The following is a 144,179-nucleotide window of genomic DNA, read 5'->3' on the forward strand; positions in this document are numbered from 1 at the left end:
TTCTCCTCATTTGCTTTCCACCTCCAACCATAGAGGACCTTAAAGATCACCTGGAGCAACAGCAATATGAGATAGAACTAAGACATACAGCTTTGGGTCCAGCCGTCTCCAGAGTCCCACTGTTTTGGGCTACTCTGGGTTTATTTCAGTGCAGAATAAGTCAAAGCCTTCCTGAGTTTCACCTCTCTCAGGGGTAGGTGGGACTGAAAGATATCTGCTGTGTCTCCCTGGTCACCGAAACGATTCCTCGGCTATCTACGTGGCAATGGTTAACCAAGCAGGAAGTACTTGTAGAATGATCTACTCTCAGATTCAACCTTTATTTTCCAGGTGAGGAAACAAGGCCCAGAGAGACGACTGGATGGGGCCGTAACCAGGCCTGGGCAGGGCTGAGACAGGAGCCTGGCCTCAGGTCTGGCCAGAGTCCTGTTTATATAGAGTAGGCCATACATACTCTTATGCCATCCAGTGCAGTGTTGGTTCCAAGGGAAGGCCACGGGGGGGGGGGGGGATACTCTTGTTTTGTTTTTGTTTTTGAGGAGCTAGCTTGATTCTGATACCGCCTTCTCCAATAGTGCCGGGCTTGTTTTGTTCTGAATCCACAGGGCTAGCAACTTACTGAAAACTGTGGCCAATCATTTGCTTCTCTGGGCCTCAAGTTTTCCCATGGAAAAGAAGGTTGACAAGATGGTCTTTAGTTATATTATTGGCAGGAGAGAGTGACACAAGGAAGGTAGGCTTGCCTGGCATGTGTGAGGCTCTGAGTCTCATCCCAGACATAAATAATAAATAAAAAGTCAATTGCTAGAATGTTATTGAATATACTTGGGTTGACAAACTTTGTTTTAGTAACTTTAGACTTGGAACATTCATTAGCTCAAATGATCTATATCTGTAATGTGGACTACTAAAGTGATAGGTGAAAGTTCTTTCTGAAAAAGTTTGTAAATAAATGGAAAATTCATATGGGTGAGCCCAAAATAAGCCTTCAGGGGCTGAGCATTAGAAGTAAAATTTATATTTAATGAATTTGTGTGCATTTTCTCCTGTTATTCTATCTTTTGTTCAGGGGTCTCAAGCATGAGGCTAGCAATGAGGAAGAAACTTGCATTTCTCTTCATTTTTTCCTGTCTGGACACACACACACACACACACACACACACACACACACACACACACTTCTGGACCTGAGTGAAAAGATCTTCCTAAGCTGTAAATGACTCAGGAAAGAAAACAAGCTATTTGCTTTTGATGCAGAATGTCTCAGAACAACTCCAAGAGTGAGTTCTCTGGTTAATCTGATATAACTAATTCAGCTGAAGTGGATTTGAAAAATGACTTTAAAAATAGACCTTATCCCTATTGAAACCATCTGCATTTTCTGTCTCTGCTCTGGAAGCAAAGCTTTTGGAATTCTGACCTCACATTTCCATAACACCTCAGTGAACTGGGGTAATTAGCATGCAAATGTGCATTTCAATGCCAGATCATAGACAAGCTTTCCACTCTCCTGCTGAGGAATTGATTTTGTTAGAGGGCCTGAGGAGGTGTGTTTTTTTCATTTAGACATGCTTGTGTGACTATGAACGCATAGAATAAATTCTATCTAGGTAGCAATTGATAAGGAACCACAGGTGAAATGAGGTATGGGTAGAAATCTCTGAGCCCTCATTGGGGTGCAGAAGCTGGCAGGAAGATAAGGTGTATCAAGGAGTATTAACATGGAACCATTTGTTTTTTGACCTAAATATGTTTATAAAGGAACTTTTCAAAGTTTCTGTGGTTACCCTAAAGTTAGTCCGATAAAATTAGGTACTAAGCCCCACTGGCTTAGTAGTCTCTGCTGTGAATAGTTTATCTTGGAGTGCCTAAAATGAATTATCTTTAAGATTCAGTTTCTGTGACTTCAGAGGTATATACATTGTCACTCATGGGGCTTGAACTCAGGGCCTGGGCGTCGCCCCAGGAAATGTAGTGGGAGGGGCTGAGGACCTGAGGTGGGGAGAATTCAGACACACCTACAATCCTTTTCTGAGGGATTATCTTTAGTAGTGTCTAAATAAGCCCCAAGTCAGGAGGCGTCTTGGTGAGTTTGAAGCTTTGGGACCATTTGGGGGCAAAAAAAGGAGTTGCTTGACATGAGCTCTATGTCTTTTGGGCAAAGGAGAGCTGCAGTGGGGGGTGGGGGGTGAGTGAATTCTGAGCTTTGGATGTCAATCAATTGAGTAGATGTCTTGATGGGGCTTGGGTAAGTGACCCTTTGATCTAGCTCTGATCCCGGTCTACAGACCCATCATTAAGAAGTCTCTGAGGGACCACATGTTAGCAGTGGTAACTCCCCCTGGCCATGGAGCTCAGGGTGGTTACTAGGTGCTTCTTCATCTATCTGTGTATATCTGTCTATATGTCTATGACTTTGAGAATCTGAAAGCCTCTCATTGTTTTTGAAGTTTGCCATTCTGGAAGTCCGAAGGGACTGAGGGTTGTCAGCAGGAGTGTGGCCCCATTCGAGATGGAATGCCCCATGTTTCTGGCTTCCTAATCCTCCTTGGGGGTCGCCTGCCTTCTGCAGGGGTGCACAAATCCCAGCCAGATGGAAGCAGAGGTATCTTCTCCCCAGGAAGGAAGCTCTTCCTTCTGTGATACCTGCTCAGGTGGCCCTTCTGCTCCTCATCACAGGGCTGTAGGGCCTGCCTTCCTTTCTTGCTGCCCTGGCGTCAACATGCCCTGGCATGTTGATTTATGGACCTATTTGGTATCAGGTAATTGCTCACCAATATCCTATTCATCATCTGGCTTGGTGCAGGCTGCGGTTACTATTCCACAAGAACCAAGACCTTTGAGAAAGGAGCAGTGACTCTAAGCCCCAGAAGAGGGGAACCCAAAACGTAGGGAGCCCAAGCTCTTCTCTGGGCAGTTTGCTCTTTCCTGCTCAGCTTTCCTCGGAGAGCATCAGCCATGGATCCTAGTGTGACTGTAGGACATACAAGGGTTGAAGGGGTCCCAGGTTTTTCCCCCAAATACCCTTGCTCAGTGATTGTCTATGCTCTCTCTCCCAGTCAGAATAAAAGTCTGCATATTCAATAGGCCATTCATTTTTTTTTTTAGAAATGTCTACTTGAACAGAGTGGGAAGAAATACACCAAACATACATATTTGGGCCCAAGATTGTATCCCAGTGGTGGAGCCCCTGCCTAGCATGGGGTTCCATCCTCAGCTCTATAGCAAAACAAAGACAAGAAGCAACAGAAATCTGTGGTTGATTAAAAAAAAATCAACTCCTTCTATGCTATATTTTTATATTGTCTATGATGAGGATGTCTCTCTGTTTTTTGTGATTTCACTGTTATTCTTGCTTTGTTTTGTTTTTGAGACCATATCTGGCTACACAGCCCAGGCTGGCCTTGAACTTAAGATCCTTCTGCTTCAGTCTCCTGAGTTGGCCTTCATGCCTAGGTAATAATAGACATGCAGCCTTTGTAAACAAACTGTAAGGTTTTCAAGTAGGTAGCCCATAAAGGAGAACGCCACGCGGTATTCAGTCAGGAGATGAAAGTTTATTCCCAATCTGCTGGCCTGTGGCTGAGATGAGGCAGGGCTGGGGAAAAGGGGCGACCCACCCGCAGCCCATGCCTTATCCAGGGCAGGGGCAGGGGCGGGGAGGGGCTCACAGGCCCGGGCATCTGTGTGCAGCCCCCCCCCCCCCCAGGGGCAGACCTTACACAATCCATTTTATATACATTTAGTAGTATTGGCTCTGTGATTAGAGAGAAAGCCAATAGAATCAAAGATTTTGCATTTCAGAAAGTAGATTCTCTTAGAAAGTGTCCAGGGAGATGATCCTTCTAGAAGGTGGCCTTACAATTGATAGGCCATGGAGAACTGGCTCTGTTAGGTGTGAGGAGGTTTTGGGGAGCAGGGGCTGGGAGAAGAGGCTGGAAGATGAGTTGGAGAGTCAGTGGGCACACAGCCCATCCCAGGGGTTGCTGATTTAGAATGTTCCTGATGGCTACTTGAAGATCTGATGCCTGAATCCCTTCCCATAGCAATGCTTTAATTCCTGGAATGTTCAGCTGCTGGAGATCAGAAAACCCAGGTTCTTCCTTGCCCTTGCTTGCCCTTAGCTTTCTGGGTTCAGGTCCTGAGTTCCACTCAGGGAATTTGGTGGAAAGGGAACGGCGAATTATCCTATGAACTCCATGTTTTTAATTCATTTGTGTTGGCGCAGCTTGTAGTCACAGCTGACGGCTATGAGGAGGGCTTTGCGGATGCTAAGTTGGGGAAGTATTGGTAAAACCAGCTGGTACGGGCTTCGGATCATCACTTCTGAGTGGGCTCTGAATTCTATTTTTATCACCCTCCCACTTTTTTTCTTTGCAAAGCTGGGACTCAAACACAGAGTCTTGCATATGTGAAATGCAAGTTGTTTGAGCAACACACTAGCCCTTTTAGCTTTAATTATTGTCTTAGTCTTACTTAGATAAGGAAATTACTAACAAAATAAAAGTTTCCTGATCTTATTCAATGGTAAGCTTTTTCCTCTCATCCTAATTCATAAGAGAGTAATTATACAAAAGGAATACAAACTAGGCTTTCTATCCCATAAGGCACCAGCCTAGTTATCTCTGTCTCTTTCTTATTTATATTAATAAAATGAGACTAAAAGAACCTCCTTTTCTGGAAAGCTAAATAAAGGAAATCACAGAGCTAGAAAATTGTGTGTACAGATAATGACTGATGATCAAATGAGTCAAGAGATAAATGACTTGATAATACAAATATGGATGCATTTGTCTGGATTCTTTGGGGTTTTACTAAAAGTAAAAGACTATGAAAACAAAAGGAAAGCGAGGCTATTTCAAAGAAAGGAAGCTATAAATAAGCTAATTGGACGATCACTTGATTTGTGTGTCAGATATGTAAGTACTTAGGGAGAGTGCTGTTTGTTTCAGCTGTTCTCATCAGTATGATTAATGACTCCTTAAGAGTGCTTGATTCCATTTGTATGCCAGCTGTTCCTGTGCGAAACCAGCCAGGACTTTCTCAGGCTCATCAGTCTGTCTGCAGGGATTGGGAGAGCAGCTACCTATGAGCCGCCAATAGGATGGCGCTGGAGTAACCCTCACAGTCCCGTGCGTTCATGGTTCGCCCGCCATCTTGGAGTGCTTTGGGAAAGTGATGGAACCCGCAGGAGAGAGAGCCCAGGCACAGGGAGTTAGGTCATTGTGATGTGCCTGGAAGAGGATATTGGTACCCTAGCTCCTCCTCCTTTCTCTCTTTGCTTTTGCAGTTTTTGTTTGCCAGTCCCAGGGCTTGAACTCAGGGTCTGGATGCTGTCCCTGAGTTTTTGTGTTCAAAGCTAGCACTCTACCACTTGAATCACAGCTCTACTCCTTATTTTTTTTGTAGTTAATTGGAGGTAAGAATCTCATGGCTATTTCTGTCCTGGCTGGCTTCAAACCTCGATTCTTGATCCCCAGATCTCAGCCTCCTGAGTAGCTAGGGTTGCAGGCATGAACCACTGAAACCCACCTGCTTTCAGACATTTAAAGGGAACAACTTTGCTTCATAACACCACGATGTCCTGCGCTCTACAGGCCCAAAGTGACAGGACCTGCCTACCACAGATGGAACCCTCAGAAACTGAATCAAAATAAACTTTTCCTCCTAGAAGTGGATTACATCAGGTATTTGGTCATAGTGATGGAAAGCTGGACAAGAAATTGTTGAATCTCCTTCAGCTTGTTCCTTTGAGGTCAGATCCAGACATTCGTACATTGCCGTGTACTTACTTTGGGTGTTGCTTATTAGGGACTTAGAGAAACAGGAAGGACCTTCTCCTTTCCAGGTCCTGACTGGTTAAAAACAATAAAAACCAAAACCAAGCCAAAACAACAACAACAACAACAAAAAGCAAGCCAGGTAGTGGTAGTTGGAATCTGTAATCCTAGCTACTTGGGAGACTGAGATTTGAGAACTGAAGTTTGAAGCTAGCCTGGGCAGGATAAGGAGAGTCATATCTCCAGTAGACTACAAAAACAAAAACAATAAAACAACCAAAGTGGAGCTGTGGCTCAACTGGTAAAGTGCTAGAGTGCCCAGGCTCTGAGTTCAAGCCCCAGTACTGGCACACACAAAAAATTTGTTAAACCAATACAGACCTGTATTGTTTTGTTTAATAAAAATTAACAAGAACGTAAGTTATCTTAACAAATAGTACTTTATAAGAGTGTAGGTGAGTCACAAAACCAAGACAATCTCTACCTAATGAGCAGCAACACTAAATCATAAGAACATAGGAAATAATACTATTCCCCTCCCTCCCTCTCTTGAGGTGAAAATGAAGTTCCAGGCCTTCATACATGCTAGCCCAGTGTTCTACCACTGAGGTACAGCCCCAGCCTCAGTTCTACAATTGGGTTGTTGTGCCAAGTCACGAAACCACCACCAAGAAGACCACCGAGACTCAGACATTCCGAAATGCAAAAGCAAGGCAAGGCTTTATTTAAGCGAGCTGCAACTCGGGCCTTGTCCTACCCACCCACACAGCGGAGGTTAGGAGGGAGCCTCGAGCTGTGATTACACAGGGCTTATAAAGGCAAAGAACAAAGTTACAACAATCAGCTGTTCAAGCAAGCAAGATTAGGATATAGGTACAAATCTGATTGGCTCAGGGTTCGATTCTAGGGGTGGTTAGAGTTAAGCATTCCCAGCGGTTAGAGTTCTAGACTGACTGGGCCCTAATGGGCTTGTCCTGGGTCTGCTCACAGGGCCTGCTTATCTCAGGTTCACGTGGTAAAGTGGGGTTCACGTGGTAAAGTGGGGCACTTCAGGGTTACCTGTGGGAAGTCAAGGTGTTGGTAACCGGTGTGTGAACTCATGTCCAATGGGGACACAAACTTCCTAGTCAGTAAGAATTCCTCCATTTTTACATCAAAAGTAATTGTGCAGTCATCTATACCCTCTACCCTGAACAGGAAAGGAAATCAATCAGAGATTAAGTGTTTTTCTTTACCATCTAACTCTTTCTTCCAAAAGTATGCAAATGGAAACAAAGCTAATTAAAAACCCATTTTAGCCCTAAAGATCAGTTAGTTTAACACAGTCAACAAACACTGTTCTAGTATCTATGCTAGTGATTGACAGCAAGGTATATGCCAGACCGGAAATACTTCCCATTTCCTGGGTGTCGGGGTCTCTAGCCCCGCCGTGCTCCCCCGACCCGCAGGAGAGACGGGGAAGGGCACACCCCGACCGGACGAGCCAAGAAAGGAAAGGGGTCAGCAGGCCGCCCGCACCCAGCCCTCCCTCACCGGAGGACAATCAGACAGCCTGGGAGACAAGTTGGTGCAAGATCTCGTTTATTGGAGAAGTACATGCCACTAATATAAGGCACAGGAGCCAATCAGGTCTAAGATCGGGAGGAAGGGGAGGGATGAGCTGTCCATCAAGGGTGGAAGAGCCGGACCATCACAGCCCACAGAACCGCCTTCGGGTTATAACCAAAGACACTTGTAGCAGCTGCGCGTAGTTGTTAGGTGCCGCCATCTTAACCACATGTGGCCCCAAGACTGAGAAACAGGGGGAGCCAGCTAGTTGACTTCCAGGTGTGCCCCACACCTGGGGACAGGGATTATCCAATAGTTAAAAGATATCAAATGCTTACTTACTATTGGTATTAAATAAAAATGAAATTGAGACCATAGCTTAACACAAAGGCCAACTGTCCATCCACAGTCAGGTAACAAAACAAAAGTCATCCTGATTTCCCTAAAACATTAACCTTAAACTGAAGTGCCAGACTTTGAAGTCAGGCCCCACTTTACCACGTGAACCCCACTTTACCACGTGAACCTGAGATAAGCAGGCCCTGTGAGCAGACCCAGGATAAGCCCATTAGGGCCCAGTCGGTCTAGAACTCTAACCGCTGGGAATGCTTAACTCTAACCGCCCCCAGAATGCCTCGAGCCCTGAGCCAATCAGATTTGTACCTGTGTCCTAATCTTGCTTGAACACCTGATTGTTGTAACTTTGTTTTTTGCCTTTATAAGCCCTGTGTAAGCGCAGCTCCAGGCTCCCTCCTAACCTCCGCTGTGTCGGTGGGTAGGACAAGGCCCGAGTTGCAGCTCGCTTAAATAAAGCCTTGCCTTGCTTTTGCATTTCGGAATGTCTGAGTCTTGGTGGTCTTTTTGGCGGTGGTCTTGCGACTTGGCACAACAAAACTTAGCAAAACATAAATGTTTTTCTTCTTCTTTATCAACATTGCTCAGGACCATTGGGGTAACTGTAGGGACCACTGTCACAGTCTTGCCATGGAGGAGAGAGACTGAATCTCACTGTGAATACAGTGTGAGCTGGCAGAGATTTATATCTCAGGACCAGTCAGAGTCCATGGATGGAAAGTTATGAAGCAGAAGCATTGGGTGTAGGGGATTCTGGGTAAATGACTTAGAGCCCTTGGTGAGGGCAGGCTAGGAGGGCTTCAGACGTCTCTCTTGGGGTGGTGGAGGACAAGGATCACAGATATGGAGGCTATAGATTCCTCCCAAAGTGGTGTAGTGTTGTTCTTTGCTAAAACTAGACTTTAAGAAGGGAGTCCACAGATGGCAGAATCAGAAGATCCAGAAGCCTGACTACAATTTGAGCCAAGCAAAACATCTTTGTCATTAGGATTGGATGAAAATAAACCAATCAGCTGCAGGCAAAACATCTCAAGGCGACTGTTATCCTGTAAAAAGAATGTAAGACAACCGATCATGGGAAATATAAAAATAGTTCCTCCTTCATAAACTGTATGTATATGCAGCCCTAAAACGGAACCCTTGAAGCCTCCCAGTTTGAAAACTGTTCTTTTTGTTTTATTTTACAGGTTTTCGCGGTCCTGGGGATTGAACCCAGAGCCTTGGGTGTGCTGAGCACATGCTTTACCACTGAGCCACGCCTCCAGCTTATCAACTGATCTCTTTTTATGCATGATAAACTCTGAAAATTCTAACTTGATTTGATCTTGGAGACTTGGTTTATGTATATACTGTCTCATTTATACAACAGAGCAAAGTTGTGAAATAATTACTTGTTGGGGGCTCTGGACCCCCTTCCCCCTATCCCAGGGGCATGCCTGAATCCCAAACTATGAAAGAACACTGGGCTTGATCCCTCTCGCCCGCGGAAGGAACAAAGCGTGTTCTTATGGACTGCGCTGAGCTGAGGAGAAGGTTGCAGAAACTTCCTCCCTGTCCCCACTCACGTGTATTAGGTCTACGCAGGAAAGAAAGTTCCGGGGAGACGATCTGAGTGTTGTACTGGTCTCAGCCTCCCAGAGGGACAGAAGAATTTATTATGGTGACGAAGGCGGGAAGGAGAAGGACTTGGGGTGACCAGTTGGAGATTAGCGATTGGCTGAGCCAGGCTGTTCAGCAAGGGTGGCACCCTGGGACTTCCCCCACAGGCTGGCATCATGCCCCAAAAGAACCGCCCCTGGGCTCCGGCGGCGCCATCTTGGAGGCAACCACGTGGACCCAAGATCAGGACGGGAGGCAGGCCAAGCCAGAACTACTCCTTCCGGTTCTGGACCCGGAAGGCGTAGGAGTGGCTTCCGGCCATTTGGCCCCAGGGCGGGAGGAGGGGAGAGTCATTCGGGGACCAGCATCCCCACAATTACTCTTCTTACCTGTCCATTTTAGAGACAGAACAGTTACACATTTTCTAAAGATCCTGCAACTAAGAATGACAGAAGCAAGATCAGCTCCAAGTCTATGTGACTGAAAAGACTTCATGTTCTTTACTGCTTCATAAATAGAAATATGAATGAAGAAAGCATCAGGCTGAGTCCTTGGCTCACACCTATAATTCTTGCTAGTGGGGAGGCTGAGATCTGAGGATCACTGTTTGAAGCTAGCCAGGGCAGACAAGTACTGGGGACTCTATTTCTAATTAAACACACATACGGGGGGGAGGAGAGAGAGAGAGAGAGAGAGAGAGAGAGAGAGAGAGAGAGAGAGAGAGACTGAAGGTATGGCTTAAGTAGTGAAATGCCAGCCTTGAACAATAAGGTTCACTGACAGTGTGAGGTCCCCAAGGGGAAAAAAAAAATCAGTGTCAGGCAGTGATCATGAAACATGCCAAATGAACGCCAAGACATGATTGTGAATAATCATCCATAGAACAGGTGACACCTGAGAGCTAAAGGAAGAAGGCAAGGCTTAATTTGAACTTGGATGCAAACTTGTAGACAAAAGATTTAGAAGAATGGTACAGTTGGCTGTTATTAAGGATACCCTCCATGCTTTCTCCCAAATATATCTTTGCGAAGTAATCTCAGCTATTTGGGAGGTTGAGACAGGAGGATTGAGACTTCAAGGCTAATTTAGGCAAAGGTAGTATCAAGACCCTGTTTCAAAACAAAATAAAAGCAAAAGGACTAAAGGAATAGTTCAAATGATAAGCAACAGCTTACCTAGTATGCAAGTCTGTGGGTTAAATCCCCAGCACCACTAAATGAAAGAACAACAACAACAGTGCCTTTGCTAAGCTCAGACCCCTTCTATAATATAGCCTTGGGCATTTGCAGTGTCTACATGGTTCTTCTACTTCTTTGTCCCCAGGACAATTAGGACCAGTACTCTGGTTGGGGCTGCTGGCTTTTGCCATGGGTCATGAAGTCCTTTGCCTCTGACTCAGGGGCTTCCCGTCTCATGCCAGCAGCTGTAAAACTGTGGCAGTTAGCTCGAAAGTAGCATAACATCACAACCCGAGTACACAGTAGTCAGTCCACGCATCAAATTCGTCTTCTTTCTTGCTGAACAATAGGGTGTCTGAATTTGGAACCCATTACAGTAATACCAAGTAGGTCCAACTCACACAGTGAGCAGCTGTGATGGACAAAATGCCTGAGATGGGGGCCGGGGAGGGGGCTTCCCTGGTCGCTTAGCTGAGGTGTCCAGAGACTGAGTTAAGTCAAGTAAAGCCCTTTGCAGATCCCTAACCTCAAAATGCTCTAAAGGGAGACCAATAAATTAGGAGCCACGAGCAGAAGCCGGCCTCTGTCTGTTTTCCTGATAGGGCCAGATTGTCTAGGTGTTATCTGTGGCTTCATTTACACTGTCATAGCCAAAGTGTAAAATTGCACGTCCACACCTGTCATTTACACACTGATCTTACTTCATCTTTGCAGTGATGTTATGAGACCTACAGGCTGCCAACCAAACCTCTGAAGCTCATTAGGTTCTGCTTGGAAGTGCTGCCACTGGCTAGCTGGCTGATAGATAAACGACAGGAAGTAAATCACGAAACCTCTGTGGCTTTATTTTCTCTCTTCTCAACTGCGCGTTACGTCAGAGGGTCTAAAAGAGTTAGAATTGTGCAGAATAATCTCTTGCAGGCAATATGTAAATGTTTGCTATTATTTATTACCACTTTCTGGAAGCATGGGCTGAGGAACAGAGACATTAAACCAGTTTTTTCAGTCACACAGCTAGAAAAATGACGTAGCAATATTTAGGCTCTGATTCCAATGACTGGGCTTTTACTACTTCTAAAGAATGAAATCTTACTAATTTAAAAATGAAATCACTATAACAAAATTTCCTTAACTTCTCCAACAATATTTCGTGTGTGTGTGTATGTGTGTAAATCAGTACTGGGACTTGAACTCAGAGCCTGGGTGCTGAGTTTGAACAATGCTTTTATCTTTACAATTGTGATATATGGTTTCTGTATTGGCTGGTCCTACAGATCTCCTGTACTGTGTGAAATCCTTAAGAACTTTATTTGAATTTGCTTAATTAATATAGTCACACTTCATATTTTGATGATGGTCCATATGTATTTTTAAAATAGTATCTCTGGGGCTGGGGATATAGCCTAGTGGCAAGAGTGCCTGCCTCGGATACACGAGGCCCTAGGTTCGATTCCCCAGCACCACATATACAGAAAACGGCCAGAAGCGGCGCTGTGGCTCAAGTGGCAGAGTGCTAGCCTTGAGCGGGAAGAAGCCAGGGACAGTGCTCAGGCCCTGAGTCCAAGGCCCACGACTGGCCAAAAAATAAAAAATAAAAAAAAATAGTATCTCTGTTATTAATTTTTTTTTCAAGTCCTGAGGCTTGGGACTCAAGGCCTGAGTACTGTCCCTGGTTTCTTTTTGCTCAAGGCTAGCACTCTACCTCTTGAGCCACAGCGCCACTTCTGGCTTTTTCTGTTTATGTGGTGTTGAGGAATCAAACCCAGGCCTAATGCATGCTAGGCAAACATTCTACCAATAAGCCATATTCCTGGCCCTGTTATTAAATTTTTAAAGGCCTAAGTCAAACATTTGCTAGTGATCTATATAATACTCAAGTAACTTTAAACAAAGAATTATTCCTTTAAATACTAAACCATGGGAAGGTTTAGTATTGGTATACCCTGAATAGCCAAGAATTTTAGTATTTTCCATGAAGGCTTTAGTAAGGTTTCAGTTGGTTTTAAAAGCAAAGTATAGGAATTGCACATTTCTCTGATTGGTTCTAAAATGTAACCCCTCCCCCCCCCCGCCACTGCTGTTCATTTCCTTCCATGTCTCTGGCAGGAAGAGTAGGGTAATGTCTTGCTGAGAAACAAGTGACAAGAATTCCGCCTCAATAGAAAGAAAAGGTCAGTATCCATTTGATTTTACATCCTGCTTTGAGCTTCTAGAAAAGCATTTTTTTCATGGATAACAATGCATTATGAATGCATCTTTGGCAGGGGAATACAACATTTAAAATCAGATGTGTTCTTACTAAATGCCAGGCAAAAACCTGCTCAGAGGCTGAAAGCTTGAACAAAGGGTTCTATTTAAGTGTGCATTTCACTACTTAATGAACAGGTATTTCTAAAGTTAATGTATGAATTTTCGAAACATTTTGATCTCTAGAAGTGAAACTCTACTTTTGTTATTCTGACAGACCAACATCTATCTATCTATCTATTGTTATATATAGTTATGTCATTGTAGTATAAATAATGATATAACTATATATAGTCTTGGCTGTATAGTTTTATAGTTGCTATATAAATATATATAGTTTTTTTTTTCAAAATTTCCCAACAAAAGTTGTTGCAAGGGCTTTGAGATTTTCAGCACCAATCAGGAAAGTGACTCAAATCTCTGTTTCTCGAAATGACTCACATAATATTTAGATCTAGTCTTAACCAAGTAACATGTTTCTGATGGGAGTGCATGATCCCTGAATGGAATTCTCAGAACTTTTCTCTCCTACTTCAGTGATTGGGAAAGCCTTATATCCAGGAAACACAGCTGGAACATGGAGAGGTTTTGTCTTAGTCTGTTCTATGTTGCTGTACCTAAATATCTGGGGCTTGGTGGTATTTGATTTGTTCATAGCTCATGATCTGGTGGCCGGAAAGTCTAAAGGGACTCTTACTTACATATGGAGAAGCTCGTGTCACAACATAGTAGTGGACAGATGTGTGTTTGTGTGTGAGAGAGAGAGAAAGAGAGAGAGAGCCGCACAGTGAGAGAGGAACAGACCAGACATGCTCTTGGTGAATCCAAAGCACTCCTGGAGATCTGATTCTATCGGGTCAACATTAGTGCCTTCATGAGGGTGGTCATGACCCAGTCCACTCCCACTGGGCTTTCTTAAAGCCCCCACCACTTCTCAATTCTATTCCATTAGGGACCATACTTCCTGAACATAAATCTTGTTTTCTAGTTGTTATAAAGGTGACGTACAAAAGGGGTTAACGTCAGGTAAAGAATACATTTCTTTTAAAATAATGTCATCCCTTCCTTTGCTTCTTCCCCAAGTTCCCTTCTGTCCCCACTCACAAGTTATATAATTCATTTTCAACATACTTTCTACTGAGTGCCCCTGTTGCTTTTGTTCACCCTATGTCCATCCATTTTTGTGCCACCCCTCCCCAAAAGAATGGGAAAACCAAACAAAACAAACAATAAAAAGTAAAGACACCCCTCTTGTTTCCATTTCCTGGAGTTCAGTTCAATAAATATTATTTTACGTGATTAGAGGCACAGAGGCCTTGTGCCTTTGTGTTCCTCCGCAAGAGCTTGCACACACGAAACTTGGGAGCCACAGAATATCTGAGCCATAGAGGATTCTGTCAGCCTGGGGCCTTGAGTGACTGTGTGGGGCAGAGCTCTTTCTCTCAAATTGTGTTTGACATGTGGCATGAATCTTTTAACTTATTATGATTATGTTACCGCTGTAGAAATGTATCAAGTAAGCTTGCTTTAGTCTCAGATTTATTACATGTGATTTTAGCCAAGTATGGCCAACAATAATTTTTTTAAAAATCAAATGAAACTTCAATAACAAAAAAAATTAAATTCCCATGTGTGCATTGCATTGCACACACAGTTAAGGCAGAGAAACTCTGCCAGTGCTGCATTTATCATCAGTCGTGTTTAAATTACAGTGTGATCTGCTGTTTCCCTGCCCTTAATTTTGTGAGGGAAAATGTTTCTTCCCAAAGCAAATGGTTCCCCAAAAAAAGCAATATAAAAGTTGATTGTGATCTTCTCAAGCCCCAAAGGGCATACAATATGCTTGCTCAAGAGAAGTGAGGAAGGGAATACGTTCGATGTGTTAAAAGGTGGCCAGTCTTTAGCAGAAGTTGGGTGCCGTCACAGGCAAGGTGAACTAAGAATCTACAGCCTAGTGCTGAACTCTATGCATCTTGCATCTTCGCAGCTTTTCTTCAGCTGCGGTCTCCTTGGTGCCATATGCTAATGGGTATCAAGGGCCTGTGGTAAGGATCTGTGTCTATTTTACAAGCCAATTGTCTTTTTCTTAATGCTTTATATAATAATATTAAGAAGGTTACCATTTAGTCTGTTATATTCTTAGTCATTTTTTTCCTTTCCTGTCTGTAATTTTATTTCCAGTGTATTTTGCTACAAAGAACTTAAGCTTTATATAAACTTGTGATATGTGTTCCTTCTTAAATTTTTTTTTTGGCAGTACTAAGGTTTGAACTCAAGATCTTTTGCTTCCTAGGCAAGCTCTTTACCACTTAAACCACATTTCCAGTTATCATATGTGTCCTTTTATGGCTTCTGGTTTTTCTGTAATTCATGGAAAGTACCTCCATTACTAAGATTATAGTTTCCCAGTACCATTTATTAAGTAGACAAGCTATCAGTTTGGTATTTGACAAAACATCCACTTTTATAATACTAAGTCCCAGATAGATTTGTAGAAAGATGATAGATGGAAAATAAATAGAACTGTATCAAGTCTTAATTTCTCTATTTTTAGGCCTGTATCATACTGTTTTATATTGCTTTCAGTACATATTCTAATATGAAATGGAAGCAATTCTCTACATCATTCCATTTGTATTTGCTGTCTATTTGTAGGTCCAGGAAATATGTGCTAGGATTCTAGTGGAAATCATGAACCTGTGCAAGAGACCAACAGAGAAAGAGAGAGACAGACAGACAGACAGACAGACACAGAGAGAGACAGAGAGAGAGACAGAGAGACAGAGAGAGATTACACAGAATTATCTCCAAAATGCAAAACACAAATAAGCAAAAAGTTTGCATGGCATGCACAGGATTAGAAAATTGGTACCTAGCAGGGTAACTCTGAATGGCACCTCTATCTAATTCTTCCTGGATTCTTGGATGTTAGACAATTGTCCAATAGAAATTCTTTTCAAAACTTACTCAGAGGTTGGTTTATTATTTCTTTTCTAAATATTACATTTCACTAACTATGAAGATCCCAAAGGGAAATCCGTCTGGTCTTTGATCCTTCTGAGAACCTACTCTGGGCTTTTATCTAGTGGACCCCAGGATACCTCATAAAGCACATAACATTTTTCTCTGAATGAAAGAGCTGACTGCAATGTTCAGTTACCATTTTTCTTCCAGTACTGGACCTTGATCTCCAGGCCTTGTGCTTTCTCTCAGCCTTTTCTGCTCATGGGGGGGGGGGGGTGGGAACTGGAGCCATCGCTCTAGTTTCCATTCCTCAGCATATTAAGGGGTGCCTTCCGAATTCTAAATTCAATTCTGGCTTTGAACTTTCTTCCCTGCATATATGCATGCTTTTCATCTTCAGAGTCTCAGAGACTCTATCTTCAATTAACTAGCAAAAAGCTGGAAGTAGAAACATGGCTTGAGTGGTAAAGCACCAGCTGTGAGCAATAAAGTACACCACACACACACACACACACACACACACACACACACACACCAAATTTATTTAGTCAAGTGTTCCTGATGCATGAAGAGCGACAGTAACAAGTCCACTGTCACCTCCTCTTGGTATCAGCACTGTGTGTCTTCGGGGACAACTCCTAAGTGACAGATGAGCCCCCTAGGAACCAGGGAGCTGGGTTGGGGGCCATCAGAGACTGTATAAAGGATATGAATATAAGATGCTATGAAATAGGACCTTGAACTCTTGCCCCACTCCTGAAATCAAACACACAATCTGAGTTTCTACACAAAGCATTCCTGATACTTTTATTGGGAGAATAAGAACACTCAGTGAACTTCTTAGGAAAACATGGCAATCACACAACTCCTCTTTGAGTTGCTCTTGTGTGGGCTTAGCTAGTTTAAATAAATTGGTAAATATCAGCCTCTCTGCTCTGTAGCTTCATCAAGCCCCCTGGATGAAACATGAGATCCACAATATACATCTCAGGGTGGGGGAGGAGCCCAGTTACCCCTTTTCGGGACTCATTAAGCAGCTTCACTTCATTCCATGCTCGGCCATACTCCCCTCGAACCAGAGAACAGCCAACACCAATTTTATCAGCCAGAGCCTGTGGGAGAAACAAGAGATCCACCATTGAGACTCATAAGGGAGCAGATGGAGGAAGACCCTGGGCTGATGCTGACCTTGGATGAAGATGCAATACAAATCTCAGGCAAAGACATGCTTAGACAGGAGGCTGAAAATGTGGAATGCTGCCATGGGAACTGATGAAACATGACAAGTCCTTGGTCCCCAAGATTCTCTAGCCCCAGTCGCTGTAGGGGGCCCTACTAGGAAGTGACACTTTCTGGACAGATATTCTGTCCTGTGTTAGCCCAAGATGGATAAGATAGCTGGAGGATAACTGCTTCACTTGGTCTCAGCTCCAGGTGTCCATCCATCTTCCCCAGGTGGGGGCTGCTCTGTGGTTGCTCTGTGCACTGGGATTGGGTGAAGGGATCAAATGGGAGGGTCTTATTTCCAGCTTCTCCATTCTGTGTCATGTAGACCCTGCTGTGGGGCAGGAGAAGGAGAGCTGTCATTGACAATTCTCTTGGGCTGCTGGCTGTTACCTTACCAGAGGTTGCTCATGTCCCTTGGATTGATCTCTTCTAATTGCTATCAATTATTATTATTATTTGCTGATTTGGAGTTTGCTTGCTTCCTTCTTCCCTCCCTCCCTTTCTCCCTCCCTTTCTCCCTTCCCTCCCCTCTTTCTTTCTTCCTTTTTTCCTCATATATACAGTGTAATCTGGATTTCTCTCAGCCTTACCATAGTGACTAATAGAGTCAGGTCAGAGTGCCCAGGGTTAAATTGCAGCTCAGTGCTGAGAGTCACACATCAGCAGTGACTCCACATGTCTAGCTTCTCTCCCTTCTGTTTATTTGTTTTGTTTTTGTTGCCAGTGCTGAGCCTTGGACTCAGGGCCTGAGCGCTGTCCCTGGCTTCTTTTTGCTCAAGGCTAGCACTCTGCCACTTGAGCCACAGCGCCACTTCCGGCTTTTTTCTATATATGTGGTGCTGAGGAATCGAACCCAGGGCTTCATGTATACGAGGCAAGCACTTTACCACTAGGTCAGATTCCCAGCCCCTGCTTCTCTTCCTTCCACTGTGACAATTGAGGACATGGCGCCTTCCTTCATGGCGCCTGTGAGGATGAAGGAAACTGAGCAAGTACTCGTAGTACTAGCAGGCTAGAATGACTGAGTCAATTGAGTCACCTCTACGTTAATTTCTTGATCACTTAATGAAATCTTGGCACTAAACAGTTTTGGGTAATTCCGGGTGATAAAGCATGCTGTCATTTATTTAAACTTTACATTCTAGCTAAGTTAAGTGAGTAGTCAACTCAAATACAAATAGTATTGGCTCTCATAGTCCAGTCTGGATAAGGAGACCCACATTTACCTATATAAGTATATAGGTATTTATTATCCATTATTTATTTATATATACATATATGTATATAAATGTGTGTATATCTATATGCATATATATATTTATTTTGAAGATATTTCCAAAATAAAATGCATTGGTCTCTTATTCTCTGTAAAAGCACTTCAAATCATCAAAATTATAGAGATTTCCTGGTTTATGTTGTAAAGCTGAGGTCAGATGCATTTCCAAGGTTATCACCAGTGGTGGCTTAAAGCAATGTTTTGGAGACAGAACATCTGTTTCCAGAGTCTGAGTGTGTGACCTCCTCAAATGAGCTTCTGTCTGAAAGTCTCCATTGTCTCTGTGAGAAGAGGAACCAAAGTAGGGAAAGCGATTAAGAAAAATTAGGAAATGTGTCTAGGATGCAGAGCTGAAGAACACACATATCCACCCAAGTGTGGACACCTTGAATCTGCTTCCATGTTGTGCAGCCTGGGTGGGTGTAAGAGTGCTCGGTCAGGCAACTGGCCTGGCCTGGGTTAGCTGGCAAGGGTGGGGGCAGAAAGATGGATGAGTGGACAGGGAGGGAAATTAGTAAATCATCAGGACTGTGGACCATTTAGCTAAGCTGCCTAGTTCCAGCTCTGCTTGTCCTTAGTTAACTATAATTTTCCCCCCAAGTATTGCCTTTCTTGTCTTTAAAGCAATGAGAGTTATTTCAATCTTTAGACTGTTTTGAGACTCTTTGTGATGATATATATCAACTACCTGGCGTGTGGCTCAAATTGACAGTTAACACCAACTGCCTGTACATTCATCCTGTAATCCTGTATTTAGGAAGCTGAGATGTGAGGATCATGGGCAAGAAAATCTGTGAGACTCAGCTCTAATTAACCAGCAAAAAGCCATAAGTAGAGCAGTGGCTTAAGTGATAGAGTACCAGCCTTGAGTGAAAAAGCTAAGGGCTAATGCTCAAGACCTGAGTTCAAGCCCCAGTACACACACACTCTCTCCCTTTCACACACACAGACACACACAGACACACACACACACACACACACACACACACACACGGTTATCATAATTGGAGCCATAATAATCATTGTAGATATTATGACAAAAGACTTATTTTCTCTTTCTATATTGCAGACTTAAGCATGTTAGATTTTGCAAGAGGAGGAAAAATTGATAAAGCAAGAAGTCCAAGAAATTAGGAAAGGCATTTGGATTATAAATAAGATTGCCTTGGAACTGGAGGTAAGATACACAATGTTGCAATGAGGTACATTCAATCAGTAGATTCGAAAATGTTCTCTCAGCTCCTATTGTATGACAGACCTTGGATATAGGTACAACACATCAAGTTTATTTTCAGTCTCATCCTTCCCATTGTTGCACATGAATAATGGCTGTTTTCTCTGGGCAGAACCTGGAAGTCCTCCTGTTCTTCTCACAGAAGTTACTGTACTACACATAGGTACCCACCAACTCCTTTTGATTATGCCTCCTCTCTCTCTCTCTGTCTCTCTTGCTCACTCACTTGCTCTCTCTCTCTCTCTCTCTTTAAATGCATCCCTTCTTCCATACCTGCACTTCATATTATTATGATTTGGATATTGGAAGTCCTCTGCAGGCTTATGAATTGAGTCTCCAGCAGGTGGTGCTACTTTGGGAACTTCAGGAAGCTTTAAGAGGTGGGGGCTTAGCCAGTGGAAGCAGGTTGTGAGGCAGGTCCTTGGGGGTTATATCCTGATATGCCCCTCCTGTATTCCCCCCCCCCCTCTCTGCTTCTTGTCTGCCATGGGTGTGAGCAAGTTTTGTTCCATTGTGCCCTCTGCTGTGATTTTCTGCCTCCCTGTGGCCTAGAAGCACTGCAGCAAGCTGAATATGGAATATCACCTCTGTCCTTCATCCCTTGGTGTGGTTTTATCAAAAGCCAGGCATGGCAGTTCATGCCTGTAATTCTAGAACTTTGGAGTCTGAGGGAAGGGGATTATGAGTTTAAGGGAAGCTTGGTATACACAGAAAGACTGCCTCAGTCCTCCAACCCCCACAGAAATGCAAGGGACGCTTTTCTTAGGTATTTTGTTGTAGCCACAAAAATTCTAACTCACATAGCCTTAGTACAGGTCACACATATTTTTTCTTCTGCAACCACTTCTAATTGGTCTTGTCCCTAGTCTTAACCTGGCTTAAATTGAGTCCCTTTCTTGCCTGAATAGTCTTTTAAAATCATGTCCATTAGGTTTCCCTCATAGGGAATAATTAGCACAGGTTTAGGCAAGTCACAGCAGAGGATCACAAGAGCCCAGTAGCTATGCCCTTATGAACGCATAAGATGATGCTAAGTGAAATGAACTCCATGTTATGGAAACAACTGTTATATCACTGTTGTAATTACTTTCAACATGCTATGTGAAACTGTAGCTTCTTTTGTTGATGATCCTCTTGTATCGCCTTCCTGTGGTTGTACCTGCACTATCACTGTATCTCATCTGAGTACCCTGGATACTGTATATACTGGTATTAGAACTAGGGAAGGGAAAGGGAATATCAAAATCCAGAGACACAGGATAAAAAGACAAACGACTCCAAAAGCAATACTTGCAAAAGCATTTGGTGTAAACCAACTGAACAACTCATGGGGGGAGAGGGAAAGGGGGAGGGAAGAGGGGGTAATGAGGGAGGAGGTAACAAATAGTACAAGAAATGTACCCATGGTCTTATGTATGAAACTGTAACCTCTCTGTACATCACTTTGACAATAAATAAGTAATTATTTTTAAAAAATCATGTCCATTAGTCATTTTCAGTGGTTCTTTTAGATATCAAGACAAAGAACAAACTCACATGGTGTCTGATGATCATCTTTGGGCTTCATCTATCTCCCTCCCTCCCCACTTTTGGGATACAGGTAGCCAATTCCACATTCTTCCATAAACCATTGACTCTCTTGCATAAAGATATTTGCCCTGTTTAGAATGTTTTCTTTTCTTTATATATATGATATATATCTATTATATATCTATGTCTGTCTACACTGTGTGTGTGTGTGTGTGTGTGTGTGTGTGTGTGTGTGTGTGTGTGTGTGTTATGAGCCCAGGCTAACCTTGAACTCTTGAACTCCTTACGTGATCTGGGCTGCCTCTGGTCTCAGCTTCCTGACTTCAGTGTTTCAAAGCATGTGCCGCCATGCCTGGTGACCAGGCACTTCCTTTTCTAAAACCTTTCCGAGCATATGGAAAAGGTATGGCTTAGGCAACTCCTGATTTCAGGGGCTCTTGTTTTAGTAGCTCTAAAATTCCCATGCCCTGTAACCGAGGCTTTGGCCTATGTTATGTATGTGACATTAAGCTTGATTGTCAATTGGATTGGGTTGAGAGATGCCCAGGAGATTAGGAAAACCTATATTTCTAGGTGAGTCAGTGAGGACATTTCTGGAGGGAATTAACTATGAGGGTGGGGGGCCCCACTCTGAATGTGGGTGGAACTTTCCAAGTTGGGGACCTAATAGACTAACAGGGCAAGGAGGAGGAAGCCAAGAAGTACAGTTGTTCTCTTGCTCTCTGCTTCTTGGCCACCATGAGGTAAACAGCTTCCATCACACATTCGCACCCTCATGATGTTCTGCCTCACCTCAGGCTAAAAGCCATGGGGCAAGGAAGCATGGATTGAAGCCTCTGAAACCAGGAGCAAGGGGGCTGGGGGGGGAGGGGGAGGGGGAACCTTCTTTCATTAAGTTATTGCCTCAGGTATTTGATTACAATGTGAATGATAAATGTTGTATGTGTACATATATAATGTATGTGCATATATATACATATATACTACACAGATTATGTATATATTTATGTCCATATATGATCACATACAGGCCAAATGTAAGAAAGTCTAAATGAGAACTGATATTATCTAGTTAAATGTTAGCAACCAGCTCACTCAGATATGGTTCTACAAAATATCTTAACCTAATATCAATGAGACCAAAGGGGAAAACAAACAACAACAACCCTTAAATACCTTGAAAAGTAAAGCTCGATGGTAGAAGGTGCCTTTTTTAATATATCCAATCGGTAAAACATTAGATTTAAGTTGAAATTTCAGCTCACTTATGTGAAGTTCCCAGCTGAAATCATTCAGTCTTTCTTTTGGAATCCTACCACCCATTTTGTCTGCCACATATCTGAAATTAGGGGAGAAGAGAGGAAGAGACCAAAGAGAGGAAATTAGTGGATGGGTGGTGACAATGAAATTATGACATTTTGTGATTTTTCTTGTAATAATAGTAAACATTCACTGAAGAAGTCAGTGAACACACTTACAAAAAGCTGTCAATTGAAAATCCACCTCCACAAATTCAGTCATTTAAGGCCGGCATGTTTTTGAATAAAGGAAAGATGGTGAGCTAAAGGAAAGTGTGTCCTTTATCATCACCTCTCTGCCATACTAGGAAGAGTAATGGTAAACAAAAAGGGGGAAGGAGGAAAGCTCAAAAGTACCCTGTAGGACCATGAGCCAACAGGACATTAGTGATGCCAAGAACCAAGGGCCCGGGGTGGGGGGGCAGCGGGGGAAGGAGGTGTCTGCACTTAAACTTGTGGGCTCAGGTTAAAAGAAGACCATCTGAGAGCAGTGGAAAGCATCTCCTTTAGGAACCACTGAGGGCCGAGTCAGAGTTCTGAGTCATCACTTCTCAAGGACACCAGGGCAATGTGGGGTGCCAAAAATCTGTTCTCTTTCCATCTTGGCTGTCAAGAAGTCAGTGATCTGGCAGTGACACTTGTGGTTGCCACATTCACGTTTGACAACCACTACTCACTTCTCCTTGGAGTAGAGACAAGCTCCTGTGGAGACTGCATCTGTTGTACAAGCCAGCAACTTCACTGGAGGTGAGTGTCAGGCCTGACCTCATGGGCCTCTGACCCATCCACTGGAGCAGCCTTTCCTTGGTGGACTTACCCAGAGTCCTGTCCTGCCAAAGCACCTAACCCTCAGAATCCTCACCCCTCACTTCAAGACAACAGGCAGAACAAATGATCAGACATACATGTGACAGAATAGCAAACATGCTTAATTGTATTCAAGACACATGAGCATTTGTTTGTCTACAGATGATTGATAGTAGGATTCCTTTAGATTCTGGGCACTTCATATTCCTAAGGGATGATTTAATTTTAAAATACTGATTCCTGCACAATGTCATCAAGATCACACCAAAAGATGCTTTTTAACGGTTTAGCTAAAGAAACTGGCATCATTATTTGAGTCACCTCTAGGGTCTACCTTGGATTCTTCACAGAAATTTGTCCTAACATGGAAATTTGGAACTATTTAATTTCATTTCCGAGTCAGAGCTAGTCAGGGTTAGCATGCTATGAAGTTCAATTTTATTTTCGTGGGTTTATTTAACATGGGCTACAAGAAAAAGCAAATCCACTGAAATCACACCATGAGACATTTAAGGTATATGTCTATCAAGAGAACTTACTTGGCGAGCACTTCGATCTGTTCTTTAATACTGGTTATGGGCAGAATGGACTTGGTCACCTCGTACACGTACACACAGAAGTCAGGGTCGTGGGGAGGGTACCATTCTTTTTCAGGGCCGCCTTCCCCAGCCAGTTTAGGGGCTGCATTAACATCTTCCTCCTCTTTCACTTTCTCCTCTTCTTTTTTCCCTCTGCCTTTCCTTTGAGAGTCAACTACAACAGTTAGAATCACATCTTCTGGGAATCAAACCAACAAATACTAATTGATGCTCTGGTCATGACAGGAATGAAATGTTTTCTGCCTTAAGAACCATGCAGCATACAAGTTTGAAATGTCTATTTATTGAGTTGCTATTATATCGGTGAAGCTAATTTGGTAGAGAATATGAGGCGATTGATAGCTATTACAAAGTACGTGTACTAGACTTCTACACATTGAACTGGCTGGCATCTACTGAGATGGAAAAAAAAGAAACCATTTTTCCCTTCAGAGAATCTAAGCAATAAACTTGTTTCCATCGAGTGAATTTACTCTTCAGTGAATTAGTCTAGTATCAAACAAAACCAGAATGGCCTATTTCCATAGAACAGCAAAGACTCACCCACGATTTACTGAAACATACTTAGCAAAAATAGATATTAACTCAGTCAGCAGTAAAGGTATCATTTGTTATGAATGAGAAGTTCTAGATTTAGAGAAATACTAGTCACTAGGTAGGCATTTGTTTAGTAAATATGAAAATAATCTGTGTCCAATGACAAAGATACACCCCAAAGTTGCAGTTTCTTGTCGTGTAGGATGTTATCCAGTTTCTTACATACTCCAGCAATAGTTTTGCGATGTTGCACAATAGGACATAAAAATACCTGGAGCCTTAAATAATCTTGGAACCAATAGTTGCATCAGTTAATGAATTGAACAACAAAACCCCAGTAATATGAGTTCTTTATTCCAAGAAACGTGAGGTCTCCTGGGGAGCACAATTATCACATGGCAAGTACCAGGCACGGCGCAGGGCAGGAAATACAGCTATTTGGGAACCCTGGAAAGGAAACAGCTACAGGAAGAGCAGAAAAGATAAAGCTCTGAATCACTACAGAACTGATAGTTTATCCTTTCCATTCTTCTACTGTTCCCTGTGCTGGACCGCGGGACCCCAGTAACTGAACACCATCACCAGCAGAGCCAGAGCCAGAGGGGGCTCGAAGAGAGGCCTCGTGAGGGTGAGGAAAGAGGCCAGAGCAAACCCGCCATTCTTTTCTTACTCTTCTCCAGTCTTGTGCTCCTTGTGCCAAAGGAAAGCTCCAAACCTCCGAAAGACAAGGAGCTCAGGGGAGCAATGCCACAGAAGTGTTCTCAGTTTGCTAGGCACAAGCCTGATTTGTTTATGCATTGTGTGCAGACCATCACCCAAGTCGCAAACTGGACACGGGGTGGCATGCAATTCAGGGCTGGTCCAAACCACACTGTGAGGACTTTAAAAACTGGATTAAAATGCATCCACAACCCATGTAAGACTGATTGGAGTTTAAAGCTTGAACCCACTAGGCCAATTCACTGCTAAAACGGGAGGAGGCCGAGGTCCCAAGAGCCCAGTCAATTTGGTGGACTCCAGCATAGGTTGGAAGGCCACCCTGTAACCCCACACACAGCCATGCACCCACTTTCCTATCCAAGGCCTAGCTCCCTAGCTCTTGGGCATGATGGGAGAAGTTTCCAGAACAGGCTAGGGTGGGACTTTAAATGGGTGGACAGCAGGGCTTCTAGGTCCTGAGCACAGGCCATACAGCTTCTATTTCAGCCAGCTTGTGCGGGTAGGTCTCACTTCTATATTTCAATTCTTCCAGCCGATTTTTATCACTTTGTACCTAGTGACATGTGAATAAACACTTCAGTGTTTATGAGAAGAGGTTGTTGCTTTGCCTAAATATTTAGCACTTTTTTCTGATACAGGGTATCATCTTGACATTTGACTTTCTGGGAGTAGACATGGTTTACACATTGTGGTTCTGATCATAGGGTCAGACAAATACAGGGAGTGATGGGGGGGGGAGCTATTTAAGGATGATTCAGAGATGGCCTACACCTGTGTCTGACAGGCATTTGGAGTTATTCGGGATTCAGGAGAAGAAATGAAAGGAGCCAAGATATGAGTACACAAGAGACCTTGTGGGGAATTATTTTTAAAACAGAAATGTCTTAGAAGTTCTTTATCATGGGGATCAAAATTATCTGAAGAGCAGAAACATGAAAACATATGCTGTAAGTACGTGAAAGACTGCAGGGATGAGGAGACTGGAAGGAAGATATGAAAAAGAAAGCAAAAATGATATATATTTAAGTATGTGTGATCAACTCATGTGCAATTGACTTAACATTATAAAAAGTAGTCTGAATGCCAAGAAGTCATACTACATGAATAAAAGGTCTAGTATGCATTTCTTATTTTCTTCTTTTTTAGGTCCAAGACTGGAACTCAGTACTTGACACTTTTGCTCTACCCACTGAGCCATGCCTCCAATTAGTGCACATATCTTTTTCTCTTTTTTTGTAGGTTGTGGGGCTTGAACTCTGAGCCTGGGCCTGAGTTCTTCAGCTCAAGGCTAGCATTCTAACCCTGGAGTCACAGCACCACTTCCAGTTCTCTTGTGGTTAACTGGAGATAAGAGTCAAATGGACTTTCCTTCCTGGGCTGGCTTTGAACCTCGATCCTCAGATTTCAGCCTCCTAAGAAGCTAGGATTACAGGTGCGAGCCACCAGCACCCGGAAAACATTATTTTTTGTTGTTATTGTTGGATGTGGAGCTTGAACTCAGGGCCTGGGTGCTGTCCCTGAACCTCTTTGTGCTCAAGGCTAGCACTCTACCACTTGAGTCACAGCACCACTTCCTAGTGTGCATATTTTATAAGAAATGTGTGTGTGTGTGTGTGTGTGTGTGTGTGTGTGTGTGTTATGAGGTTTAAACTTAGGGCTTCACACTTGCAGAACTTGCTTGCTTGGTACACATTCTACCCCTTGAGCCAGGCCTCCAACCCTGCTTTTTTTGTAGGTTATTTTGGAGATGGAGTTTCTGGATTTTTCTGCCTGTGCTGTGTTGGAGCCTCAACCCTCAAGGTCTCATCTCCCTGAATAGCTGATTACAGGTATAAGCTACCAGCTCCAGGGCTGGAGAAAAGTCTTTATGAGGGAAAGTTTTAAAAGGAAGTAGACATACTGGTTTTAGTAACACCTAAGGAAGTCACAAGCAGGCTAGTGGATCAACAGGAATCAGTCAACTCACCCATGTTTCTTCAGGAAAAGTGAGTTTGACTAGGATGTTTAAAAATCACTAGAGAGATCAGTGACCCATCCGGAGTGAGCAGAAATACCATGGGTACATTTGAAAGACAGGGACAAAGATAAAGGTGCTTTCAAAGACCCCCTGGGATTCATGCCTTAGTCAGCACAGCCCTTTCAGAGATAAAGCTTGCTCTTCCACAGAGCTACACCTCAACCCTCAGGCTGTTTTGAACCTTTCTGGTGACAGAACCCCTTGCTGAACTTGTGTGAGGTCCGAGATTCATCCCTAGCACCTCAAAACCAAACAAAAGCCATCTCTCCTTTTGACCAGCCTGGCTTGGTAGCTTGAACGTGCCTTGATTATAAGTAGAAGGATTCAGCATGTCTTACCTTGGTCCTTTCTCCTTGCCCCCAGTTTTGGTAATGACAGTATTTCGTCCTGAAGCAGGCTCAGACTTCTCTTCTGAGGGAGAGCCAAATCCAGTACTAAAACGAGAACTATGCATATATATTGTCATTTAAAAGAAACTATAACCACTTCCAAACACACAGAAAACCAGAACTTGTTACATGAGCAAGGTATCTTATCATTTAATTTCCATTTCCATTTCCACCTTTTCATTTCCATTAGGATTTGATTCTTTTCAGCGTTAGGAAGCAGAGGGAGCCAGGCTTAGCTATAGCCATAGGAGGTAAATCTACCCAGAGCACTAAGGCCTCTCGTTTGCCATCACTGTAGAGCTACAGCACCCAGATTTCCTGTCTCCTCTTCCAGAAATCTTGGCTACAGCAATTTAAAAAGCAAACAATGACAAAAATCTACAACCCCAAGATTTTATTTTGTCCTACTCCTAGATTCAAGAAAGAGCCATTTGAATATAAAACATCTTCTAAAAAAATTCTTACCTGGTCTTTTCTTTACTTGCTCTTCTTAGAGAAGATGAGGAAGAGATGCTTCGTCCATAACCAACATCTGATGATTTATCTTCCATGGATGGAGGGGGAGAGCTAAAATGTTACACATGTGAAGTTCTGTACAGATTAAAATGTATCAATCCTGGCTTTATCCTACAAGACATTACTTTCTGAAAATCATATCTGGATGAGACTTTTCAAGTGACATACTATTTTAAACCCAGAAAGGAGAAAGACAAGAGAATATCATACCAGTACCATGTATCTATATACATCATACACAGTCATTTTAAAGAACATTGAAGCTCTCATTGTTCCCCCTTGGTGCCAGTACTGGGGCTTGAACTCAAGGTTTCATGCTCTTGCTTGGCCTTTTCACCCAAGGCCAGTGCTCTAGCACTTGAGCCATACCTCCAGTTCTGGATTTTTCCTACTTTATTGGGGATAAGAGTCTCCTAGATTTGTCTTCCCTGGCTGGCTTCAAACTGAGATCGTCAAATCTCTGAGTATCTAGGAGAACACCTCTAAGGCACAGACAAAAGCTTTACTTTTTTTTCACCCATTTACTTATTTCAAAGAAATGTTGGGTGGGTAAATTATATTCTAGAATGCAATCCTGGCAAGTTCTAAACATAAATTTCTCTTGATTTGCTCCTGTCTAGTCTGGAGATGGGAGCCCTGTGGGAAATGGACTGGCAAAGTGATGTGGAAGAGAAAGGGCGGAGAGCTGGTTAGATCATGTGATGCTATTCTTTGTTAGACTTTGAGTTTGTGGGCCAGTGTTTATCTTTATGGTGGTGGTGAATATTTAAAAATGAGAATCTCATGTAACTTTATACATGTACATATATATAGACAAAAAAAGTCCTTTCCTTCATTCCCTTATTCTTGCAAAAGACTCACACGTCAGATTTGCTGTTGATTAACAGGACAGCGCGTTGGTCATTCAGCTCTTGCAAGCACAGCTCCTTCAGTGGCAGAAGTCTGGTGCCAGGATTGAGCTGTAAGAGAATTTTGAGAACTGAAAAGTAATGTCTCTGCATGTGTCCTATGTTTAGTATGAATTCAGAAAGAATCTATTTTGATAAGACTGTTTGAAGAGTCTTAATTCTTGTGTGCCAGTCCTGGGGCCTAAACTCTGAGCCCAAGTGGTATCCCTTAGCTTTTTTTGCTCATAGTTAGAGCTCTGCCACTTGCCCTACAGCTCTACTTTTGGCTTTTTGGTAGGTGATTGGAGATAAGAGTGTCAGAAACTTTTGTTGCCCGGCTGGCTTAGAACTGAGATCTGAGATCTTCAGATCTCAGCCTTCTCAGTAGCTAGGATTAGGTGCACGAGCCACCACCAGTGCCCAGCTAAGTCTTAACACATTTTGCACACAATATCCATCTAATACAAGGGTGAAACTGAAGCTTATGGACATTTTCACCTTTCAGCAGGAAACAACCTCTACCTCCTTCCTAGCCTTTATTCGCTGCTTTAGCTTCAGCTGTTTTATAGCATGCGTGTTAGCTGCTGGAAGGATTTCAATTTGTAAACCCATCTGTATACCTCCCTAGACTGTCACAAAGTCACCAATTAATAAAACCACAGACTAAGTGTAGTGAGGATACCTAAAGAAGGCTAGACAAAGATAACCAGGGAGAAGAGGGCTTCCTAGATCAACTTCTGAGATTTCTTTCCCATCAAATGACTCTGAGAGCCCTTTCTAAACCCAGACACATGTTCTGCTAACATTGAAAGCAAGCATTTGAAAATGAGACCGATTCTGCCATTCTTCTGCCCAGCTATGGGAATCTTTGGGCCTGACTCCTACACTTTGACCCAAAACAATCCACAGGATTCCGCTGATGATTGACCCAGCCCACCCTTGGGTTCCTCTTCTAGATCTGCCTCCGCAGGTATCTCAGAGTATCTCAAGTATCTGATGGTGCTCTCTCAGAGTTGCCATCACTGGCTCTTTTGTTCTTCTCTGGGATTTTATTTTCCTCTTTTCTCCGGTGCAACTTTCTCCTGACTTAGGGAGCTCTTGGCAATCCTAAAAAAATTATGGTATTAGGATTTGAACTTGGCCAATCCTCTTGCTGGCACACCAGGATAGGGGCTAGAACATAAGGAGGGTTTCCCACTTAGCCAGCTTTCTTGCCCACCGGATGCGCTCCCACTTGAGCCACACCTGCAGCCTTTTGCTAATTGGAAACAAAATCTCCGAGACGTTTCTGCTCAGGCTAGCTTTGAATCAAGATCTGTATAGCTCCAGCTCTTGGGTAGCGAGGACTACCGGGTACACCCCTGGCACCCAGATGCAGGTTGCTTTCTTCTGAGATAGGGCTTCCTCACATTTTTGGGTGGGGAGCTAGGATTGGCCTCAAACTGTGATCCTATCTCCATCTCAATTTTTGGAAGACTTCAAGCCATTTGTTGCCCAGTTTTGCCTAGAATTGCATTTGTGGAGCTTAAACCTCCCCACCCCCCTTTTTAAATTGCTTTTGTTTTCTAATAGAGAATTCCAACTTAAGGAGCTACATCAAAAACACCTAAGGATTTAAAATTTTTATTTCCGGTTTCTGGTTTGTCACTTCCTGTTTCTCTCAACAATAACACTGAGTCACACTATATTACCTTATAATATAATCAGATCAGTGAACTAATACTCTTTTACACATTAAAATCGAGTACATTCTTCTACATTTTAAAATTCAGTATTATAACTTATTTTAATTAGATAATACTTATTGCTAAGCCCTTGAAGTAACAGAATTCCAAGTTTAAAAGTCTCCTTTTATATGTATATATATATATATATTTGTATCCTAGAGTTGTTACTATTTTTTTTTTTTTTTTGGCCAGTCCTGGGCCTTGGACTCAAGGCCTGAGCACTGTCCCTGGCTTCTTCCCGCTCAAGGCTAGCACTCTGCCACCTGAGCCACAGCGCCCCTTCTGGCCGTTTTCCATATATGTGGTGCTGGGGAATCGAACCGAGAGCTTCATGTGTAGGAGGCAAGTGCTCTTGCCACTAGGCCATATTCCCAGCCCTCCTTTTATATTTTTGTGTGTTGTGTGCGATGCTGGAAATCAAACCCAGGACCTAGAAGATACTAGGCAGGCACCTACAACTGAGCCACACACAGTACTCTTCTGGATTATCTGAAACTTGCAATTGGCATTTTAAAAATTAAAATTAAAAATTATTCTTCCCTCCCCCCCCCCATTTGCAAGCTTATTTTAAGAACAAGCAAATGTAATTCTATAAGGCAAGCACTAAAACTTTTTTTGCCAGTCCTGGGACTTGAACTCAGGGCCTGAGTACCATCCTTGGCTTCTTTTTGCTCAAGGTTAACATTCTACCACTTGAGCTACAAGGGCACTTCAGGCTTTTTCTATATATGTGGTACTGAGGAATCGAACTCAGGACTTCATGTATACAAGGCAAGCACTCTCTCTACCAGTAGGCCATATTTCTAGCCCCAAATGTAATTCTAATTAAAACTATAAAAATGCAAAAGATGACAACCAGCATTATAGAGAAGAATTTTTTCACAAGTCTGTATACACACATACACACACACACACACACACATTACACTTGGTGATTACAAATGGCAATGTAATAGCATCATGATAAAGGAAAAAATATTGTCAAGCACACTAAGATGCACACAAATACTGCCACTTACCCGGCCATAATCATAGAACCCATCACTAATTATGTTACTTGATGACAAATAGCCCATCCGGCTGTATTTCAGAGAAAGGTTGTTGTTAAGCAGTTTGTTATAAGCTGCCTCACTGAATTTATTTTTTCGACTTACTGATAGATTAATTTCTTCAAGGATATCTAAAGCCCTGTCAATAAAGGCAAAAAAAAAAAAGCATTATTTCTATAAGCAATGCAACATGGAATTCTCATTTATATACTTAGGCTCTTGAATGAAGAATTGAGACCGAAAGCTCTCCTACCCCTCCCACCCTTTTAGAGAAAAGCAATCCTGACAGAATTATGAAGACAAATCCAACCTTCTTGAGAATAATATACCAGGCAGTAATTCATATTCAAACAGCTGTGGGGAATACTGCTATGGTTTAGATGCATGTTTAACAAAGGGGCCATGCGTTGGAGGCTTGGTCCACAGTTTGTGACACTGCTGGGAGGTGATGGAGCCACCAAGAGGTATGACACAGTGGGAGGAAGTGAGGGGGACATGCCCTTGGTGAGCCATTGAGACCCCAGCCCTCAATTTCTCTGCTTGTCAGCCACTACGAGGTAAGATACTTAGGCCCACTCCTAGTCATAAGCCAAAATAACCTTTCCTCCTTGTGAGTGAATTCATCTCAGCTCTTTGTCACAGCAGTGGAAAGCAGACTAATACAGCTATCTCTAAAGAAGAAAAAGTCCTTGTTCATTTAAAGCAGAACTAGTATTTGACTTAGTATTTTAGCTAACAGGGTACTATCTCCAAAGCATAAAAAGTGCCTGGAAATGAATAGAGTGAGCTTGCCTATGGAACCTTAATACCCTATTTTCTGCTGTGTTAAAGGCAAATAAACTCAGCTGTTGTAAGCAAAGAGGGATTGGATGGAGGTTAAATACTGAAAGCTAATGAAAAAATTCGTGTGGGGGAGAAAAATAGGCAAATGTATGGCTCGCTCGTTTTATTTTAGCCTTGCGTTTGAGAGATGAGACAGATTGTGCTTGGTGAAAGCAGAGGAAAGCAAAAGGGCAACATTTGATCAGGGGAAGAAGCAGAAAAGGCAGTAATTGGTGGTTGTGGCCAAGTCAGGGATGACGCCCTCCAGTGGTCAAGAAAAGAAGGACATCCCACCCCCTAGTGGCTGAGAGCTGAGGTCTGTGCTGGGAACCCACGGGGGGGGGGGGGTGCTTGGTAGTTAGTGGGAGCAGCGACTCTGTTGACCCTCCATCTTCTGCTGTTGGTCTGAGCCCGACACTGGGCGTCAGCCACCCAATCGACTCACCCGAGCCTGCACAGCTCGACAGACATTGGCTCATCGCTGGCACAGACCATCACAGCCCAGCTGGCGTGCTTCCGGACGTCCTCTTTCTTGGAGTACAGGAGCTGCACCAAGGGCTCCAATCCGCCACTGCTCCTTAGCTAAAAGCAAGAAGCCCAATGGCGTGCCTTAATAGCATCCGGGAGAGCCAAATAGAGCCGTGCACATCTATACTACCAGTAGGAAAATCGAGGCAGGAGGACTTTGAGGCTATTCTGAACAACATGTAATAGTATTCCTAAAAGCCCAGGGACTGAGGATGGAGCTCAGTGTCAGGATGCCCTGGGTTAGATGTCTCGCTCGAGGGTGGGGTATCAAAATGAATGCTTTTAAAGGGTCTCACTACTTGTAAAAGTGTTTTCGTTTGCATGTGTAGCTTTCTATTTAGATGGAAGTTCGGAGGGAAAACACTGATTGCAGATGACTCCGGAGAAGAGCCTTCCGAAGGGGCCTGTCAGGACTCATGGCCTCAAGTCTCCTCCGTAGCTAGAGTTACCAAATGACACTTTAGAAAAAGGAAGCAGCAGCGTGTTTCCAGGGTTTAGCACAGTGCCAGGCACACGGCAGTGACCCGACTGACCACCCCAGTGTCTGGCTGAACTATTTGAAGGGGAGACAGGAGAAGAAGCAAACGCGGTGGCGGTGGTCTCCAGTCCAGAGCGCACCGAGACAGGCCCCGCAGGCCCCGCAGGCCCCCTCGCCTCCCGCTCCGCTCGGGGCCCCCGGGTCTCACCATGGCCCGCGCCTCGGCGTCGCAGGCGATGGCAGCCACGGTGAGCGCGGCCTTGCTCTGGACCCGCGTGTTGGTGGAGCTCAGCGGGCCCACGATGGCGTGCATGATCGCGTGGCCCTGGATGCTCCCTCGCAGCGGCTCCTGCATCGCCAGGTTCGTTAAGACCGTGGCCGCGTTGGCGATGGCGCCGTCCCGGTTACTCGCCAGGAGGTTTATTAACGGATCGATAGCTTCGGCTTCTGCGGTAGCACTGGGGAAGACGGAGGCCGCCGGTTCATCTCTGAACGGGCAATCCACGGAGCACAGAGCTGCTTCCCCGAGACCCGTGCGCTCCGTCCACCCAGGTAATGGGCGCGCGCGCCTTTGGCGATGCGTTAACTTTTGCCGGCAGGATGAAGCCAGAATTGGGTGCTAGTTGTGGGGTGGATGGGGTGGCTTTCGAGTGTGAACGCACTCGTGGTTTTCGGAGTGTGAACACACTCTACGAAACCTCTTCCGGACCTTGGGAATATGGCCTAGTAGACATGAAGCCCTGAGTTCGATTCCTCAGCACCACATGTATAGAAAGAGCAAATGTGGCGCTGTGGCTCAAGTGGTAGAGTGCTAGCCTTGAGCAAAACAAAAAAAAAACAAAAAAAAAACCTAAATAAATAAAAGAAGCCAGGGACAGTGCTCAAGTCCCTGAGTTCAAGCCCCAGGACTGGCAAAAAACAACTCAAAACCCGAAACCTCTTTTTCTTCTAACAGTTTTGGGTTCTAGAGAAACATTTGACTACCGCACTTAAGAAACCTTATTACAATGGCTTAACTTTTCTTTTAACATTCATGGAAGCATATCAAAGTAGGGAAATTCTAATCAAAGAAAATCAAACTATTATTGTTGGGGGAAAAAAACAAATCGGAAGTAGGCAGAAGGGAACCAGGAAGAATTCTTCAATGCTGTGCACAGGGGTGGGTATTCAGGATTGGAAAAGTATTGGGCATGTAAATTTTGCTTTTACAAACTAAGCATCAAAGATAAGATTGATATACAGATAATTTTAGCAATGCACCTGTTCAGTCAACTTTTCTAATTTTTTCATCATCAAAACTACAGCTATCCATTATCTTAACATGCTTTTCACAGTTAGAATGCCTAAATCTCATTTTCAAAACACAGTATGTTTCCTATGGTTCTTGTTTCATAATCATTTATAAAGCTTACACAATAGTTTTTTTTTTAAACATTTGAATGCATGGGGATAATTTAAATAGGTTCTTCAATATCTAGGGTTACTTGAAATAGATGTTCAAACAGTAAGAAAAGTGCAAACAAAAAAAAAATTTCCGAGAGAGAAAGATGGCGCCGAAAGAATAGGGAGGCACCCCGACTCGCACCAACTGAATAGCGAGCTGGGAACTCCAACACCCAACACCCCATCAAGAACCCAGCAAAACCAGCAGCCAGAAGCAGTGGAGAAACGCAGGAAAACAAAAAGGAGCAAAAAAGAAGAACCGAAAACCTACACGGAGCCGGAGATTCACCGGGGCACCCTCCCCCCACCAGCCGACCCTGGCCCAAACAGGGTCAGGCTGGGAAAGGGGAACCCGGCGATCAGCAGACAGGCTGCCAGGAGCGCAGAATCCATATAGCGGGAGACCCCACGGACACAAGGCAGGGTGCGGACCAAGACACACACCGGCAGCGACGAGAAGGTCGGGTCCACACCGGGTTCACACCGGGTTCGGACAAGGGAACCCAGCGCGGCAGAAAGAGGGAACTGGGAAGCCACCATGAGACTTCGCCAACCCCTGAAGGGCCAACGGCGGCGCGGGACACACACACAAAGCAGCAAAAGTGAGTACCCCATAATCCCCTCCCCCAACGGGAGACCCAAGCCTGAAAAGAAGCTAGATCTCCCTCCCTCCCCCTCCCCACTCCCGAGGGAACAAAGAACCCCCAAATCAGGCGGGAAGCTCCCATCCGGCGCTGGGAAGCCAGTCTAGCAGGGGAAGGGCGGAACAGCCCCAAGCCCCCACAGCTTCCTGAACTGGCAGAACCGGCCCCGCCCCCTTCCCAACAGGGGCCGGGGGACGGCTGGCAGGGCAAGCCCCACCCGAGGCGCCTGGACCTTGCGGACTCTTACAACTAAAATCACAGGCGCTGGTGGGCAATACCAGCCCAGCAGGGTCACCTGAGCCTGATCACGTTCCCCCGCCTCGCAGCGGAGGCGAGGTCTGAGGGTGCCAAGCCACACCTGGACAGTCGATCCCACTGGGCCGCACACATACCGCCCCCCCCCCCCCAACGGACTCGAGGGAGGGCGCAAGCACAACCCAACAACCCAGGACTCACTCTGGGAGGCATATCCCGCTAAAGTGCATGTTGTAGTGGACAAGAGCGCACAGGAGGGCGGGGCCCCCGGCGACAGCGCCCGCTCTGGTAGGTGTGTACCCTGCACTGGTGGGTGGGGCCACAGCGGCAGCACCTGCTGCTGTAGATATGCCTACACAGAAGGGAGGAAAGAGCTACAAAACAAACCTGAGAAGCCACCCAGATTTCCAGATGCGCAAACCACAAAGAAACATAACTCAGTTCATCAAAGGACAAGCCAACTCGCCAGCTCCAAAAAGCAGCATGACTGAAGAGGAGATGGAGACTAAAAAAGCAAATGAGGCCATGTTAACAGGAATGATCGAAAGCGTCAGAAATGAAATCAGAAAACAATTCCAGGAGTTTAGAGCGGAAATCTGGAAGGACACCCAGGAAGCCAAGAAAGAAATGGAAGCAAAAATGGATACAATGCAAGCCTCATTTAAAGAAATGGAAGCAAAAGTGGATACAATGCAAGCCGCCTTTAAAGAAAATCTCCACATCCTGAGAATTGAAATGCATGAAAAAATAGATTTAAAATACAACTCTTTAAAGGAAGAAATTTCCACCATCAGAGCTGATATGACAACCATGAATAGCTCTCTGACATCCATAAACTCCGCAATTGAAACCATAACACAAAGAGTAGACCACATAGAATCCAGAATCTCTTGCCTGGACGATGAAGCAGCTGACAACAACCAGAAAATGACCACACTCCAAGAAAAGGTGAAGCTTCAGGGAAGATTAATCCAGGAACTAATGGACAAAGACAAGAGATATAATCTGCGCATAATTGGAATAGAAGAAGGAGCCGAATATCAGAACAGAGGGCTTAATCATGTTCTCAATAAAGTTATTGCAGAAAACTTCTCCAATCTCACAGGGGACCCCATCCAGGTAACCGAAGCCTATAGATACCTGGCAGGCCAGACCCCAGGAAAACCACCCCAAGGTACATAATATTCAAGACTACAGACCTCAGGATTAAAGAGCAAATTCTGAATTCAGCCAAAGCGAAGAAGGAAACTTTTTTCAATGGGAAGAGGATTCGAATAACATCCGACTTATCCACACAAACTTACCAAGCTCGAAGTGAGTGGAAGAACACCATCCAAGTACTCCAGAATAACAATTTACAACCTCGGATCAAATATCCAGCGAAATTGGAGTTCACATTCGAAGGGAGAACCAGATCTTTCCACACCAAAGAGGAGATAAAGGAGTATGTGAATAAAAAACCAGCCCTACAGCGAATATTAAGAGGGGAACCCCACCCAACAGAGATCGTAAAAGACACACAGACAGAATCAGAAAGAAACTTCAATAGCCAAAGTCCAGCAGAAAGACCAGCTCACTAAAGACAAGAAGAAAAAAAAAAAGAGGAAAAAACAGCCCAACAAGAAAATGGAAGAAGAAAAAACACCCTTATCCTTGATCTCTTTAAATATAAATGGCTTAAACTCCCCGATTAAGAGGAGCAGACTGGCAGAATGGATTCGCAAACAAAAAGTTGACATCTGCTGTCTACAAGAGACCCACCTTACAGCAAGGGACAAAAACAGGCTTCGAATGAAAGGATGGAGCAAGATCTACCAAGCAAATGCACCCACCAAAATGGCAGGTGTAGCCATTCTGATCTCAGACAAGCTGGACTTCTCTTTAAAGTCCACTCAAAAAGACAAAGAAGGACACTACATATTAATACAAGGAAAAATCCAGAATCAAGACATCACGGTGATAAATGTATACTCACCGAACAAAAGAGGCCTGACATATGTCAAGCAAATTCTCACAGAATTACAGAGCAAGATAGACGCAAACACAATCATAGTGGGTGACTTTAATACTCCTCTCTCTCCAAGAGACAGTTCCAACACTCAGAGGATTAGTAAGGGAGCTGAGGACCTAAATAACACCATTTCCCAAATGGATCTAACAGACCTATATAGAACCTTTCACCCTACAGAGACCCAATACACCTTCTTTTCAGCAGCCCATGGATCATATTCCAAAATAGACCACGTCATAGCCCACACAAAGAACCTCAGCAAATACAAAAGTATTGACGTCATCCCATGTATTATATCTGATCACAGTGGATTAAAGGTAACCCTCAACAACAAAGGAAACCACAGACACTATACACACTCTTGGAGGCTAAACCCCATGCTGCTATCCAACACTTGGGCCACAGACCAAATTAAAGATGAAATCAACGAATTCATAAGCCACAATGACAAAGAAAACACATCACAAAGAAACCTATGGGACACAGCTAAGGCAGTACTGAGGGGCAAGATCATTGCACTCAGCACCCACATTAAAAGAATGGAAGCAGCGCAGGTGAATCACGATAAAACTAAAACAACTGGAGAAACAAGAAATGACAGAATCTAAAACGACTAGGAGGGGAGAGATCACAAAGATTAAAGAGGAGATAAATCTGATTGAAAATAGAAAGACCATTCAACAAATAAATAAGACTAAAAGCTGGTTCTTTGAGAAAATAAAATTGACAGACCCCTTGCAAGACTCACAAAAAAAAAGAAGAGAAGAGACTCATATACGTAAAATCAGGGACTCCACTGGAAAAATTACAACAAGTACACACGATATTCAAACAATCATAAGGAGCTATTTCCAAAACCTCTACTCAGCAAAAAACAATAATTTTACAGAAATGGATCAATTCTTACAGAAGTACAAACTGCCCAAACTGAACCAAGAAGAAATAAATCAACTAAATAAACCAATAACTTACGGTGAGATACAGGAGGTAATCAAGAACCTCCCTACTAAGAAATGCCCAGGCCCAGATGGATTCACCAACGAATTCTACAAAACCTTTAGTGAGGAGCTAATACCAATACTCCTCAAACTCTTCCACGAAATAGAAACAGAGGGAGAAATCCCAAACTCATTCTACGAAGCTAATATCATACTCATTCCCAAACCAGGCAAAGACCCAACAAAAAAAGAGAACTACAGACCAATATCACTAATGGACACAGACGCAAAGCTCCTCAATAAAATATTAGCTAACAGGATCCAGAAACTGATCAAGAAAATCATACATCATGACCAAGTAGGCTTCATCCCTCAGTCACAAGGATGGTTCAACATCCGTAAATCAATCAACGTAATTCACCACATAAACAGAACTAAAATCAAGAATCACATTGTTATCTCAGTCGATGCCCAAAAAGCCTTTGACAAAATACAACATCCATACCTATTAAAAGCTTTGGAGAGAACAGGAATAGATGGAACATTCCTCAAAACAATAAAAGCCATATACAACAGACCAACTGCTAACATCATATTAAATGGAGAGAAACTTAAATCATTCCCCCTAAACTCAGGAACAAGACAAGGATGCCCACTCTCCCCACTTCTGTTCAACATAGTGCTGGAATCCCTAGCCATAGCAATAAGGCAAGAGGAGGACATCAAAGGGATCCACATCGGCAAGGAAGAAATCAAGTTATCCCTATTCGCAGACGACATGATCTTATATCTGAAGGACCCAAAAAACTCAGTCCCCAAACTCCTACACCTAATAAACCAATTTGGCAAAGTAGCAGGATACAAAATCAATCCACAAAAGTCAGCAGCTTTTCTGTACACCAGCAATAGACAAACAGAAAAGGAAATTATGGAAACAATTCCATTTACAGTAGCCAAAAAAAGAATAAAGTACCTAGGGATCAACTTAACCAAGGACGTGACGGACCTATTCAATGAAAACTACAAAAATCTAATAAGGGAAATCAAAGAAGACACAAGGAGATGGAAAGACCTCCCATGCTCATGGGTAGGCAGAATCAATATAGTGAAAATGGCCATATTGCCCAAATTGTTATACAAATTCAATGCAATACCTATCAAAATCCCAGCCACATTCTTCACTGAAATAGAGAAACCAATCCATAAATTCATATGGAACAGCAAAAAACCTAGAATAGCCAAAGCAATTCTAGGCAAAAAAAATAGTGCAGGAGGTATCACCATACCAGACTTCAAGTTCTACTACAAGGCCATCATAACAAAAACAGCATGGTATTGGTATAAAAACAGATCGGAAGACCAGTGGATTAGAATTGAAGACCCAGAAATAAAACCGCACTCTTACAGCCAACTGATATTCGACAAAGGAGCTAAAGACATACAATGGAATAAACATAGCCTCTTCAACTACTGGTGCTGGGAGAACTGGGCAGCCATATGCAGAAAACTCAAAGTAGACCCAACCCTATCACCATTCACCAAGATCAACTCAAAATGGATCAAGGACCTCAATATCAGACCTGAATCCTTGAAACTACTGAAGGACAGAGTAGGAAAGACACTAGAACTTATAGGCACAGGAAGGAACTTCCTGAATAGAGTCCCAGGGGCACAACAAATAGGGGAAAGATTCAACAAATGGGACTACTACAAATTAAAAAGTTTCTGCATAGCTAAGGTCGTAGGCACCAAAATAGAAAGACAGCCAACCATATGGGAAAGGATATTTACCAGCACAGCAACAGACAAAGGCCTGATATCTGTCATCTACAGAGAACTCAAAAAACTAAGGCCCTCCAAGCCCAATAAACCTATTAGGAAATGGGCAAAAGAGCTAAAGAGAGACTTCACAAGAGAAGATATAAAAATGGCAAAGAAACACATGAGGAAATGGCTCAACATCCCTGTTAGTAAAGGAAATGCAAATAAAAACAACCCTGAGATACCACCTCACCCCAGTTAGAATGGCCTATACTCTGAACTCAGGAAACAACAAATGCTGGAGGGGCTGTGGGGAAAGAGGAACCCTTCTCCATTGTTGGTGGGAGTGCAAATTAGTACAACCACTTTGGAGAACAGTATGGAGGTTTCTCAAAAAGCTCAATATAGACCTACCCTATGACCCAGCCATACCACTCCTAGGCATCTATCCTAAACAGCAAAACCCAAGATATCAAAAAGACATTTGTACTTCCATGTTTATCGCGGCACAATTCACAATAGCTAAAATATGGAAACAACCCAGATGCCCCTCCACAGACGAATGGATCCAAAAAATATGGTACTTATACACAATGGAATACTACATAGCGATTAGGAATGGTGAAATATTGTTATTCGCAGGGAAATGGTCAGAACTCGAACAAATAATGTTGAGTGAGACAAGCCTAGAACACAGAAAACAAAGGGGCATGATCTCCCTGATATATGACTGTTAACAAAGGGAGATGGAGAGACAGTAGAGACCAAGTCTGTGAACACTGTATATGTGCTTGATACATTGTATATTGCATATGGGTCTACCTGACCTAGACAAGGGATGGAAAAACAGGTTGTAAGATATCACAAGAAATGTACACACTGCCCTACTATGTAACTGCACCCTCTTTGCACAACACCTTGTAAAAAAATTTATGTTCAATTAATAATAAAAAATATATATAAAAATAAAAAAATAAAAAAATAAAAAAATAAATTTCCCTGGTTTAGAGGACAATGCCAAATTATGAGCTAAAAACCCACTTATAGAAGTAACCAGGACAATAAAATAATAGATTCCAATAACCTAAATATCTCCTTAAGTTTGTATTTGACACCTTTTCTTTTCTCTCTCTCTCTTTTTTTAGGTTCATATAAATAATAACCTAAACAGAAGGGGCCAAGCGAGGCTCTGGAATTGCCTAGCCCTTGTCTCCTGAAGCACTTGAACACTGTCACTTACGTTTATGACTGTGAAGAAAGGCTGGGGACCACAAGTACAGAAGTGACAACTGGCCATCTGGGTGGAGAGATGGGTAGCCTGGGTGAAAGGAGGGTGGGATGGTGGGCAACCCAGCCCAGAAGGAAACTGAACGACAAGGCCTGGACAGGGACGCCATGCGTGGTGGCCGGGTGTTAGGCCAGGGGTGGGGCTGGACCCTGGGTTAAGTAAATCACTCAAGCATCAAAGGCCCCTTATTGACTTCCAAGGTGTAGGCAATGTCCAAGTTCCTTTCTCTGGTCCTTGGTGTTCCATTAACCCTTCTCCTGGCGTCTCTCTTTTCTTTCTCTGGGAAAATTAGCCCTAACTTGTGTAAAACTATCAGAAGGCCTCTCCAACGCATCACAAAAGCCAAAAGCTAGCATTTAATGCTGTTTCTCAGGGATAAACATTCACGAGATAATTTTACAACTAATTCTCTTTCCTGATTAAAGCACTCATTTGGTTTGATAAGTAAGCAAAAAAACAAAAATAGAGGTTCTGTTCTGTTTGTTAGAGATGTCTCATATGTTTACTTTTTTTGCAATTGAAATATTGAATTTTTATAAACAATTTAAACAGTCTGAAAGACTCCTTTCTTTTCTTTTTCTTTGTTTGGCTTGGGGTAGAACCCAGGGCCGTATACAGGCTAGGTTCATGCTTTACTGCTAAGTCATATCCCCTAGCCCCTGGAATTTTAAGCTCTGTATATTTTCTAATTGATATATACTTAATATCTTTTGAAAAAAAATTCTCTTGAGTTACTTTTCAGGCACTTAATCCAATCAGTCCATCAAATCAAATTATATACATATATGTATATATACACATATATATATACATATATTTAAAATCATGTATTGGCTAAAATGCATTATTCCTTTGAGAAGTAGTATTTTTTTAAACAGCTTTGACAGTTAATAAAGACCACATAATGGAGAGATTTCAATTGCATGTATGATAAAGGCCAGGAGTACTTAAATGCATACCAACAAATTCTTGAAGGCTCTCCTGAAAATGAACTAAGTAAGAAACTGGGTAGAGACACAGGAGCCTTCCCGAGGTGTGTCTGAGCTCTAGTCTTTCTGCTCTGATTTAGCTTTCTTTCATGAAGGCATATTTTGCACTGGTCCATATATCTTTCCCCCTCTGCTTTTTATGGAGAGACTCAAAGGGAAGTACATAAAATTCTAGCTGTTTAAAAAGCTCAAGATTCTAGCTCCACAGTGGAAGATGGCTTTTACTACACTGAACATAAAAACCAGCGCAGAAAGACAAAGCACGCAAACACAGCTGGGTGGAAAAGCGTGCGTTCTGTGAACGCATCTCATTTGCTATGTGCAGCTCTCTGCTTAAGTCTAAAAGGAATAATGAAATTAATTCTGGTGCAAAATCTATTCTTATCTAAGAAGAAAGGAATTTCATTTATAGAAGTGGAGTGCAGAATTTGTCCTTAAAAATTTGCATTCATTTTCTTTCAAACACGACATGGTTTTATTTTTCACTGATGTTAAAAACACATGCTGAAAGCTGGCATATTTTTTTTTTAAATACAGTTTCCTAACTAGTACAACCTTATCCAAATGAATGGGACAGAAGACAAAACTGCTTTGTTACAAAATCCAGAATTATGGGGCCATATTGTCATCATAATAATTAAAAAAACAATTTTGGATATTTACTATCATTAGCCTCCATCCAGTTGGAGTTTAACTGAGAAAAAGTTTAAACTGAAAAAAAAAAAGCCCAAGTAAAAAACAAATATGGGGATGTCTGCAAGCATCTGTTTATGTCAGGTGATAGGTGTAAACAAAGGTGGTAAGAAACAAAGATAAGAAACAAAGGTCTGAAGTGCATACATTCCAAGCTGTTGCTGGGTCCTGACTATTTCCCTCTCCCTTTGTTTCTCAGATCCGTCTCCTGTCCCTAGCCTCCCTCAAGTGCAAGCCAACATCATCTCTTGTGGGTTGGCATAAATATAGATGATCCCAGACTTACAATTTGAGTTTGGATTCTTTTTTCTCCTCCCCAGCTTTGCAATGGTGTGAGAGCAATACACATCTTATGAAAAGCCCTACTTTAAAATGCAAAATTGGATCTTCTACTATCTTCAGGCTAGTGGTATGTTCTGTGTAGGCACAAATGCCCACCATCAGAAAAAAGGTAACGATTTTAAAGCGATATTCCACAGGTGCATCTGATGAGCCCAGGAGGTTTAATAGGAGGCTCTTAGTTCTGTCATGGAACTCTCCAAACCCTACATTGCAAGAGCACTGTCAGGGCGGGTGCTATGGAGAAATCCAGTTGTATAGCTAGTGTCTATTGGTGGCTTGCTGTGGCACACCTGTGTCTGCACAGATGTCCCCTTTGCCTAGCTCAGCTCAGCCACCCTTTCCTCTGTAACAGGGTTTGTGACCATCATGGCCATGTCACCCAGTCCCCCTTGTGCTGCGCCCATCCCGACCCTCCTTCCTTAGAAGCAACACGGGAGTCTTACTCCAGCTCTATGAAGACAGAAACAGACGAGTGAGAGAGTTTTGCCTGTGCAGAAGAAAGCGGAGGAAGAGAACTTCCCTCGGTTTCCATCTGTGAGAAAGGTCAGTACACAGCCAAGTTGAAATCTTTCACCAGGAAGGCCCTCTGCTCTTAACACTGTCTTGTCCCTCCCCCCCCCCCCTCAAGGATCGTCCAACAAAACCAAGGTAGTCCTTAGATGCGAGTTCAAGGAATGGAATTTGGTGCGTTAGACAACATTCTATGAGAGGAGCCCGTCTCTTTTGGGGTTGGGAGGGATGCTTCTGCTTGGTAGGAAACTTGACTGTGTGGCCCGATGACAGCATTTGGTTCCTCTTGGAATTGGATCTGTTCCGTGTTTTGGGGTTCCTACTGACCTCCTCTGTAGAGGCTGCTTATGGGAATCCAGGGTGACCTTGGGCAGTTGGGAAATCTGTTCGACAGAGCCCACATACAGGGTAATGTGTAGAACCCGATGGAACAGATGGTGATTTTGGCAATAAGAACCTTGTTTGTTAACAAGTGATTACAGCCATTCGCACCAGCATGACTTTTCATATGTCTTCCCGAGTCCTGTCACACCCAGGAAGACTTATTGGTGGCAGACACGCCATGCGTGGGTCAGAAGCGGCACCTGTGCAGCCTGGACAGAGAGGTGAGAGGAGCAGGGCTAAGCCTTGTGGCCGACTGATAAGCCGGTTATCAAGTTATCTCGAGATTATCACAGCCAGGCTGGGAATGATGAGCATTTCCACAAAGGTAATGATCCAAGAAGCAAGTATGTGTGTTGAATTGATGAATTTCAGATCCCCAAACAGTGGGCAAATCCCTCCCCCCCACCCAGCCCCACAGCTAGAAAATAAGAAAATGCTGGAATATACACCCCCAAACTCTAACTAAACTCTAGGATTAAAAAACAACAACAAACCACCAAAAACTAGCCAAAAGAATGTTCTCCCCTTAAATAGTATGAAAGGAGCTTTTCACTGCACAGGGAGAGAATCTCAAGAGATCATAGGCAAATGCTTACAATGAAGGGGTTTAAAGTCAGCATTAACTGCATTTTGCATCCAAGAACAAAATAAGCAAAATGAAAAAAAAAAAACTACTAAGAAATATGTGAAGCCAAATTGCTTCTATCATCCTTGGTGGGTCTCAGTAGATATGATTTCGGGGACTTCTAGAATGTTCTCTGGTGTTACAGCTGCTCTGACATCATGGTTTCTCACAAAGAACTACTTAATTGCGGAGTCTGGTGTCTGCTAACCCCGCACTTCTACTAACAGCGTGTATGTGTTTTTGTTACCGATTTGGAAGCCATCAATCAAATTCTGGAGAACATCAAATTCAATTTTCCCTTACTGACCTATCTGTTCGCCGTGCTCCACTTCCCCACAGCCTGTACTTTGTCTTCTAATCTAGCACACCCGGCAGTAATTAACTCCCTGTCATCCAGAAAGAACAACTCTCTTCATTTGGCATGGCTGCCTTCCGCTTCATGAAAGATAGGTACAGACCTGGCTCAAGCTGTCAGGATATTTCTATCCATGAATTTTGTTTGGTTGGATTTTCTGTTGGTGGTGGTGGTGGTAGTTGTGGGGCTTGAACTCAGGGCCTTCCTGCTGTCCCTGAACTTTTTTGCTCAAGGCTAGCACTCTACCACGTTGAACCACAGCCCCACTTCCAATTTTCTGGTGGTTAACAGGAGATAAGAATCTCACAGCTTTTCCTGCCCAGGTTGGCTTTGAACCATGATCCTCAGATCTCAGCCTGGTGAGTAGCGAGGATTATAGGAGGGAGCCTTCCTGGTTGTCGGGAAATCTATTCTGTATCTCCAGATGACAAGGGACAAGTTCTCACAGCAAGTAGACACTGTTGCTGATTTCCTTAAGTAACTAATGATGCTGAATGCTGCAGTGTGGTAGAAAATTAAAAGCTCCCAGGCCCTGAGTTCAAGCCCCACGACTGAAAAAAAAAATGAGAAAGGCCATTGAAAGGGATCCACTCCACCCATTACTGGAAGCTGAACAACCCTCCAACATTGTGTAAGGGTAATGCCCGAAACATTTAAAATATAGTAGACAATCTCATCTTCTTTCACTGTTTCATAGCTGAGAAAGCTTAGACTAAACCTTGCTCATGACGCATCTCAACCAACATAGTACTAAAACCACGCTATTCTGACTTGGAATCCTTCTCACACTTATCATTTCTTTCTTTTCTTTTCTTCTTTTTTAGGTGTAAAACTGGGACTTGAACTTGGTACCTACTGCTCTTGCTCACTGGCTAGTGCTCTACTGAGCCGTGCTTGCAGCCCCCTATGATTTCTTTAAGCATGAAAAAGTAACATTTTTAGCAAATCCCCTCTCCCCATGTCACAGAGCAACAGGAGAGGAATGAGGAGAGCCAGGCTCTGCTGGCTCATGCCTATAATCCTAGCAAGTTAGGAGGCTGTGGTTCGAAGCCAGTCTAGGAAGAAAAGCTTGTGAGACTCTTATCTTCAATTTACCAGCAAAAACTCCAGAAGTGGAGATATAGTTCAAGTGCTAGAGCATTAGCCTTGAGTAGAAAAGGCTCAGGGACAAGCCCACACCCTGAGTTCAAGTCCCAGCACTGACATAAAAAGAAAAAGTGGAGGGAGGTCAAGAGAGGAAAGATGGAGCAGGAGGGAGAGCGGAAGGAAACACAAGAAGCTCCTGATGTGACCGTGTGCAGCATCCCAGGGGTTCTGAACGCAGAGGGAAGGTTCTGGCAGGGAAGGTTAGCGCAGTTTTGAGTCTGGGAAGTAGTGAGCAGAACACACCTAAGCCCTGAGCTGAGGAGGAGGAGCTGGGACAGACAGTGTGGCCACGCTACTGCTGGCACCTCAGGTCTGATACTGTGTCTCAGTCTCCTTACGTGCAAAATGGATATGACAACCATCAGTCATGGCCACCCCCTAGAAAAAAAGACTACTGTCATATTTATTTATTTCTTTTTTGGTCGATGGTGGGGCTTGAACTCAGGGCCTGGGTGCTGTCCATGAGCCTTTTATGTGCTCAATGCTAGCACTCTACCACTTGAGCCACAGATCCACTTCCGGTTTTTGAGTGGTTAATTGGAGATAACTGTCTCATGGGGACTTTTTCTGCCTGGGCTGGCTTCGAACCCTGATCCCCAGATCTCAGCCTCCTGAGTAGGTAAGATTCTAGGTGTGAGCCACCAGCAACCGGCTGCTGTAATATTTAAGCGTATATCAATGATCAATGCTTGCCCCGTAGGTCTCAACATCATTATTGAATATTCATGAATCATTAGGCGACAGGTTTTTTCTGGTCATGGGAAAATATCATAGTCACAATTTACATGTGTATAAGAAATTTTCATTCTGAGACTACTTTTCAGCTAGACACCAGCAGGGAGGGAACATTTCCTCCATGATGCTGTTCAAGTCTCAGCAAGGAGATTGATGAGCAGTAAGGATCATTCCTGAGTGGAGAAAACAAAACCAGGGAGAAAGTCTGATATCAATAAGGTGAGAGTCCAAGCCGGGCACTCGTGGCTCACACCTGTAATCCTAGCTGCTTAGGAAGCTGAGATCTGAGGACAGGGGTTCAAAGCCAGACTAGGCACAAAAGTCCACGAGATTCTTATCTCAAATTAACCACCCGTGGCTCCAGTGGTAGAGTCCATCTTATCTGAAAGCTAAGGCACAGCAGCCAGGTCTTGAGTTCAAAACTCAGTCTAGCACCACCAACCACAAAACCAAGTGGGGGAAGGGGATGAATGTATGAGTCAGGCAATATAAAGATGTCCAAGCTGTTTGATAATTTCCTTTGACAATCAGTAGTGCTAGAAATTAAACCTGAGAGCCCCAGCAACTTTAAAGTGGTGTTATGCAAATATCGGTCCCTGTTCTGTAGGTAATAAAAGAAGCATGGATAATTTTCTAATTGAACGTTTTATGAGATTTACTAAGCCTCACAAAACCAGTAGCTAATCAAATTCAAACTGTTTGTCAAGGTCGGCTAGGCATCCGCAGACGCCAAATGGGCATGTGGAATTGAACGGTTTTATTGCAAAATTCAGCTTTTCATTCTAACGTGCTTTTCAAATCTGGTATGATTTTTATCCAGTCTGATATAATCAATGTAATTACAATTCAGGGGGAGAATCTGAGGAGCAGTGATTAAAAAGTATCCACTCAATAAACTTGAGGCACTTAGAAGTTTGTCATGATGACCCTTCCAATCTTTATTACATTGCTAGGACTTTTGTTGGTGGTGGTGGTTGTTGTTGTTCTTCCTCCTCCTCCCCCTCCCCCTCCCCCTCCCCTTTCCCCTCCTCCTCCCCCTCCTCTTCTTTTTGTGCCAGTCCCAGGGCTTGTACTCAGGGCCTGGGCACTGCCCTGTGCTAGTGCTCTACTACTTGAGCCACAACACCACGTCCAACCTTTTCTGAGTAGTTAATTGGAAATAAGAGTCTCATGGAGTTTCCTGCCCTGGTTGTCTTTGAACCACTATCTTTAGATCTCAGCTTCTGATTACAGGTGTGAACCACCAATGCACTTAAAGTATGTAATAACATTAAATTATTTTATGTACCTTTAATAATAAATAAAATGGTTGGAATCATACTAAACAGAGCTTTCTAAAATGAGTTCGGCGCATTAGCTGAGAAACACTCATGGTTTGCATGTTAAGTGCAAGAATCTAGACTTAGGTGCTGAGAATGTAGCCTAGTGGTAGAGTGCTTGATTAGCATGCATAAAGCCCTGGGTTCGATTCTTCAACACTACATATACAGAAAAGGCCAGAAGTGGCGCTGTGGCTCAAGTGGCAGAGTGCTAGCCTTGAGCAAAAAGAAGCCAGGGACAGTGCTCAGGCCCTGAGTTCAGGCCCCATGTCTGCCCCCCCCCCAAAAAAAAAGAAAGAAAGAAAAGAAGAATCTACACTTATATAACAAAGCTATATACAAAAGAATTTAAAGACAAGACAATCCCCTTCTGGATACAGAAGAATGTAGAGCAAAATTACATCTACAGAAATTGGTAGCGGTGAGATTTGCTAGTAGTGCACGCTGATCTTGTATCCTGCATTTATCCTATGTATCTTGCATTTATCCTATGTGGCCCAGCATGGTGATAATTTGGCCACTGGCTCAACCCAGGTGCTTTTGGTGTAAGGGGTAGCACTGCCAAAGGGGACAACACATATACACCTCTGTCACACGCCTATTTAGCTACTAATCTCTCTTTTAAAGCATCACAAATGAAAGACTTTCCAGACCACCACTGTTGGCTAAGGCTTCAAAAATATGATTTTAGGCTCACTGGAGTGTGTGTTAAGTTAAACGTGTGCTTTCCATTAAGATGCATGGCTTCTCTTGCCCCTCCCCCAGTGCCCCTTTCCTGAATGGCCACTAGGGGTCAGTATAAAGACGCGGTTCCCTTGGTGTGGGGAAAGGCAACTCTGAAGGCGGTTTTTTCCTTATGAAAAAAACAAAACAAAACAAAATCAACCGTGACAAAGACAATAACGATACAGCTTGATACTGGGTCTGCACTACACATCAGATTAAGTGAGTTTGCATCTTGCATCGATTATGTCTATAGCCAATGTTTCCTTCAATAAGCAATCTTGTGATTTAGAACAGTTGTTCTAAGTGAATCTGCGGGCATCGGCTAACAAGTAGGGACATAGCTAGGACTGGGGGGTTAGGATTTGGTTTTCAAAGGGTAGAGAGAACATATGTGTCTAATCTCCAGCTGTAAATAGCATGCCTCCTGCAAAGGGATATTTTGATAACTTGGAGGTATTTTGTGGGTTTTCCTTGCCTTCAAAATGACCATCATTATGTCATTTTACAATAAAAAGGGGGTAGTTCCAAGGATATTGTGATTGGTCTAACACATACAAGTTGAAATAAAAAGGCGAAGCATATAAATGTACAAGAATATGACTTGCTTTCTTTCCTGGAGTGAAAATATAAATAGTAATACAAGGCGAGGCCACTGCCACTGGGCTCGGTACTGGCTGCTTTTTGAGCATTGTATAGGCGCTGACTTTGAATATCGTTGTATAAGGTACTGGCTTTTGAAATGCTACATAAGATGGTATATGTGAGATACTTAATTTTTTTCTGTATAAACAATATGGCTTTCTTAGGCATGTTATTCCAAGAATAATCCTAGTAGACATCAAAAAGCATTTAATCAATGCTTCCTTTTTGTAACAGTCTAGGGAACTTTAATATGCCAAATCATCCATATACAACGAAGATACTCATATACAATTAGAAGGCATTCAGAGGTGTCCAAGACACTCAAATGCACATAGAACTTAGGGGTCCGTTTGCTTTACTCATCCTTTCCTTTGTGTGGCCCCACCACAGGTCATACAATAGCAGGACTGTCCCTGGAGAAGAGCTCTTTGTCTCTGCCATTGTGGAGGCTTTGCAGCGGCCCAGCTATTGATCAATTAATTTCATTTTGAAGTAACCACTAGATATGCTACCGTGGAGAATGGTCTCAGGTCACTACTGTTGTGAGCAGTCAAGAAGAAATAAAACAATTAATTAAAAAATAAAAACCATGGAAATGGAAAAGGGTCTTCTATGTTGGGAAATGGCACCATATGTCATGGAGAAAGCAAAAAATATCAGGGTTAGGATGAATAACTCATGGAGTTGTGTACAGTGGACCTTGATTATGTATTTATGATAGCAAAACCACTACATTTTCTAGTTGCTGATCTATAGGTATTAAAATGATTGGAGTTCCTGCTCTTTATGTTTATTTCATCCTATTATTTATTTGCTAAAATAGGTTTTATTTCCTAGTCTTGTCAGTAGTTTACCCTTGGCCAAATTGAGTTATCATGGGTAAAGGAAAATGAAACACTGAATTTCTTTTCATTCTGGGGATAACTTTAATTCTGGTCAGAACCAACAGATGGCAGTGAAGTTATAAATTAATCACTTCCAATAGTCTTATTCTGTGTAGGATCAGTGGATGTCAGCTACCAATAATTCTTAGCATTTGCATAAAAATGGAAATTTTTGATACTAATAAAACATGAAATTTGGCTGAAAATATTCTATTTCAAAATGAACAGCTTCTCGTTTCAAAAAAGTATTTAGAGACTATGAATTTCCAAGCAGTATATCAAGAAAGGGTACGTGCCCCAATTAACTAACTGGATTCTCATGTTTAAAATTTGCTATTGCATCTTGTTTTCCATTTTCATCTCTTTCCGTAGCTGGGGCTGTTTTAACATTCTCACTATTTTCAGTAAAAAAAATCCTCTCCTTTCACAACAAGTGAATCTAAGAGGCTCTTGTTCTCTTCTCCGATGCCTTCAAAAAGATATTTTATTATTCATTGCTGCTGGTGTTTTTACCAGCGGACTCATTCTGCGGGCAAAGAATAGAAAGAATGAATAGAAGGCTCCTACAGGTGAGCCACTGTTCACCGAACTGTTGGCTTCAACTAAGTTATACAAAATAAACAGGACAACTCTGGTGATGACTTTAGGTGAGAGGCATTGTCAGGGGGTTTAGACTGGGTTTGAAGTAGACTTCTCAGATGCCTGTGGTGGGATGTGTGGTACTGGTTTCCATGCTAACAGAAAAAGGTTGGTTCCATCAGGGATGCTTGTGGTAGGTGGAGATGGGCAATAAAAATAACCAATGTAGCAGGCAAGTTATGTAGTGCATTAGAAAATAAGGGCAGCGAGGACAATTGGAAGTAAGTGTGTGTGTGTGTGTGTGTGTGTGTGTGTGTGTGTGTGATGCAATTTGAAACATTGCGGTCATGGTAGGACTCTTTGAGAGCAGTTAATACAAAAGACCTCAGACCTCAAATTCAAAATACTACTGGCAGCTGAATGTACTTGCAGGACATCCTCTGTAGCCTATTGGTCTTCATCATTTTCTTCCACACTATTAGCTTATTTGCAAGCAAAAAGCGTTGCTATGTGTTAGTAATTGTATGAACTATGAACACATATACTAGGATCACGCGTGTTCGGAGCACACAGTGAGGGCCGTGGGTGGGGCCGGGAGAAGCTAAAGGAAGGGATTGGATAAGAATGTTCAAGGGAAGAGAGTTGGAGGCTCAAGCAACCACAAGTAGTGGTTAAAGTTAACAACTACCCACGGGGGCCCACTAAAGTGATTGCAAACCCCCAGGGACTGCTCCCCACAAAATGTACTCAGTGAGTGCAGGAGAAGTGGCCCCAAATTTTCTAGGAGGCAAAAAAACAAACAAACAAACAAACAAACAAAAAACCCACCACTACGGAGCACTTCCTACACCACAGGGAGTGCCAGCCACAACCCTTCTCCCCAGAGTTGAACAGCAGGGTGTATGGTCAGCCAGAGGGCTGGGGGAAAGCATTCTGAACTATTTTCATTCAAATTCGTTACAAAAACGTTAATACTCGAAGTGGGTCCCATCTCAGGAGGGAGGCTAGAACCCTGTGAGTGCTGAGTTAATGCTCAGGGATGGTTCAAGACAGCTGAGGAGAAACCATTTTCTGCTGGATAAACAAGCTGTCAGCTCAGCTGTGATTTTCTGTCCTGTTTGGCTTTAGGAATGAATGCAGTGGGCTTGCTGGAAGGGAGACAAGGCAGCTCTCCCAGGTTCAGGTTAGAGAATCTTTTCATCCTTGCTTTTCAGCATTTGGCATATTCATGCCACATCAAATGCCTCCAATTTATTTCCAGTCTCAAAAGCAAAATAAAAACAGAAGAGCTGGAGGGCCTAGATCAAGTGTCTAGTAAGCGCGAGGCCCTGGGTTCAACCCTTCCCTCCCTCAACAGAAACCAAATGAATATTTTTAGCTCTAAAAGTTGAAAGCAAAAACTATATAGATCTCAAGAACACTGAGAGAATCTCTTGCCAAATGCAAACTAGATAAAAAGAAAAGATTTAAGGAAGAATATATGCTATCTAAGTCAATGGCAGGTTAAAAAACCTGCCAATTAGAATTTTACAATAAAATTCAATGATAAAAACAAAGTAGTTTGTGGTAGAGATTTAGTCCTAATTTTATTTTGAAGAAACACAGATTATTGTAAACCTGTTAATTAAATTGAAAGAGAAAAATCTGAATGCAGCTCCTTTAAGAAACAGTTAGCCATTTTCTAATAGTCTATTATTTTTATACAAAACTGTGAAGTGATGGGAACCAGGCAACAAGCATCAAATCCAGACAACCATAGACTGAAGGTCTATAGGAAGTATTTTAGATGATATAGTAATCTCAATGCACTAGAAGCAGAAGTTCTTTTGTTAAGAGTTTTTTATTGTTTCCCCCAACCCCTGCGTTATGACTTTGCTAAGGAAAAAAAAATCACTATGCTATTTTAAAATGACTACTTCCATGTCTCCATATTCTAGAAATTGTGTGTTTTTCTGGCTATAATGATGACCTTTATTTAGGAAATGTGTCAAAGATTGTAGCTGATGAAGGAACATGGCTTTGTTTTTACATTTCGGCATCTCTGCTATGTGTTCATTAGTCACTGTTAGATTTTTAGTCATTCCGCTGAGGTCTTATAAAATATTTGTGTAGGAGTAGAGAAAGGGAAAGAAAAGTTGAGGATAGATTAAGAAGAGGAGGATTCAAGTTAGAAAAGGGTAATTTTAGCCACAATGTCTCAAAACAATAGGAAATAAGTTTACTCACATACCAAGTGAGATGCGAAGAAGGCACGGAATGATTATAGTCATAAACTTGCATTCAAGAATTTCTTGTTTTGAAGGGAGCTAAAGAGAGACTTCACAGAAGAAGAAATAAAAATGGCAAAGAAACATATGAGGAAATGTTCAACATCCCTAGCAGTAAAGGAAATGCAAACAAAACCCCCGAGATACCACCTCACTCCGGTCAGAATGGCCTATACTTTGAACTCATGCAACAACAAATGCTGGAGGGGGTGCGGGGAAAGAGGAACCCTTCTCCATTGTTGGTGGGAGTGCCAACTGGTACAACCACTTTGGAGAACAGTATGGAGGTTCCTCAAAAAAACCCAGCATAGACATACCCTATGACCCAGCCATACCACTCCTAGGCGTCTTTCCTGAACAACAGGTCCCAAGATATCAAAAAGACATCTGCACTTCCATGTTTATTGCTGCACAATTCACAATAGCCAAGATATGGAAACAACCCAGATGCCCCTCTACAGATGAATGATTCCAAAAAATGTGGCACCTGTACACGATGGAATTCTACACAGCGATTAGAAATGATAAAATAATGAGGGTGTAAGATATCACAAGAAATGTATTCACTGCCTTCTTATGTAACTGTACCCCCTTTGCACAACACCCTGTCAATAAAATTTAATTAAAAAAGTTTAAAAATTGATAAAATAATGTCATTTGCAGGGAAATGGGCCGGTCTTGAACAAATTATGTTGAGCGAGACAAGCCTAGAACACAGAGAAGAAAGGCGCATGGTCTCCCTGATATGAGGATGTATACACATATATCATCTGAACTGGAAGGAATCATTCTAAAGTTACCAATCATAGAGGTCATTAGCACTGTAGTCTAGAGGGACAATGGACATTACGGATATGATTTCTGCTCATTTTATTTCATGTTTTGGTCTTTGAAAAAATAATTAAGAAAGCAAGGAAGGTAGGGTGAGGTGCTGGGGGGAAGAAAGGAAGGAGAAAAACAAGGAGGGGGATAACTGTTATGACAAGAAATGTATATGCAATCACTATGTTAAGAATGTAGTTGTAGGGCTGGGGATATAGCCTAGTGGCAAGAGTGCCTGCCTCAGATACACGAGGCCCTAGGTTCGATTCCCCAGCACCACATATACAGAAAACGGCCAGAAGCGGCGCTGTGGCTCAAGTGGCAGAGTGCTAGCCTTGAGCGGGAAGAAGCCAGGGACAGTGCTCAGGCCCTGAGTCCAAGGCCCACGACTGGCCAAAAAAAAAAAAAAAAAGAATGTAGTTGTAATCCCTATGTACAGCATCCTGACAATAAATTTTTTTTTTAATTTCTTGTTTTGTCAACCTATTTTCTGTAGAGAATAGAACACAGTTGCAGTCTGGCGGGCATAGAAGTGCAATCTTCCTACCTCTGCCTCTTGAGAGATGATAGGCAGGTGTCATTGTAGAGTCCAGCTTAGCTACTTAATAAATGATGCACCCCCAAAAGTTAGGAACACTTGCAAAGTCTTGGCTTCATTTCTTGAAAGACTGTTTTGACAATTTAAGTAGTTGTACAAAGGGGCTTCAATTCAAGTCTGTGAACTAAGTATACCTTGAAATCACCCCTTCCAATGAGTTTCTAAAGTGAGTTTGATTCACAAGAGGAAGGGAAGTGGTTATAATCATGAAGGTCAGGTATATGTCAAGCTTTTTTCTCCAAGATCTTTGCCCATTTCTCTTAGTTGCATTTTTATTAAAAAATGTTTCTATATTTTTCCGTTTACTTTTTTTTTTCCAAAATGGGTTATTGAAATTTTTCCTAGATTCTTGAAATGTTTCTAAAATGTCTCTAATATTTCTGGCACGATCCACTTTTCCTTGTACTAGAAACTCCTATAAAAATTAGCCTGAGGGCTGGGAATGTGGCTTAGTGGTAGAGTGCTTGCCTAGCAAGCATGAAGCCCTGGGTTCAATTCCTCAGTACCACATAAATAGAAAAAGCCAGAAGTGGCGCTGTGATTCAAGTGGTAGAGTGCTGGCCTTGAGCAAAAAGACACTGAGGCACAGTGACCAGGCCCTGAGTTCAAAACCCCAGGACTGGCAAAAATAAAAAAAAATTAGCCTGAGCCAGGCATGCTTGTCGCTCATGCCTGTAATCCTAGCTACTCAGGAAGCTGAGATGTGAGGATTGAGGTCTGAAAGCAAGCACAGGCTGGAAAGTAGGTGAGACTCTCATCTCCAGTTAATCGCACACAAAGCAGGAAGCAGCGCTGTGTCTCCAGTGGCAGGAGCTCAGGGACAGCTCCCAGGCCCAGAGTTCAAGCCCTAGGACTAGGAACAAAAGTTAGCCTGAGTCATGGGGCCTAAATATTTCCTCAACAAACTCAGAAACAGCAAAAGATTTTGTATTATCACTAGAAAACCTAGTGATTCTAACCTCAGAAGAGATCCTGAGAATGAACCAAGAGAGTTTCCTATTTTTTTCCCCCCTGCATTTTGTCCTAAAAGCCAAAAGAATAGTCAGGAGGGGCCTGTTGGCTCTGCGCATCCGGGGACAAGTTGATGGGGTTTCTGCACTTACTTAGAATTAGCAACGTGATTAGTGGTCAAGTTCGCCAGGGCCAGGGCTGCCGCCTCCTGCACTTCATCATTGTCACTCTTGAGCAACTGAACTAATTGTGGAATCCCTACAGACAAAAGGAAAAAGATGAATTTGAAAATGCCCAGGTACTCTGGAAAATGGCCAGTCCCCTCCTCCCCCTACCCGCACCCATATTGAATTCTCCAAACCTCCTTTGCTGGTCGCTTACCCTGACTACTGAAAAAGTCCTTGCTGCTGGAATTCTCACTCATGGCTGAAATCGCTTGGGAGGCAGCTATCTTAGTTCCATCACTTTCTGAGCCCAAAAGGGTTACCAGGCTCTTCTCAACTTCTTGTTCATGAAAAAGTTTTCTATTTTCAGCTTTCATAAACCAAAAAGGAGAAAAAGAAACAGCAACAATGTCAGAATCTGGCTGTAAAAACTGCAATAAAAATTCTTCCTTACCCATCCAAAGTATGACAGGAATACAGGCTACCGGGTTAGAGCTAAAGTACGAACTAAACAACATACATAGCACTTAGCCTTTAGAAGACAGAGATAATACAAAACGAGTTATGGGTGCTGGAATTCTCTTCTCCCCTATGAGAGGTTATTTTGATACTATGAGGAAGAAAATTCCACACTGAGGAGGAGGCAAATTCTCAGATTTCTTTTGGAGGAAACGGCGTTTAACACAGGACATACGCAGATTCACACAGGTTCTCTGCTGACTTAGGACTCAAGATTGGTGACTTGGTGGTGAGGGTAAATATAAAACCAGGCTCGAGCCCACTGTGGCCCAGCTTCAAGACTTCAAAACTTCAGGAGAGGACCTGGGAGGAAAAAGTAGGAATGGATTATGGAGCTAGATGATAGCTAGAGCTAGCTAGCTAGCTATAGATATAGATACACACACACACACACACACACACACACACACACATCTGTATAACCCTAACCCTACATATCTGTAGATATATCTCACAATCAACACAAAAATAAAGACAATCACTTGAGAAATTGCCATAATTGATCTATAAAGAGCTAAGTTATGATTCTAAGTTCATATCATGATATCCATGAAATTCTTTTGTTGAAAGTAAACATCACTAAAGATACCTTGTAAGACACTACATTTGAGACTAAAGTGGTTTTTTGTTGATTGGTTGGGTTTCTGTGATGCTAGGGATCAAACCCAGGGCCTCAAGCTAGGTAAATACTCTTCTACTAATGAGCTATACCACTAGCTTGAAAGCAAACATTTTCAACGTTGTATTGCTTAAGCATTTTCCCCTCTTGATTTAGTTGTTTTTAAGTGACAGCCTCATTGCTGCACTAAAGTAAATGTTTAAATTAGAACATCAAAACCTATTTTTGTGTGAATTCTAAATTTTAGAACCCTGCCCTACTTAATTCTAAATATTTCTATCTTTTATGTTTTTCCATGTGTACTAGAAAAAAATACCAAATTCACTTCTAACATCATAAAGAGGTAGCACACACCAGCATGAGATCCTTCAAAACACTTTCATAGACCTGATTCTCCACTAACGGCCCTTGTACATTTTATAACTTAATCGTGATAGAGTCAATTTTCATGGCTAAAATTGTGTTGCAGCAGAGTAGGTACTCTGAGGAATGGTGATCAAAATTCAGATTACAACGTCAACTATGGAGCCAATTCATTGCTTATTCATGTTTTAAGGAAGTTAATTTCTTCCAGAAATATTTTTTGCAGAAACTAATAGCAACTAAGTTGCTATTTTAAATATCAAGAATTGTTCTGGGGGCTGGGGATATAGCCTAGTGGCAAGAGTGCCTGCCTCGGATACACGAGGCCCTAGGTTCGATTCCCCAGCACCACATATACAGAAAATGGCCAGAAGCGGCGCTGTGGCTCAAGTGGCAGAGTGCTAGCCTTGAGCGGGAAGAAGCCAGGGACAGTGCTCAGGCCCTGAGTCCAAGGCCCAGGACTGGCCAAAAAAAAAAAAAAAAAGAATTGTTCTGGGGTTGCAGACATGTCCTTACAGGCTGTAATCAACACTGGCAACAGTAACATTGCTCATTTCCCTGTGTCCTGTGAGCCTTTCCTTCCAGTGCCTGGCTTGGTGCTGACTTCTAAATTAGAACTCAAGCAGGTTAGAAGTGTATTTCACAATAATAATAATAACAATAACAACAATAATGATGATAGTAGAAGCTGTAGTTAAATGCACAAATTTCAAGCATATAGCTCCTAAGATGTCTTAAAGAAGATGTAATCTTTATTAGTTTTCTCAAAAAAAAATTCTCAGAAAAATTTCTAGAGCCTAGAAAACATTCAGGAGCCCCATGGCTTGCATGGAATTTCCCAACAGCACATGCTTAGCATGGATTTTGCTGGGGTGGAGGAGGCGGGAATACAGGGCAAGAAGCAACAGTAATTAATTTGAAAGGACTGACTTTGGAGTATGTAATTGTTACGATAACAGTATATATGCAATTATTGGAAAGGTTTTTTTTTTTTAAAAAAATAATTTAAATAAATACGGTGGGCAATTAGCTTCTCAACCCCGCTGGGAATGTTCTCAAAATCCAGCTGTGTTCACCAGTTCTCAAGAGCGCTGACTGCAGCTTGGCTATAACAGATTTAAGAGATGAATTAACATCTTAACCAAGTACTTTTCACTGAATTGCTACGTGGAGAAGTAAAGTATTTGTGCTTTAATTATGCAGATAATAAAGATGCTACTGATAGAAGAATGGCCTTTCACAATAGCACTGGCTCAGTCTTATGAAAGGGGAAGAAAACAACCATTAGGTTTTGCTGCTGCTAAGAGTAAATCCATGTGCAATCATTCTTTGCTTTGCCCATTTTCAGAGGTGGCCATTGTGCCACCGTTGCTCCTGCTGAGATGTTAATGCAAGTTCATAAACCACCCTGCAACACAGTAATTAACACCTTCCTCCTACTAGTGCCCTGTCAAAAGCATCCTGATCCTGGCTCCCAAGCAGGGATGGGTTGGGAGGCTGTTAAAACGTCCGTCCCTGCCTACAAATTAAACCTACACAATGCAGAAAGTGTGTGTGTGTGTGTGTGTGTGTGTGTGTGTGTGTGTGTGTTTCGGCTGTGTTTTGGAAACATACAATGACAATGTCAGTCTTCTTGCTCAAAAAAATTCTTCTGATAGAGAGTAAAAAGAATTTAGATATTTGTCCTGAGCTCCTTATGGGGTTTTCTACCTTTGTAGAAAAAAATCTTTTTTTAAGTTCTTCATGCTCATTTACTTTCAATACAAAAAAGAATTGAGGTGATAATGTTGTTAATTCAGGATTATCATCCCAACTCATATAAAATAAGACATAGCTAGTTAGCTGGCAGATAGAAGTCAAGATGGGCCAAGAATGAATTTGAAACACAGGCAAGAAATACAGACAGGATCTGAAAAGAAGGCAGCCTGGAGCCAGGCAAAGAGGAAGAGGTGACTTGTGGATTTGACTGGCTAAACAGAACTAAACCAAAAAAGAAGAAGGGAAAAGCAGAAAGCTATATCACCTCCAGTGCTAGCCCCTGGGTACCGGATCTGCCTCAATACTATTAAGGCCAAGGTGAGAAACTTGAAGTGGAGAGCACTTTGCCCAACAAGTGGGTTTGTTCATTAAGGATTTATGGGGGTATGTGTACAGAGAGAAAGTTTGAATATTTATAAAAATCGTTTATCTTTCTAGAGCTTCTAGAATCAAGCTTGCAGTGCTTTTGTTTATATGCAGAATCTCAATGGGGACTGTTGGAGGAGGGAGAAAGAAGATGGTAACATATGTGTGTGTTTGTGAATATTATAGCCGTACACTGTAAATATGTATTCTATGCATAAATATATAACATATGCAGCATGTGTGAAAAGGGCACTATGAAACCCATCACAAACTGTTTACAAAGAGGGGGGCTAGAGGGGAGGTGGCTAAGAAAGAGCAATATAGATGGGGTAAATTTGATCAAAGTACATTACATGTATGTTGCAAATAACACAATGTACTCCTTTGTATGATTAATTTATTCTAATAAAAAATCAAGTTTGCAGGTCAGGCACCTACTGGATTTGAAGATCCATCTGATATAGGCATCCAGTGTTCTTACAGCCGCTAAAGGTGGGCTCCATTTAGGAAGGAAGGAGACTAAGCCAGAAAGGTTGGAGGAAGGTTACAAGCTGGATATGTTGAGTTATAAAAATGTAAGCTTTGGGCTGGAGAGAAAACTCAGTGGTAGATCACACGCATCTGGCACTAGTCAAGGCCCTGATTCACACACACACATACACACACAACTTAAAAAAAAAGATTTTAAGTGAGAGTTAAAACCTTAAAGACAGCCAGGCACGGTGGCTCAGGCCTGGAATCCTAGCTACTCAGGAGGCTGAGATCCGAGGATTGCAATTCAAAGCCAGGCAGGGAGGGAAAAATCCTTGACACTTATCTCCAATTAACCACCAGAAAACTCAAGCAGTAGAGCGCTAGCCTTGAGCTGAAGAGCTCAGGGACAGTGCCCAGGACCAGAGTTCAAGCCCCAGGACTGACACAAACAACAACAACAACAAAACCCTGAAAGACAATGGCAAAGGAGTTATCCAGACAGCTGGTTGAGAAGTCTTCCTGGTAATGGAGGCTTGATTAAACCATGGGAGACGTTTACTTCTGTGCTGGTAGGTGCTGTTCTGTGGGTGTCCCACAGTAACAGAGTAACTGCACAAGTTTTTTGTTTAATTACAGTAGGAATTGATGAAGGCTTGGTATGAGGAAACTGGTAGCGTATTTAAACCAGAATTGGCTGTGCTATGTAAAACCATGTAAAAATATATTTAAATTGCTGTAAGCCAGAAAGTTCATACCTTGAAACACAATAGAATTAATCCCCCTCCCCTTCCCCCAAGTCTATTTATTTGAAGAAATCTAGCTATTTGAAGAACATGGATATTTACAGGATAAGCTAAGATTTTCAAAATCTGAATCTAGAATCAGAAAAAATAAATACGAGATTGCAGTGTAGCATAAATTACATGCTCCAGAGCGCAAGGGAGATTGAGCAAGGACAAATCACTAACCAATGATATATGATGTATGAAACGAAACAATCCCTAATGCCAAGCAAGGCAACCTGTTCCTGTGTGTTCTAGAGTTATTTGGAGATTATGGATCCAGGAGACAAATGGGCTTCAGTACATCCTCAAGCCCCTTGAGATTACACACAGAAGGTTGTGCTTATGTAAGTTTGAGCAAGACTAGAGTCTCAAATTCAAAAGTTCCCAAAAGTAGAGTTTGGTCAATGTAGTTGGAGATGCTTGGAAAAATGTCAGGAATTCAGAAAACACGTTGGAATTAGAAACAGATGAGATATTTGTGAGCAGATAAGCAAGCAAAAGAAGAATTAGTCATAGTGAGATTTTGCAGGAAGATTTTTAAAAGAATAAGATAGATGACAGAAAGATACATGTAATATGAAAATGATAAGCAAAGAAGAGAAGGTTGGTGTGAGGGGTCGGATTGATAATTAGGAGAAAGTTAAGAGAAAAGAGGATCATCTAATTGAAATAAAGTAAAAATAATTTTTTCTTTCCATTATATAAAATGATTCCTTCTCTTCTCCTCTCTCTTCCACTTCCCTCCTCTGCTCCCCTCCTCTCTTCCCCTCCTGCCTCCTCTCCCATCCCCCCTCCTCTCCTCTTCTTTTCCATTTACTTTTGGTGATACTGGGAGTTGAACTCAGGGACTTGTGCTTGCTAGTAGGTCCTCAAGCTCTTGAGCTATTCCTCCAGCCCTTTGTGCTTTAGTTATTTTTCCAAATAGGGCTGGCCTGGACCATGATGCTCTTATTTACATTTCCTGTGTAGCTGGCGCGATAGATGTGTGCCACTATGCCCAGGTTTTTCTCAGCAGAGGTAGGAAGGAGCTCATGAACTTTTTCCCAGGCTGGCCTCCAACCATAATCCTAGTAGAATTATGAGTAGCTAGGATTTTTAGTTTGAGTCACTGCACCTGGCTGCAGTCTCTATTTTTAAAATACATTTTATGAAACGTATCCACACCTCTCCAGAGAGTATTTTAGACAAAAGAAAGTCTTGAAGAGGTAGGAGAATGGTCACTGAATAGGCTGAGAAGCTGGTAAGCAGGGAGAAGCTGAATAAAGATCTTGGAGTCTGGCAAAGTCCTGGTGAAAGGAAGTATGATGTGTTGCCAAATGGCACAGATGAAGTCAATGCAGATTTTGGCATTAGGTTCTAAAATAAAGACTGAGGAGACACGACTTAAAACTAGAATGTAGTTATTTTAGAACTAGCACAAGGAAGTGGAATCAGAAAACAGTAAGTGCCAGAAAGAGCTTCAAGTTGCTCTGCTTGAATTACTTTGTGCTACAAATTGAAAGTGGGTTCCAGAGAATGATGCTAGAGAAACTGGAAAGTTAGGGATCTATGTGTGAAAGGAGGAAGGTGCCCATTTCTTACATATCATATGCACAAGTTAACTCAAAGTAGATTGAAGACCTGCATGCAAGAGGGAAAAGTGTAAAAGCCTTTGAATAGGAGAAAGAACTTGTCACACTGGATTTGGTAATAAATTCTCAGATATAAAGCCAAAAGCACAGGCAATAAAATGAGAAAAATGAATGAGCCAGACACCCTGGGCAGATGCAAAGAATCTGGTGGATACTGTCCATTACACCTCTTTTCAGGTCTCAATTAGCATGAAATCCTGGGAGAGAGAGAGCGAGAGAGAGAGAAAGAGAGAGAGACAGAGACAGAGACAGAAAGACAGAGAGACAGAGATAGAGACAGAGAGACAGAGAGAGAGAGACAGAGAGAGAGAGAGAGGCCAGTTCCATTTGGCAGATTATGAAATAGGCAAACTTTTGCCAGTATTAAAATCCTCCCAGTAGTTCCACCTGTAGTCTTAGCTACTTAGGAGGCTGAGGATCATGATTCAAAGCCAGCCTGGGTAGAAAAGTCTGTGAGATGCTTATCTCCAATTAAACAGCAGAAAGCCATAAGCAGAGCTATGGCTCAAGTGGGAGAGTGCCATCCTGAAGTAAAAAAAATCTAAGTGACCAGTGCCCAGGCCCTGCGTTCAAGCCCCAGTACGTACACACACACACACACACACACACACACACACACACACACACACACAAAATCTTAACTTCATAGTTTGAAGATTGGCATTGATAATATAACTCATGAAGTGCCTGTGCTGCTGACCTCATTAAAGAGTAGCCTTGAGGAAATCCAGTATGGCTGGAAAAAAATGTCTCTCACAACATACCCACAGACAAATGTACAGACCTGCGAATGTATGTTTAGACTATACATCACTTCAAAGAGTCAAAGATGTCATCATTTCTAAGAGTGGTATGCAGAAAGGGAAAAATAAAATCACATCTTGTATTAAACAAAATACTCCAAATATACATAAATTAAAACTGATTACAGCCAGAGTTCTGATGATGAAATTAATCTCCTCAACTTTACAGATTTATGTCGACCTAGCTTGTCACTGAAACAAGAAACCACATTATGTATACAGTATGAGCAAATTATTTTTCCTAGATCTATTACATAGCACTCCCAGACTCCAGCTGCAACTTGAAATTACCTTATAGAGGTCAGCCTCTAAGGCTTTCTGGAGATAGTGTTTGCAGGATCGCAACAATCTCATCCCAAAGCCAGGAGGAATACAGTCTTTAAATCTAGTTTAGGAGGGAATTGTTTGAAAACCGTGAGACGATAAGATAACAGGGCATTTACTGTGTCTCCCATCTCTAACTCCTTGCCAGTGAGATGTGTTCTGGTTTGCCATTGTGGTCTCCATGCTAGGCTCTGCTGGTCACTGAGAAGCATGCTCTGTACTAAAGATGACCACTACTGAGGGGAGAGCAGCAGGGTTTGTGTAAAGGTGAGACCTACGCTCATAAGCTGCTTTGGTGATGGCTTTGGCTGCATTCTTCTGAATATCCGGAATGGTGGAGCTTTCTGCAAATGACAGGAGCTTTCTCAGCATCCCCGTCTGCTGCATGAGAATCATGGTGTCCATATCCTCCAGGCAGTGGGCGATGACCTCCAGGGCTTCCACGTGAAGGTCGCTCCACTCCTGACAATGAAGACAAACGCCACCTTAACCACATAGATGAAAACAAAGGAACTCTTCCTGAACTTCACGGCCGGAGGAAGTGAGATCCAAACCGTGGATCAAGCCTGTAGCCCTAGCTTAGGAGGCTGAGATTTGAGGACCATCCTTCAAAGCCAGCCTGGGCAGGATAAGTCCACGAAATGCTTGTCTCCAATCAACCACCAAAAAGCTGGAAGTGGAGCTGTGGCTTAAGTGGTAGAGCACTAGCCTTGAACACCAAAGCTCAGGGACAGAGTGTAGGTTCCAAGTTCAAGCCCTAGTACCTGCACACACACACACACACATACACACACACACACAGACAGAGAGAGAGACAGAGAGAGACAGAGAGAGAACAAAACAAACAATTTCATGCAGGGAAACATATGACTAAGTTCTAGATGGAGAAGAGGAGTAGGAAAAAAATTGGAATGGTGATAGAAATGGCCATATATGGGAAACATGAACTTACAAATCTGATGATTAATGGATCCCAGGCAGGACACACAGAGCAGAAATACAGAAAGCCAAAGATAACAAGCAGATTTCAAAGGAAGCCCAAGGGAAACATTGCATTCTGGGAAGCAATGTCCTAATTAATCTGCTAAGTGAAATGCCTCAAGTTGAAGGGAAATGACTCAGTGAATCGCGTAGATGCACAGGAAGGAAGAGACAAATGTTTGAACAGATATGAAAAATTAAACACTGAAGCATAGACACTACACACAGAGATACGTAATTTTTTTGTCTTTAATTTTTTTTGGCAGTGCTAGAGTTTGAACTAAAAGCTTTGTAATTGCTAGGCAGGTGGTCTACCACTTGAGCCATCCCTCCAGCCATTTTTACTCTAGGTATTTTTGAGATAGGGTCTTGCTTTTTGCCCAGGCTAGCCTGGAGAGTGATCCTCCTATAAATGTTTTCCATCTTAGCTAGGATAACAGATACATACTACTGGACCCATTTTTTTCCCTGTTCTGATGGATTCTCAAGGGCTTTTGGGGCTGGGTGGGCCTCAAATCACTATCTACATCCTGAATAGTTGGGATTACAAGTGTGCTACTGTCACCTTGCTTCCTGTTTTCTTTAAAAGAGAATATATAGGATTGTCAAAACAAAAGTCATTATTCCATCATACTGTCAGGTGTGTGATGGACATAGATGTGAAACAATAGCACTTAAAGTGGGAAAAATAAGTAAAATATATTGTTACAAGTCTCTAGTATTTTACTTTCAGTAGTTCACTATTACTCTAAGTGGATCTGTCTGTCTTAACGATGGTACATGTAAGTAAATTTAAGCAAACACCAGAGCAACAACTAAGTATAAAGAGATAGAGCAAGGAAGTCCGATAAGAAAAACAATGTTAAAACAAGTCAACATGAGAAAAGGCCAGAAGGAACAGTATAATAAAGCCCATACAAGTTAAACCAGTAACAAATGGCCCACTTAAATACAAACAAATCAATAAATCACTATATAAAAATGGAGGGGGGGGGTGGGATTCTAACTCAGTAGTCAATTGGATATTATATGTTCCACAGGTAAAACTGTGAGAAAAAAACCCATCCTCCTCCAAAAGCAAACTTTGATAGATTTAACTAGCTGTAGTTCATGCGCTGTAAATAGTATTTATGTTCCTTTCTAGTTGTTCATTACTACTATGAAGAAACAAACCTTTTTTGGGATTGTATCCTGTGATTTGGATAGATGTACTTACTAGCTCTAGTAGACTTCTGAATTTACTTTGGATTTTCTATATTTACAATCAAATAATTGTGAATAAAAGCTGTTTCATTTTTTTCCTTATTTGTCTGTTTCTTAAAATTTATTGTTTTTGAGACAAGATTTTGGTAAAGAGCCCAGGCTAGCCCTGGATTCTCCAATCTTCCTGCCCCAGTTTATGAGTGCTGGGATTACAGGCATGCACTGTCATGCTCAGACTTACATACTTTTCTTTGCCTTGACCTTGTTGCCTTGGTGATGATCTCTAGACACTGAACAGTCTGGTGGTAGCAAATCTCTAGGCTTTGTGCCCCATCCTAGGTGAGGATAGTAAAAGGTACTTCTATATTTCACTCTTTATTATTTGAAACTTTTCAACTAAAATGCATGTGTGAATTCTGAAAGATATATTTCTTACATATTCCCTGGCTCTGTAAATTGTAGTCAAGTTTTAAAAAATCTGTTAGTCTCGTTTTCCTCATATATAAAATGGGTTAATGATATAATAATTTCATGTGGTATGTGTAATGTTATAATTATTTTCCTTTTCTAGAAAAAATAATCAAATTCTTAAGAGAAAGAAACTTAATGCAAAATATGCATGTAATTCCCATCACAAAATGCATGATCTATCTACCTATCTTTTTTCTTTCTTTCTTTCTTCCTTTCTTTCTTTCTTCCTTCCTTTCTTTCTTTCTTTCTTTCTTTTTCTTTCTTTCTTTCTTTCTTTCTTTCTTTCTTTCTTTCTTTCTTTCTTTCTTTCTTTCTTTCTTTCTTTCTTTCTTTCTTCTTCCTTCCTTCCTTCCTTCCTTCCTTCCTTCCTTTCTTTCTTTCTAGACACTGAAGTTTGAAAACCCAGGACCTTACAGGTATTCTGCCACTTAAGCCACATCCCTGGGACCTTTTGCTTTTAGTTATTTTTCAGAATGGGTTTCATGCTTTTTGCCCAGAACTGAACTTGGCTTGGATAACTTGGTGGGATAACAGGTAGGCAGCACACCTGGCTTATTTGTTGAGAAAGTCTCATTAATTTTGTGTGAGCTAGTCTCACAATTCAGTCTTCCCCATCTCTTTCCGAGTAGCAGGCATTATGGGTAGGAGCTACTGTACCTGGCCAAATTTAATCTCAGTTAATAACTATTAGAATAGAGGCAGTGGATGCGAACTCTATGTATTGGCATATTACTCTGGAGTGAAGGCAGTGGACATTCAAGAACTGTCTGAATTATTCTAGAACCATTTTGTGGTATTCAGGAAATGCTAGATTGATTTTCTAAGTGGGAAATATGAGGAGAAGGCATACAGATTCCTGAAGTGTGAAATTGATTCCTAAAGAACTTAGTAGGCAATATGGAAATTCAGCTCTAATATTACTCAAAATGCTTAGAAAGCAAATTACTCTGTTTACCTCATTCTAGGGAAAAGCATGACAGATAAAGGTTAAAAAATTAATTCTCAGTGTTTCAGGAAATCTTAAATATTCTAAGCCAGGTTTTTTTTTTTATCATCATCATGGTTATTATTAATTTAAAATGACCTCTACAGTAAGCCTGACTTAAGCAGCTAATATATTTTTGTGAAACATTAAATGAATGATATTCTTTGTAATCCAAATTTATTCATACTATGCCAACATTTAGGAGATGTATTTCCTACTGAGGCTTGAATGAACACCCCAGGTACCTTCGTTTCTAGGATCTTGAGAAGGTGATCCAACACTTGATTTTCTCTGAGCATTACCCGGGATTCCTTATCATTTGTAATAACACCAAAGGTTTTGAGAGCCAACAGCTGAATAACTGGATACTCTGACTTCAAGAGTTCTATCATAGGAGGGATGGCATTTAGTTCCTGTAGTAGAGTTCGACACTGAAAATCCTGCCACAAAATACACATGATCACATCAGTAAAATCTATAGCAAAATACAGTCTCAAGAATTGAGAAATACTATTTTTTTTTTTAAGCACAGGACACTGTAAGTCACAATTTTCTCATTTTTTTTAGCCAGGATTTTCTTGTCTCTCAACTAAAGGGAAGCATACTCTGAATTGATGGCACCAAAATATGCATGGTCAACAACAGGAAATAAATAGGATCGGGGACTTTTATGATATCTATTGCTTATTATTCAAATTTTGTTATTCTAAATAGCACCACCATGAAACACATGCATAATGAAATTCTTTTCACACTCTAATGCTGTTTCTGGTAGTAATTGGTAAGGAATGGATGCTAGCATTGCATTTTGTCTTCAAATGGACTGGCTGTGAGATGTCCACATGCCTATGAGGTGCTGATGTTGTGTGACAAATTTGCAGCAGGGCTAGCCCAGGTGTGTGGCCTTTACTGTAGATATCTCTCTTCATCTAGGGGTCATGGAGGATGGACAAGTTGTTTCACATATGAAAACAACATTCGTGAGAGGTGATGGCTCTATAAAACAGGAGGGAAAACATGCAAAAGCCACAAAAAGCCATCCCAATTCTGACTACTAAATCATGATATTTTCCATCCAAACTTGATAAATACAATAATGTTGGGGGCAGGAAAGCTCCCACCATTAGCTCTCTCCCCCACATTTCTCCTTCGACTGACTTTGAATCTTCAGCTTCCTTTAGAAGTAACAATTAGAAATGACTCTGTGAGCCGAATTATGTGCCCCATACTTCAAATATGGCCTTCTTTGGGAACAGTCAACAGTTGTTACAAATGTAATTGGGTAAAATGAGATCATCCTGACCTAGCCTTCAATCTTATATAAACCTTATGTCTTTATAAGCCTGATGTCTTTATAAAAGATGACAAAGAGGGAGGCTAGAGTGATCCAGCTATAAGCCAAAGACCTCCAAGATTGATAGTCTGGGAAAAGATAAGAAGTTCTATCCAGCCTAGAGAAGGAGTACAACCCTACTAACACTTGATTTTGAACCTCTCTCCTCAGCAGTACAAATACTCTTGTTACTTGCTAGTTGTTCTGTTAGTAAGAACTGTGGAGATAACACTTTTCATTTCTGCTTGGTTATATAAATAGGACAATAGAGCTGAAAAGAGTCTTGAAATTAAAAACCAAAGCACATGTATAGGAATGTTGAAAGCTGTTCAATGAGGTAAAGACTCCAGAGAAGGCAGAAAGGAGCTGGGCTTCCTCTTCAGAATGGCTCTTTAGGCCCAGCCAAGATGCAATGGCATGCTAATACTACTCTGTGATGGTTAGTTCTGATTGTCAACTTGACTGGATGAAAAGCACCCCAGGAGTGTAGTAAAGCAAGCTGCAGGGTGTTTCTAAGAAGTTTTCTACAAATTAACTAAGCGGGAAATATCTACTCTAAGCACAGTGATACCACTTCATAGGCTAAATAAAAGGGGGAAATTGAAGAAAACCCTGACCACAGGTATAGGTTTCTCTCTGCTTCCTGGCTGTGTGATATGAGCTGCTCTCTTCACCATGCTCTACCTGCCATGACAGACTGGCATCAGAAAGTGGAAACCAAAATAGGCCCTTCCTTCCTTCCTAAATTGTTCTGCTGGACATTTTGTCACTCCATTAGAAGAGGCACCTTTTATCTTGACCAACCCCACTTGAATCTGCATGCCATCTTATTCTTTCAAAATAGATATGCATTCCTTAAAGAATTCTTTTGTGAGAGATAATTACTTAATATTTAGAGATAGAAAGGTATCTGTATTAAACTTCTACTATTGTTGTTGTTGCTGTTATTTTGGTGAGAGGTATTTAAAGTACTAAGAACTGATTATGGAAAACTGTTGGGTTTTAAAAAGCTTTTGTTGTGTGTGTGCTACTCCTGGGCCTTGAACTCAGGGCCTGGGCATTGTCCCTGAGCTTTTGTGCTCAAAGCTATCACGGGTGGTTAACTGAAGGTAAGAGTCTTATTGTCTTTCCTGCCCAGGCTGGTTCTGAACTGCCATCCTCAATTCTCAGCTTCCTGAGTAGCCAAGATTACAGGCAGAAGGCAAGAGTGCCTACTTCTTATTTTAAAATGGAAAAAAAAAATTTGTGTGTTTTTTTTTCTTCTGATTTGGGTCTTGGATGCTCAGGGTCTGGATGGTGGCCCTGAGCTTCTTTTGCTCAAGGTTAGTGGTCTACCGCTTGTGCCACAGCCTCACACTTTCATTTTTTTGAGTAGTTCGTTGGAGATAAGAGTCATTCAGCCTTTCCTGCCCAGGCTGGCTTTGAATTAAACCACAATCCTCAGATCTCAGCCTAGTAAGTAGCTAGGATTAGAGGCATGAGCCACCGGTGCCTGGCAGAAGAAATATATTCTGTGACTAGAATTTGCAGTGTTGAGGATTGGGACCAGGGCCTCCCAAGCTAAGCAAGACCATTAAGTATGGTTAAGTTACAGTTCTAGTAGTGAAACACTTTGTAGAAGCCACTCTTACCTGAACCAAGTTGTAAATGCATTCAATAGAATTCTTCTTCACATCAGGGTCTGGGCTACTCAGCAATCTAATGAGTGGTTCCAATCCACCATTTTCAAATATTTGTGCTTTACCTGTATACTCTAAAGACATGTTTGCTAGGCAAAGACTAGCAAATTCATGGATAACAATTTCTTCTGTAAAAGCATAAATACCAATATGTTAGATGCATATTCAATTTACTCATATCTTGCTTATAGCCTACCTTTTTTTCCCTTCATATTTTGGTGCTAACCTTGGGGCTTGAACTAAGGGTGCAGTCCCTAAGCTTTTGTGCCCAAGGCTAGCACTTTACCACTTGAACCACAGCTCCACTTCTGGCTTTTTAGTACTAATTGGAGATGAGGGTATCACAGACTTTCCTGCCCAGGATGGCTTTGAACTGTGATCCTCAGATCTCATAGTTAGTATAGGTGGGAGCCACCAATGCCCAACTAGCTTAGAGCTTATCTCTACGTATGTATGTATGTATGTATGTATGTATGTATGTATGTATGTATGTATGTATATGTCAATACTTGGCTGTTGTTTACAAGACTTCAATGACAACTCACAATTGGTGGTTCATAAACAGTTTTCAATGTGTACTTAAAATGTAAAAAGTAACCATTTACAATTTTGAAATTGAGGTAGGATGTAAAGTTACCTTCTGGAGCAAGCTGAGCAATGACAGAACTCATGACATCTAACTCCCTTAACAATTTTTTAACATCACCTACAAAGGAAGAAATGGAAGAAACAGAATATTGATGTTTAATCAAAATAATAATGATACTCTCTATTGAACGGTCCTTTAAGAGATAGGCATTATTCCCTAATTTTGCACATAAGGAAACTGAGATCTAAAATCACATAGCAAGTAAGTGGTAAAACCAGGTTTCAGGCTTTGTTTGGTCTGACCTCATACAATTGATTACTGAGCTCTACTATCCTTTAAACACTAAAATAACCATAGAAGTGCCAAATGGCCCTAAAGAACTATAATGATAGAAATATGAAATGTTCATTACAGGCTTATTGGTGGGACACTTGACCCCCAGTTTGTGGTGTTAATTTGGGAAGTGGTGGAAACTTGGGTAGGCAAGAGCTAGCTGGAGGAAGTATATCATCTGGATAAGCCCTTGAAGGGCCCATCTTGCTTAGCCTCTTCCTATCTGACATTAGTTCGTATCTGCTATGAGGTGAAGAACTTCTGTTACATGATCCTGCCACCAGAGTGTTTTATATATGGGGCCAAGCAACTATAGGTGGAACACTTCAGAAAGTACAAAGAGCCACATAGGTTGTTCCTGTCTGGTATTTATCAGAGTGATGAGAAAAGGTATGCAAACACCTATCAGTACATCTGAGTTCCTGTTCCTTAAGCTTTTTTTTAACCGAGAGTATATTTAAAATGTTTGATTTGAATAAAACTTTTACAGGATTTGAATAAGAATTAGCCTGTCCTGTTTTGACTAATACAGTCTGATTGCTTATATTCCATTTATTTATCAAAAATGCTTAAATGTAAATATATTGTCTATTGTAAAGTTAAACTTTTTATGCCCTGTATTCACTTAATTAAAGCTAGATCTTTCTTTCTCTATTCTTTCAGCTTAAGCTCGTTTTCAGAGAAACAAAGCATTCAAGCTGCTTTAGTTTTGTAGTCTCTCTTCTTGGTTTGTTACCTTCATCTATAAGCCAAAATTAACATTGCTAGAATTTTGGATAAGTTCACTCTGTAGCAGCTGAAGCAGCTGGTTTCTGGATGAATTCTTCCTTATTAATTGCCAAATATATTTAGTTTTAACTGGGCACTTTTTTCTTTAACAATTCAGATCTACAGCTTTTCTTCAACATGCCAAAACTGCTTTCTCTGTTTATATTCAATGCAACTAAAAGATTAGGACCAGCAAAATCACAACTAGGTACATATAGACAAAACTTGAAATACAATAATCATACTACTGGGAAGTGTATTGTCCCAAGATGGCAGATATTATTCTGTCACTTGGTTTTAAAAAAAAAGAAGGGGGGCTGGGAATATGGCCTAGTGGCAAGAGTGCTTGCCTCATATACATGAGGCCCTGGGTTCGATTCCTCAGCACCACATATACAGAAAAAAAAATGGCCAGAAGTGGCACTGTGGCTCAAGTGGCAGAGTGCTAGCCTTGAGCAAAAAAGAAGCCAGGGACAGTGCTCAGGCCCTGAGTTGACGGCCCAGGACTGGCTAAAAAAAAAACCAAAAAACAAAAAACAAAACAACAACAACAACAAAAAGAAGGTGTCCCTGCTGGGTGTGATGGCTCACACCTGTAATACCACTTACTTAGGATGCAGAGATTAAGTATTATGGAGAAAGTCGGTGAAGGGCCTATCTTAATAAACAAGCTGGAGCATGGTGATATAAATCTGTAATCCCAGCTACATGAGTGGTATAGATGGGAAGGTGATTTCTAGGGGAAGAAAGTGTGAGACTCTAGCTTAATAACAACAAACTAAGGCAAAAAAAAAAAAATGGGGGGGGGTGGGAATTTGGTTTTAAGGCATAGAATACATGCCTAGTAAGTACAAAGCCTTGAGTTTAAATCCCAATACTACAAAAAAAAATGTATGCCCTCCACTGATTAAGAAACAATCACCTCATTATAATATTCAGGGCCTTTGAAACTTCTGGTGAATTGAATAACACGCAAACCTCTGGAAACGGGTGTTTTTCTCATGTGAATCCAGACTGCATCACTCAGAGTGATTTTTGTGATAGCCATACCAAGGTTTATTTTTTTATAGGCTTGTAAAAAAAAAATCTATGTGCACACTCCCCGTGTGCTGTACAAATACTCTCACATTCTTCAGATCTCCGCAGAGGGGAATAATACTTGTGCTCTGTAAACGGGGCTCCTGCTGTCTCCCTGACTGATCGCTGCCACTGGCAGAGGCCACGCGACCCCGCGTCTCCTGTGGTCAAGTGACCCTGCATCTTGGGCAGCCAATCGAGCCTACGGTTTTCATCAGAGGATTTCAGGCTGTGAAATGATCTTCTCATTCCCAATTTTGCCCAAATGGCAAGTGATACTTGCGAACCCTCTCTAATAGGTCTCTCCTCTGAACCATATCCTTACAGCTGAATGGAGGATTCCAGTTCACTGGCAACTCTCTAAACTGGTGACCCAATTGATTGGTTTGTTCTTCTGCTTTTTGACACCATATTGTTCATAGAACCTTTCTTTTCTTGGGTTAAATCAGCAAAACAGAACAAGCAAGCTGCTGTTTTCATCACTTTCAACACAGTATTGATCTCTGTCCCCTTCCTTTTATAGTCTTCACAGTGGCAACTGAACTGAAACTGGCTTGTTGAGAGACAGCCAGAACTTCACTTCCTGAACTAGATGCCCAGCCTGTGTTTTAATTGCATTCTTATTCACAAGTTTTGGTGCATCACACTGACCTGCCTAATTTATTCTTGACCTTGTATACATGCTTCCATTCCAATATTTTCTAACAGAGAATGCTCTTCAGATACCTGGAGGAATGTAATGTGGACTTCATCCAAAATGTCTATTCACATAGGTTCTAATGTGAGTCCCTTATATGTGACTTCATTTAACTAAGTACCCCCTGGCAGGAGGAAGATGCCAATAATTCCATCTTTGGTAAAGGAAATAGGTTTAACAAAACAACTTAAATGCCTGTCTTGAAAGACCTGAGTTTGACACAGGCATATAGATCATGGGGGGGGGGGGGGTGTAGGAAGAAAAGAGTGTCTGCAATGGTAAAAGGGAGAGATGCCTCTTTTAGGAGTTCTTGTAGCACCTGGCATGTTGTTGGAACCATGAACAAAGTGGTTTCCTTGACTACATGAAAACCACGTGAAGACTTGAATTTCTGAAGAAGCACCAAGTTATTGGGGGAGGAAGAGAGGATGAGGCTGCTTTACAATGATGGATTAATTATGCAGCTGCAGAGGTGCCTTTATTTGCATGTTAGTCTGGAGACACAACTTTTCACTTCCATCCAATGACCGATTGCTCATTCTCATCCTGAGTTTTCACAGACGCTATGCAAAGTGGAGTCATAGCTGTTAATGTGTTGACTCTATTAAGAAGCAGAGAACTTCCCAAGCAATTAGGATCCACATCAGCAAATACTCCCAATAGAAAGCAGTCAAGTTAAATAATGGTTTGATGTTTTCATTCAATTGGTGGAATCAAAAGAAAGCCTTTCATCATCACATCACCATTCATCATCCCACATGCGTATTCACCATGTCACACCATCATTAATCATACCAAACAGCCAAGTCGCCATTGAGGAGTGAAAGGCAGCAGCGCTCTCCCATTGGTTAAGCTTTGCAGATGTGGCTTCTCCTCACAGAACTGATCAAACTCAGCCAGCCAGCATAGAACAGGCCAGATGGGTGGACGAATGGATGGATGGATGGATGGATGGATATAGATTAAATGAACAAACACAAATAAGAAAAAAAAGTCATGGAGCCTATGCTACATCAGAAAATGTGCATCACACAACATGCAGAGAAAATGAGAAGCACAGAAGAAGGTAGGGGTGCGGGGGAAAGGATCTCTGCTTGTGTTTTGCCAAGACTATGGTCAGAGGGGCAAGTGTGAGGATTTTAGCCACATACCCTGACAGGCTGAGTTTCACAGACTGAATTCAGTCAACAGTTGTCATGCAAGCTTTTCTTTTAAGTTACAGAGGCTTTTGATGGGCTAGCTCACAAACTACCCTTATAACATAGCAAATGATTTATGTGTGTCAAAATGCATCCTGCTCACTAGTCAAAAACAACCTTTATTGGATTGCATGGTTCTAGTCAAACAGGTATCCTAATATGTCATAACATTTTAACTAATATTATCACACCACAGTATCAAATATATAAAAACCATTCAAGCAAGTATGCACATTTAAAATTTATCTTTTACAGGCAATAGTTTGTAGTTTCAAAAAAATCCATTGATCAAAGCATGGCACCTTTGGCTCATGCCTGTGACCCCAGGGAGATGGAGAAGATTGGGGAGCTGGAGATGGTGGCGGCACTGAGATCCCCACAGTGACTGCAAGCCCAGCATGGGCGGATCCGGCTCAGCCACATGCCTGGAAAGGGACCTGGACCCCCCGCCCTAAACACAGCCAGTGAAAACCAAGGCCACCATTGTGGCTCAATAGTATCAGTGCAACCTAACAACCCTGAAACTCTGAGTTCAAGCCCCAGTCCAGCCCTTCCCACCCCCCTGCAAATTTATCAAGACTCTGGTGTTTACTATGAAATAAATGTGATGGATATTTTACATGTCAGCAGGTGAATTACAGCATATCAATTCATAATGTAATTGTACTGTAGAAAAAATTAATTTTAAGGGTTAATGATTGCTCTCCCAGTTGGGAGAGGTTTAAAAAACGCATTTGACTTCAACAACTTTGAGAGGTGTTTGTATGTGTATTGACATATATTTTTGTATTAAAAATTCCTTATAAAGGAAATTATAAAGCCAGGTGTCTATAATCCTAGCTACTCAGAAGGCTGAGACCTGAGGATTGTAATTCAAAGCTAGCCCAGGGAAGGAAAGTGTGTGAGACTCATTTCCAATTAGTCACAGAACAAAAAAAATCAGAAGTGGTGCTGTTGCTCAAATGGTAAGAGTAACTAGCCTGAGCAAAAAGAGCTTAGGGACAGAGCCCAGGCCCAGAATTCAAAGTTCAGGACTGGAAAAAGAAAAAGGAAAGAAAGTTATACATTTGTGGCATTTAACTTTTTGTGTTAGCATTAAAGTTAGTTTGAATAAATCCCTTAAAGTTACATTTACAGGGATAATGCATTACGTGGGAACATTTCTTCTTCTTCTTCTTTTTTTTTTTTTTTTTTTTGGTTAAAGCTGGTACTTACTGTTAGAAGCTAGGATTCCAAATATCATGGTAGCATTTCTTCTCACAATTTTGTCCTCATGGGTGAGGAGTTTGGTTAAGGGTTCCACAGCTCCAAGTTCAAGGAGGGTGGCTTTATTCTCCTCACCTAACATCAGATAAAATAAAACCACACAGATACCATCAATCCCTTGAGCAATGTTCTTGGTACCATTCCAATTCCTATTGGCCATTTGCTCTTCTTTTGTTTTAAAGAATGAGCAATGAAGTTAATTAGCACCAATCCCTAAAAACAACACACTAGAAATCAAATGTAATTGTTTTGTACTACTGGTTTACTTTTCTGTAATAATATTAGGATGATTTTCTGTAGTAATATTAGGAAGAATTTTCTATAATAATATTAGGAATAAAAACAGTCGCATAGGGCTGGGAATATGGCCTAGTGGCAAGAGGGCTCGCCTCATATACATGAAGCCTTGGGTTCAATTCCCCAGTACTACATATACAGAAAAAGGCCAGAAGTGGCGCTGGGGCTCAAGTGGCAGAGTGCTAGCCTTGAGCAAAAAGAAGCCAGGGACAGTGCTCAGGCCCTGAGTCCAAGCCCCAGGACTGACAAAAAATAAAAATAAAAAATAAATAAAGGGAAGCCTATCAAAAGCAGTCCCATAAGAAAATGCACTGAAGAGAGTAATTGTGGAGTCAAGTATTCTCAAGCGTCTGAACCTCCAGACAATGGTGTGGGGGCTGAATGCACCTGCTGCCTCCCTCAGAGTGCACATACCCAGGGCTCTGAAGCATCTCCTTGATAAGTTCTCAGTGCTGATGCTCCACTAAAGCACTGATGAAAATTCCCAGCCTAACCATTTGTTTCAGTGCTCATGACCACTATGCAAATTAACATTATTGTTCTCCCTCCCAGAGGCAAAGAAAGGAAAGAGAGCCCAAGGTGTGCCATCAGAAGTCTTCTATTGTTGCAGATGGGAAGAGTCACACCCTATGGCATCTCCAATGCATGCACCAATGGATGCACCACTAGCAGGGTCTGGTGGTTGGAGGATAATCTTCGGTTGGCTTTGCCTTGCAGGAAGAGAGAGATGTGTCTCTGTTGGCTTGGAGGGGATCAGATGATGGGGAGGATGGTGATGGAGTGAGCAGAGTCAGTCATGATCCATAACTGCTGATGTTCTTGATCCACTCATCTGTTGCAGGGAGTCTAGGTGGTTTCTACAGCTTTGCTGTCATGAATAGTGCAGCAGTGAGCATGGGTGTGCACGTGTCTTTACTGTCCTGACTTGTAAGTGGCATCATTGGATTGTAGGGTAGTTCTATGTTGAGATTTTGAGGAATCTCTGAGCTGCCTTCAGGAGTGAGGATACCAGTTCACATCCCTACCCATAGTGTAATAGCGTACCTTTCCCCGACATCCCCATCAGCATTTGGTGTTGTTCATATTATCAATACAGGCCAACCTTACTGGGGTAAGATAAAATCTCAGTTAATTTGATTTGCATTCCCCTTTATGGCCAGGGATGTTGAGCATTTTCTCATGTGTTTACTGTCCATCCTTGCTTCTCCTGAGAAGTCTCTTACTTAGTTCCTTTGTGCATTATTAATTGGGTTTATTTTTTAGAGGGTGTTTGTTTCTTGAGCACCCTGTATATTCTGGATATTAGGCTGGGTTTCCAAGGTGGCTTCTGAGAATGGCCGAGTCATTTGAGTTCCATGCATCCAGGTTTTTCTGGAAAGATCCCTTGTAACATTTTGTTCTTTCAAGACTGGGATTGATGCTGCATTTGGTGGTCCATGCCTGTAATCCCAGCACTCAGGAGGCAGAGGTAGGAGGATGAGAGTTCATGGTTACCTTGTGCTACAGAGTGAGATCAGATTTAGGAGTTTCAGTTGTTGGCCACTTGGTTCTGTGGCTTTGGGCTTGCGCTGGCACATCACATGGCAAGAATATTTGGGAGAGAACTGTTCACCTCAAGGTACCCAAAAAGGTGGGAAGGAGAGGGAAAGGAGGAGGGCAGGAGGGAGAGGGGGAAGGGAAATGGAGAGAGAGAGAAAAAAAAATCTATTTGCCTTTCTTGTTCCTCTGCTTCTACTCACTTTCTCTTAGGATGAACCAGAGGGCTCAGGTACTGGTATATTTTCTGTTCAACGGTTTTCCCTGATATTTGCAAAGAGAACTTCATTTCATCTCCAGTCTGTGCCAACTCAGCCCTCGGATCCCACTGTGTAATCTTGTCACTACACCCAGGTCTGTCTTAGGTCTCCATCCCACTTCATTTTCAAGTCACTCCATGATCTCCATGTCATGCCTGCCTCTTCAGCTTTGCACGAGAACATACTGTCCTGTTCTCTTGTATCCCTGGTCTTTAGCACAGGGCTCTTCATGCAATAGCACTTGATAAATGTGTTGTACAAAGGCTGAGTTGAGCTGCATTTTAGAAACAGGCCATGTATCCCTGAAGTGTTTTGGACCAAGCTGCAGATTCTACAGTAATGATCAGATCCTGATGCTGTCACCAGACTATGAAAACATAGACTGCAGTTCAGAATTAAAGTACAATAAAGTTACTTTTACTCATATAACATTCCAGTGTTTGTACTTGAAGTGATGGGCCATACTCTGAAAACAAGACCATACATCTGCAACCTGGAGTTTTCTTTGAGAATATTAAAACTAGCTATTTTAATTTTGTACTAGAGATAGAGCAGGATATCTATCTTCTCTTGAATGAGTTTGGGAATTTGAAATGAATTTGTACAGTTCAACTAAGTTGTAAAGTTTGTTGAGATTAAATTTGTTCTTGATATTTATATTACCTCTTTAAATATCAATAGGTTCCATAGTGTTGTTGCGACTCTCCTTCTTAGTATTGATAATTTGTCCTTTCTTTTTGGTATGTGTTTTAATTTTCAATTGTTATTTTCTTTTAATTTCGTCTATGCTGTTTGATTGTTTAAAATATGCTATTTACTTCCTAGTTATTATCCCAAATACTGTGTTATTGATTTTTAATTCAGTTTCACTGTTATAAGAATATACACATTTAATTGCTTGGCATGCTTTAATGTTTATTTATGCTTATTTATGGCCCAGAATATACTTGATTTTAAGTAAATATTATGGATGTCCTTGAAAAATAATGTGTACTGTACTTCCTAGGTTGTTTTACAAATATTAATTAGGTTAAACTCATAGATATAATGGTCAAATAGTTTATATTCTTATAGTTTTATTGTCCACTTATGCTTTTAATTTGGAAAAAGAAGTATTGAAATCCTGAGCTCTAATTGTGAACATGTATTTCTCCTTGCATTACCAGCTTTACTTTGACAGTATGATATTAGGTTAGTGGTTATATTGAGAATTTTACAACCTTTTGATAAAATGACCTTTATCTCTGTTTACCTTTCTGCTATTACCATGTACACTCTAGGTTTGTTTTGATTACTGCTTGCAAGCTTTCTTCACCCTTTGACTTTTACTTTTGTTTTTGTATTCTACTTGCATTTCTTGAAGACAGAATGTAGTTTGATCTTGCTTATTATCCAACAGAGCAGTTTTTCCCTGCCAACTGAAGGACATAGAACATCACAATTATTATTTTTTTTATTTTTTGCCAGTCCTGGGGCATAAACTCAGGGCCTGGGCACTGACCCTGAGCCTCTTTGTACTCAAGGCTAGTGCTCTACCACTTGAGCTACAGCTCCACTTCTGGCTTTTTCTGAATAGTTTATTGGAGATTATAGTCTCATGGACTTTCTTGCCCCAGGTGGCTTTGAACCATGATCCTCAGATCTCAGTCTCCTGCGTAGCTAGGATTATAAGATGAGCCATTGGCTCCAGGCTTGTTATTTTATTGGATGCATTAAGTTGTATATACAGCTTTAATTGATGGATATTCTTTCAAGTAGGATTATACCACTTTACATATAGTCCAAGAACCTTGTAGTGGTGTGCTTGCATTTTTACTTTTCTACTTTATATTTTCATTTATTTTGCTTAGATGTGTTCTTCACACTTTACAGTATATGATTATTATTTTCATTTAAAGTTGCCTTCAAGTGTCTGTAACAACGAGAACAATTGTATACACTACCATTTCTGACAGTGCATAACTCTTTTGTGTATAGCCACACTTCCTTCCATGGAAGGACTTTTGTTATCATAATTAGTATTGTGGGTCTGCTGATAATATATCACTTCAGCTTTTATATGTCTGAAAAATTCTTTATTTCACTTATTTTATTTTTTTATTATTGGTGCCGATCTTGGAGCTTAAACTCCGACCCTGGGAGCAGTTTCTGAGCATTTTTACTCAGGGCTAGTGCTCTACCCTGGAGCAGCTCCATTTCTTTTTTCAAAGTTCATCGGAGATAAGGGTCTCAAACTTTCCTGCCTGGGCCGGCTTCAAACCATAATCCTCATATCTCAGCTTCCTGAGTAGGGAGGATTTCAGGCATGAGCCACACGCACTGGGCTTAAGTTAAACATTTCAAATTTTCTTTGAATTCTTTAAAAATGATGCTCCATTGACTTTTTTTGCTTGTCTTGTTTCTGATGAGAAATTACCTTGCTTACTGTTTATTTGCTGTATGTTATAACCTTTCTCTTTGTTCCTCCAAATGTGGCATAATCTCCTATTTCCACTGCTGTTCTTAGTATTTTCTCTTTATCCCAGGGTTCAGCAATTAGTTTATCATGTACCTTCATTTGGTTTATATCATATTCGTTATGACTATGAGCTTCTTAGATCTGTAAATCTAGAGGTTTCATCAGGTGTGGGGAAGTCTTGGCTATTATTTTTTGGGTGTGGGTGTGTAGTTGAACTCAGGGTCTCATACTCTCCCTTGGCTTTTATGCTCATGGCTGGTACTCAACCACTTGAGCCATGCTTCCAGTGTGGCATTTTCCTGGCAAATTAGAGATGGCATCTTGCTGACTTTTCTGCTTAAACCGGCTTTAAACCTTGATCTTCTGGTTCTCAGCCTCCTGAGCAGGTAGGATGACAATTGTGAGCCACCAGCGTCTAGCTTGAATACTCTTTTGTTATCTCTGTTCCAGAGTTCCAGTAACATATATGTGGTATATGTGCTCCAATCTTTGTTCATACTGTGCCTCATTTTGGATAGGCACTTCTTCACCTTCTTCTCTTCCTTCTCCTCTCTTTCCTTCTTTGTATTACTAGGGTTTGAACTCAGGGCCTCACATTTTGCTAGGCAGCTGTTCTATTACCTAAGTCATATCCTCATTCTTTTTTTTTTTTTTTTTTTTTTTTGGTCAGTCCTGGGGCTTGGACTCAGGGCCTGAGCACTGTCCCTGGCTTCTTCTTGCTCAAGGCTAGCACTCTGCCACTTGAGCCACAGAGTCACTTCTGGCCATTTTCTGTATATGTGGTGCTGGGGAATCGAACCCAGGGCCTCATGTATATGAGGCAAGCACTCTTGCCACTAGGCCATATCCCCAGCCCTTTTTGTATTATTTTTATTTCAAACCAGGTCTGAATTTTTGTTGGGTAACCTGGACCGAAATCTTCCTATTTGTGCTTCTGTTTAGCTGGGATGTTAGAAATGTGCCACCATGTCCGGCTTGAAGAGTTTGTCTATCCTCCAACTCATTACTGTTTTCCTCTGCAATGTATAATCTGCAGCTAATCCATTCTCCAAGTGCTCTGTGTCTTAGGCATTGGAGTCTTCCTCTCGAGAAATTATATTATGTTCTGCTTTATATCATCTATGCCTTTATTTACTCCTTGAACATATGGAATACAGCTGTAGTTAATCTCATAATGTCTTTTTCTCATAGTTTTAATATCTGGGTCAGTTTTGATTTACTGATTAATGTATGTTTTTATTATGGGCTATTTTTAAAAAAATCTTGATGCTTTTCAAACCCAGTAATTTATTGGATATAAGAAATTGTGAATGTCATGTTTTTTAGTAATAGATGTTTCTGTATTCTCAAAATTTAGGAGCACAATTAAGTTACTTGAGAACAGTGTGATCCTTTCAGATTTTGTAATCCCAGAATGGTTCTCAATCTAGAACTAATACATGCTAAAAATCAAATACAAGAGACTGTTCTGTGTATTCTAAACAATTCTCCATGAATGATGAAGCCTTTCAGACTGGCTGATGGGAACAGGTATTACTTCCTGTTCTGCATTAGCACCTCGCCTTGTTACCTTTAATTCTTTATAGGTGACTCTGATTGAGTAGCTTCCTCATGAGTACTTACTTCTTCATAGAGTTAAATATTTTAAAGACTTCCTGAGTTCTCTCTGCATTCAACTCATTCTCCTCCTTTACCCTTGGAAAATTCTAGTTGTTTTTGTTTGGACTTTCAGTTCTGTATTCTCAATTTGAAAACTCCTACCAGGTTACCCTTTTCTCTCCTGTGGCCTGGTAACTCCCTGAAAGCAGCAACTGGGGCAATCATAGGCCTTATTATTATTTTTTTAAATTTCCTGTCTCTCAGTGACACCATCTTTCATTGTCTACTATTCAGTGTTTTGCCAGCTGCTGTATATTTTGTCTGCTTTCTTGGTTGATTCATGCAGTAAAGTAAATAAATCTGGTCCTTCATTCCATCTTGACCAGAAGGAAAAGTTCTGTAACTTTTTTTTTTTTTTTTACAAAACACTGCTAGAAAAAAAAAAATCTATTTTTGTTCTGATTGCCCTGAAAACTTTTTTAGAACTTCATGTCACAAGAGGAGATGACACACAATTTGGTACTCAGGACAGCTGGGTAACAGATGATGCCTCTCTTCGGCAGAATTGGATGTGTGCTGCCACAGATCTGTAACCCAACCCCTCCTCGACATCTGACCCAGAATTCCACACACCCCACTCCTGAACCAAGCCTTCCAGAGCCCCTCAAGTTTTTATCTGAATTCCCAATGATAACTGGAGTCAGCACTGACAGATGAGAACTGCAGTAATGGTATGAACTATTTTTTTCTCATCCATGTTTCAGAACAATGTTTTAAGTATAATTTCTTTTACAATCAAATTGTGCTATTTTAGTCTGATGTATTTTGCTAAAAATTACAGAGTTACATTAAACTTTTCAAAGTCTCAATTAAAATATCATACAGTACAAAAGTCCCAATTTTATCATCATTTGGGATGAATTAAAATATAACCATCTAAGGTGGGCGCCGGAGGCTCACTCCTGTCATCCTGGCTACTCCGGAGGCTAAGATCTGAGAACTGTGGTTTGAAGCCAGCCTGGGCAGAAAACTCCCAAAGAGACTCATATCTCCAATTAAACTAACTCAAAAATTGGGAGTGGAGTTGTGTCAAGGTAGTAGAGCACTAGCCTTAAGCAAAAGAGCTCAGGAACAGCACCTAGGCCCTGAGTTCAAGCCCCATGACCAACAAAATATAAAAATAAAAAAATAATCATCTAATATGTTTGTAATATTTCTATGAATAGCATTTCAATAGAATATGGTGCATATTTATCATTTTAAAACATTATTTTTTGTGCTAACTGTTTTATAGACAAATTTAAAAGATAGTACAGAAAGCTTCCATTGTTATTAACTAAAGACCATCTTTACTTAGGTTTCTTTGGTTTTTACCTAACGTCATGTTTATGTTCGATTCCTATCTGGTTCCTGCAGCAGTTAATCATTGTGTCTCCTTAGCTCTTCTTGACTGGGAGAGTTTTCCAGAGTTTTTGCTGGCCACAACAATTGTGAGGAGTGTATGTCTCATTTTTAAAAATTGTGATGCAACTAGGGTTTTACAATCTGGGGAGGGGGAATAACAGCAATAAAGGTCCTTTTGTGTGTGTGCCACCATATCAAGAGCACATGTCATCAGTCTAACTTGTCACTATTGATGTTGTCTTTGATCTCCTACCTGGGGTAATGTTTGTCATGCTTTGCTATATAGTCACAGTTACTAGGTTCAGTTCCCACCTAGAAAGTTCTATCTCAGATCCCTGAAGCAGAGGAACTCTATAAATCACTTGGTATTCTTCTATGTGGAAGATGTGGCTTTTCTCTTTCACTCACTTATACTGACACTGCATGGACTCATGGATATTTTTTTATACTTCAGGTATCTTCATTATTTCTATGTTCAGATAGTTCTAACCTTGACCTCTGGGGGAATTTTTAAACTCCTATGACTCCAGTTTAAAAAGTACAATATTTTCCAAGTGAATATTCTGCCCAGTGATTAACTGACTCTTTCAGATTGGGCACTTAGGAGACACACTATGTTCAGGTAATGAATTAAATGCCATTCTGTTTGTCTGAAAGAATTCATCTGATAAGAAGTAAGTTAAATACTGGTAAGAAAAGTGCACATTTTGAGGTTAGTAGTTTAACAGTACTAGTGAAATAGAAAAGTAAACAGAAGGTTTCCAAACCTTTTAAAGCAAATTTATAAATGGCTTCACATGCTTTAGCCAAAATTTCCTCTTCTGGAGAATTAAGCATTAACACCACAGTTGCTGCTTTTTTGCTTTCGATTGTTAATGGATCAAACTGAAATGCAAAAAGAAAAATATCAAGTTCACATATAAACTTTCAAAATTTTTGCAACTCAAAGAGATCATCATCGTGCAAAGATGGTGTGGCCAATAAGAGTTAATGTAAGTGTGCTGTAAAGTTCCTGTTTGTAAAAGAATAATCACCAATAGCCAAACAATGATCAACATGGAGTCTTGGAATTTATGGGGTTTGATGGGAAGAGAAAAAAGTGCTTGAATCAGACAGATCTAGTTTCTAAATGCAACCATGTAGTTACTCAAGTTCCTAAGGTGTCAGTGTCCTTTTCTGTGTTATGGAGAAAACAAGGATGATTTGGAGAGTATCACCTGGTCATCATAGATGCTGGTTAAAGCATTCTTAGTCACCTCCCAAGAATCCTTGAGCACCTATTTATATGTGAAGTCCTGCTAGCCTCAGTAAATGGTATTTACATTCCAACCACTAGACTCATGGGATTACAAATATGAAACAACAAAAACACAGTAAAAATAGGTGTGTAACAAAATGTAAAACTGAGTAAAATATGGAAGAGAGGGAATGGTGCTACAGCATAGAGAAAATATCTAGAACTCTAATATGACCCATTTTCTACCTTGAGTCTGGGGTACTTCATGTGTAGCTGAAATGAAAAGTAACAAACTCATAACTTCTAGGTATTTTCTGTGGTCAAGGAGAAAATAAATTATCACACTATTTCCTTCCATTTCCAGACTTGTGAAAGAGCAAACTCTGCTTATGTTAAATGGAAAAATAACTGTATTCCAAAATTTTGGTTGATTCTTTGTGTTAGCTCTTCCTGTGTGCATCTTCTTTTATTTGGGGATATGGTAACTAATAGTTTTAGGCTGGAGATGGAAAGATAGATGACTCAGACTAAGGAAACAATAGTCTGAGATTGGAAAAGTGAAAAAGAAAGGTGAATGCAGTAAGTAATGAAAGGATATATGCAGAATAAATACTCCCCACAGAGGAGAAATAGATGCTGGATATTAGGACAGCATCTTCCAACATTGTTTAGGAGCTACTGTCCATCTTTGTCTGTGTGAGAACTTGTAAGACAGGAAAGTCATGCTTGCTGTTAAGCCTCTTAAAACTCTTTTGAGAGAGACACACTATGTCTTTCATACATTCTGGGCTGGTGGCACTCGTGCACGTCCGATGACAGTAAGAAACCTGCTGTGTAGCTGGACCAGGAGCAATGGCGGTGTTGACTGCTACACCTACCAGGAGATCCTGAGCTGTGGGGACCCACAGAATTTGAATTGGAGGACTCTGAAGAGTACTTGGGGCTTGAGACTTGAGAAGCATCTTATTTATGTATTAAAAGATAGTCTCAGAATGTCCGAGAACCTCACATAAGCATAGTTACACATCTGAAAAATGAAGGAATTTGATTATATGATCTCTTCCAGATAGGAAATTCTAAGAGCCTATGAAGTGCAAAAACCATATGGCAGGGACAATGAAATCTGTGACAAACAGGGAGCAGTTAATTTGAGCCGAGTTAAAGGGAGAAAATTCCACAAAAATGGTGGGATTTTTAGATATGATTGAAGAGTGGATAAAATGGTGTTTGGAGAGAGAGAGAGGAGGATATTAAATCGAGTTAAAAAGCACAAGGAGGGGGCTGGGACTATGGCCTAGTGGCAAGAGCGCCTGCCTTATACACATGAAGCCCTGGGTTCGATTCCCCAGCACCACATATATAGAAAACGGCCAGAAGTGGCGCTGTGGCTCAAGTGGCAGAGTGCTAGCCTTGAGCAAAAAGAAACCAGGGACAGTGCTCAGGCTCTGAGTCCAAGGCCCAGGACTGGCAAAAAAAAAAAAAAAAAAAAGCACAAGGAAAGTTTTAAATGGGAATAAACACTGGACTCACATTGAATAAAACAGTGGTTTGACTAAACAGAAAATATACTATAGGAAACAGAACAATAGAGGAGGTTTCAGCCAAAATCTGCTCCCTGCCCCTGCTCCTAACTCTTCATTGAAGCTAATCAGAAAGTTCAGAGAAAAACAATTATTGCTCTGTAAGTTTATATCTGGGAAGATTACAAAGATATATTCACACACACATTTAAAAGTTTATCAACCATACATCTAGGCAAATATTCCAGCAATTAGGGAGGACTTAATTTTGATCAACAGTGGTTGACCAATAAGTATAGTAATAATGTAAAACAATGAATTTTGCTGATGTTATAAATCACAATATCATTCTTTTTCTCTTGTGCCAGTAATGGCTCAGGGCCCAGGCATTGACTCTTCATTAGCTTGTTTGTGCAAGGCTGGTGCTCTATCTTGAGCCACGGCTCCACTTCTGTTTTGTTGGTGGTTAATTGGAGATAAAAGTGTCATAAACTTTCAAATTGTGATTCTCAGATCTCAAGCTCCTGAGTAGCTAAGATTATAGGTGTAAGCCACGTGGCTGCCTCCTAATATTCTTAAGAAAGGATTCCTGAAATAATCATGGAACACTGTAAGCAGGGGAAAACCCTAATAATGATGGGTGCTGGTGGCTTATACCTGTAATTCTAGCTATAGAGAAGGTTGAGATCTGAGGATTGTGGTTCAAAGCCAGGAAAGTCTGTGAAACTCTTATCTCCAATTAAACACCAAAAAAACAGAAGTGGAGCTGCAGAAGTGGTAGAGTGCTAGCCTTAACCACAAAAAGTCGGAGACAGAGCCTAGGCCCTGAGTTCAAGCCCCAGGACCAGTATAAAAATCGCAACAACCCTTCTCTCCCCCCACCCCCAAATAACTACTTGGAAACAAAATTCTAGATTTTTTTCCCGAAATGACACAATTAGGGGATACTTTTTGGGTTAAAATGATTATCACAGGGGCTTGGAATATGGCCTAGTAGCAAGAGTGCTTGCCTCATATACATGAAGTCTTGGGCTCCATTCCCTAGCACCACATATGTAGAAAATGGCCAGAAGTGGCGCTGTGGCTCAAGTGGCAGAGTGCTAGCCGTGAGCAAAAAGAAGCCAGGGGCAGTGCTCAGGCCCTGAGTCCAAGGCCCAGGACTGGCAATAAAATAAAATAAAATAAAATGAATATCACTATCTTTTATATTATATAGAAATTCAGGTTAAAAAATAGGCTACAAGTGATTGATAGATGCTTCAAATTACAGAAGAAAAGTTAATTGAGGAAATTTCTCAATTTAGGCGAGCACTTTACCACTAGGCCATATTCCCAGCAAAATGCCATTTCTCTCTCTCTCTCTCTCTCTCTCTCTCTCTGCCAGTCCTGGGGCTTGAACTCAGGGCCTGAGCACTGTCCCTGGCTTCTTTTTTGCTCAAGACTCTCTGCCAACTTGAGCCACAGCACCACTTCTGGCCTTTTCTATATATGTGGTGCTGAGGAATCAAACCTAGGGCTTCATATATATGAGGCAAGCACTCCTGTCACTAGGCCATATTCCCAGCCCGAAATTGCTCAATTTAGAAAAAAATAAAATAGAAAAGAAATATGGCATGAAAATATGACGAAATGCCTCCAAAACTTGAAATGATAGAAAAAAAGTTAACAATCAAAATAAACATCAAAAGGCTAAGTAAATCTTATAAAGCTATCAGATTGAATTAATAGGCAAAATTTACTGTTTTTGTATTGTTAAATATCTCTTCCACTTCATCTTCCAGAATATTGATTCAAATCTTTCTGAGGTAAATGACATATCCAATATATCTAAAGATTTCTTCAAACTCTTTCCCCCACCCTTTTTGACGTTCCTTGAACACAGGCTTTCCTTTCTATGTTTAGGTTAGGGTGCTCCCCTCAGATATGGTAGCATAGCGTGCTCCTCTTTGTATTTAAGTCTTTTAAAAATTTACCTCTCCCCTATGTGTGAGGTCTCTCTTGACCTTGATCCTGTCCCCAGCGGCCCTATTGATCTCCATTTCTATATCCTACTCTGCCTTTCATCATTACTTTTATCATTGACTTGAAGTGAATGGTATTGATGGCTCAGGATGTTGAAGAACAAATGTATATAGTCAACACTCAATAATTGACCTACCTACTGGTGAATGAACTTCTTCAGGTAGAGAACCCTGCATTTATTTTTCTATCATCACTATCTATAATAGTACCTGAAATTTAGAAGCACTTTATAAATGTAGAGGGATGTTTTTTTTTTTCTCTCTCTCTCTTTTGGTGCGACTAGGAATACAGAGATTTACACTTGTTAGGCAGACTCTACCACTTGAGCCATGTTGTATGGGGAGTCAGTTGTGAGAAACACAGAGGCCAAATTTTGAGAGGTGGAACTGGGAGTTTTTATTAGAAAGCTGGTGACTGCAGGTGGACTCTTGTCACAAAGATCTGCAGCTCCTCAAACACACTTAACACTGTTAGAAAACAGAGTGATCACAGTAGTAAAGCAAGGAAAGAGCAGAAAAACAATACAGTACAAACCAGATCCACTCCAATGGAGAGCTGAAGTGGGAACACCATAGTGAGGAGAGCCAGGAGCCAGGAGCCAGAGGCGTGGCCTAAACAGAGTCAGGGGGTGGGCAGGGTCACAGGAAACTTGAGAGTCTCATGAATTGGAAGCATAGGACAGACAGGTTCACTAACCTTTCGTCCAAGTCCCTGTCTCTTCCTCTAGGAATTCAGCATGCCCACCCCCTGGGGGGTAGAATTTCCCTGCCTCTACCAAGAAGACGAGATGGTGCAGGTAAACCCAATTCCCTATCATCCACCAAGTGGCCAAGATGGTGCCGGTTAGGCCCTGTATCCTTATTTCAGCCACACTTCCAGCCCTATAAAGGAAGACCTTAAAGTGCCCTAGACATGTTTTCATGCTTGAGAACGTAAATGTACCTTAACAGTACTGTCACAAAACCTAAATCTGAAATGCACAGAACTTCGAAAGGCATATTCTTCTACTGAAATTATGCACAAAAAAATCTGGGGTGTATTTCACAAATGCTTACAAGTAAACTGTCAACATTTACTCACAGATACAATCATTTTCTAGTCATTTTTTCTATGAAAAATGTGAATAAAGAGGTTTGGGGGTAAGATGCGGATATATATCTAGAGTGCATTTTTTCTTTTTTTAATTTTTATTTAATTTTATTGTCAAGGTGATGTACAGAGGGATACAGTTACATATGTAAGATAGTACATTTCTTGTCAAACTTGTTACCTTTCCCTCATTTTTCTCCCACCTTCCCTTCTCTCATCTCCCCTCCCCAGTTGTACAGTTAATTTCCAACATACTGTCTTGTCAATATTGCTGTTGCATCTGTTCAACCTTTATCCTTTGTCTCAACATTTTGATATTCCTCTTTCCTTCCCTAATTCAGATAAATGTATACAGTGACAAGGGAATAAACCATAGGAAAGAAAAACAAAAGAAAAAAGAAATAATTTCACATAGTATATTAAAAATAACAACAACGAAAACCTCCTGTTTCCATATCTTCAAGTTCATTTTACTTAGCATCATCTTATGTAATCATATGTGCACAGCTCAATAGCTATTGTGATGCTCTGCTCAGACTATCTTAGATATATACTAATTATTACCAATGAGGGAAACCATGGGCTGGGGATATGGCCTAGTGGCAAGAGTGCTTGCCTCATATACATGAGGCCCTGGGTTCAATTCCTCAGCACCACATATACAGAAAATGGCCAGAAGTGGCGCTGTGGCTCAAGTGGCAGAGTGTTAGCCTTGAGCGGGAAGAAGCCAGGGACAGTGCTCAGGCCCTGAGTTCATGGCCTAGGACTGGCCAAAAAAAAATGAGGGAAACCATGGAATCTATGTTTCTTTGGGTCTGGCTCACTTCACCTAATGCAATGCTTTCCATGTCTTTCCATTTCTTTACCAATGGGGCAATGCCATTCTTTCTGATGGAAGCATAGAAATGAAGATTAACCTTTGCTTTTCCTCAATCCAAAAGATCTTGTTTATAATAGGATTACCATTCTTGGAAGAATCTTCTTACTCTCCTTAGGTTTCACATTTCTCTTCCAAATACCTTGATGTGTATCTACAATTTAAGAACCACAACTCCAACCTTTTAATATATCAAGCTCTCTCTCATTCTTTAGCACTGAGTAGAGAATTTTTGAAGAAGGGGATTAGTCTCTCAATAGAAAACATTTTTTATACATGAGATCTTATCAAGACACATAAAGTGCATTTTTCTAAAGGCTCTCTAACTGCACAACATCCCTTGAGATTGATAGGAAATTTCTCAACTGCTTTAGGCAGTTTCCCAACATTTTAACTGGATACCTTCTCCAGCTACCATACATTCAGAATATATTTCCATATTTACATATATATAAACATATATATAAACATATGTACATATTATAAATCTCTATTATATATTTTAATATATTTTAGATATCTAAATGCATTGTAAATATAATTATATTATAAATATATTATGTAAATACATTTAGATATAGTTTAGATACATTATGATTTCCACAATTCTCACAGGAGTAGAGAACATAAAATACATTGAAACAAAAACTAGTATATCATTTAATATCTTTTTTTTTTTTTTTTTTTTTTTGGCCAGTCCTGCACCTTGGACTCAGGGCCTGAGCACCATCCCTGGCTTCCTCCCACTCAAGGCTAGCACTCTGCCACCTGAGCCACAGCACCCCTCTGGCCGTTTTCCATATATGTGGTGCTGGGGAATCGAACCGAGAGCTTCATGTGTAGGAGGCAAGCACTCTTGCCACTAGGCCATATTCCCAGCCCTTCATTTAATATCTTACTAGTCTAGAAAATGCTCTGGTCTTTTGCCACATTTTTCAGGCATCATGAAGGCAAAGAAAATATAGGTTGTGAGAAGCAGAAAGGGAAGTTACAACCTAAAGAGTTGTATTGCTGTAAAAATGCCAGTGTTTGGCAAACCGTGGAGACACTTGGCATGACATTTGTTTCTCCTACCGTGCCTACAGCATTATAGTAATTTTTTATTTAAAAAGGCACTGAGAATGAAATGATAGCTATAACAGAATGCCACCTGACTAAATAAATAATGCTGTGCTGTAATTACACATCCTTTCTGCATCTCTATGAGAAAGTCACAGTCACCAGCGAGCTTGTTGTGAAATGATAATTTCATGCTCTGTACAAAAATAAATGACAAACTGAAATTATTTACAAAGAAATAATTTCACAGAAAGGAAAAGCATTTTGGCAAAGCTCTGTTTTCCTGCCTGGACAGTTGGAAAGACTTACAGAGTATTTCCATATCTCTGCTCAGGAAATAAGACTGTCAAGAACAGTGCTCTGTGCAGTAAAACTTCAGTGATGGACATGTTCTGATTCTGTTCTGTGCTGCCTAACGTGGCCTTCACAGGCCAGATGTGGCTGTTGAACACTTAAAATATACCTAATGTAGAGGAACTGAAGGGTGTGTGTGTGTGTGTGTGTGCAGGCTGGTACTCTCCCAATGGAGCCATACATCCACTTCTAGCATTTTGGTGGTTAGTTGGAGATACAGAGTATCATGGACTTCCCTGCCCAATCTGGGTTCAAACCAGGATCCTCAGACCACAGCCTCTTGGTTAGCTAGAATTACAGGTTTCAGCCACCAATGCCCTGTGGTATTGAGTTTTAAATCTCCTTTTAGTTGTGAAGTTTAACTATTATAAATTAAACTTAAAAAGCCCTACATGGCTAATAGCTACTGTACTCAAAAGCCAGATCTAAAAAGTATTCAGTCGAGCTCAGTGAAAACAGATAAATCAGGAGAGTGACTTTTTTAGTGGTACTAAGCACAATAAAAGGCTCTTTTGATTTCTATTGGAATGTGTTTACCACATCAGTGCTTTCAGATCATGAGGATCCAATTACACAGCAAAGAGAGATAAACAAGAGGAAGCAGACTGTATTCCTCTAATATGAAACTTTGGTAGAGAATGCTTATAGACCTAAGTCTGCTAACCTGCTTAAAGGCGGAAATGAAAATAGCTAATCTGGCTTTTCATTTGCAGCTTGAATCACAGTAGCAAACTTCTACGGTAAAGTAGAGCAGCCTGGTAACAACCATACAGTATATATATGTATGTATGTATTATTTGTGAATCTATACACATCTTTGTGTTACTAATTCATGGTGATTTTGTTTATATCTGATGAAGGAGAAAGATAGAAAATGAGTCCCTCTCTGATCATTGGTGTGTATTATGTTGTTTTCGTTTTAAAATGGCACTGCTATCTGTCACAAATGATCAAGAAGACGTGGGGAAAACAAGCTCCAGAAGACATGGAGCCCGAAGGAGGAGCACGTCCCACCATTTCCTGTTGCTCTGACTCAATTATCACCAGGCTTAGTTGCCCAGGCACAATTCCACAGGGAGATAAAGTGCTGAGCTATTCACATAAATGTTATATCACTTGATACTCACTGAGATTCGGGGACCAAGTCAGAAACATGGAGAATTTAGATGCTGTGGACTTAGCCAGCAAAGCACAATGGCCACGAAAACATTTACAATACAGTCCCCATGCTTGCAAATTCACAGGCCTGATCATGAATCATGGTGGCCATAGACCAGGCCCCTGAGGCCTTTGGGCCAGATGGTCTCCTACAGCTGATAGTCTGGCCTCCTTGGACAGTTCACCCCAACTCCTTTAGGTCTGTAGAATGATAAGCAGCTCCCTCAACTACAACTGTGTGTGTGTGTAGTAGAGTTCACAGGATTCCCACACTATTAGATCTTACTTGTGCTCTCACTTGCCTTTTACTATTCAAGCTACACCTCCACTTCAGCTTTTTGGTGGTGAATTAGAGATAAGAGTCTCAGACTTTTCTGCTTCAGGTTGGCTTTGAATGGAGATCCTCAGATCTCAGCTTCCTAAATCGCTAGGATCACAAGTGTGAGCCATCAGCACACAGCGAACTACATCCTCAGTATCATCGTTTGCCACATTTCCCCCTAGTGCTAGGCACTACTGTAAATATCTCACTGATATCTCTTAATTCAACGTTTAGTCCAAATGTGCTTGTTGCCAAGAACTGTATTGAGTTCAAGTATTGCATTCAAACTGTATTGAGTTCAAACAGTGCTATTTGATGGCGGAAAAAATTTAATGGAGGAATGCAAAGCTAGGTTGCATTGGCTAAAGAAGAGGATCTGCTACATTGTAGGAGTATGAACAAACAAAAGAAGCCAGAAGCAGCGTCCTCCAACCACCAAGGCTACATCTGTGAGACCTTCCTGCAACTTCTCATGCTAGTGCTATTGAAGTACCATATATGAGGGTGGTGTTCAGGGTGTGTGTGTGTGTGTGTGTGTGTGTGTGTGTGTGTGTGTGTGTGTGTGTGTGACAGAGTTCACAGGAGTCCCACACTATCAGTTCTTACTTACCCAGTGAGTTTTGAGTGCTGAGTGCCAGGCCCTGAGAATTTCATGCAATTTGAGTATTGTTCATTCAACAATCCAAACATGTTGGAGAGCACAACTCCCATGTAAGATATAAAGAAAAACCAAAATAATTTGGCTAAGTTTGGCAACTTGGCCAAAGTAACCTAGTTCATGAGTGACTGGTTTGAGGACACAGCGTTTGGTCTTTACCACCATGCTCTATTCTGCAGAGGAAGTTTCTGCTGTACAAGCAAATTCCTGCAAATGTTAAAATCCTCTAAGTCTATCCACCATGTTTTTTTTTTCCTGTTTGCATTTTAGCTGAAGAAGCTCCCATCAATTATGTTTCAAAGTGTTTGTAAGTAAAAAATTGTTGAAGATCATTTTTCACCTTTCACATAATTTTTTCAGTAATTTAATAAAGACAATAGATGACCTAAAATCCTAGCTAGGCAGAAGGCATGGGAAGAAAGATTGAAATCTTAGGCTTGCCAAAGCAAAAAACCCCAAAATTCTATTTAAGAAATAACCTAAAGAGCTGGAGGCCTGGCTCAAGTGGTATAGTGCCTGCCTTGTAAGTGTGAGGCCTGAGTTCAGGCCTTACTACACAGAGAGTAGGAGATTTCTAGAACAGGAAATACCTTGCTTGGCATTTGGAATAGAAAAATACAGTGATCCCAGGCTTCCATTCATAAAACAGGAAAATATAGGACTTCTCACATCCAAGGTCACCAGCAGATCCGACGAACACATGCCTCAGAGCATTACTTCTTGTTACTTTTGAAATTTCGCTTTGCTGAATCCCATTATTCGAGGCTGACGAACGTAGATGTGAAGTATTTAAAAAGAACAAATCCAAACTATTTTCTCATTAACTTGGCTATACACGTGCCATCCACATTCTGGAAAAGCTAATCATTACTTTCTAATTGTGTTAATTACATAATGGCAGTGTTGTACATGTTTGTTTATATCCTGTTAGATTTCTCTGACTAATCTTATCATTAGTCACACTTTGGACTTCTGCCACCCTGTGTTCTTGTATATACTGGTACATGCCAAACCCTTTGAACAATTTATTTTTCAAACTGATGGTTGGAGTGCTACTAGTATTCAAATCAGAAACTTACCACATCCTTAGGGGGTGGTTCTGCTTCCTTTTTTATCTTTTTGCCCATCCTGTGGAAAAAAACCAACATGCAACAAAAATGAATACAGTGTCATGTCTACCTTATAACTGTGTATACATCTGTTATTTAAGTTCTTGGGATGATGTCTGTTTTCTCATTTACATTTTTACCTAATAAAAGAAAATGTAATACATGTGGAAATAATTGCAGCTACACAAGAATTTTAACAACTATTTCAAACTCTACAACATTAAAGGAAAACTATTGACCACAGAGCATTAATTAATCTTGATTTCCAGTGATATGACTTGTACTTACATGACTGAAAACAGTTTACCATCTTTATAACTCAAGCTGGACTTTTGTGATTTGTGTGTGTCTATTTTCTTTCTCTTATCTTTCTGATATAGCTGCAGGAATATCTGATAAATAGTAACTGTGCTATTTGTAATATTGTTAGCTGTATATATTTGCCAGTCCTGGGCCTTGAACTCAGGGCCTGAGCACTGTCCCTGGCTTTTTTTTTGCTCAAGGCTAGCACTCTGCTACTTGAGCCACAGTGCCACTTCTGGCCATTTTCTATGTATGTGGTGCTGAGGAATATTCCCAGCTCTTATTAGCTGTATTTTCCCCCTGATATTGTGAATGTCTCTACAGATCTACAAATCTGAATCAACATTTGTGTCATTTTCCTAGATTTCAAAAAGGTTAACATATTCCATAGTTCAATAAAAATGCAACTGGGAAGAGATATATTTTAAGGAAACTGAGATCATTACCCTTCCCCATCTCCCCTTCAATGCCCAAGATGTGTGGAGAAAAAAAAATCAAAGAAATACTAAGTACATAATTGCTATATCACAGAGGAGTAACTCAATGAGGTACAATGAACTTTCTTTCTAAGACAAGTGGTGCCTATTAGAATAACCCAAGAAATGCTTCTAGTTTTCTCCAATGAGATTTGCGAAACTGTTTGGTTTTAGAATAAAGTTATATGGTATAGTCTATTCTCAAGGAAATTAGACAATAATCTCAAGAGAAATCTTGGGAAAGTAGAAAACCCTTGGAGAGCACATTGATGTCAGGTTAGTTGGAACTGCTTGTCAAAGTCAAAGGCAAATGAATGGCCCTAGAACCAACCATGTTAAGTGTGTTAAGCCAAGCTCAGAGAGACAAAAGGTGCATGTTTTCTTGTATATATGGAAGAGTTAAAACACACCTGGGCGTTATAAACTATACAGGACTCTAGGCACACAGTGAGACCAAAGGAGGACACTCAGGAGAGGAACAGAAAGGCTCAATACCTATGTGTATATGATCATGCAAAATAGTATTTATCGAAATGAGCTCCAAGAAATAGAAATGAGTTTTCTACTTTGTTGCTCTTTTTGTTTTCTCTTCTCTTTGTTTTGTCTGTTCATTTATCTGTATTTGAGAGTGTAAGGGGAGACAGAAATGGTAGGAAAAAAGGTGAACAAATGTAGCAGTGGTACTCACTAAATACTATGTTCAAAATGAACTATATACAACATGTAAATGGGAATGAGAGGGGAAAACTGGGGGACATAATATTGCTGAAAAAGAAATATACTCTTTACCTGACTTATATTATTGTAGCCCGTTTATGTCACTTTTTTTTTTTTGGCCAGTCCTGGGCCTTGAACTCAGGGCCTGAGCACTGTCCCTGGCTTCTTTTTTACTCAAGGCTAGCACTCTGCCACTTGAGCCACAGCGCCGCTTCTGGCCATTTTCTGTATATGTGGTGCTGGGGAATCGAACCTAGGGCCTCGTGTATCCGAGGCAGGCACTCTTGCCACTAGGCTATATCCCCAGCCCTGTTTATGTCACTTTTATAATAACAAGAAAAGCAGAGCAAAAAGAAAAAAAGTCAGAACACTGCAACATTGAGTAGAACCGAACAGAATTTATCATACATTTTAAAAACCTACATATTCATAGAAATTCATAGATCTCTGAAAGACTTTTATTTTAATTCACTAACTTTAGGCAACATAAATGTAAGAGAGTGGGAATGCTTATTCTGTAATGGACTACCTTATACTACATCTAATATATTAAAATGCTACTATATTAATGTGCTACAATGTACCCACATCCCGTATTGTAATTACCATCATAAAGTTTTGCTTTTGAATAACTTGGCCATTAGCATGTATTCCTGAATGTTCTCATGAAATAGGGAAATTGTTTTCAAATGTAATGAAACTTAATGTTAATAAAATGCTTAATATTTTTAGTTTTCTTTCCATGTACTAGACTCAACATTTTTTTCAAATCTCAAATATCATTTGTAGCTACTTGAAGTACATAGGACCTAAGCCTTGTACTTCTAAAGTTGTAGGAAGATATACACAGACACACAGACACACACACACACACACACACACACACACACACACAGAGACTGAGAGAGAATAGCTTCTATAGTACAGGAACAAGTCACTAAGATGACATCATTCTATTTAGTTATTCGTTTTTGTCAGTCATGGGTCTTAAACTCAGGGTCTGGGCACTGTCCCTGGGCTTTTCTGCTCATGGCTAGTGCTCTATCAATTTGAGCCACCGCTCTACTTCTGGCTTTCTGGTATTTAATCCGAGACAAAAGTCTCAGGGACTTTTCCTGTCCCATCTGGGTTTGAATAGTGATCCTTAAATCTCAGCCTCCTGAGTAGGGTTACAGATTTGAGCCACCAGCACCTGGCTTGACATTTCTCCCCTTATAAAGGTCATATATTTTATTGCAGGGATTTTGGAAAACAAAGAATGGGACAATGAATAAAACAAAAGCCTCCCAAAGAGAAGCTCAAGAAGACTGGTATCATTTTGATAGTTTCCTCTGTAATTTTTTAATTTAAATTTTATTGCAAAGGTATGTACAGAGGGGTTACAGCCACATAAGGTAATGAGCATGTTTGGTTTTGAACAGTATTACCTTCTCCCTCATATTCTCCCACTTTCCTCTAATCCTGACCCCCTGTGTAATTTCAAGTGACTTTGCCATACTACCTAGATTTTCATCCTCTATTCTCTTCCCTTTCTTCAGACCAATTCCCTAAGTTCCTAAATTAACAAGCAAATTCAGACAATTTCTACCCCCATTTAGTTCACTAATGGTCTCTACTGAATCAATATAACATGCCATTTAAATAATATTTTAAAGCCACTGCCTTATTTCCAATTTTCTGGAATTATGGATAGGGCTGCAATGAATATTGTTGGACATAAAAATGTCACCTACTTCCCCAACTGCTTCTTTATAATGAGTCTCCAGCAGTTAAACAGCTGGGTAAAAAAGTTACCAAGTTCAGGGTATTGACATAAAATCAATTGCTTCATGTGAATTTGCATCTTCTGATCTAGAGTCATAGTTTTGTGAGGTGTTTGTTTTTTTCCCTCTCATGGGTTTTATTGGTCCTCAGAATTTCTTCTCTGAATATTTCTAGCTACATCTTAAATGTCTCCTATGGTGGAAATATTTTCTAAGGATTTGTTTCTGGCTTTGTTTTAAGGGAAAGTGAAGGACTAGAGCAAGTTAAGCCCTATTTCCTGAGTCCTTCACAGTCAAGGAATGGAATCTTAGGCCTGAACATTACCTCCCGGGCCTTCAGCTCTGCCACCTGTTAAATGCAAGGCAGTGACCCCTCAAGTGTCCGCAGTCCCCACCCGCACACTACCTTCTCCCCCCAGCTTCCAGGCTTGCTCAGCCCCTGCTTCCAGCCCCTGCTTTGGGGCCTCTCCGACCGTCAGGCACAGGTGTGGAGGCAGTCCTGGGCTTGCATTTACCTGCACGGGGGTCCAGAGAAGCAGCGGCTCCTCACGCCTAGCAAGAAGCACCGGCCGAAGTGGGCCCGCCCCTCCGCGTCCACTGTTTTCCCTAGTTGCTAGGCAACGGCCCGCTTACGCGCTTGGGAAGCCGAGCGCGCGCATGCTGGGTTGCAGAGCGCGCCTGCGATGGAGAGCGCGCTTTGGGCTGCTGTGCCTCCCATTGTCCAGTTATGGCCGCTTCCAGGAGGGTCCACCACCCAGACCCTTCAAAGATTGTTTCTCCCTCCCTCCTTTCCCATTCTTCCAGTCGCCCCCAAATTAAAATAAAGACACTGTTCACTTTTTCCCCTTCCCTTATCCCCCCAACACGATCAGTTGGCTTGCTTTGTTCGCGTTTGTCTTGTGATTGTCAGCCCAAATCAGATCATGCTGTTTGGCCTTGTAGCGGGTGACTTGGCTTTCTCACTCCAGTTCTTTCTACGTGTCACAAACAGATCCTCCTTCCAGAAATCATTATTCTCCCCTTGTGGCTTCCCTCCTCAGAAGTCAGCAGCTTCCTCAGATAAACTTTAAACACATCCACGATACTCAAGGAGATTCCTATTCTAATGGTTCATTCAGCCTTCCCCCCAGTCACTGTCTAGCAACCACCGAAGCCCCAGCTGAACTTCTCATTCCTTCATTTTTCCTATACGTTTCTCCTTAAAAGTGTTGGATGTTTCTCACTACTGCTACTTTCATATAGTCTCATGTTTGTGTCTCACCTTTTAAAATCATGTGACAAATACTTCACAACTCTTCATATTAAATTTATTAGTTGCATATCCTGTGTGATTTTCTGTCTTCTGGCTGGATCTTGCCTGATAGCCTCTTGTATGTTCAGTCTTTTCCCTTCTTCCAGCCTCCCCAACCCATCATTTTGTAAACATAGTCAAGTCCTCCCGTGCCTTACAAAGTAAAAACATCAACAACAACAACAAATCCCCCCAAACACCTTCCATCTCTGTGTTACTCAGCTTTCAGTTACCATACTGGAGGCAATTATTTCTTCAGAAAATATACTTACTTTGTCTCATGGTTTAGACTCCAAGATTGAGTGGTTCTATTCTTTGGGTTCCTGGCCAGGGTGGACATCGTGGTGGAAACATGTGGTCAAGAAAATGCTCACCTCACGAATGAGTAAGAGAAGAGCCTGGAAAAGGTGCTGGCTCGCACAATCCTATTCGGAGGCATATACCAATGACAGACTTCTCACTAGATTCCACCTCCCAAAGATTCAATAGCATCTTCCATTGGTTCCACCCTGGGGACCAAGCTACTGACACATGAACCTTTGGGAGACACGGATCCAAATCTTTTAGCTGTCATTCTATGTATTCTTCTCTTTCTTCTCCTGGACATTACTTTCCAGAAAAGTAAGCTGTGTTGTATGCTTCTACATTTTAAATTTCCCATTCATATTTCAGATTGTAGTGATTTAGTTTTGTCCCTACCCAAATCCATTGGGTGTTTCTTAATTCTTGTCTTCCTTGACATTTCTGGACAGGTTACATATTTGATGACAAACTCTTTCCTGAAGGTCCTACCTTGGTTTCTGGGATACCTCATTCTCTTGATCTTCTGATTTTTTATGATCATTATTTAAGGTCTTCCTTATAGAGTTTTATTTGTTGGTATTTCCCAGGAACCTATTCCTGGTTATCTTCTCACACTCTGCATTTTCCTGGGGTAGTATTACTTGTACCTGTGACTTTGGCTGCCACATATATATGAGTCTTTGACACTAAACTGTAGACTTGGGTATTCTTTCATGACAGAGTCCACAGGAATCTTGAATAGAAACACTAAATGTACCATTTTCCCCAGTATTAACATGCTTTCTGTTTATCAAGAAGTACCATCACCACCGAACTCCCCAAACATGAAGTCTGCCACTCGTTCTCCCTCAGACACAATTATTGGATTCTAAAAGTCTTGTGGACTTATATTTACCTTTCCATTCCAATAACTCAAGCTCAGAATATTACCATTTCTTCTGGCTAGGTCTTTTTATCTTCTGGCCTTGTCCTAGCTTTGATCCGTTTTCTCCATGATGATCAAATTAATTTTTGTAAGATGCAAGTCTAAATTGTCTCTCTCTCCTTGCTGACTCCAATCCCTGTGCCACAAGATGAGATGCAGCAGGATTCTGAAATTGGCATTCAAGTCTCTTCTTTATCTGATTCCCTTGTGTAATAGCTTCACTCTTCTTTAAAAAGGGGGGGAAAGGGAATTGATCATCATTATTCAAGTATACCATGACATTTTATGCCCTTCACTCTTCATCAGCTTGAAAACTACTTACTTATTTTTTAAGTCTTAGTTTGGATTTACTTCAGAATGTCTTCACTGGTTTTTCCAGACATCACAAATTATTTCCCATGTTATGCTATTACACTTTATACTTGCTCTATTTTCATTGTTTTCATGTGTATTATAACTTATTCATTTATATGCATGTCTTCTTATGTAGGCCATTTTGGGATGTTCTTCAAGTGACTATGTTTGGTGGATATTTATTATGAACCAGGAAGTTAGAAAGTGGCTAAAAGGAATCAGTGAATGCTCTCTATGAGATATGATTGACATAATTTGCATAAGGTCACTCTGTTCATAAATGGCAGAGGCAGAGCTTTAATTGAGTGAGGATTGACTTTTTTTTTTTTTCGGCCAGTCCTGGGGCTTGGACTCGGGGCCTGAGCACTGTCCCTGGCTTCTTCTTGCTCAAGGCTAGCACTCTGCCACTTGAGCCACAGCGCCACTTCTGGCCATTTTCTGTATATGTGGTGCTGGAGAATCAAACCTAGGGCCTCATGTATACGAGGCAAGCACTCTAGCCACTAGGCCATATCCCCAGCCCCGAGGATTGACTTTTATTGCCATGTTCTGAACTGACACATATGTCATAATATTATAAAATATTGAAAATAAGTAGTAAGACAAGTTGTACAGTTTCAGGGTTTGTTTGTTGTTGCTGTTGTGGGGCTTGAACTTATGGTCTGAGTGTTGCCCCTGAGCTCTTTTGCTCATGGATAGTGCTCTACCACTTTGAGCCACAGCTCCACTTCTGCTTTGTTTTTGTTGCTGTTGTTGTTTTTGGTTTTTTTATGTTTTGAGTGGTTCACTGTAGATAAAAGTCTCATGGAGATTTTTCTGCTGGGGCTGGCTTCTATCGTTGATCCTCAGATCTCGGCCTCCTGAGTTGCTAGGATTGCAGGTGTGGGCCAACAGTACCCAGCTGTTTTACAGTTTTTTAATGAAATAATTTAAACTGATGTTTTTACCTTTTTCATAGACAGGTCTTTTTCTTATTTTGGTTCATGCTTATTTTAACATACACAGTTCAGAGAGCTGTGGACAATGCCTTACAGTGTGCAACTACCACCATAATACACACAGAACTTGCTACCATCCTAAATTTCCCTCTTTTCAACCTTATCTAACTTGGTTGGGAACAATTGAATTGTTTCCTTTCCTCATAATTTTGTCTTTTTCTGGAATGCCTTTTGTATCTGATTCCTTTCATTTAGCATGGTTTTGACATTTGTCCACAGTGTTGTGTTTACCGGTAGCCTCTCTCTCTCTCTCTCTTGCTCTTGCTCTCGCTCTCTTGCTCTCTCGCTCTTTCAATCTCTCTCGTGAGTACCGTGGCTTGAATTCAGTGCTTGTGCTCTCCTCTTGACTTTTTTCACTCATAGTGTTGTACCACTTGGGCTATGCCTCCAGTTGAGTCTTTTGCTGGTTAATTGGGATACAGTCTTGAGAATGTTTCTGACCAAGCTTTTTTGAACTGTGGTCCTCAGACCTCAGCCTCCTGAGTAGCTAGAATGTCAGGTGGGAGCTGCTTGCACTTGGCTTCTTTCCTCCTTTATGTCAAATATTATTGCACCACAGGGAGGTTCAACACTCATCCATTTACTGGTTATTGGACATTTGAGTTCTTTGCAACTCAAAACTGCTACAGACAAATCCCATCTGAACACTTGTAGGCATATTTCTATGAGAACATGTTTTGGTCTCCTTGGGAAAATACTCAGGCATGGAATTTTGAGGTTTTATGCTGTGTGTATGTTTAATGTTATGAGAACCTGCCAAGCTGCTTCCCAAATGAATGATACCATATTTGCATTTAAAACCACCAATGAGTAAGCTTCATTTGCACTATATACTCTACAGCACATGATATTGTCAGTTCTTTTAATTTTAGCCATTCCAGTGGGCATGAATTGGTATCTCCTGCTTCTAATTTACATTTTCTTCATGACTAATAATGATCTAATTGTCTGTGATTGTTAGATATTTCTCTACCTTATGTTAGCAAACTATCTGTTCAGATAGTTCTCCTTTTGGTTGGGTTGTTGATCTTGTGCTATTGAGTGTAAGAATGAGCAATTGGCTCATGCCTGAAATTCTCCCTACTTACAAGGTGGAAATGTGGAGGACTGAGGTTTGTAGCCAGCTAAAGAAAAGTTTATCAGACTCTGTCAAGGAACCAGGAAACTTAATTAATTAACATATGCATCACCTCAAACACTTAGCATTTCTTTGTGGAGAGAATATTTACAGTCTATACCTGTAATTATTTTGAACCTTGCAATACGTTATTAGTTAATAGCTAATAATAGTTACAACTCCATAGTGCAGTAGATCCCCCAAATATATTACCCTTGTATGGCACCTTTATAATTTAGAACTGTGATCCACCTCATCTCAGTCTCCTAAGTACCTAGGATTTGTAGGCATGAACCGCCATGCCAAGTTATGCTGTATACGTTTAAATCCATGCCCATAGTTATTACCACCTTCACACACCACCCGTGAACACTCTGTGCTGTTAGTGCTCGAAGCGAATTAAATCACCCAATTGTATCAACTCTCCTGAATCAACATGTTGAAAGTCTTAGCATCACAAACATCATTTTATTAAGTAGATATGCTCCCCAAAAGTGTTTTCTGAAAAGAAATTTTGAAATCTAATTCTACCTTGAGATTGCTAAGCAAATTCACTCTTCAGGGAAATTCAAGGGTGAATTACCTTTTGTAGAGAAGGATTCAGGCTATAGATTGAATGTTTGTGTCCCCCTACCCCGGCAATTCCTATGTAGGAACCACAGTATTATTTGGAAGTGAAGCTTTCAAGGTATAATTAAGATTATATTAGGTCATGAAAATGAGGTCGTCATTATGTGACTAATGCTCTGATTAAAAAGAAGAGGTTCCCATTGATTAAGATGCACTGTACTTACAAACTGATTGGTTAAATGCTAACTCCTTTGCACAACTACTTAAAGATAATAAAAACATAATTTAACAAAGAGAGAGATAATCCAGGTACAGGTAGTTCACACTTGTAATTCTAACTACTCAGGAGGCAGAGATCTGTGAAGCCAACCCTGGCAGGAAAGTTTATGAGATTTTTATTTCCAATTAATCACCAAAAAGCCAGAAGTGGCACTGTGTCTCAGTGGTAAAGTGCCAGCTTTGAGCAGAAATGCTAAGGGATGGTGCCGAGGCCCTGAGTTCAAGGCCCAGTATGGGCAAAGAAAAGAAATAACAAAATGAAAAGAAAAGAAGGTATGATCTTTCTTCCTCATCCTTTGTTTCTTCTATCTGTGTCCTATTCTTTTCTCCCTCGCTTCTGTTCTCGTATCTCTTCTCTCCTCTTATTCCATCCTTGCCTCTCCATCTACCCCCCATGTGTCTCTGTCTGTCTGTCTGTCTGTCTGTCTCTCTCTCTCTCTCTCTCTCTCTCTCACACACACACACACACACACACACACACACACACACACACGGGCTCAGTCAGAAGGTGGCCTTTTGCAAACCACTTTGTGCACTGACCCAACCTCAAACCTGCCAGAACCTTGATCTTGAATAGCCAGCTTTCAAAACCTCAGGGGAAAAAATGTGTGGTTTATACCATTCAAGTTGTGCTATTGGTTTCAGCAACCCAAACTAAGATAAATTCTTCAATCAAGAAAAGAATTATCCATTGTATATCTACGTTATGAAGCTAAATTTGTTTCAACTAGGAGGACATACTTCTGTGATGCTAGATAATATATCATAACCTGTTTCTTTTTAACGTATCTTCTGAGTTCATTTTCATCTAAATCGAGTTAGTCTCGGAGTCGAATGTTATAAATCAATTGAAATTAGAACAATAATAAACACACAAGACTTCTATTTCCTGTACTGTTCACTTTGGTGTAAGGAAAGTGGACAGGACAACCTTTCACCCTTTCCAGTGCTTAAGCATGCGCAGCTTGCTAACATGTACTGTCAATAGTTGCTACTTCTCTCCACAGTACATTGCCACAAGGCAGTTTCTTCTACCACACTGTGTTATTTAAAAGTTAGCTGCTTTTTTGGCAGCCATTCAAGGGAGTTCTTCGCTTGTAAATCCTCTTTATCTCATGCTATGGTTGGAGTGAAATCTTGGCACAATTTCAGTGCAGTTTGTCTTCTTGTACCAGGGGAGAAAAAAAAAATTAAATGCTCCCAAGACTGACGCTGTGGTGCAAATGGTCATGAAACAGTGGGAAACCCTGTTGGCTATTCAAAGGGGTAATCTACTAAGCATGCACAGGGCAAAATAAGATCCCTCGCACACCGGAGAGTCAACCCCCTCTATGAAAAAGATCATTTAAAGCCTGAATGACAGAGTTCCAGAGTAAATAATGCTCATTGTGTACTGGACTCCAAGCCTTTAAAATCAGCTTAACTTAATGGACAAGATCTGTGTGGAATAGTCATTTAGTCTCTAGACTAGCTTGTAGGTTCCATTGGCTTTGGATTCAGTTTCTATGATTTGCATGATGAAGATGTCTGCTTTTTTTTTTTTTTTAACTAGAGGTTAAACAGTTTGAAAGAAAATTGTGCATCTCCCACTCACAGGAAAAGAAGAAAAGAGTGATAACAGATGTCTGAGGCACTATGTCATGTTCAGATAACATCTCCTCCTGCGAGGGGGACCCCAGAGTGACTTCTTGCCACTGACAACCCTGAGTGGAACGGGGAACCCATGCTGGTGGAGAAACAGTAGGAACTTCTGTTACCGCAGAAGTGACGTGTCTCCCTGAGTTCATCTTTGGTTATTTAGTGTGTCATTAAAAAGAAGCAGAACCAGGAATGTAGCACACCCATATAATCCCAAGTACTTGAGAGGTAGAAGGAAGAGGATCCTGGTCAGAGGTCACCCCTGGGAAAAAGCACGAGATCCTCTCTGATAAAAGAGACTAAAAGCACAATGCTTGGAGATGTAGCTTGAGTTAGCAGAGTGCTTGTATTTGTAAGCATGGAGCCTTGAGTTCAATCCCTAATACTGCAAAGGGAAAGGAAAGGAAAGAAGAGAGAGCTGGATCATTGTGCTGTTAAAGGAAAGATTCTTTGAACTAAGGATTAACTGCATTGATTGAAATACAAGCCGGATTAGAATGACCAGAAGGAAGAGGGCTGAGTGTAATGTGGTTGTGTGTTCTGCCTTCATTGTAGGTAGAATAGCCCTGAGTTCTTCGCCTGGCAGGCAATGCTAAGTGGGGAGGTAATCCTGTGTCAGGATCTTAAATCTGATCTCTCTTGTGCTTCCTTAACCAAATTGGCCCAGAGACTGTGGCTGGATTATGATTGATCTTTGACTACCACTAGGAAAGGAAGTGTGAGCTCAAGGATTTCTGGTGGCATCTTGGCCGCTGAGGTCTCTCCAGAGTGGGAGGAAGCGTCTGCCCTGCATGCAGCTGTTACATTGAATTCAGTTTCAACCTATTATTGAACGTTGGGATTCAATTTGATGCAGAATTGTCAGTTTTCTGACATTACTTACTATACCACTTGGAAATTAATATAGGAAGTTGGAGTCTGTTACAAATATTTAAAAGTAAAGACTGTCATTAGGGCATACAATGAACTTTGGGATAAGCAAAATGATTTACTGCAAAACCACAATACAAATATCCAATAGTGAAAACATATTGCTAAAAATACACAAGTCGAAAATTTTCTGAGTAAGAATTTTATGTGTCCCTATTAAGGTCTTCAGCTTATTGGATAATTCAAGAGAAATGAATTACTGGTCTCTTTATCTATTCTTAAGGCCTGGTACTACTGGATCTGAAAAAAAGGGAAACAATTTAAGGCCACCGAGAGTAAAAGCAATACAGAGTCATCCCCAAAATTTTTTCTCTTCTTACCCACAAACATCTTTGTTCTTACATATTATAGAAGCAGTGGTCTTTTTTTTAAGGGCCGGAATCTGTCATTTGGAGAGTTCTAACACCCACTATCTGCTATTTATATTGTGAATGTTGATGTGTTTGTTTCCTTTTTTTTGCCAGTCCTGGGGCTTAAACTCAGGGCCTGAGCATGGTCCCTGGCTTCTTTTTGCTCAAGGCTAGCACTCTGCCAACTTGAGCCACAGCACCATTTCTGGCCTTTTCTACATATGTGATGCTGAGGAATCGAACCTAGGGCTTCATGTATACGAGGCAAACACTAGGCCATATTCCCAGCCCATCCATTTTTAATATGGTTTTCAAGAGACTGCACTTACAACTCTTGTTTGCAAGGATTAGATTTACTTATTTAATAATTTGAGCCTACCATTTTTAAGAAACCTATGAATTGTCAGTAGATACAGAATAGATATTAAAGTCATTACTTCTGCTTAAAAATACTGTTCAATGCAATCCTTGGGCATCTCTAGAAAACATATGCAGAGAGGTGCTGGGAGCATTCATTATTCTTGAAACCCCAACCTAGACAAAGGTGTCTTGGTTATACCCTATACATCTGTATTTTCACATGACAGTATGTGAAATGAAATAGATGCATATATGTGCATATTTGTGATTATAATGCATTCCTGTTGAATGGATCATTTCATCATTAGGAAATGTCCATCCTTCTTTACTCTTTAACTACTTTCTAATTCAGTTTCCTTTAATTGGTGATTGCATGATCGACATTATGTTTAACCTTTGAAATTAATTGTTTTTTGCTTCCAACCTTTTAGTGGCCTTACCTTTGCAGTAACTCCTTCAAATAACCCATGGTTACATTTTCTTTGTTGCTGTGTTTTCACCCAATCTGATAACCTTTTGTCTCTTTAGATTCTAATGTACAAAGTAACTTTATAATAGCGCAAACTGTCAAAAATAGTTCAGAGCATTCCTGTAGACCCTTGACCCAGCTCTGTTTACATTACATTTTTATATACTCATACTCACATGATTACAACAGGCAATTAACATCGACAAAATACTATTGACCACCCAGAATTATTTAAATTTTAGTAGTTTTATGACTAATGTATTTTTTTTTTGATCCGGGATCTCATGTGGGCTTCATTATCAAATGTCTTCAGTCTCCTCTGATCTGAAACTGTCTCTCAACCCTCCTTTGTCTTTCCTGACCTTCACATTAGTCCATTTCCTAATGTTACCTGTGTCCCCTCACCTCCTAGATTAAACCACAATGAGTTGGGACAGAGTGAAAACAGTCTTTCCAAAAATTAAAACTGGGCCAGGCACCCATGGCTCATGCCTGTGATCCTAGCTACTCAGGAGACTGCGATCTGATGATCGAGGTTTGAAGCCAGCCTGGGCAGGAAAATCCATGAGACTCTTATCTCCAATTAATCCCCCCACCCCCACCCTCACCCTCAATTCAGAAATGGCACTATGGCTCAAGTGGTAGAGTGCTAGCCTCGAGCAAAAGAAGCTTAGGGACTGAGTCCAGACCCAGAGTTCAAGCCCCAGGACTGGCATTACTCACCTATTCCAGGAAGCATTCTGATGCAGCACACTAACAGAAATCTGTTGTTTGGCTTTGGGGGACTAAAATCTCTTTATAGGACCAACTTGAGGCGATATTGGTTATCTAACCTAAGAGAGCTTTAGCTCCAGGTCCTTTCTAGATGGTGCAGAATCTGCCAACTCAGATCTCACTTGGGTGGTTTGGGACTTTTCCTCTGCCCAGTTGTGGCCTGGGAGAATGAAAAGAAGCTCTGGTTCCTTGAGTGTTGAGCCAAGATGGTTCTGGCTTGAATGTGAAGTGCTCCCTACAGGCCAGTGTGTCGGAGGCTTGATTTCCAGCAGGTGGCGCTGTTTGGGAAAGTGGTGGAAAGAAGTTGAATTTAGCAGGAGGAAGTAGGTCACTAGGGGCTGCCCTGGAAAGCTACACTTTGTCTCTGGTCGGTCCATGCCTTTCTGTCTGCATCCCAGCTGCCACAGGTGAATGGCTTCTGCTACATGCTCCCATCATCACATTGTTCTGCCTCAGCTCAAGCCCAAAGCAATGGACCCAGCTGACCTGCATTATTCCTCTCATGGATTCGTCACAGTGACAAAAGACTGACTTATACAAATGTCACGATGATTCTCTGTCTCCCATATAGATTGATTCAGCCAGCTTCCCAGGATTTTGCTAAGATTCATATTCTTCTAAAGACCATAGGATAACATTTCCTCCTATGATGATGACTTGGGCCATCTAGCTTACCAAATAATACCACTTTGACCTCTTACCTGGATCTGTTTTCACTAAAATTCGATCTTAATTTAAATGATACCTTCCTCAATTCCTTTCACTCTTTTTAAATTCCATCTATGGGAACAAATGGGGAATCCACACGCGAGTGTGAGTGTGTGTGTCTGTGTGTGTGTGTGGTTTTTGTCTTTTCCAGAAAGCAGTTGTAGTGGAAGAACTAGGGATATAAATTTTTCATTGTGGAATAAAAGGTATAAGAGGAAAGGGAAGAAAAATCAGGACTGAGCAAGAGACCCCTAAGATCATGATATAGATAGGATGCATTCTTCACCCAAAGTACTGGGGAAGAACTTGTATTTCGAAGGGTCCTGTTCTGGAGTCATCCGACAGTGGTGTGATGCAGGTCGAAAGGCGGAGGCAGCTCCGGCTGGCTTACACCTAGGGCAGCTGTCCTGGAGAGGTTCCCAGAGCATGGTGAACTTGATGGTATGAGACTCCCGTGTTTGCTGCTTTTAGCCCCAGAAACCTAAACATCTTGAATATTTGGATTTGTGGGTTTTGCCAACTTTGGAACAATTTTGGTCATATTTCTCCAAAAATTTTGCTAATGTCCCTCCTTCTCTGGCTTCTCTTGATTGACAGAAAGTACCTACAACAGTGTCTTGCCATAAGTCCCTCACCTCACCACTAGATGATGCTTCCCAGGAAGGCGGAGTTCTGAAGTTTCGTTCGTTCCCCAATGTCACTTCCTTCCTATGTACATCCACTGTCGTGTATATAAAGTTGTGTGTTACAATAGCTCAACAGCTATGTACACGTGATTATATAAGATGAGGATAAGCAAAAAGAACTCCAAGAGGAAGACACAGGATTCTATTGTTGTCATTACGTTTCATGTTCTAGGTGAATTTCTTTTTTTTTTTAATTTTTATTATCAAACTGATGTACAGAGAGGTTACAGTTTCATACGTTAGGCATTGGATACATTTCTTGTACCTTGTCCCTCATACCCTCCTCCCTCCTCCCCCTTTCCCTTTCCCCCCATGAGGTGTTCAGTTCACTTACACCAAACAGTTTTGCAAGTATTGCTTTTGTAGTTGTTTGTCCTTTTTTACCCTGTGTCTCACAATTTTGGTATTCCCTTTCAATTTCCTAGTTCTAATACCAGTATACACGGTTTCCAATATACTCAGATAAGATTACAGCGATAGTGTATGTACAATCACAGGAAGGTGATACAAGAACATCATCAATAATAGAAGCTACAGATACACATGGGAATTTGAAAGTAGTTACAACTGTGATATAACAATTGTTTCCATAACATGGAGTTCATTTCACTTAGCATCATCTTATGTGTTCATAAGGGTATAGCTGTTGGGCTCTTGTGATCCTCTGCTATGACTTGCCTAAACCTGTACTAATTATTCCCAATAAGGGAGACCATAGAGTCTATGTTTCTTTGGGTCTGGCTCCCTTCACTTAGTATAATTTTTTCCAAGTCCTTCCATTTCCTTACAAATGGGGCAATGTCATTCTTTCTGATAGAGGCATAACATTCCATTGTGTATATGTACCACATTTTCCTGATCCATTCGTCTACTGAGGGGCATCTGGGTTGGTTCCAGATTCTAGCTATGACAAATTGCGCTGTGATGAACATTGTTGTACTGGTGGCTTTACTGTGATTTTGTTTGTGGTCTTTTGGATAGATACCCAAAAGTGGGACTGCTGGGTCATAGGTGAGTTCTATATTTAGCCTTCTGAGGAATCTCCATACTGCTTGCCAGAGTGGCTGAACCAATTTACATTCCCACCAACAATGAAGTAGGGTTCCCTTTTGGCCACATCCCCTCCAACAATTGTTATTGTTAGTTTTCTTGATATATGACATTCTTACTGGGGTGAGATGGAATCTTAATGTTGTTTTGATTTGCATTTCTTTTATGGCCAGTGATGTAGAGCACTTTTTCATATGTCTCTTGGCCATTCTCATTTCCTCATCAGAGAAGTCTCTTTGTAAGTCTTTAGCCCACTTGATGAGGGGGCTATTGGTTCTTTGCGGTTTTGTTTTGAAGGAAGGTAATTTTTTTAGTTCTGCATATATTTTAGATATGAGGCCTTTGTCTGTTGAATGGCCGGTAATCTAGGTGAATTTCCTTTGGTGTACCCCATGTAGTTACTGTAAATGATTTTGGTACACTGGATATTGTATATATGTTTACCTGAACTAGGGAAGGGAAAGAAAAATGAGGACGGGTGTAACAAATATGGCAAGAAATGTACTCACTACCTTATTATGTAACTGTAGCCCCTCTGCACATCACCTTGTCAATAAAATTTAATAAAATTGGTAACTCCCTTGTACAACCTTTTAAAGTTCAGAAAAGAAAAAAATGAAAACACAAGTCAGGATGATGTAGAAAGCAAGTTGTGGGTGTCTATACTAAATTATTTTAATTTCTTAAAAGAATCCTTTTTATGGGGGATGGAGAAAAATGAAGGAGGTAAAACTTTTGATAAGAAATGTACTCACTGCCTTACGTATGTAACTATAACCCCTTTGTACATTACTTTGACAAAAAATAATGATAAAATTAAGACAGCAAAGAAAACAATGTGTTGTGTTAGATCCTAGGGCTATTATGACAATCTACCATGAACTGGGTGGCTGGAAACAAGAAAAATCTACTCTTCTACAGTCCTGAAGCCTAGAACTTCAAAATCAAAATGTAGGCAGTCATACTTTCTTGAAGGTTCTAAAAGAAATGTCTATCTTTGCCTCTTCCTAGCTTCTGGTAGCTTTTGGCCATCCCTGGTATTCTTGGCATGTGCATACATCCCTCCCATCTCTGTCTACATCTTCATGATTCCTTTCCTCTTTGCATCTCTGTGTTCCTGTTCTTACGTGGTACCCTCTCTGTACCCACATTTTCCTCCCTTCTCTCTATACCGCAATTTCCTCCCCTCTATAAAGATTAGATGAGGACCTGCTTTAATTTGGCATATCTTCATCTTAATTTGATTACTTCAACCATCCTTCAAATAAAACCATCTTCCCAGCTACCAGAAGGTAGGACTTCCACAGATCTCTATGAGGACTTGATTTAACCCATAATAAGGTGTAGTGTGTATCTTCATTTATAGGTAGGTTTCTTTCAGGCAGCACTAGTTAGTGGAGACAAGGAAGTTTGTTCTCTTATAATATCTGAATTATAAATAAATGTGTGCAGACGGCAACAACTTAATTACAACCACATTTGTATTGCTAACATTGCTAATTGATATTGCTAAATATCAGTTTGTGGGGGAAATGTAGGGGAAATATTTAAGTATGAAATAAGACTTTCCATTTGGAGCTGTCATTTCAAGTCTTTGTATTGTCTGTCACTTAGGATAAATATCTTGGTGGTAGACAGCAGAAAAGTACAACTCATGCTGCCTTAAAATATGAAAGAAATTTATTGGCTCATGCATCCAGTTTCAAAAATAGGTCATTTCTCATGTGATTGAGTGACAATGCAATCTAGAGAAAGGGAAGATTTCTTCTTTTTCCAGCCATTGGGAAAAAAAATCCTTGGTGTTGAACTAGCCACACAGAACTGGAAAATTAGACAAAATATCAAAAACTACACACACTGGAAAAATAGTTAAGACAGTGATCAGGGAAGGAAATGAGCCAGTATGATGAGAAGGAGAACCACTATTGTTCCGGCCTGAGACATTCTTTGGGTTGAAGTGCAGGAAAGGGGAGCCAAGGGCATCATGAGAGTCTCTGAACTGAGAGGATTGGAGAGTGGGGATGTCACAGCGAGTGGAATTTTCAGGTCAGACTACTAAGGAGAGAACTGTGCAGGGATAGCACATTAGGAACCCACATGCCACCCAAGAGTCATATCTCAGTCTCATTTATACACAACAGACGTTTATGCAGCTCACATTCCTGTAGGACAGGAAGCTCAACATGTGCTTAGCATCTGATGGCGGCTTGTGCTGCGTAATAACATGGCTGGAAGACAACACCGCCATCCCAGAGAGAGGCAGAGCAAGGGGGCCAGCTCAGCGCTCCTCCCTTCTTACAAAACCACTAGTGACCTTTCTGATGATCTTATCTAATCCCAAGCAACCTCCCAGAGTCCCTTCCTCCAAATGTCATCAGCATGTGATTTGGGGGTTTTCCACATGTGATACAGTGGCAGTATTCAACTATTGCAGGTTGTTGAGTTTTCAGCTAAATCCTAAATGGCCCATGTTGCCAGGCTAGATTTACCTCCCCTGGTGCAGGGATGCTAAGCTTACTCCCTTATCAGTGCTCCCCTTTGCACCCTCTCCCCTGGGCACCCGACCAGCAGGCAGCCAAGGTGGAGCAAAGGGACAAGGGGAAGCCTAAGGTGCACGTGGCTGAACAAGACCCCCTTTTCCTCCCTCCTTACCCACCAAGGAAGCCAGGTGCAGATGAATCTCGGAGATGCTTCGGAGAGCAATCCAATTTAATTGGGAGGGACTCACAGTAATGTAGTAGTGATGACGAGGACTGAGCATGAGCTGGCGATAGGCTGGCGAGCTTGTCCATCCAAGAGCAGCTCCCAAGGACCTCCCTCATGGGCTAATGTCACTTCCCATAATACCGCCCTCTGGGCAAAGCCTTCGAAAGGAGAGCACACGTGCTCGCTGGCGCAAGATGGGGGATGGTCTCAAAGCTACCCCTTCTGGTTCTGGACCCAGAAGGAGATAGGTGCGGCTCACTTCCACACTGCCCCAGGGCTGGGGGAAGGGCGGCGTCTCGGGAGCGCTCTCCTCGCCCTTCCCCCCTTAAGGCCAAGATGAATCCCCAACACCATGTATAACGCAGTAACTCCACGGGGCTCTGAAAAGGAGCTGTAAGCTGAAAAACTTCTAGAGCTCATACAGGCTGGGAGATACTTGCTGGTTTTCTTTTTCTTTTTGTTTTTAACTAGGTAGAATGAAGAGACCATAGTAAAAACCTGGAACTTTCAGTAGAGATAACAAAAGGGTTGCCGATTTAAACACCACTAACTAAAGGAGCATAGATTAAAGGCAACGGTATCCCTTCCAAAGCATCGGAGCTGATTCACCACTGGCCTATCGGCCATGAAAGCTAATACCCTTTAAAGGAAGTTTCAAGACAGATTCAGACCTAGTTAGGTCTCAGGAAATGATAACCCCAAAATATGCCACTTTGGACTTCAGAGTACCTGAGAAGTAGCAACGGTCAGACAGGAAGGGAATACTTTTCTGGAAGGCCCCTTCTGTGACTAGGGAAGTTCCTCTGAAAATAATGCAACTGCCTTAAGATGCCTCCCTACAGTCTCATCAGCGAGAAGATTGGGTTCCCAAGGAAGTAAGCTAGAGTTGACACATATCCAGAATGCAGACAACTCTGACCCCAGCTGCTGTTTGTTCTACATATCCATTCATCCCTCCGGAAAAATCAATTATTTTTCTCCTAAAAATTATCTGGACTTCTGCTTTCCTCCCTCTCTAACTTCTAAACACTGAATTACTAGGCACTCATTTTCCTGTGAGCACCTGTGCTTATTGTAACCATGTATGTTATTTCTCCTATTAGTCTGCCTGTTATTTTATGGAAGGAAGTTCCCTTCTATTCCTAACATCCAGCATTCAATACAAAGCTAGTAAATATGCCAAAGAGCCTGACATTGTGACTACTATCTAAGAGGGAAAAACAAACAAACAAAGAAGGTGCTGGTAGTTCATGCCTGTATTCCTCACTACTCAGGAGGCTGAGATCTGAGGATCATGGTTTGAAGCCAACCCAAGCAAGAAAGGCCAAGAGGCTGTTACCTCCAATTAACTAACAAAAACAAACAAAAAAGCTAGAAGGGGAACTGTGGCTCAAGTGGTAGAGCTACCATGTTCACTTGAAAAGCCAAGGGATAGCACCCAGGCTCTATACCAATAAAAAAAGAAGAAAGAAAATGGGGAGAGAGAGAGAGAGAGAGAGAGAGAGAGAGAGAGAGAGAGAGAGAGAGAGACAAAGAAAGAAAGAAAGAAAGAAAGAAAGAAAGAAAGAAAGAAAGAAAGAAAGAAAGAAAGAAAGGAAGGAAGGAAGGAAGGAAGGAAGGAAGGAAGGAAGGAAGGAAGGATTGGGGGAATAACTCAGCTGGAAAGAAATAAAACTATATCTAAGGAAGATCTACTGATGAAAAAAAGACAAAATCTGAAGTAAAACTCTACCAGATGGAATTAAGAACTGATTGAACTCTGTGAAAAGAAAAACTAGTGAATAGAAGACATAGCAAATACAAACCCTAATATGAAACATGGAGGAAAAATGGCAGGAAAAGTAATGAAAGACGCTTAGTAATCTGAGACACTCACACATATGCATTGGATTCTCAAAAAGATGGGAGAAAATATTCAGAGAAATAATGGCCCAATTTTTCTCTTAACTTCACAACAAATACCTGAGATATGAAAAGGATCCAAGAGTTTTAACAAATCACAATGATGATAAAAACAAACATCAAAATACATAAAACTCAAACCAATAGCCTATAACAAATACAAAATTTTTAAAGCAACAGGAGGAGAGGGAGGAAAACACGTTGTATATACACAGAAGCAAATGTAACACATAGCTATACATGTACATGATAGAACTTCTACTCATTTGGTGGGGAAATGGGCATGTTGGTCAGCTTTTCATCTCTCTCAATACCTGACACAGGCCTGCTATGAAGAGCTCTGTTTTGTCCATAGCTTTTGAGAGTAGAAATTCAAAGCACATAGCTGGCGTCTGGTGAGAGCCCTGTGCAGCTAAACACCCACTGGTGAGCGATTGGTGGAAACCTTGGCAGGTGGTGATCACACCAAACATCAGGAAGCACAGAAGAGAGGGAAGAACTTCTCATAAGAACGACCAAGGGATTTCCTGAGAAAATGCTTCTATCCCTTTGAAGTCAGAGCCAATAACCCAAGGACCTTGCACTAGGCCCCACCTCTTTTGAGGAGGCAGTATTGGGTTTGAACTCAGGGCCTTGCATTGGCTAACCAGGCACAATCTCACTTGAGACACATTTCCAGCTCTTATTATTTGGGTTATTTTTGAGATTGTGTCAAGTGTATTCCTGGGTGGGCCTAGATAATGATCTCTCGTGTATACATTCCCTGATAGCAGGGATGACAAATGTCTGTCAGCATGTTCGACTTTTCTTTTCTTTCTTTCTTTTTTTTTTTCTTTTGCCAGTCCTGGGGCTTGTACTCAGGGCCTGAGCACTGTCCCTGGCTTCTTTTTGCTCAAGGCTAGCACTCTACCACTTGAGCCACAGCACCACTTCTGGCCTTTTCTCTATTATATGTGGTGCTAAGGAATCGAACCCAGGGCTTTGTGCATGCTAGGCAAGCACTCTACCACTAAACCACATTCCCAGTCCCCATGTTCAACTTTTTTTTTTAAGTTTTTATTATAAAACTGATGTACAGAGTGGTTACACTTTCATACGTTAGGCATTGGATACATTTCTTGTACTGTTTGTTACCTTGTCCCTCATACTCCCCGCCATGTTCAACTTTTTAATTGGTTGAGATAAGGGAAGCGGGAATCTCTTGAAATTTTTGCCCAAGTTGGCCTCAAATTGTGATCCTCCTCATGTCTGCCTCCCAAGAAGCTAGGATTACAGAAGTGAGCCACCATGTTCATCTTGGCATCATCTCTTATAGATTCTACAGTATCACCTAATACAGCCCTGAGGGGACCCTTGATAGATCCGCAGACCATAGTCATGTATAAATATTCTGCTTGCATGAGAAATGGCCTCCTTCTGAGAAGACAGTTTTGTCAGCTTCACCTTAATTCTTTACATCACACTGTTTGATTTTAGAAGAAAAAAAAACCCTCACAACCTTACTGTCTATCAAAATTTGAACTTTCAAATTCCTTAAATATCTTGAAATGTATTAACAGAACATTGTCTCACAGCAGATTTCCTAGATGGATCTTAATTAGCATATCAATTATTATGTAAATGATGGTTCTGGTATGCTAGGAAAACGAATTCTAGGACAATTTAATTCTTAAATAAAAGAAATTAATCTCTTTGCTCTGTTAATTGTCACTCATGTTTTGAATTATTTATACTCCTTTACACTAGGATTTTAACCATATAAAGTTCTTCATAAACTATAATTCCTTCAACAACAAAAAAAAGGTAAGGCCAAATGATTGCAATCTGTGATGTCATTAAGCTCTGCTATGGAGGCTGCTGTTGGGAAACTTTTATCTGTGCACTTAATAATATCAAGCATTCCCTCTTACATTCTTAGTGAGAGACTATACAATGAGCTTAACTAAAGACAGAAAATGTCCACCACCAACATCTAAAGGTCAAAGCCCTTCCCATCTCCAACTTCCCATCTCCAGCTTTTTCTTGGCCATTGGCATTACATGTATGGTTAAGGGGGCCTAAGGCCAAGAGAGACCTCCTCCTTCCCACCTGAAGCCTTTGTGAACCTCTTAGGCTGACCACACTGTGTGTGTGTGTGTGTGTGTGTGTGTGTGTGTGTGTGTGTGTGTGTTCATGATTCAGTGACTCAAAGCCAGCTGGGAGAAGAAAAGTCCAAAAGATTCTATTTCCAAAATAATCAACAAAAAGTCAGGCTAGAGTTGTGGCTAAAGTGGTGGAGCACCAATCAAGTAAGTGCACAAGCTAGCAAGTGCGAGTCTCCTGAGTTCAAGCTCTGTTGCTGGCAAAAAAAAGAAAAGAAAAATGGAGGGGTGATGTCATTAGTAGACTGAGGAAAGCAACCCAGCAGAGCTGGATGTTCCGAGTCTTCTTGGCCTGTCTCTGCAGCAGCCCCTCTTCTCCCAGAGAGGAAGGAGAAGGAAAGGAGTGACCTTTCTACATTATGTGGCATGCTTCAGAAGGAGGAATGCTGGTTTCTATGACTAGATTTGGGGGAGAAAGAGGAGCAGGAGACAGGAAGAGCCAGGAAAAGGCCAGGGAGCCTTTTCTCCCGAGGCTATTCCAATGTCCTTCAGCTTCAGATGCACAACATGCCAATGTGCCATACTTTGGGGTGTCATGCTCCGATTTCCACAGCACTAACACTGTGACTGTTAAAAATCAGAGAAGAAGCAGCTACATAGACAACATACCTATGCTGGCCGTGAAGGTGCTAGCCTGTAATCCCAGCTGCTTGGAAGGTAGAGACAGAGGACAGAGGACCTTGAGTTTAAGCTAGCTTTGGTGAATTTAGTGAAACCCTATCTCAAAAACAAACAAACATAGAGTCCATGTTTCTTTGGGTCTGGCTCCCTTCACTTAGTATGATTTTTCCCAAGTCCTTCCATTTCCTTATGAGTGGGGAAGTAGCATTCTTTCTGATAGAGGCATAGAATTCCATTGTGTATATGTACCACATTTTCTTGATCCACTTGTCTACTGAGGGGCATTTGGATTGGTTCTACATTTTAACAATGACAAATTGTTCTGTAGTGAACATAGTTATGCTGGTGGCTTTAGTGTGGTCTTGCTTGTAATCATTTTTGGTAGATGCCCCAAAGTGAGGCTGCTAGGTCATAGGGGAGCTCTATGTTTAGCCTTCTGAGCAACCTCCATACCGCTTTCCAGAGTGGCTGAACCAGTTTACATTCCCACCAACAATGTAGTAGGGTTCCCTTTTGGCCACATCCCCTCCAGCAGTTGTTATTATTAGTTTTCCTGATAATGGACATTCTTACTGTGGTGAGGTGGAATCTCAGTGTAGTTTTGATTTGCATTTCTTTTATAGCTAGTGATATAGAGCACTTCTTCATGTGTCTCGGCATTCTTATTTCCTCTTCAGAGAAGCCATTAGTACGTGTCTAGGATAGTCCTAGCAGATCACAATAGCTCAAGAGCTATGCCTATAAGATGATGCTAAATGAAACAAACTTCAAGTTATGGGGAAAAAGTGTTATCAGAAAACAAAGGGGCATGATCTCCCTGATATATGACTGTTAACAAAGGGAGACGGAGAGACAGTAGAGACCAAGTCTGTGAAACCAAAAACTGCTTGTCAAATAGTATTCCCCACAGGATTGGGGCAGCCCCAATAGTATGTAACTAAAACCAAACAATTACTAAACATATAAAGGTCAAAAATTGACCTCTCAGGGGAATACAATAGCTCAAATGCTAGGTATGTACGTTCATATAAGACTACTGTCAACATATGGTCTAATATCGACATTACATTTAAAGCCCTAGGCGAACTTTCTTGGGCATGGCCACGTGGCTACGGTATATGTTCTTGATACATTGTATATTGTATATATGTCTACCTGACCTAGAGAAGAGATAGAAAAACAGGACGTAAGATATCACAAGAAATGTACACACTGCCCTACTATGTAACTGTACCCTTTTTGCACAACACCTTGTCAAAAAATTTGTGTTCAATTAATAAACAAATATTTAAAAAAGTGTTATATCACTGTTGTAGTTATTTTCAACATGTCATGTGAAACTGTGCCCTTCTCTTTCTTTGTATTCCCTTCCCACGGTTTTACCCCTGATATCACTGTAACTAATTTTATTATCCTGGATATTGTATATACATGTATTGGAACTAGGGAAGGGAAAGGGAATACCAAAATCAAGAGACAAAGGATAAAAAGACAAGCCATTGCAAAAGCAATACTTACAGAACCATTTAGTGTAAACCAACTGTACAAATCAGGGTGGGGGAGGGAAACAGGAAGGGGGAGGTGGGAAAAAATGAGGGGGGCGGTAACAAGTTGAGTAAGAAATGTACTCACTGCCATACATATGAAACTGTAACCCCTCTGAACTTCACTTTAACAATTTAAAAAATGAAAAAAAATGTACTCCTTACCTGTCTTATAAAATGGTAGCCCCTCTGTACATCATCATTACAATAACAATAAAAATATTTAATGATTAAAACAAAACAAAACAAACCCTGATGGTATGGCTCAAGTGAATAAGTGATTGAGCCCTGGGTTCAATCCCTAGTATGAAAAATCAAAGACAGAAGAAAAGGAAGAAGAGGAGGAGAAAGAAAGCCAGGAGAAGAAAAATTAGAGCCATGCAAGCAGTAAGATCCACATGGGGAAGCCCTTATTGAGTCCCAGGAGTTCGAGAAGCCATCTTTGAAGTAGAAGAGCAGTCTAGAAAGAGGCGCACGAACACCAGAAGCAGCTATAGAACTGAGCAGTGGAGCTTGGGCTAAGTGAGGTGAAAGAAGGCAGAGTCACTGCTTAAGTAGAGCCAGGGAAAGGCCAATAAAGATTTTTTAATTGATTAATTTATTGTCAAAGTGATGTACAGAAGGGTTACAGTTTCATATGTGAGGCAGTGAGTTCATTTCTTATCAAACTTGTTACCTCCTCCTTTATTTTTCTCCCACCTTCCCCCCTCCCCAGTTCCCTCCACCACCTGAGTTGTACAGTTGATTTATAGCATATCGTCTTGTCAGTATTGATGTTGCATTGGTTTACCTTTTACCCTTTGTCTCTCAATTTTGATGTTCCCCTTTCCTTCCCTAGTTCTGATAAACATATATACAATACCCAGGGTACCCAAATAAGTTACAGTAACATCAGCAGTAAAACCATGGGGAAGAAAGACAAAAGAAAAAGGCACAATTTCACATAGTATGTTGAAAATGACAACAATGATTAAACCACTTATTTCCATAACTTGGAGTTCATTTGGCTTAGCATCATCTTATGTGTGCATATGTACATAGCTATTGAGCTATTAAGGAAATGAAAACAATTGGAAAAAAATCATACTAAGTGAAGTGAGCCAGACCTAAAGAAACATGGACTCCATGGTTTCCCTCATTGGGAATAATTAGTACATGTCTAGGATAGTCCTGGGAGAACATCACAATAGCTCAATAGCTATGTACGTATGACCACATAAGATGATGCCAGTGAAGATTTTGAAGTTGAGTTTAGAGCAGTAGGGAGATGTTGGAGGGTCTTAGCAGGTGACAGATCTATGGTTTTGATAGTTACTGAGTGTTTGTTGGGGGGAGGGGGTGTTGCATCCACTCCTGGGATATGACTGTAGGAGAGCCATGGGTCTGGTTTTGAGATGATGGCAGTACACTCAAGGGTCGTGGAGAGAAGCACCTGGACTTTGTGCTAGAAACAAGACTGGGTGAACGATGGAAATGATGGCTGACATTGCAAATGCAGGATGACAGCCAGGTGTCAAGCTTAGCCCTCTAGGGACAAAAGGGTGCTATTCCCTGTCGCAGAGGTCAAGGGAATATCACAGGGTTGTCAGGGAAACAGGTCAAGCTCAATGGACTTGCTGAACTGCTGTGTCTGTCAGCCATATGCTAGCACAGAGCAGGACTTGGGATCCTAGCACTCAGAGGAATGGCTGTAGATGTAAAGCAGAGATTGTTGCTATGGTGAGGTGCTCACCTAAAGAAAGAATGGAATGGAACATTAGCCATATCCTCTATCCACTCAACCCTCTGCAGTGAAATCGAAGAGGAAAGACTAGTTTGGAAAGAGGTGGGTATGATATGGATTTTTTTGTTGTTTATGTGATTGTGTGTGTGTGTGTGTGTGTGTGTGTGCGCGCGCGAACGTGTGTTTGGTACTAGTACTGGGACTTGAACTCAAAATCAGTGCCTGGGTACTGTCTTCCCTGAGCTCCTTTTGCTCAAGGCTAATGCTCTACTACTTGAGCCACAGCTCCAATTTGGGTTTTGCTGTTGTTTGGTTTGGTTTGGCTTGGTAGTTTAGAAGAGATGTGAGTCTCACAGACTTTCCTACCTGGGCTGGCTTCAAACCATGATCCTCAGATCTCAGCTTCCTGAGTAACCAGGATTATAGGTGTAAGACATTGGTGCACAGAGATGGTTTTATTTACTTATCATATAGTCACTATGGTCCCCTTCATTTCATTCTTATTTCGTTCTTTTCATTTCTTCCTCAAGTGGAGGAAGAATTGATTTGACTGTTCTAATGTCATTATTCAGTCAAGCAACAAACCTCCCCAAAGTCTCATGGGGAATTGGAAAGGTATAATCCCACTGAATACTGAGACTTTCACATGAGTGATTAAATTATATTCTATGAAACATAACAAACACAGTATATTCAGGCCCATTCCCTTTATGCCAATATTATAAAATGATTTCACTCTTTTCAAAATAGGTTGTGACAAAATAGTCCCAATGTTATGGAAAGGCTGGATTGAAGCCAATATCATCTTCTATCTTTAACCGATTAAATAGCTATGTGGCAGACTAGCCCTTCATTCCTCAAGTGATTGAAAATAGCTCAGACACTTTTAGCCCTCAAGAAAAGTCATCCTCATGGGAAGGATGGAGAGAGATTCACAGCAGTAATGAGAATTCTGTTGTCCTCTTATGATTTGTGCCATCATTGATGGACTGTTCTCTGTGGAAGGGTCCATAAGGTATTCGCCCCACCCCTGGCCCCACCCAGCAGGAGGTACTAAAGAAAGTAGCAGAGATATGTGCAATCGGATCTGTAGCAATGTTGCTTTCCTGCCTTCATGCTTAAGAAACACACTGCATCCATAAACCTCAGAGTTAGCCTTCCAATTATTTTCCTCAGAAAATTACAACAATGTTTGTGTTGCCTCTCACCCTCCCAGTAAGAAGGCAATATAGATATGCATACATTATATGCACAGTTCTTCTTATGCCAACAAAAACATTGCCTGAATACAAACATTTCCAGTGTTCATATCCCAGGGAAATGGATAGAACTTAGAAAATTTTTCTCCTCATTATTCTATTCATTTAATAATAGTAGAGAAAGAAAGCAGATGACATAAATCCAAATCACACTATATTTGAAACTAGATGGAACCCTGACATATAGATACACTTATTGTATATGTGTGTGCATGTGTGTTTGTGGACTAGAGCTCAAGTACTTTGCGCATGCCCACATTTTTACATAGTCTGCTATGTCCTCCTCTCTTGGTGTGGTCTAGATCCACAAATCAGGTTCAGGTTCATCACTAGGAAAGAACTTCCAGGACTTTGAACATGTCAGCAAGATCTTCTTCCTAATTATATATGTGGGTCTGTTTTGGAAATTTGCACAGAAAGTGATACCATAGCATGTATGATTTCACTAGAAAAATTTAAGGGGAACAAGAAGGAATACCTGGGTTGTCTTACTGTTCTTGCTGGTGATCTGGGTTCTGACAAAACAATGATGTTCTTGAAAGCTGCTCAAAATGTGCTTAGGGTCTGAGCGTTTTATGCATCAATAATAAATCAATAAAAATTTACATTAAAAATCAATAGAAATTTACATTAAAAATCCACTCATCTACTTTGTCCTCAAATCTAAGAAGCAGATGTAGGTCTAGTCTTTGAGCGATTTACCTAGTTTTACTGTCCAAATAATTATGTCCACTAACCCCCTGACTATTGAGTACCGGAACTATGACTAGTCTAAAAGACACAGAATAGACAAACAAGGTAAAATAAATTACTAATAATTTTATATCAATTACATGTTGAAATCATAAATATTAGATTAAACATCAGGTTAAACATCATTAAAATTCATTTCAAGTCTATCTTTTGCCTTTGTTATCATGATGACTATAAAAATTGGTGTGGTTCTCCCTGTAAAATCTCTTGAATAATATGATCCTATCCTCTCTGAGGATAGAGTCATGCTTGTCCTGGCTCATGAACTTATATTGAATGCGTAATTTCAATTCTCTATATTCTAAGAAGAACAAAGGAATACTTATTTACCCTGATTTGAACCTTGGCTTAAATACACACACACACACACACACACACACACACACACACACACACACACAATACATGATGTCTTAAAATGAATACTGTATTAACATTTTGCTGCCATGACAGGAAATCATTCATTTGTAAGAGGGAAAAGTTTATTTTGGCTCGTGGTTTTAAAGGTTTCAGTCCATGGTTGCTTGATCCTGTGGCAGCAAAAGTGCATTATGGCTGGAACATATGGATGGATGCATATGCATATGGATGCTCTATTCTGGGGCTGGGGATATGGCCTAGTGGCAAAAGTGCTTGCCTCGTATACATGAAGTCCTGGGTTCAATTCCTCAGCACCACATATATAGAAAGTGGCCAGAAGTGGCGCTGTGGCGCAAGTAGCAAAGTGCTAGCCTTGAGCAAGAAAGAATCCAAGGACAGTGCTCAGGCCCTGAGTTCAAGGCCTAGGACTGGCAAAAAAAAAAATCTATTCCTCCCATGACATCTGAGAAGCAAAAAAGAGAGAGGGTAGAGAGACTGAGGTTGGAATACTGCCTTCCAGGTCATGGCCCCAATGACCTAACTTCCTCCCACAAGGCCCCTCATTCTAAAGTTTCAATCACCTCCCTATAGTGCCACAGGCTGGGGACTAAGCCTATAATATGTGGACCTCTGTGAAACATTGAAGATCTAAATTACAGTAAACATTTCTCCACTACTGAATTAATGACAGAGCACAATATAAAATATTTCAAATTAAAAACAGCAAAACTAACACTTCGAAAACAGACTCACTTCAATTATTCATCCCACACCATAACTTAGAGGAATAATATAGCCTCTCTTGGGTTTCTACTCTTCCCTTTCACTTGATATTTCTGCTTTCTGTTTCATCTTTTCTTCAGTATTAGACTGTAAAAACAAAACAAACAAAAAACCAAAAAAAACCTTCTTCCATCAGCAGAATCTGTTGCTCTAACAGTCCCTTCAGAAAGCAGAGCTGGCATTTCTAAAATCCACTCGGGATTTGGTAAGTGGTTTGCAGCTGAGAAGCCAGACGAACTGACTTTCTGCTGTACACATTCTGTAAACACTTAGAGGCACACATTTCCTTGAAAATGATGATTTCTGAGGGCCATATAATTAGCATATTATCAAAATATATGCCCTTTTGAATATTATAGTAATTTTAAATCGCTAATTACATAATAACATACTTGCAAAAACAGAACTACAGAAAAGTACTATTTGATGTCTATTCCACTTATTGACAAACACAGAAACTAGTTGTAGAAAAAAAAAACCCAACATATTCCGAAAGTGTTATATTCAGTCCAAGTTTGAAATGCTTAAGTCAACTTAGGAAAATTACTATTTGCTTCCAAGTTTGAGAAAATTGGATCCAGAGGGCAAAGATGAGGGGATCACCCCAATTCGTTTGCAAAGGTTCTAACCTCATCTGCCTTTAAACAGATTCTTCCTTTACAAAGATATTCTTTCCTTTTATATATAACATCACCCATTCTTACAGTTAATAGTCTTGGGGAAAGAATAACAAGTCAGCATCTGTATAACTAATTGTCTCTTTGCAAACAGCAACCTTGTGAAACAAATGTCATTTGGTATTTCACTTAACTCAAACATTGCTTGATTTGTTATTGTAAACAAGGCACTCAGAGAAAATAGGAAAAATGAGAGGAGAAAGGAAAAGAGTGTGGAAGAGTGGAGGGAGGGAGAAAGCAAAGAGATAGGAAATGTTCCAGAAGTTCTGACCGTCTTCAATTTGATCTACATGGAATGAGGGCTAAGCCATCAGAATGCGTTGGAAATTTCTTCAATTAGAGGAAACAGCAGGTAGGATAATCAAGTAATACATACTTAGTAATCTCTAGTGCCTTTTAGACGGAATCATTAACTTGCATTGTGCCTGTATCAACCCCAAAGCCATCTATCTCTTCCAGGCCTTTGTTAGCCAACTCCCCAGTGCATATGTATGTTAGGTAATTTTATGTGTCAACTTGACTAAACAATGGGGTGTCCAGACATTTGATCAACTATCATTTGGAGCCTGTCATTGAGGACATATCATTTCTGAATGAGGAAACCACTGAATTGGTGAGCTTGGTGCAGTCAGTTGCCCTCCCTACTGAGCGTGGGCTCCTTCTGGTCAGTAAGAGACCCAAGTAGAACAAGTGGCCAGGGACAGGGGGCCTTCACCTGCCTCACTGTTTGAGCTAGGATGTTAGTCTGTTTCTTGCCTTTAGAATTGAACTGAAACTTGGCTCTTTTCAGGTCTCAGCTTTCTAGTTCTCAGACAAGAGCTGGTTCTTATGGCTCTCCTGGTTCTACTGGAACCTGGCTCTCCTGGAACCTGGTTCTCCTGGTTCTGGCTGGAACTACTACATCACGGACTTTCCTGGGTCTTCTCCTTGCAAAACACTGGTGATGGACCTCTCAATGTCCATAATCATATGGTAATATGATCATGATAAATATGATCATGCGATCATCTACTGATACACACATCCTGTTTCAACATCCATTTAACCTATTCTTTGGTCTCATGAAATGTATCCCCTGCTCTGAGAAGAGGAAATTTGTGGAAAAGACCTTGTCATTTCTGCAGACCCCTCATTTCTTTTAGACAGAGATGCCTGGTGCCCATGGACAAGGAGGGCTGGCTTCTTCCCATCCTTGTCCAAGGTGAATGGGGACTTCCTTGAGTGGTCCCATCTTAGGGCAGCTGCGTGGAGTCATATACATATAGGAATCCGTGGGGGCTTAAGCAATTACTGACTAAAGCTTCAAAGTCCTGGGACAGGAGATAAACACTGTGTTTCCCTCCAACTCCTTTTTAACTATAGTAATAATCAAGGATCCAATTTTATTATGAAAGAATGCATTCACATCCTCCTTAATCAGAGGTATTAGACTATGAAGAACTTCAAACACTACTTATTTTTGCAATTCTTAGAGAAAAAGATCAAGTGGAAGAAAGGCACCAAAGGAGCAGAAAGAAATCTGAGTACAGATACGTTTTGTACAATGCACACACCACCTAAGGATTAGCAACCTTCTATTTAGCAATTTTCCAGTATGTGACTTGCAGGGCCTGCCTTTTTCACTAGTGTTTTTCCAATATAATTCTATAAAGTACTTTGTGACAAGTAAGAATCTCCAGCAGTAAATGATAGTGTGTTTCTGTCCAAAGGGGAAGGTTTCTGGTATGCTGGTGCTATATGAAACTGGAGATGCAATGCTTAATTACTCCATTTTTCTTTCACTTTCTTTTATTTGGTGACACATTAATCTCTCCACATCTGGTTTCTTTGGGGAAAGAAGCTGAGAATGTTCACCAGAATGACTTTCTCCATGTATCTTTCTACTTTTATCTCTGAAAAGGGCAATGGTTTGTCTGGAAAAAAAAATGTGTTGGCCTGCTATTAAATTTTAGAGGCCAAGACTTCCAATCTAATATACATCACTTATTTTCAAGGCTGGTTTTTTTTTCCAGAGCAAAAAGAAAGTTTAAAGATAACTGCCTAGGCCCTGGTTAGCTTGCAAACCACCCTTAAATCATTTTTCTTTTCCTAATTTAAAGGGCAGTGGAAATTATTTTTCTTTTTTTTTAATTTAAAAGAAGGTGGGTTGTCTCAGGAGAACTGTCAACAAATAAATGATCACAGGGCCATGTGCAATCAACTGAACTGCAAACAGAGCATTGCACTGATAAAGCACACAGAACCCAGAGTAAAACTCGGTATTGACTCCTGGCTCTTAAAACGAGTCAACATGGGATGTTGGACATAGCATTTGTCTCTCTAAGTCTATTTCCTAATCTGTGAATGAGCTAACTAATGTCTAACACATGGATTTTGTAAGGATTGAGTGGAATAAGGTTTGTACACAACAAAAACATGTATTTGTTCATTCATTCATTCAACTTGTTATTTACAACTCTCAAAACAACCTTCTTAAACAGCACCCCTATACAAATGTTTACATTGGTTTTGTGTGTGTGTGTGTGTGTGCGCGCGCGCGTGTGCACTCACATGCTCGTACAGGGGTTTGAGCTCAAGACCTCACAATCTCACTTGGCTTTTCCATTCAAGACTAGAATAATCGAGCCACACCTCCACTTCCAGGTTTGGGGTGGTTAATTGGGTTGGCAACTTTTTCTGCCTGGACGGGCTTTGAATGGAGATCTTCGTATCTCAGCCTCCTAAGTAGCTAGGATGATAGGTATGAGCCACCAGCACCCAGCTCCAATTTTAGTTTGTAACATGTTTGAAAATTTAGTTGATGACAGAAAATTTTAAGAGGAACATTCATTGTAGAATTTTAAAGCTAAGTTTTAACCACTTGTGCTGGAAAAAAAAAAGTGTAGTATCATCTCCAGCTTTGTTTTATATACTTTTTATTTAAAGCTCTGGTCACTTTATGTTTAAGACTGAATCTAAATAATGGTGACTAGTGCATCAGTTAAACAGACTGTGCGGCATTCACCCAACAAATGGATCTGAATCTGAAAAAGACTCCCATGTGCTAATATGGGAAAATCTCTCATGTAGTAAAGGAGAGAAGGTAAATTATAGAGTAGTGTATAGTATGCAATGCGTTGTGTCACTGAAAAGAATATAAATTTGTATTTGCTGTATGTACAAAAATAATATTGGAAGGATTATAGGAGAACGCCCCACTTTTATTGTGCAAAAGAATAGGGTCGATAAATGTAAAATAGGATTGAGATTCTTTTTTTTATTTATTTTTTGGCCAGTCCTGGGCCTTGAACTCAGGGCCTGAACACTGTCCCTGGCTTCCTTTTGCTCAAGGCTAGCACTCTGCCACTTGAGCCACAGCGCCCCTTCTGGCCGTTTTCTGTATATGTGGTGATGGGGAATCGAACCCAGGGCCTCATGTATACGAGGCAAGCTCTCTTGCCACTAGGCCATATCCCCAACCCAGGATTGAGATTCTTAAGCATACATATTGTATATCATTTTGACTTTAAAGCATGTAATAGAGTATCTGTGAAATGTAGTTTTCAGAACTATCTTCACTGACCACAGTGGCTCATGATTGTAATCTTAGCTATTGGGGAGGTAGTGATCAGGAGCATCATGATTTCAGCGCAGCCCAGGCAAACAGTTCACATGACCTAATTTCAACCAATCATAAGGAAACACAATATCAAGCGACAGTCATCCTAGCTCTGCGGGAAGCATACATGGGAGGATCACAGTTCAAGGCAGCCTGGGCATAAAAGTGAGACCCTGTTTCAAAAACAACTTAAGCAAAAAGTGTTGGAGGTGTGGCTCAAGACGCAGAGGACCTGCCTAGCAAGCATGAGGGCCTAAGTTCAAATCCCAGTACCTCACACACCACAACTATTGAAGTTAGAGAGTAGCATACACAGAACGTGTTACTGTTTTCTTTAACGTCGCAAGTACATGCATCCATACAGAGATATGATGGGATTTTTTTTTAACCAAAATTGAAAGGCATGGTAGAAGCTCGGGGCCACTTTTGCATTAGTTGTACTTTCCTGGATTAAATGAATCTCTGTTTTGAAACACAAAGCATTTAAAAATAGCAACTTAAAGAATCAAGGAAATACATATATATGTGTGTATATATATGTGTGTGTGTGTATATATATATATATATATATATATATATATATATATATATAAAGGAAGCAAATCGTATGGCAGAAGGAGGGCTACAAACAAGAAATGGCCAATAACATACATGGAAAGCTGTTGCTGGCTACAATCTCAACCCTGGGGAGACAAGAGATTTGCAAGTTCAAACCAGCCTAGGCCATATTGGAAGACACTATCTTATCCTTTACTAAAGAATCAGCTATTTAATTCCTCAACAACTTCAAATCTTTGTTTATATTTACCCTCTCAGATTCCTCACATTATCAAGATGATTTGTACTATTTCTACCTAAAAGACATGATGACTGATGGGTATTTTCTGTTGCATTTTTTCATAGCACTATTATTCTATTATTTATGATACAAGCTCATTGTTCTAATACCCAATATTTAAATCCAGTTGTTTAAGTACATAGACAAAATCCTGGCATGTAATAGGTGCTCAATACATATTTGTTGAATGAACAAATAAGCCAATTATTATCTGTATCAAAAATCAATGTACCACAAAAATGAATGATAGAATGTGCTTCATTGAATAACAACACCCCTGCTGCCACAGATTGAGAATTTTCTCGCTTAGCGTTTGCAGTCCTATAGGCATAAATGTAATCTGCAAAGTCTTTTTGAAAGGGTTTTGTAATAAGTGCATTTTAAAATGCATTTTGTACATTATCATACATCACTAGGATATGGTTGCTGAGTTTTTCAATGGGAAAATTGAACACTTGTTCTCTACTTTTTCATTCAATCTTCTTTTGTTCCTCTCTCTCTCTCATTTATTTCCCTTTATGTTGACACCTGTGTTTGTTATAACTTTCAGGATTGGGGCCTCAGCCACATGAGGTCATTGGACAGAGGAGGATATGGGATCTGGAAGGGCTTGGAGCTGGACATTTGTCTTTTCAGAGAAAGAGAAAGAGCAAGCCTGTGTTCAAAGGGATGCAGTAAAATCCAGCTTGATTCAGGCAGTATGTAATATCTGCTGACACAGAATGGCAGGAGTCCAAACAGAGCCGAGGAAACATGATGATTCACCATTTCCCAGGTTGTGTTCTATGGAATAAAAATTTCCATGCTTATTAACAGGCTTTTATTTTAAAACAAAAACAGCCTGTGTGCAATTTAGTTATAGGAAATATTGAGCTAGATTGTGTGTCTCTAATGTCAGACTTCCCTGGACCTTTAAGACGCTACTGTATAATTGGAATCCACTAAGAGGGCCGTTCTCCTTGTGGTAGGTTCCAGTTTTTGTTTCACTCCCAGAACCCATTGCTCTGCAAAGTATCTTTGAATACAAGTCTTCTACCAAGTATCTTGTGATAGAGCAGGGTGGAGTTTCAAGTGTTCTGGGAGCTACTCTAAGATTCAAGGACCAAGGTGTGTAGGCCTTGTCTTTCATGAGAAGACCACAAACCAGGGCTTGGAGATCAGGTGGATATGGGTGGAAATGCAAGCCTCAATAATTTTTCACTTGGAAATTTCTAGCCAAGTCCAAAAAGTTTCTTCCTTAAGCTGAAGCATAGTAATATCCTTCAAAAGCAAGGAGATTAAATGAGATATTATATGTAAAGCATTCTGTATAGTACAGAGTGAAATGCCAGTGATTATCATTGTATGTAGTATTTGGAAAGGATTTCTATTTATTTTATTTTCTATTTCTTTGCTAGTATTGATATTCTTTATGCTGCACAGAAAGGGGGTAGCTAACTCATAGGCACTCTGTTTCCAAATTTCTTTCTAGATTGTGAAGTCTGTTATCAAATAAATCATGCCAACCTAAACCTGACAAATGGTCTCAGGTCTTCTTTCTAGGTCCAGGTAGAGAACCTTGGGTTTGAACAAACCCAGTCCTGGTGAAAGAGAACTTTATTTGCGGAAAGAGGGAGCCCAGGGCTGCAGTAGGAGGCTGTACAGTTTATAATATCTCCATTTCTTCTTCTTTTCTTCTGTGTTTCACATAACAGGTACAACTTCAACCATATAGTCAGTATAGCAGACTCTATTAAACGAATGCTAAAAACAGATGATTATTTTTAAAAATAAATTCTGTAGAGAAAATGTCAAGCTGTGAAGTGAAAGACTCCTATGATGCTTTTATATATATTCTTCTGGGCACTGTGCACTAGAGTTACTAACACGCGAAAGGTCACTTGTTAACAGAAACAAATAACATTCACAACAGTCATAATTATTTAATGGTAGCCCTTGCAGCCTGGTTCAGACAATTCTACATATGCAGTGACAAGTCACTATCAGATTCACATGGCACATTCAACTTAATTTTCCCATTGTCTTATTTATTATGTATTTATTTATAAGATTTAAAACTTTTTTGTGCTAGTCTGAGGCTTGAACTCAGGGCCTGGGCACTGTCCTTGAGCCTTTTTGCTCAAGGCTAGCACTCTTCCATTTGAGCTACAGCTCCACTTCTGGTTTTCTGGTTTTCTGGTTTTCTGGTTTCTGGTTTTCTAGTGGTTCATTGGAGGTAAGAGTCTCATGGACTTTCCTGCTCAGACTGGCTTTGAACCGTGATCCTCAGATCTCAGCCTTCTGAGTAGCTGGGATTATAGACATGTGTCAGCTCCGCCTTCTCCAGAGCTTCCTTCATCTATCCTGCCTTGGGATCCACCTGCTCCTCCATCAGGACCTCCTTCCTCCCCTCCTTCCCCTCCTTTCCACAGCTCCAGCCCTCCCAGCTGCCTCCCCCTCCCTCCATTGCTACTGTTGCCAGCTCTCCCACTCCTTGCCATTGGCTTCTGTCTCATCGCTGACCACTCTCCTCCCTGTCAGCCAGCCTCTGGCCTCCAAGCCCAGCCATCCATGCACATGACCGTCCGTCGGATGGTGAGTAGCTCTTGATGGCTCGGGCTTTAGTCTGTGATGCTCCTTCCATACTCCTGCGCCATCCACCCCAGGGCGCCTGTGCGTCGGACCCCACACAGTGTGTCCTGCCCTTGTCCTGCCTTCCCCTCCCTCCTCCTCCAGCAAGCTCAGACTTCAGAAGTTTTAGAACACTCTCCGTTCCTTTGCTCTTCAAGCAAAATCTCACTCTTGACAGACCCAACTGCACCCCAAACGCCAGCAGCTGCTGCCACACAAGGAAAGATACACAGCATAGAGGGCCGGCTAATTGCATGCTAAGTTCACGGAATGGATCTCAGCGGGATCCTCTTTCATCCTTTCTCAGATGGCCACATGCTCTCCTTTCCACAACATAATGGTAAAGCTTTTCCTCTCCTTTGGCGACAGCTGCTCTCACTCCATGCCCCCCCCCCCAACTTTGTGCCTCTTCTTCAGTTTTCATGGAAACCTTGCCTGCTTCATAACACAGAGATGACTGAAACCTTCCTGTCTTTGGCAACCCTTCTCTCGCAGGCAGAATCTCTCGCAGCTGTCGATGCCCAGGACCACCCTGTAAGTCCTCAGCCACTCAGCTATCTCTAGATCTTTCTCATCATGAAGCACCTGATTTTTTTCTCCACCCATCCAGTAAAGCAAGTCTTACTAGGCTTTGCCATGACCTCATGCCCCGATATCATGAACCATAGTCCTCATGACTGAGCTACACAGCAGTCCTGGACACTATTGTCATACCCTGACTGTTTCAAGTTCTCGTTTGGGGTCTTGGTAAGCCAGGGTCCTCTGGTCTTGCCACCTTTGGCAACCACTTCTCTTTTCCACACACCCAACATCAAATAGTCAACCCCTGGTGCCAGGGCCTCCACTTTTCCACTCTCTGGGCCTCGTGCTGGGCAGTTTCAGCAGCGACAAACTTGCACACCAGAGTTGCAAGTAGGTTTCCCATGACATCAGCACTTCCAGCCCCTTCGTTCACCTCCATTTGTCACCGTCACACTTTAAATGAAAAAGGATAGAAACCCTAATTCTACATCTTCCCACCCTCCAGCCCCCCAGTTCTCCTCTGTCTCCCCTAGAGGAGGGGCTTGTGTTGTGAGCACAGGGTCTGGATGAGACGCTCCTCACCTCTGTGTGGCTGGTGTTTCATACAGGGCCGGGAGCGAGGCGGGTAGATGAACAAACGTTTGCTAAACGAAGACATGAATGAACCGAGTGCCCTGTATTATTTCTTTCTGTATGTCAATATACATATTGATTTCTCACCTAATTTACATCTTAACTCTTGACTAAGAAAGGATAGATTTCTTTTTTTTTAAGAAAATTAACTCTGTGAATGTAACATGAGAGTATTTTCTTGTTTCTCCACAGCTTCCTCTTAGATAAGTAAGTAAATAGGTGTGTATCTATATGTGCATAAATAGTATGTGTGTGTATTTGTAAACATAGTCAAGGATTGTATAATGTTTGTCTTGAGAATAGACCATGTTTGTAATGAAGATCACCTAATATCATCTCCTAATGTCGTCATAAGCACTGCAGCTTATACAAGCACATGGTGTCATGCTCACACAATGGTTACTATAGTGTCTCCCAAAGGCCCATATGGTAAAGGCTTGGTCCCCAAAGGGGTCCTACTGGGAAGTTATGGAGCCTTTAAGAGGTGGGGCCTAATGGAAGGTTTTTAGGTCATTGGGTTGTGTACTTGAAGACGTCTATGGCCCTCTGGCCCCCTCCTCTCCCATCCTTTTGTTTCCTATGCCCTGAGGTGAGCAATTTTTCTCTGCCACACACTCCTACCAAGACAGAAGCAATCGCACCACATGATCATGGAATGAAACTGCCAAATCTATGAGACAAAATAAGCCCACTCACTTTATTACTTGATCAACTCAAGTATTTGATGTCCACAATGAGAACATGACACTTTGAAGATAGCATCCGCATTGTCAAGAGATGCCTAACCATATTCTGTTAGAATACCTATTTGGCTTTGAGTTTCTTTACGTTATGTGATCTTATTACATTTACTGTGAGAGTTGAACTTAGGAGACTACTTGAGTGTTTGAGCTTGAACCATTTGGATTTAAGTGTGTGTGTGTGTGTGTGTGTGTGTGTGTGTGTGTGTGTGTGTGTGTGACTGATTTGCATTTAGACTTCACTTTCTTCCTACTTAGCAGACTGGATGCGCAGCCTCACTGATGGCTGGAGCGTCGCCAGGCTGGTGCCAGGCGGTCACAGTAGCTGCATTGTCCAGGGCAACGCCTGTTCCTGTCAGAACCCCACCACCCCCTGCCCCAGCTCTGGTACAGACTGTCCCCAGTGCTGTTTCTCGGATTCTAAACTTGGCTTTACAGTTGGACTTGTTTCCTAGTTTCAGAATGCATCTATCCGCATCTCTAGAGAAGCTTCTCTTTGCATCGACACACTGAAATATGCCCTGTTCTGTGCATATGGCCTTGTGCTGTTTATATGCCTGACACAAAGAAGGCCCATCCATGTGCAAAGTGGCTGGTCTTGAGATTCTCAACTTACCACTCATCCCCTATTCCATCTTCTCTCCCTTGCTTCCCCACCACTTTCCTTGGGGTCTACCCTCCAGTGGTTTCTGTGACTATACCCACCCTCCCAACTCCCCATCTCGCCAGTCATAAGTGCTCATCATACTCTTCCTCCTGCGGCCACTGGAAGCTAGAATGCCCCAGGCCCTGAGTGTTCAGTCCCACACCCAGAAAGTACCCAATTTGTGAGGTTCACTTTAGGATTTTTCAGCGTTAGCATGGTGTGAAAACATTTCTGCGCCATCATTCTACTTCTCACTTTCCATACAGTATTCAGTAAATTGTGTGAGTATTCAATAAATCGCGTAAGATAAGAGATTTTCTCACAGTAAAGTGTTGATGATTTTACTCAGCTGTTGGCTGATGTGTTGCTGCGCATGTGAAAGGCAAGTAAGGTTCAGTCTATGATGTTAGATAGGTTTGGGGTGTGAAACTTGTTTTTCCACTTAAGAGACGTTTTCCACTTACAATTGGTTTATTGGGAAGTAACTCTGTTATAAGTTGAAGAGAGTCTGGATTCAAAACCTGATTTCAGTGTTAACCATTCTCCATGGTTTTCATTAACCATAAAGATGTGTGTTGAACAAAATAGAAAGACTGACAATTCCACAGGAAGCTGCAGGAAAGAATGTTCGGGAGCAGTGAGCTTCAATCCCCAGCACAGAAGAACCAAAGTCTGGCAAAGTCTGGGTATCCTTCTTCCACTGAGGAAACAGGTTGTATTATTATCCTTGTGAGGATGTCTTAGAGAAATGACAACAGATATTCTCCTTATACCACCAGCATGGCCAAGACATTAGTGTGCAAGATGCATTCACCTAAATCTCTCCGGAGATTAAGGAAGATATTAGAAAAGTCTTACAATTCCAGAAAAAATAAATAAGCCAGGTACCAGTGGCTCATATCTTTAATCCTAGCTACTCATGAGGCTGAAATATCAGGACTATGCTTCAAACCCAGGCAAAAAGTCTGTAAGACTCTGCTCTCCAATAAACTATTCAGAAAAATACAGATATGTTGCTGTGGCTCAAGTGGTAGAGTGCTAGCCTTAAGCACAAAGAGACTCAGGGACAGCACCCAGGCCCTGAGTTCAAGCCCCAGGACTGGCAAATAAATAAATCTGAAAATCTAATAGCAGCAATGTTCAGGCCCTGGCGTACAGCTCCACTTGATAGCTAATGTTTTGTGAATGTACCCTTAAGTCAGGTGCTATTTATAATAGAATGAATGACTAGAGTCTAATTACTAATGTTAAAACGTCTATTTGTTTTATGAGAGGAAATATGATCCCCAGACAGCTTTGCATTTCATTTAATTAGTGAATTGAATTCTTGTCCCCTCAGTGGCTCATCTGATATTTTGCTACAGGAAGGTGGGTTCACTTGTCAGAAGGAATTACTGACAAAATGGCTAATGAATTGCTTCAATCCTTGTGTGATGAGATTCACATGGAAATAGAAAAGGACATTTTAAGGACAGACACAAAAGTCATCTGTCCGCACACCACACCCCTTCCCATCTGCTCTAAAGTCGTGTTCTTTTGCACATCTCTTCAATGAAGAAGCTGCTTGACTGATAAGGCAGACTGGCCTCATAGGAAATGAAGAGGATATATATTGAACTATTGATTACTTCTAGCTAATTAGACAGTAAATCATATATACTATTAAATACCAACTCACAAACATTTACTCTAAAGTAAACATTCACAGATAGAAATAACATATAGTGTAACCATTGGAAAATCAAGCATGAAACCAAATTAAAAGAAAATTTTCTGCATGCTGGTGTATTTACCACAGAAAAGAGAAACTAAGAGAACTTAAATTGTCATGCGCTGGAAAGATCCAAAAAAAGCCCCAGTGCTGACCTAGTGCATCAATCTGCTGAATACACGTTTTATCCCTTGTTTCAGACTGGACCTACCTCCGCCTGCCATGTAGGTCAACTACCTGCACCTAGTTGGTATTTTTAACTCCAGGCAGTGCTAGCAGGAATGTACTAATAAGCTGTGGGTAGTGGACACGGTGGCCTCCACGAAGCCCTTCTTCAGAGCAGAGATGTTACTCTCCCAGTTGCTGGATTTCTGTCTGCTAGCAACCCACAGACGGGTCCCTCCCCACAACTGCCCTCCATTGAAGGAGCTTTCTCACTCCAAAACCATGACCCCTTTCCAAGGACATCCTGCATCCACAAGCGCCCAGGAAAATACCTAGATGGGGGATGCAGTAGAGCTCAATGATAGATTACTTGCCTAGCATTCGCCAGACTCTAGGTTCCATCCCCAGCACCTCAAAAAAAAAAAAAAAAAAAAAAAAACAAAAAAAAAACAAATCTAGCTGTCTCCAACTCATCTACCTCAACATAAGCAAGCCCATCCCAACCTCAGAGGGCCGTGAAGGCTTGGTGAATGCATCGACTGCAACTGCAGCAAGTCAGCTTCACTCTCAGTCCAGGCCTGCACTGCTCAGCTCTTCAGAGATGCTGTTTCTTTGGGCCCCTTCTGCCTGCAAATCTCTACCTATTTCTCCAGGAGACTGACCTCCAATACTAGATGATTTCCAACTCTTTCTAGGGTATATGGAACAAAAAACAGAGTCTTCATATCTTAAAGCAAAGCAAAGAAAAACAAACCAAACTAGTACTTTTCTTTAACAAGTAAGCAACGTGTTTTTCTAACTGAAGATGACATACACGTACATGTTAACATCTCTACTATTACAAAACGAAGACTTTCCAATGGGTCAGACACAAAACCTAGCTTTGTGCTATTTGTCAGTGTTATTTATTTCATAGATGTCAGCTGAGATCATCCTGACCTTTAAAAATTAAAATAAAATTGGCCTAAGTCCTATGTCCTTAGGCAAGCACAGTGCTCTCCTCTGATACTGCTGGGAGTTCCTGGTCTCTGCGGTTCCCATTGTCACTTCAGTGCACATCTGGACACTTGATCTCATGCATGTCTCTTAATGGTTCCTTTCTTCTCTCCTCTTGCTTCTCCCCTAATTCAAATCTTTCCCTTCTTCCTCCTCCCCATTCATTCTTGCCATAAAGCAGAGGTGTGTAGTTCATTATGTTGGGTTCCGTGGGAGAGATTGTTTTAAAATCACAGTGATATAACAAGTTAAGATTGGATTCGCAATTCATCTTTATGAAGTTCTTTGACTGCTTTTAAGCACTTTCTTTTCATGGTAGGCTTCCTGAACAAAGATAGTTTCTTCTCTAAATAGAACTCTGAGTCCTGTTAATAGAATATTTTCTTCCTTTTTTATTAGAGGAAAAAAAATGTAAGCTAGTGAAGGACCTTACTATAGACTGGCCAAACACCTTGTGTCCCCATTTTCGTTCTTCTCCCAAAATCCAACTAGAGAGGAAGAATTACCTAAATTATGGTCATTCCATATGATAGGAAATTGGAGTGTTCGTTTAAGATTTTTTTAAGGAAAGATTAATGTGTTGGTAAAATTCTCTTCATATTATAATTGAGAATATTTTTGGCAGGGGCGGGGGGGAGACAATATAGAGATTTTGAAGATAGTCCAGGCAAGCAACTGCATAAATACTGTAGCGAGATCCTCCCAACCACATTTGTACCATCTGGCTATCGATTCTGCTTCCATTCAGCAATCAAAATTTGATTAGGATGGAAGGAGAACTTGCTGTTGCTCTATTTTCCTTACTGTAAGCCACCAATACTCCTGAGTGGCAGGATCCACATGGGCTGCTGGCCTAAAGTGGGACCCAGGGCCCCTTCAAGCTGAATGCTACAGATCTTATAAAATGCAGATCCCAGGCCTTCTCCCAGAATTTCTGACCCAGCAAATCAAAGTGGAGCCTGGGAAATCCAGCTCAGGGAAAAGTTGCACTTTGCTCAATACAACGTTGCTGTTGGTTAGCTCTGACGAACTCTTAGAAACAGTGTGGGGCTGGGGATATGGCCTAGTGGCAAGAGTGCTTGCCTCGTATACATGAGGCCCTGGGTTCAATTCCCCAGCACCACATATACAGAAAATGGCCAGAAGTGGCGCTGTGGCTCAAGTGGCAGAGTGCTAGCCTTGAGCAAAAAGAAGCCAGGGACAGTGCTCAGGCCCTGAGTCCAAGCCCCAGGACTGGCCAAAAAAAAAAAAAAAAAGAAAGAAACAGTGTGGATACTTGGCATATGTAGCATCTGTCATTATGTCAGAGTGTATTTCTTCTATAATAATTGTAAAAACTACACAGTGCAGGCAGCCATCCATCCAGTTCATGTGTCATGGGTCTCCTGATGGCCACGTGGTCTCTTGTGTTCATTTCATTTCATTCCATGGGGTTTTGTTCAATATGGTTCTAGATGTGCAGAATTGCTGGGGATATGGCCTAGTGGCAAGAGTGCTTGCCTCATATACATGAGGCCCTGGGTTCAATTCCCCAGCACCACATATACAGAAAACGGCCAGAAGTGGCGCTGCGGCTCAAGTGGCAGAGTGCTAGCCTTGAGCAAAAAGAAGCCAGGGACAGTGCTCAGGCCCTGAGTCCAAGCCCCAGGACTGGCCAAAAAAAAAGGTAGATGTGCAGAATCTACTGCTAATATGGTCACTAAGAGAGACTAACCTGGAAACAAAATTCAAAGTAAAGGGAAATAGGAAAAGGAAAATTAGTGAAGCACATCCTACTCTACAACTTGATAATATTTACACAATGATGACATCCCTTAATGACATTTCTCAGAATGTGTCCTGCCCTTAAACCATGTGTGACTAATGTATTTCTTTATCTCTATAAAGCATAAATAATAAGTAGACTCATTTTATGAATGAACCATTCATTCATTCATTGCATAAATATTTATGAAGTTCCCCCTGTGCCAGGTTCATTGTCTTTGAAAAAAAACACACATTTAAAGCAGAAGGAACTAGGTGTCAATAGATGTCTGATGATGTAATAACACTAGGGATCCTAATGATTTGAAACTGAGTTTCTGAGTGAATTTGTGTTTTAATATACTTCCTGATACTTTTGTTTCTTTTTTTGTCAGTTCTAGGTTCAAACCTTATAGCTCTAGGCTGGTGTTCTATCTCTGAGTTTTGCCGGTGGTTATTTTTTAAGATAGGTCTTGCTTCCTGCCTGAGCGTGTGCCCAGACTGTAATTCACCTATTTTAAGATTGTTATGGTTGCTAGGATCACAGGCATCTGACATAGTATCAGCTTCCTTTCCGTGGCGATGGAGTCACACAGACTTTTTTGCTCAGGCTATTCTGGAACTGTGATCTTCCTAACGTCAGCATTCCAAGCAGCTAGAATTGCAAGGATGAATCGTCAGTGTTGAGTTTTTTGTTGTGGTTTGTTATTGTTTGGTGGTGGTAGGGATCAAACTCAGAACTTTGTACCCACTAGGCAAGCACTCTACTGCTTTATTTTGTTTTGTTGTTGTTTTCAAATGGTACTGGAATTTGAACTCAAGACTTAGTGCTTGCTAACGAAGTACTCAACTACTTGAGCCGTAGCCCTCAGCCTGTAAACCCAGTTACTTAGGAGGCTGAAATTTCAAAGATTACAGAATGAAGAAAAAGGTTGAGATCCCTTTGTCAATGCAGAGCTGGACATGGTGGGGTTTGTCTGTTTTCCTAATTATGATGGGAATCTAACATAAGCAGATAGCTTATGTTCCTGGGCAGGAAGCAATATTACCAGCATTAAACAGGATTGGGAGTGTGACTCCACTGTAGGAGTATCTGCCTAGCAATTATGAAGACAGTTCAAATCCCAATACTTCAAAACCAACAAGAATTATTTCAGGGATGGGTATGTGCCATTGAACTAGTTGAGTTTATTGTAAACGAAATTCTGGTTATTTACCCCTTGTCAGGTGTGGGTCAGATGGAGTTTGTAAATATTTTATCTTTCTGCATGTTGTCTCTTTACTCTGTTTTCTTCTTTGTTGTTCAGAAGCTTTTAGTTAGACAAGACAAGATCCCATTAGTCAAGTTTTCCTTTTGCTTCCTATATTTTGAGGTCTTGTCCAAAAAAAAAAAAAAAATCCTTGCTCCTTCCAGCATCCTGAAGCACTTCTCATGTTTTCTCCGAAGAGCTTCATTGTTTCAAGCCTTACATTTAGGCTTATTTTTTTTAACTTTTTAAATCTTTCAATAATTGTCCAAAGGGGCTTCAGTTCTGTTTCTTGATTGGAGTCTGCCATCCCTCCTCCCACTTTGAGTCTGTATGGGGGACAGGTAGTGGGCTAACTTCATTCTTCTCTATGTGGATGGCCAATCTTGCTAGCATCATCTACTGAAAAGACAATCTTTTCTCCAGTGCATGTTCTTAGCATCTTCAATGAATATCAGTTGGCTGTGAATGCATGGAGTTAGGGAATTATTTCCAGGCTCCTCATAGTCTTTCCATTGGTCTGTATCTGTTTTTATGCAAATACCATCCATACTTATCAGGTAATGCATTGGCGCCTGTTCTTTTAGTTCTTCTTTGCTTTGGTTATTCAATATTCTTTTGGGTTCCATACAAATTTTAGAGTTTTGTTTTTATTTTAGTTTTGGGAAGAATGTCATTGGTAATTTTTAAGGGATTTCAGTAGATCTGTGTATTTCTCATTTGAAAGTACACTCACATCATGTAAATTCACATTTTTAGCTTATATTCAATTAGTGAGGTTGACTTTTTATACTGTTTATTAAGTGGGGAAGATAGTTGAGTCAGAAAAATTTCTTAGATGTGCAAAGTTGTATGAGACACCTGGAAAAGTTTCTATCAACGAAAATGGCAAAATATGAACACAAAGATTTTCAAAGGAAGAAAGGGAATTATCTAGGGCCACATACTTGTTGATTAAAGAAACCTCTCTTAACACTTACAAATGGTGCTGGGAATATGGCTAAGTGGTAGAGTGCTTGCCTCGGATACATGAAAACCTGGGTTCAATTCCTTAGCACCACATATATGGAAAAGGCCAGAAGTGGCAAAAAGGAGCCGGAGACAGTGCTCAAGCCCTGAGTCCAAGCACTAGGACTGGCCAAAAAAAAAAACCACCCCAAAACAAAAACACTTACAAATGATCTGCATGCCATTTGTATAGTTGGAGACTAATTTGAGCCTTTGGGGGGTGAGGAGTGGTGAGCTGGAAAAGAACCTCAGGAAAAATAACCCCCTAAGAAATACAAGTATGTACTTGAGAAGTAGACACCTGACAGAAATGAAGCCCTAGGCAATTATTAACTTTTGGAACTTGGGGAAAAACAAGGGTAGACTTCCCGCCAGCAATCAATCTGGTGAGAGGTATTCCCAGATGTACTTTAGGAATTGCCTCAATAACTGATTCCTCACCTGCTCATAATTTCCAAACACTTTATTGACATAGCATTTATCACATTGTATTTGTCTAAGGAACACCTATCTATTTTGGTGAATCATGAAATTGTTTCTCTTTTATCTTTTGAATCTCCAACACTGACAAATATCTGGCATCAATACCAACCTCCTTGAACTATAAAAAGCATTTACTCTTTAAGCTACTCTCAATATTCTATAATCTCTTAAATATTATAATGAACATTAACAAATATGACATTTAAATTTTATTCTTTACTTCCACTCCCCAGATAGGTGGCAAAATGTCCATGACTTGTGAGGAAAACAACATAAATAGTCTTGGTTTGTATCTGAAACACTGGTATATCTTGTGTCTTTGGTTCATTCATTCATTGAATCACAGGTCATTTTAGGCAAGCCTCATAAGCAAATGGATCCCCTGGGCTTTTTCAAAACCCCTCCAAGTGGTCTAATTTGGACCAAATGCCTTATCCCATTTCTGAATAGAGGTATGGGTGGTTTTGACTCTGTGTCAAATGTACTGACTATTCCATTTTATCCCTTATTCTAGACTTAGGAAGCCACATGTCCATCACTGCTAGGCTTTGATGTTAAGGAACATAAGCCCACATATATTACACTCATCCTAGAATATGTAGCCATGCTGACAGCAAACAGGGCCTCTGCTTTGTGTGAGATGATGCCTGACTTCTTTCTACTGGCCAGCTGGATAGGATTTCCATGACCCGACCTTTAGGTACTCTTATGTATTCCACATAAGAAGTTCATAAATTTTATAGAAAAGAAACCAGGCTCATATTGTAATAAATCCATCCTTATGAAATCCCAAAACTTGGAGAATTTCATTTTGCTTCACTAGGGTAATTAACATGCTATCCATTTTGTCCCTTTGTCGTGTGTGTGTGTGTGTGTGTGTGTGTGTGTGTGTGTGTGTGTGTGTTGGTTCTGGGACTTGAACTCATATCTGGGCTCTGTCTTTTAGTTTTTTTCACACACTTCCATTCCAGGCTTTTTGCTAGTTAAATGGAGATAAGATTCTCAGGAACTTTTCTGTCCAGGCTGGCTTTGAACCATGGTCCTGAGAGCTGAGCCTCCAGAGTAGCTAGGATTATAGACAGAGCCACTTTGTCTTTTGCCCTTTGTCTTTTTCTAAGATATGTTATATCCTTTGTTTTTTATGA

At 41.2% G+C, this 144,179-nt stretch overlaps 1 protein-coding gene across 1 annotated transcript; it reads right to left on the reverse strand.

The window, feature by feature from the left end:
• Nucleotides 1–16,572: 16,572 nt before the first annotated feature.
• On the reverse strand, nt 16,573–108,407 carry Armc3 (armadillo repeat containing 3). The gene is made up of 19 exons (XM_048367608.1): nt 108,379–108,407; nt 95,535–95,583; nt 84,927–85,044; nt 76,555–76,680; nt 71,314–71,382; nt 70,629–70,804; nt 67,910–68,104; nt 64,303–64,486; nt 56,600–56,752; nt 56,371–56,476; nt 33,520–33,769; nt 32,751–32,887; nt 31,454–31,622; nt 28,682–28,779; nt 27,770–27,871; nt 27,254–27,349; nt 23,582–23,782; nt 22,114–22,276; nt 16,573–16,782 (listed from the first exon to the last, which is right to left on the reverse strand). The coding sequence occupies exons 1-19, from the start codon at nt 108,405–108,407 to the stop codon at nt 16,573–16,575; spliced, it is 2,631 nt and encodes an 876-aa protein (XP_048223565.1).
• Nucleotides 108,408–144,179: the final 35,772 nt, after the last annotated feature.

This window comes from Perognathus longimembris, chromosome 18 (assembly GCF_023159225.1).
Source record: "Perognathus longimembris pacificus isolate PPM17 chromosome 18, ASM2315922v1, whole genome shotgun sequence".
NCBI classification, from domain to species: domain Eukaryota; kingdom Metazoa; phylum Chordata; class Mammalia; order Rodentia; family Heteromyidae; genus Perognathus; species Perognathus longimembris.

Coding starts and splice junctions, on each gene's coding strand:
- Armc3 (XM_048367608.1), bottom strand. CDS start 108,407: ATGGGTTATTTGAAGGAGTTACTGCAAAG. Junction 28,780..31,453: donor GGTTCTATGATTATGGCCGG/GTAAGTGGCAGT, acceptor ATTCTCTTACAG/CTCAATCCTGGCACCAGACT. Junction 27,872..28,681: donor ATCAACAGCAAATCTGACGT/GTGAGTCTTTTG, acceptor GTAACATTTTAG/CTCTCCCCCTCCATCCATGG.